At 38.2% G+C, this 121,896-nt stretch overlaps 2 protein-coding genes across 2 annotated transcripts; both read right to left on the bottom strand.

The window, feature by feature from the left end:
• Positions 1-4,624: 4,624 nt before the first annotated feature.
• On the bottom strand, positions 4,625-8,728 carry LOC127647525 (G2/M phase-specific E3 ubiquitin-protein ligase-like). Its single transcript, XM_052131801.1, has 5 exons — positions 8,488-8,728; positions 8,220-8,401; positions 6,697-6,869; positions 5,906-6,123; positions 4,625-4,893 (listed from the first exon to the last, which is right to left on the bottom strand). Exons 2-5 carry the CDS (start codon positions 8,343-8,345, stop codon positions 4,625-4,627), a joined length of 786 nt encoding a protein of 261 aa, XP_051987761.1. The 5' UTR covers positions 8,346-8,401; positions 8,488-8,728.
• Positions 8,729-11,816: 3,088 nt separating this feature from the next.
• Positions 11,817-66,986, bottom strand: LOC127647992 (protein tweety homolog 2-like). Its single transcript, XM_052132544.1, has 14 exons — positions 66,602-66,986; positions 59,361-59,533; positions 45,811-45,922; positions 36,693-36,913; positions 32,249-32,344; positions 29,613-29,685; positions 23,906-23,975; positions 21,222-21,277; positions 20,363-20,455; positions 20,169-20,261; positions 15,290-15,432; positions 15,027-15,203; positions 14,861-14,939; positions 11,817-13,123 (listed from the first exon to the last, which is right to left on the bottom strand). The coding sequence occupies exons 1-14, from the start codon at positions 66,728-66,730 to the stop codon at positions 13,043-13,045; spliced, it is 1,596 nt and encodes a 531-aa protein (XP_051988504.1). The 5' UTR covers positions 66,731-66,986; the 3' UTR covers positions 11,817-13,042.
• Positions 66,987-121,896: the final 54,910 nt, after the last annotated feature.

Raw genomic sequence — 121,896 nt, 5'->3', positions numbered from 1 at the left:
ATTCCCAACGATAAATACATCAAATAGGCAGAGTCTTGAGATTCTGCAGTTCAAAAATGCATATAAAGTTGTCATGATGTCATTGTTTTGATTTAATTAAAATGCATGTTTAGTTATAATTATGCAGATAATTTGAGCTAGTGAAGTCATACAGTACTTTATTGATGCACAGTATTTATTATTCAAGAAATTGGAAAACGTTAGGGGAGCCCAATGCTTTTTGCCCCAATACTGATAAAAGTCTAGAAACGCACCTGCTACCAAACATTCTGTTCTTACAGGGTTTCCCAGTAAACAATACCTGTCTAAATTTGTTTATTAGACGTTGAAATATACATGCATAATGACATTTAAGATCAAATGACACTATTTAAGCAAAGCAAGGAATTAAAAAACAAAATTAAAGAAGAAAAGGAATTAACAGTTTATATTAATCTCAACAACCCAAATTTTGTATAATCCTGGTGCATTTGCTGTTTTTTTTTAGTTCAATGGAAACTAGCTGTAAATAAAAAAATTTTAAGAGTTTTACATATTTTTTAAGGTTTTGTATTCATATACTTACATTTGAGAATACAAGAATATATTCAAAAATAAATGTGGCAATAAAATAAAAGATATTTAGGTGTCCCTACATCAGCTTCAGAACTTTGTCTTGTGGTATTGGCACATATTACATATTTATGCTTCATAAAAACCAAAATCCTATCACTGCCACAAGACAAAATGCATTACTATTATTCATAGTTTCTGTTAAAACATGATTTGCATATTCTCATGTAAAATTTTGTGTTTAAATATTTATTTCACACAATAAATCATTAATTGTTGTTTAGTCAATTTTGCTTAACAGTGTGTGTATATCCATAGGTCAGCGAGGGAGACCTAAGATCACCGTGACGAGACAACAGCTGGAATTCTTGGTGACCCAGGGCTACACCATCAAGCGCATGGCCCAACTTTTGGGATGTTCGGCATCATTTTTATACAAGAGGACAAAAGCTCTAGGGCTGCCAACTAGGAATTCCATGTCAAGACCGTTGACTGATGAGGAGTTGGAACAGCACATTAGACGACTTCATGGGTTATATCCCAGATCTGGCAATGAGGTAGTACCAAACTTTTTTATCTCTATATTGTTGTATATTATTATTGTAATTTTACATTTTGTTACTTTAAATGTGAACTTTTTAGATAGTTTTTAAAATGTAGGCTGATCCAGAGTAAGAGTAGTGTTCTAGTATGCAGTTCATATCAGAGGAGTTTAAGTTAGCCAGAATCCACTGACCAGTCACACGCAGGTGTTGCAATAATTTGAAAAAAAAAAAGTGACTTGTAAATCTCTGTACATTGCAAACTATGAACATGCATATACAAATACGAGAGAGTAATACAGGTATGCAACATGTGTAAGTTAATACTCTTTATTGGGTGAACTATTCAAGTTTTTCAAGTATAACACCTGGTTTCACAGATATGGATTAGATAAAGCCAGAATTTGGCCTTAGTTCAATTAGGACATTAAGTAGCTTTTATAAATGTGCCTTATAAAACAAAAATATTACTGTGTATCGTGAGATAAGTTGCTTTCAGTATAAATTCAAACATGCATTATAGTTTGGGACTAGGTAGTTCACCCAAAAATGAAAATTAGCCCATGATTTACTCACCCTCAAACCATTCTAGGTTCATGTGACATTCTTCTTTCAGACGAATACAATTTGGAGTTATATTAAAAAATGTCCTGGCTCTTCCAAGCTTTATAATGGCAATGAATGGCTGTTTCTATCCATCATAAAAGTGAACCCATCCATTATTAAAGTGCTACACACAGCTCTGGGGTGAGGCCTTCTGAAGCGAAGCCATGCGTTTGTGTACGGAAAATATTTTTAACTTACATATTTAAAACTAAGTTGCGTTTAGGTGCAAGTAGACTATGTATGTGCGTTTGGCCGGAAGCTAGAATTTTACTTTGTAATGTGTTAAGGGATAATGTAGAGCCAGGCGTCGGTGTCTTGAATCAGCCTGAAGGGGTTGTATTCGCTATAACAACCGCATCGCTCTACATTATCCCGCTTCTTACATGGCTACCTACCAAATAAATCAATAATTTGACAAAATATTGATTTAAAAAGGAGTTTATTGATTTAAAAACTATTGTATTGCTTTCGGTTTGATAGCTGTCCTGCAGAGTGAACAGAACTGTGTCCATGGCAACGCTCTGTTTTTCATGGCAACGGTCTGTTATCAAGAAATAACACACCGCATTCTACATTACAATTCAACCAAGCCATGTAATAAAAATGGATATTTTTCTTACACGTACGCATCGCTTCAGAAGGCCTTTATTAACCCCTCAGAGCCATGTGGAACACTTTTATGATGGAAAATCATGGGCTAATTTTTGCCATTTTTGGCTGAACTAATCCTTTAAGCATTGTCTGTGAAATTGGGTGTAAATCAAACTCTGTGTAATTATTTGCATACCAAAACATCACAGATGATGAGAGCATTGCTGCGAGCAGAGGGATTGCTGGTATCACGACAAAGAGTGAGAGTAATGTTGACGAACATTGACCCAGCAGCAGCTGCACGTAGATGGAGTGCTGCCGTGGCCAGAAGAACATATTATGTGCCATATCCAAACAGTCTGTGGCACATGGATGGAAATATGCATCTCATCAGGTATTTAGGATTTTCTTTAAAAAATATATATATATATATACATACATTTTATTTAACATTTTACACATTTATACATATTAATCCTTGTGGTCTGATGTGACTGACCTTGATTGAAATTAAAAAAAAAAATCCCTTCAAATATTTTTTCTTACATAAAGCAAATCTGTTTAGCTGAACCCTCCACGTCCACTGTGTGAAAACCAGTAAAACAAATCTAAATTGACATTAAAATACACCCATACTAATTGTCTGTGTTTTGGCTGATCAGATTGTTTTGTTGAATTTACTATTCATTAAGACTAACAACTAATCCACAAATCATTTTAATTTTTGCTTATTAGTTTTTTAGTGAGTTATAGCAGTATGCTAGAGCTGTTAAATATCTGTTTTTTTTTTCAGATGGGGCTTAGTCATTCATGGAGCTATAGATGGATACTCCCGCCTGATAACATACTTGAACTGTAATACAGACAACAGAGCTGCCACAGTGCTCACACAGTTCTTAAAAGCCACATGTGTTTATGGACTTCCATCTAGAGTGCGGTCAGATCATGGTGGAGAGAACACACAAGTGGCATTGTTCATGGTGTGGAGCACAGAAGCCACATCACAGGGGAATCTGTACACAATCAGAGAATTGAGCGTCTTTGGAGGGATGTTTTCCTGCATGTTTTGCACAGTTTCTACAATGAATTCTACAGCTTTGAGGACAATGGCACCCTAGATCCTGCAAACGATGTCCACAAGCTTTCTCTTCATCTTGTGTATTTACCTGAAATTCAAAGTAGATTGAGCAGGTTTCGTGAAGCCTGGAATCATCACCGTCTGAGAACAGAACACAACCGAACACCCTCTCAGATCTGGACTGATGGCATGCTGACCAACATGGGGGTAAATCGCACGTCTATCAACAATGTGTTTGGTGATGATCCATTCACGGAGCACAATTTAGAGGGACTTCTGGCACAACATGGCATTAACAACTTCCCAGCTGAAATGGTCGACCAGTTCCCTGCCGTTAATGTCAATCCACCCAGTGTTGACCTCAGCCAGGAACAATAGGAAGAGGTTATGATTGCATTTGAAGGCATTGCAGACTTAAAATTAAAATATGAAATGTGCTGCAATGAAATTTTCCATCAACTTTCATTAACTATGTGAAAAATCTGAAAACCTGCTTGCTGAGTGTTGCTGAGTTTTTTTACTATAAGGTTTTAAACCTAGTTGTTTGTCAATGTAGAATAGACAATTTCTCAACTTCCATGCTGCCAAACAAATATTCTTTGGAGTGTTTTATTTGAATAAAAACCACTAACAAGTTTTTTTTCCACAATATTTTACACTGTGGCCTCCTTGTATATTTCATACATTAAAAAAATAAATAAACACCTTTAATTTTTTTTTAATCCTTTTATTTTAATTGTTTACATTTAACAGTTGTATACATTGAAAGAAAAGGGTTTCAAAAAGAGTACTACAAATTATGGATAGAACTTATCCAATTTGTTGGATTTTATAAGGTTGACACAAACGTGTCAATTTGTCACCCAAATAAACCCAGTTTTTGCTAAACTTTTCTACTTAACAAAAAAGGGATAATTCACCCAAAAATGAAAATTCTATCATGTACTCACCCTCAGGTTGTTCCAAACCTGTATGAGTTTCTTTCTTCTGCTGAAAACAAAGGAAGATATTTTGAAGAATGTCAGTAACCAAACAGTTGATGCATTGACTTCCATAGTAGGGAAAAAAAAATATTATGAAGTCAATGGGGTCCATCAACAGTTTGGTTACTGACATTATTCAAAATATCTTCCTTTGTTTTCAGCAGAAGAAAGAAACTCGTACAGGTTTGGAACAACCTGAGGGTGAGTACATGATAGAATTTTCATTTTTGGGTGAACCATCCCTTTAAACAAACCTATGAACAAAGTAGATCTTACTCTTGACCAAACCCTTGCGTGTTGCAAATACCAAAGTCCATATTCGACTTAAAATGGGCATAGTCCTTGTGTAAAGGGAGACGCAAGCAGTTAATGCACGTGTTTGAAGTTGGAAATTTCTCTCTTAGTGAAGCAGACCCAGGTGTAGTATCAGGAGTATGTAGGAACTCAATGGATGGCTGAGGCTTTAATCCAATTGGAGGCAGAACACTGCATCCAGTTGTGAACATAAGGATTTTTTCTAGCGAGCAGTTACAGTTGCCTTCTGAAAAAGAAAAATGTGACAAGGCTGAGTAATAAGATAATCATTCATAGTCACAAAAAAACCTGGAAGAATTTCAATCCGTTTGGATAGCATGTTCTTACTGTCCGAGCTAATTTAATGCCATTTAATAATTTTGATTTAATGCCTGGGAGGTATTCTAGAAGGAAGGTTATGCAAAATACCCAGATAAATTTACAGGTAAGAGAATTAACTTAACTTTCAGTTTAAAAAAAATGATAACTTTAAAAAAAGTTTTAAATATGGATATTTTTCTTACACAAACCCATCAATTCATTTCAGAAGGCCTTTATTAACCCCCGGAGCAGTATGGATTACTTTAAATCATGGACGAATACACTTTTTTTGAGCTTTACATTTTTGGCTTCCATTATATTGCTGGATTAGCCAGGATATGTTTTAATATAACGCTTTGTATTTGTCTGAAAGAAGTCATATCCACCTAGGATGGCTTGAGGTGTAAGTAAATCATGGGATAGTTTTTGTTTTTGGGTGAACGATCTCTTGAACTCGGAAATGCTGGTTCCAAAAACACGTCTGGGAGCAAGTTCAGTCAACCCAGAATATGTTCACAGTGAAAACACAAAGACATTAACAGAGCGTCAAATCCATGAGTCACCATGGAAAGGGACTCAAAGAAAGAGTGTGCCGCTTTTTGCGTCCATTCCCACGGTGACTCATGGGTTTGTCACTCAGTTAAAAATATGTTTGTGTTTTCACTGTGAACATTGACTGAACTTAACCCTGGTTGCGTTTTTGGAACCAGCCAACCCTGAGAAAGCAAGGACTGGGTTAATTAACAGAGTTCAGGGTATCTGTGATGGTAAGTTAACCTTGCTTTAAGGAATACACAACTTGTTACTAAGGATACCAAGCCAAAATAAATAAGAAAATTCTGTTTTATGATGTAAATGGTGGATGTTGTTTTATGTTGTTACTAACTATCCCCATTGCACAAGAAGACATTAACATACAAATCAGTTACATTACTTGCCTTCTGCATCTAGAAGGTAGTCCCTCCAGAAGGCTACTGCAGTGTTTTCTTCTGCCCGCCTGTTACTTCCAGCAACTGAGTAGCGAATATTAAACAAGTCTTCAAGGGTGTCTGCAGTAAGTGGCTGTTGTGGGCTGCAGAAAAGGGGTCTGAAGGCTTCTTTGTGTTTAACAACAGCATTCAACAGGCCAAGAAGAGTCATCAGGCCCTCCCGGAGTCTTCAAGAAAAAAAGAAAAAATAGTTTTATAAAAACGATCCTCATTTTAAAATATAGTGCATAAACGTATTATTTGTCCTTTTCAAACAACAATTGTCACATTTTCATGGGATAAGGTTTTGTTATTTATGATAGCCTGTAGAGAATTGTATAGTTTACTGGTCGATATATAATTACAGTTATATAGTAATTTATAATAAATATTAATTTATGGAAATTATGTGAAGAGACCTCTATTCAAGAGTATCAATTCAAGTGCAATAACTCTTCTCACTGATCACTCATCACAAGAAAAAAACAAACTAATCAATATTTCAGGTTTTAGAAATTGCAGTGATGTGAGAGGACAAGAAAATCACACATAAAAAGTAAAAAACAAAAATGGGCAGAAAAAAATAAATAAGTTTGGAATGGCATACTAAATGTAAATTAAATCTGTAAATTAAACTATATAATAAAAGTAAATTAAATCTGCCTTACTGTCCAAGTATGTGGCCATTAAGAAATATCAAAACTGATAGTGCAATTGAATCAACTAATCTCGAAAGCATGATCATTATATATCATTCTTACCGTTCAAGTGGGCCATGGACTCTGTTCACAACCTGGAACATTAAAATATCGTCTACAAGCTGATCCTTGTCTCCGAGGCGTTTTATAGCTCGAAGACAGCCTGCATTTGCCAGGTATTCTGTTATACACTCAGTTGCCTGACATAACTCTTCCATGGTTGCAGCATTGGCAATCTGGAAAATATACATATATTAATTTGAAGTTATTACCATGCAAATTGTGACATTTTAAGTAAGCAATATCACACACTGTGTGCTTTTTGGCTCCATATCAGCACAAGTGTGACATTGCATTTATACAACAGTTTGATGGCACAATTGTGTAAAAAAATAAGAAAGCTCTTTTGTGCGAAACTACAAAATAAATTAGGCATTTATACAAATCTCAAGTTAGCAGTTTAACAGTTTGAGCCCGAGCATCCATTATCAACTCCGAAACTTTACTTTATTAAGTGTAGTATATATGTAGAGTATTTGGTAGAAAGAGAGATTGACAAGTGTATTCTGGTGAAAAAAATGGTGGATTTGCTCATTGACCATGAAACTTGCTGTGAGAAATGCGTTAGAGGAGTGATACAACCGGTGAAACGGTTCCTGTGGAGATACTGGTAGAACATTGCATGGCTGGAAAGACCTCAGCCAATCAGATTCAGGGACCAGAACTAACTGTTGTATAAATATAATAAAATTGTTAGTTCCTGTCCTTGATTCTGATTGGTCAATAGTGGTTTTATTCACAATAAAGCACAACTATAACCCCTTTACCCAATGGTTCTGTCTGGCGTGCGCATTAACAGACGCATGATGAGCGCAAAATCAGAATGACACCCTCTTCATTAAAAGCTAACGTATGGAAATTTGGCAGTGTTTCATTGTGGCCTACCCTATTTTGTATTTTTGTATGAGAGCTGTTTTCTGTATTGTTTGGTTTTCACATTAATCTGTTTATGCTGTAAATAGATCTGTAATACATAGGTTTACTGTACTGCATTCCACAAGCATTATTTTTGTATGAGAGCTGCTGGTACATAATTCTATATTTTTGTATGAAAGCCGTTTGTGATTTTGCTACAGCAAAATGTTTATTTTATTTTTGTCTGATTAATGATTTGCTCATCGCAAATAACAATAGGATGTTGGTTAGAAGTCTATTATTTTATGTTAGAGATTCAGAATATGCTGAAGTTTGTATTCACTGACTACAAATATGCTGCTAGTACAGGCACACTTTTTTTCTGTTGGTTCTTTGCAATGTTGGGACATATGCTGGCAAATGTAACCTTACAGTTGACTTGGCAAATCACTTCCATTTGTTTTATTAATAAAAGATATTGGAAGTATATTCTTTATGGGTCATTATAACTACCTTGCTTTTAAAATTACCAAGCAGTCACAAACAAAAAAAAAAAAACACACTGATAATAGTTTTAGCATCGCAGCACTCTGAATCGAGTCGTGAGGTGCCTAGAGATTCCCACCCCTAAAAGTTAACAATATAATTAGTTGCTTATACAAAAAAAATACCTTTTGGATTTTTGCTTGCAAATCCAAGTCATTAACATCATCTATGGTTGGTGACACGTTCCCGTTACAGATGCATTCAAACAAAGTTGATGAAAAGAATCCAGGAGAAGGTCCCCCGTGAACCATGCTGACAGCAATTGCTTTACCAGCAAGGTAGTAGGCCTATCTGTCTTCTCTGAAAGCTGGAGTGGAAAAGTGATAATTATTACAAGGTTGAAGGTTGTAAAAACAAATGTGTGACTGAAAAACATTAAATTAAATAGCACACCAACTGAGTCAAGAGCAAGGTTTTTTCTTCCATCTGGGCCTGCAAGCAGTGCAGAGTTTTCAATTGCTTCTATGAGCAAGGTGAGGAACTCTCTCCTAGGGCCTCCCAAATCCACAGCCTCCTCAAAATTTCCACATTCATCAGAGAATCGGACAGAAATTCTTTTAAAAGGATTGTATGATTTTCGTCTGAATAATGAAAAATATACATTTTACTCTTTCGAATGATGTCATATTATCTGTATGACTAATGACAGTGTATTAAGTTATTTCTCTGAGGAACAAATCCAGTGATGGCGCTGCGCCGCACGCTCACACAATATTATCAGTTCACTTCTGGCATGGCATTGCAACACGATGTCGAAAGTGCGTAGACTATCTATACCACGACTTTAATTTCTCGTGCTATGTATAGGCCTACGCCAAAATAGTTTTTTCTTTTTTGTTTTTTGCGTGCATATGCTACGCACTGCAAATCTCTTGGGATTAGGGATGTAGAGTGCGTGCGTAGGCTGTATTACAGTAGCCATATCATATGCACGGTGTATAAATGGCACGATAAATTAAATTTGTGGTATAGTTACGCACTTTCATGAGACCACATAAAACAGTCAACAAAACATAAAAAGTTGCTTAATTTAATTTGTCAGCCTAAAATATAAAGGCTGTGCCGGTTAGTATTGGAACTGTGAACTAGTAACTCAGTCACCTTATGAAATCTTACCAAATCTGTTGTGAAATAACCCAAGCAGACCAAAATGACAAGTTATTACCTTTATGAAAATCTTGTGTTGCAGACCTGTGTGTGAGTGAGCAGTATAAAAAATATAATAATGAATATACATGTAGCCTAATATAGTGCATGCTACTTTAATTTTGACATTCAATCGCATATCAGACGCAGACTATCCAAATTTTTTTATGTGAATTATGAATGCTCTCCAAAAGTCACAATCTCTGGATTGTGGTTGTTTGGCTGGTAATTATGAACCGGTTGTTTGGATTTTATTATTGGCAGTTAAGTCTTTAGTATGGTCTATATGTAAAAGTCATATTAAACGCATCTTTTCTCCCCTTAACCAATCAGCTTCTTCTATTGCCGTAGTTTAGCCTGCATTACCATATGAACTCTGATTGGATGGCTGAGAGTACTCATGTTTATGTAATAATCTGCTTGAAAGAAGATATCTCCTAATATTTCCTTACTAGTTCCTTATGAGGTTGAAGATATCTGCAAATTAATAGATACTAGTAGCTATTCTGTTTTGATATCATCTATTAATTTATGACTAGTAAGTATTCCAATTTTGACTAGTATCTTTTTAAATATTACTAGTACTTATTCATTAGATACTAGTACTTATTCATTAGATACTAGTACCTATTAATTAGATACTAGTACTTATTAATTAGCTACTAGTACTTATTCAATAGATATTAGTTCCTATTAATTAGATACTAGTATTTATTCCAGATGTTACTAGTAACTATTCTTATCTTACTAGTCACAACTGCTTTTTACTAGTCTTATGTTATGACTAGTCAGAACGGCCACTGTATAGTTCAATTAAAAATCTTACTAGTAAAATAAAAAATCTTACTAGTAACATTTGGAATTAATACTAGTATCTAATAAATAGATATTAGTATCTATTGAATAAGTACTAGTATCTATTGAATAAGTACTAGTATCTAATGAATAAGTACTAGTATCTATTGAATGAGTACTAGTAGCTAATTGATAAGTACTAGTATCTAATTAATAGGTACTAGTATCTAATGAATAAGTACTAGTATCTAATGAAGAAGTACTAGTATCTAATGAATAAGTACTAGTAGCTAATGAATAAGTACTAGTATCTAAAAAATAAGTACTAGTACCTAAAGAATAACTACCAGTATCTAATATGTACTAGTCACAATTGGAATAGATACTAGTCAGAACTGAATAGTTGATATCTAAATGACAGATCCCCATAGAAGTCAATGGCAAAAAACATGTTTTTGTTACTAGTAACAAAAGAATAGTTACTAGTGACTATCGAAATAAGTACTAGTATCTAATGAATAAGTACTAGTATCTATTTAATAGGTACTAGTATCTAATGAATAAGTACTAGTAACTAATGAATAAGTACTAGTATCTATTGAATAAGTACTAGTAGTTTATTGATAAGCACTAGTATCTAATAAATAAGGACTAGTATCTAATGAATAAGTACTAGTATCTAATAAATAAGTACTAGTATCTAATGAATAAGTACTAGTATCTATTGAATAAGTACTAGTACCTAAAGAATAAGCACTAGTATCTGTTGAATAAGCACTAGTACCTAAATAATAAGCACTAGTCGCTAATGAATAAGTACTAGTACTTAATGGAATAGATACTAGTATCTAAAAAATAAGCACTAGTAGCATGAACATAGAGACTAGTAGGTTAAAATGATTAAATGTTAAAACGGCTTGCCATAGTAATACTCAACTATAAGGTTTTAATTTACAAGTTATTTTTATTTAGCTGTACTGATAATATAAAGAATAAGATAATATTATTCTTTAAACGTCTCACCTTTTAAAAGTGCGTCGCAAACGGTTTGTTCTGCTTCATCTCTACGGCGCGGCATGTGTTTGCTGCTACTTCCGGGAACTATTGAGAGGCTCCACGAGCCGCCATTGCTGTAAAAAAATAACGTTCCATTGGAGTCAATGGAGTTGTCGCAACTCTCTCTATATATGGCTCTGATTGGCTCTATATGAAATGACACAAGCCTAACACACGAGAGCGTGATGCTGATTGACCTTACACAAAAATCGCCCTGTCCTGATCTTTCACTCTACTGGGGCGTCCCTTATTTCTGCCGAAAACATTTCCCATTGCGAATTAGCCATATTCCAGCCTCTCTTCTAATATTATATCCGATTTAAAATACTACTTTATTTTAGGATACACGGCCAATACGTGCTATTATGTGTCAACTGCAGACCGGAGGACGTCGTGTTTGTTATTAAACTGGGTTTCGTTTAGCTCGTTAAAGGGCAGTATGTGTTTACAGAGGCGGGTAGGCGCCCTCTAGCGTCAGGCCAGCGATAATGCAGAAAATAAATTGGCGCACACTGACGTTGTCTTTGTGAAAGCATTGCCATTGCCAATAAAATCTAAACTAAACTGACCCTTTGAGTGGCACATATGCTTCAAACTATAACAGAGCACAAATGTATTCAAAATGAAATGCATAAATAAATTGCAATATTTAATTATTCATTGATTTATTGTGTTCATAAAGAATGATTAGACTGACAGATGTAACTTTTGCCAATTCCCCTTTTGTTACCATTTCTAAAAACGGAAACTTACAGCACAGATTTAGGATGATAAAAACTTAACTTTGAGTAAAAAATATTTATTGAATCAAATGTCCCCCAAAAAAAAAGAAAGAAAAAAACATTACATGGACAATAAAAAAACAGCACTTTTTAAATGGCATGACAAGCAAAGACGATAATAAGAAAAGTGGTACAATTCAACATGTATAAGCAAATCTAATGTCATTATAATTCATTCATTTGGATCATAAACAGCTGTCAAGAAGTATGGTGAACCTCACATAACAAACAAACATACAAACAAACAAAGAAACAAAAAAACACAATGAAGAAATTTCTTTAGAAATATCCACATTATCTATTCAGAACTTTAGTGGAAACACACAAAAGCACTTTAACTAGAAAAAATAAGCTCTTTCAGCTTTGATCAGGCTTCCATACAGAGACACACTCACAAAGATACTTTTAATATGTGAAACAAAAACTAGTCTGTACATAATTTCCATATCCAAATTGTGCATCACAGTGTCTATCACTCCAGAATATGGTTCATATTTAGCTATTCATTAGTTTGAAATGAATAGTACACCTATTTGACTACTAACTAGTACTGGACAAATATGATGTGAAATCACATCAAAGCATTACAGTTTATTTCAGAAAAGGCACCAAACACCTTTTTCCTCATGCAAGATATAATCACTACACTGGATCAGATACTCTCTCAGGCTGTCCAGTTGGTCATTTCTCTCAGACTGTGTAGGTCAGTGCATCCTATGGTGTCTATTTAACCATCAGAGTAATATTAATTAAAGGCTCATTCCGGAGCTCAAGGCCTTTGAGTGGTAAAGTCCATTTTCATTTTTTTATCCTAAAGTTATGAGCTATTAAACACTGTTTGTATCATTTAATTTGAAGCATTACTCCAAAGAATTAAAACATTTTGCAAGTGTAAATTATCAACACCAGACCGATCCCATCATTTGCTGACGAGCCCTTGAGGAAAAGATGTGTATATATACAAGCGGTCAGAGTTCACCCATAAACCTCCAAAATATCCTTTGCCTTTTCAGATATGAAGAATTCACTTCAAATGTCTGGACCGCATGCAGTCTTTGAGAACTCCCTTTGACACATATATTTGTGCTTCATCGATGTCCTGCTTTTAAGTATCAACAAGGAAAACATCTCACACTGCGAGACTCCTTCAGAAAGAGGACCCAGGAATGTTACACCTGGAATTCTGTTCCGAAGTGTCTGATTTGGGCATCAGTCATAGACAGGTAGGTGGTCCTCATGCTGGGTGAATACTGCAGTTATTAGAGAGAGAGAAAAAAGATTACTACAGCTCAGATCACCTTGATGACTGCTGTAAGCTCATATCCGCTTTTGTGAAGGTTTTTGATGTTGGATTATGGAAGTATTCAATGTGTGAAAAAACAGGCAAACATTTCAGTTGAAGTGGTGGTAGAGGAAAAGAAGCGAGTTGAAAAAACACTGATGTATATTCAGACAATGAGATGGAACAAAACAAAACAAACAAAACAACAAAACAATAGCACAACACAGTGAAACAAAACCAAAACAACAAAAATCTAATCAAAGATAAACAAACAAAACAAAAAAGCTACGTAAAACAAAAAACAAAAAGCCAATCAAAACAGAAAAAAAAAGAAAGTCAAGCAAAGCAAAAAAACAAAACAAAAGGCAAAAGAAAAAAAACAAGCAAAGCAAAACAAAAGTAAAATGAAATAAAATATAAAACAACAGCTGAGATTGATAACAACAGTGTTGGGGAAGATATTTTATCTACATCTACACAGAGAACTGATTAGTAAACCATTTACATTTAACTAATCAATTCACTAAATCTAACTGGCCACTCTAGGAGAGTTTGTTTAATTATTGCTTCAGTTCACTCAGCTGTGTTCGCAATACATTGTATCTTAAAAACAACAACAAAGCCTTTAGTCATCCTAGACATCTATTCATTTTGGGAAAGCAGCTTGTTAAAAAAAAAAAAAGAAAAAAAAAAGAAGCGATTATTGATGGAAAAGTGACCACTGTTACACTATTTACTCCCCAACACTGGATAGCAAATGTCTTTTTTATGGATTTGGGTGAATATATTCTCAGAGGAACAAAATGAGAGGCAAAAAGAGGACAAAAGCAAGTTGAGAAGAGACAGTAGGTTTTGGGGCAGGTAGGGGGCTCACTTACTGTTTCTAAATGTCTGAGGATATAACTTGGAACGTAATAAAGAAAGGAAAAGGACTAAATTAGCTGTAAAATATCATTCTGTGAAAAGAAAGTCTTGACAGATAAAAATGATGCTGGGAATTGGTTCATTAGACAACAGGCTGTCCTGTAATGAGGTTTATGTATTCTGCAATGCATCAACTAAAATGATTTAAAAAAACAAAACAAAACAAAAAAAGAACATATTAGATGATCTAAAAAAAACGCCTGAGTAGATAATCCAAGCTCTCATCCTTTGAATTACATCCTTTCAGTTACATCCCTTCAATCTGCCCATCTGCCTTCCATATCAATCAAGGCAGCATTGTTTTTAATTAATTTTCATAAATAATTTATAGCATAGTAATTCTTAATCCATCCATTGAAATCTGGATGGATGTGAACCATAGAAACAGCCCTCACTCAAAATGACTCGAAATATTTAAACAGCAGGGGGCAGTAATGCTTCATACACCACAATAGCACTAAGCAAATTTACACACAGGTTATATGGAATCAAATCTTATTGTATCTGGGAATCGCATGGCTAAACATTTGGCATGATTATGGGATCAGAGTAAAACCTTGCAAAATTAAAGTGCAATTTACAGTAAAAACTGAAAATTTGGAAAATATTTCCATACAACTAAAACATGCAGTGCACCAAAAGCACAATAAAAGTAGACCACAAGGCATGTGCACAATATTTCAAGTCTTTTGAAGAAAATGTGTTTATAAAAATAGATAGAATAGCTCTATTGTGAGAATTTCTTACTGTATACAAGGACAATGTTAAAGTTTGTCAATACCGATGGTGGTGGTGAGCCTCTCCCAATCAACGGGACGTTTTCATAGCGAGGATTTCTCTCAAACAGCATGGACTGGTTCCTGTAGGAGAGGAAAGCCAGATCAGTGGATCAGAAAAGCATGAGAGTGACAGCTCACAGTCCCGTGTATACAGTACTAAGTACTCACATGTACTCTGGTGTGCTGGATGTGTCCTGTAGTGGGGGTTGCAGACTGGTCTGGCTGCCCATACTGCTGCTGTAGCTGCAGAAGCTATCCACTTGAGCTCGGCTGGGGTTATACGCGGTGAAGCGTCTCGACGGGTTGAAGGGGTCCTCCTCATTGATATCATCACAATCCCTTTCACTAAGGACCAATTAGATATCAGCTGCTACACTTGTTGATCTCAGGTGACATGCACCACGATACAGAAACAGTAAGTTAGATGATACCTGCTGACGATAAGGGTCCAGGCACGAGGGATGGCACACAGCATGGCACAGAAGGCACAGGCTGCCAGCAGTGAGAACAGGCAAAGATACAGGAGCCCCTCCACGCCATCATAGCAAACGCCCAGCAGAGCCTCAAGATAGTCCTGCAAGACCAGTACACTGTTAGACCAACACGTGATCAATGTTAGAACTGACCAGACAAAAATGGCAAAATGACAAGCTCCAATCTGATTGGCTGGCTTCATGCAATTTCAAATCAGATGCTGCATTTAGGTTCTTACAAGATCTGTAGGTGGTGTGATGTGCAGGGTTAGGATTTTGGTTGGAAGAAACTCTTTTAGTGTTACAGCAATAATATGAATAGTAAAGTGTGCATTCGGTTTGTAATTGAGGCTCTTTTTGTGTTTTATCATTCTTGTGCTGTTAAAGAATGAGGGTAAATCGTTTGGTCTCACAGGCCGGTCTCTTTATTATCCGACTAAATGAGTAATGCTTTCTGGCAAGAATTATCGTTGTTCTTCATCAACAGTACACAATCCATATGAAGAAAATTGTAGAATCAAAATTAACAAATACAAATTAACATGATAAATAACAATTTGCTGCCACAAAAAGTTCTTAAATTGACATGGCAGCAAATAGGAAAGTCAGGGGCTTAAAGAAACCCAGGTTCCCACTTGTAACTGAGATGTTGTGATTCTGTGTGCTGAAATCGTAAAAAGATTAATTCAGTCATGACTTGAACGCACCAAGAGTGCACAGGTTTTTATTGATCTGCCAGGAAACAAAGTCGCATTTACAATGTACCAGGATGCAAAAATCTGAATTCCCACCATTTGTGACCAATGATTTTCAATTACTTTTTAGTGATCTTTCCAGCTATTTGTCTAATAGATTTCCTCTATTTGCAATCAGACATTGCTATGGCTTTCGAGCATGATTTACTTTACACAAGAGAAATATTTTAACTCATGCAAATATTTTATATGTATATGCACTACATACATTTCCATGATTTTGGTCAAACTTATGATTTTAATAATTTCCATGAACTTTCCAGAACTGGCTCTACACAGAGGAGGAACTAGACACTGAATTTTGCACATTTCATTACATTGAACCTTTCAATGATTCTCAAGAGTTTTTTTGTAGCCAGTAAACAAGATTCTCTGTGTCGGCCAATAATCATGTGCACAAAAATGATTGACAAAAAAAGTGTTTTGCTTGTACAACTGTTCCAAAATAGACTAACAGCTTTGTCAATGGCCACCGGATATCTGTTTTCATGTTTTGATTAAGAAATAAAAAGAAAACAAATAGACATTTTAATTTAATTTCAGTAACTTGTGCACATCTCATTTGCTATCATTAAATTATTGGTAAAACATTACAATAAGATTCCATTCATTAAGTAAGGAATAACTGATGACAGACCATTGAATTTTTGAAAAATAACGCCCAGCTGAGGTGGTAATGCGGCCGCGGCACACAGCGGATTGACCGTTATATCTCAGGAGTGCATTATTTTTCAATAATTCAATGGTCTGTCATCAATTATACCATGGTTACCACAACTTAATACATTGTTTAGTGTTTTATCTCAAGTCATTTTCTGTTTTTCATCCTCTTGTGAGTGGAACTACTTTCTTTCACCACGGGTTTAGCATCTTGCTTTGACTCAGTTTGAGCCTTTGTTGCTAGTTCGAAAACGTAATTTAAGAATTAACAACGGAGAATTGCGAGGCTTGCGCTGCTTTACTGGAGCACTTACTGGAGTAAAGGTAGTGGGTTTGTGCATGTGTGCGTTTGTGTGTGAGTTTGTGTTTGAGTGATCGAAAAGAAACTCAGAAATTAAGAGAGATTGCGTGTGGGATTACCTTCATTTGTTGCAGCTCTCGTCTGAAGTAACATCGCTTTAAAATGTATATTTAAGATGTAGTGATGAGTGTCACTTATGTAAATAGCTTTTGATATGGGACCATTATGCAGTCAAGACCTAGAACTACTTCATAGCTGTGCGCTTACTGGAAAATAATTGCACACCTTAGAAAGTCTGTCAACCAATCAGAATCCAGCATTCAACAGACACATGGAATAACATTATTTAATGCATTAGGTATCATGAACGAACAATGAACAATATATTTCTTACAACATTAATTAGTTAATAAAAATACAATTGTTCATTGTTAGTTCATGATGAACATTTTACAGCATATAAAACTTTTATTAAAAGTTTAAAAATGTGCTAGTATATGTTGACATTAACCAAGATTAATAAATTCTGTAAAAGTATTTGTGGTGATTGGGGCGTGGCCAAGCAACATCTGTAGAGAGCAAGGCCGAGAGTCAACTGGTGAATCTGCCGGCCACCCAAAGAACGCCCCTTCGAAAGAATTGGTATGGACCTCATCGGGCCATTAAAGTGGATGGCACATGGATATCGCTTTGTATTGGTTCTGGTGGACTATGCAATGTGATATCCGGAAGCAGTGCCTCATTGCAGCAGTGCAACAGTTCAGCACAAAGTGTTCAGAGCAGAGGCACTCTTCAGAAATATCTCCCAAGAGGGGATTCCAAAAGAAATCCTCACTGATCAGGGCACTATGTTTATGTCATGTACACTACACAGACTGTAAGAATAATTGGGGTTTAAATAGATTCGGACCAGTGTTTACCACCCCCAAACAGATGGCTTGGTCGAATTATTTAATCAGACCCTAAAGAAAATTGTTTGTACATTTTTGCATGAAGACACTCGAAATTGTGACAAATGGCTTGAGGTACTATTATTTGCAGTACAAGATGTCCCACAAGTAATTCACCTCAATCCGGGTGGTGGAGGACAAGTCTCAGTTGCCTCCACTTCTGAGAAAATTCCAGAAAAATATGTCAAGCCTTTAGACAAGTAGCCACTTAGCTTCTGATAGGAGGTGTACTGAATTGGAGGTGTACATGTGGATGTATTTTAAGGCCTACCATCAAACTCAGTGCCTCTTTGCTTGACATCATGGGAAAATCAAAAGAAATAAGCCAAGACCTCAGAAAAAAGTGTGGACCTCCACAAGTCTGGTTCATCATTGGGAGCAATTTACAAATGCCTGAAGTTACCATGTTCACCTGAACAAACAATAGTACGCAAATTTAAGCACCATACCACTCAGGACGGAGATGCACTCTGTCTCTTAGAGATGAACGTAGTTTGGTGTGAAAGGTGCATATCAATCCCAGAATAATAGCAAAGGACCTTGTGAAGATGCTGGAGGAAACAGGTAGAAAAGTACCTTTATCCACAGTAAAACGATTCCAATATTGACATAACCTGAAAGGCTGCTCAGCAAGGAAGAAGCCACTGCTCCAAAACCACAATAAAAAAGCCAGACTGCAGTTTGCAAGTGCACATGGGGACAAAGATCTTACTTTCTGGAGAAATGTACTCTGGTCTAATGAAACAAAAATGGAACAGTTTGGGCTTAATGACCATCATTATGTTTGGAGGAAAAAGGGTGAGGCTTGTAAGATGAAGAACGCCATCCCAACCGTGAAGAATGGGGCAGCATCATGTTGTGGGGGTGCTTTGCTGAGGAGGGACTGGTGCACTAAAATAAATTGAATCATGAGTTATGAACATTTTGTGGCTATAATGAAGCAACATCTTAAGATATCAGCCAGGAAGTTAAGGCTTGGTAACAAAAGGGTCTTCCAAATGGACAATGACCCCAAACATACCTCTAAAGTTGTGGCAAAATGGCTTAAGGACAACAAAGTCAAAGTATTGGAGTGGTAATCACAAAGCCCTGACCACAATCTGAATTTGTGTGCACTGGGCAGAGCTGAAAAAGCTCCCCAAGCAAGGAGGCCTACAATCCTGACTCTGTTACACCAGTTCTGACTGGAGGAATAGGCCAAAATTCCAGCAACTTATTGTGAGAAGCTTCTCAAAACATTTGACCCACGTTAAACAATTTAAAGGGCAATGTTACCAAATATTAACAAAGTGTAAACTTCTGACCCACTGGGAATGTGATGATAGAAATAAAAGCTGAAATAAATAATTCTTTCTACTATAATTCTGACATTTCACATTCTTTATTTTTTTTCCCTCCCTTTTTCTCCCCGATTTGGAATGCCCAATTCGCTATAAGTCCTCATGGTGGTGTAGTGACACGCCTCAATCTGGGTGGTGGAGGACAAATCTCAGCTGCCTCCATAGAAGCAGAGACTTATGAGTCTATGCATGTGGAGGCTTCACGCTATTCTCCACGTCATCCACGCACAACTCACCACACGCCCCACTGAGAGCGAGAACCACATTATTGCGACCATGAGGAGGTTACACCATGTGACTATATCCTCCTAGCAATCGGGCCACTTTGGTTGCTTAGGAGACCTGGTTGTAGTCACTCAGCATGCCTTGTATTTGAACTTGCGACTCCAGGGGTGTTAGTCAGCATCTTTACTCGCTGAGCTACCCAGGCCCCGTACATGTAGATTGTTTATCCGGCTCCAGCTTCCTCCTTCCTACCTGATCAAGTGACTTATCACAGTATTATTCATTATTAGTTCATAATAACTATGTATTTGTTCATTAATGTTAACAACTTATTTTAAAGTGTTATTGAATTATTTTATGTAATAAATCAGCATTATAACAAAACTATACCACCCTGCTCTCTAGATATCAGTATCGCATTGGTCATTAAAGGAACCATATTGGTCTACTACAAGTTGATCAGATGGTCTCTTCCTGTCTTAATGGGTAGTTTTTGATCAAAGTAATCAACGTAAGTGGAACAGACTTTATACCGATAGTTAAAAGTCTGGCTACAAGAGACTAACAAACCATTAAAATGCTATTTGAGGCAGAATGATGACTCACTTTATGAAGACTGTGGCAGTCCAGAAAGGCAGTGAGTTGGTGCAAATTGAACTCGGATGAGTTCAAGAGACGCTGAATTCCTAGAAGGTCTTTCTGAAAAGATTAAATTGGGAAAGAGATGTATTTGAAAAACAAATAATAATAAAAAAAACAGTACATGATGCAGGAAACCCTATCAAAGGTTCAACTCTTACCTCTGCTGTGGGAAACACAGTGAGTGAAAACTGCAGCAAGCCTTGCACCTGAATCTGCATGGTGGTCAGAGACCTCTGGAAGATGGTCAGAGACTGCAGCATAGAAACAAACACAGTACCAAATTAGTGTACATTATTTGTTACAAAACTAACAAAAATTGTACTTTCCTAAATAATGAATCAGCCTATTTATTTCACTATCCATACTATGCACAATGACGTGATTACTTGAATGCTACTAATTAAATGTATCACTTTTTTCCCTATGAAATAAAAATTAGACCCTATGACAACAGCCCTGCAATACTTTTTTGGGTCTGGAGTCATGACCCATCAGTTCAGAACCACTGATCAATGACTGGTCATTAATCTTTAATGACTGGTAAGGATATGTATTTACATTTGGTTTAATGGTTGTAAAGGGAACCTTATATTTAGAAAGGGAAAATGGGTAATGGTTACATTGGTCTCGTGCATCTGCTTTATTTATGACTTCGTTGTAAAAAAACAGGAGCTTAAACGAGACAGAATAAATTTCTAAATCAGTGGAAAAGCTTTTACAAGAGCCCTACAGGCAACGTGAGAAAGCCAGTCAAATCGAATTAACCCAAAACTACAGACAAAAAAGACTCCCTTTGATCAAAGTTTATTTTCATATTGCCTATTCATAATTTAATTAGCCATGCAGATTTTTTTTTTCTTTTCGTTTTTCTTTTTTTTTTACAGAAAATTTATAATGGCTTTAACATGGGTATTTCTCTCAATTAGTAGAGAAATGATTCTGTAAGCTTCAGTTAATTGCCCGTGTCAGGGGGGTCCTGGGAGGAATTGAACATTGATATGCCAGGAAGTGATTTACCTGCTGGAACGGATTGGGAAGACTCTGGCTGCAGTACAGGTAATAGTGCACTATATCTGCAGGGCACACAGAAACAAAGCATACATCAAATGCTTCTAGTCTGTGCCAAAACCATGGGCTGTGTTTATTTAAAGGGGATATGTAATGGAAAATACTCTTAAGGTTCACAAAACAAATCTCCATCCCCAGTTCCCCTAAAAAGCTCATTAAAAGCCAATTAACTATTAATCACTTTTCGGGTAATTTTTGACCAAATCAATGTAGTTATTATTATAATTTCTTTTAATTATATAATAAAAATAAGTTTCATTAATCTGAGCAGTAAAAGGCTTTGTGAATTTTCCTAAACTTACCACCTGAAATCAAAAAACTAATTGGACAAGATTCAATAAGTCTAGGTGGTTTTGACCATCAGTCGTTCATACTGTTCGGGCCAAATTTGATCCACCATGGGAAATTAATGGATGAGACTATAATACAAAGCAAATAAAAATTAAGAAATCAGACACAATGCAGAACACACACTGGAATGGGTGAGACTATAACACAACCTCAATGCAAAACACACAAGCGCGCGTGCACACACATGCAAACACACAAAGAAATTAATGGGCGAGACTACAACAGAGCTTTTTTCTTTCAAATAAAAACCAATCAGCCACAACGTAGTACACACACACACACACACACACACACACACACACACACACACACACACACACACACACACACACACACACACGCACACGCACATGCACACACACATGTGTAACTTTAGTGTTTTTACTTTAGTGAAGATAGTGTTATTTTGTTTCTTTAATATAATATTGGGAGTTCCACTTTTTATATTTTTGTGTCAAATTTGACCCAAACAGATGGAACGGGGTCCTCTATTAATGAGTACAAGGGTTAAGCTGCAAAAATTGGTTGATTTGAAAACACAATTTTTTTGGCATCACAACCATGAGCATTATGAGCTATGTTATGACTGCCCACATATTAGCATCTCTCCGGTACTCAGCATCTTGGTGGTTACATTTTTACTCATTTCACATGTAAAGACATTAGCAAATCATAACAGTAGCATAAACAGCTTGATATATTTTAATTAGGGCTGTCAATCGATTCAAATTTTTAATCAAATTAATGACATGGTGTCCCGATTAATTCATCCCGATTAATCGCATATACAAATATTTGCTGAGAAAGCCCATCATATAACAATAATTAAATATATAATGATTATACATATTTATATCAATATATAATTATACATAGTTATCTTTAAATATTTCACAATTATATATATATTAGGGCTGTCGATTTAACGCGTTAATTCAGTGCGATTAATTTTACAAAATAAGTAAAAGACCATAATAAGGAAGATTCCTGAGAAATGCAAGCTTGTAGTACCACCTGTTTACTCCAGAGGGCAGTAAGTGAAATTTCAGCTGTATGAGCAACACGCAGTTTATACAGTGAAGAAAAAACTTCAGTATGCAGAACAACACAAACATGCGTTACATTCTTGCATTCAAAACACTCAAATGCGATCAAAACTACAAGTGAATTTGTCAATCAGTTGGAGATTTATTATGAGGGCTTGTTTAAGGACCGTCAATTTACACCTGCATCAGACATGCTTGTGTAGCATCTAGGGTGCATTGTGTTATAAACATAAAATGTTTAGGTCACTGTTTCAAGATAAAAATATTGTTTAATACTCAATCTTTAAACACATCTTGAGATCCCTTAGATCGCATTTGCGCTCCATCAAGTGTTTTGAACGCAAGAACGTAACGCATGTTTGTGTTGTTCTGCCTACTGAAGTTTTTTCTTCACTGTTGTCATGTTCACTGTTGTCTTTTGTTTTTGTGCTTTTATGTTGAAGTTTAGTTTAGTTCCTGTTTGGTTTTTGTAGTCCTTTTGTAGTTTATTTTTATGATTGGTGTTCCCCTGATTGTTTCTCCTTCCCTGATTGTTTCCTCCAGGTGTCCCTCATTCCCTTGTTTGTTCCTTTCTGTATTTAAACCCTGGTTCTTTGTTCAGTCATTGTCGATCGTTGATGTTTGTGCATGTTATGGTAGTCTGTGTGTTTATATCCTGCCCTTATCCTCCGTTGATGGTTTTTCATGTTTATGTTGTGTTTTCCCCTCGTGGTTGTTTTGTTTGTTCCTGGTGTTGTTTTATTTTAGTTATCCTGTTCACCCTTTTGTTCATCTCATTAAAGAACTGCACGTAGATCCTCACTCCTCGTCTGCCTCCTTCTGCCAAACCTAACAACTGTATAAACTGCGTGTTGCTCATACAGCTGAAATTTCACTTACTGCCCTCTGGTGTAAACAGTTGGTACTACAAGCTTGCATTTCTCAGGAATCTTCCTACATTTTTTTACATGTTATTTTTTGTAAAATTAATAGCACTGAATTAACGCGTTAAATCAACAGCCCTAATTTTTATTTGTTTTACTTTTAAATTATTAGTTTAAATGACTACAATATTTTACACTGTTTTAATGGAAAAATATTGTAAATTGACAAATAATTATAAATGGACTTCAGGGTAAAACTAAAATGCTACAAAAGGGCTGAGCATCACTTTAAACAGATGTGCTAAAAAGTGTTGATTCCTTTTTTAAGAACACAGCGACAGGCATATCGAGCAATGAAATTTACAATGCTTACCTGAACTTATGGAGTCTTTGGTTTGGTTTATAAAGAACTTGTCAGGAGATACACAGAAGTCACTGGTGCCCTAAAACAGATCAAGAAATATGGCCACAGTTATAATTCTACTACATTGGCATTCAGCAAGAGCAAGAGAGGAAACATAGTGAACATTGTGTTGCAGTGTTCACACAGTGGGGTTGTGATGCTTGTATCAATGTTGCAGGGTTTCTATAACCTGTGCTTTACTGGCTATTCCACAAACAGTTCACACTGAGGTTAATTCTACTGTGAAGAACACTTAAATAAGTGGGCATCGTTGACAAGAACAGACAGAATGAGCTGTTACCTAAGATTTAGACAAAAGACAGCAAGAATAAGCCTGAGACTTTCTTGTGGGGAAAATAACTATCTTATAAAGTGGTGAAAGAGGTCTAAATTGAAAGAAAAAGCTCTTGCAAAATGTATTGATTTTTTCTTCAGAAAAGCAGTCCATACGACTCATAAACTACATTTCGAGCACGCGCGCACGCAAAATGGAACAGGAAACCCGTATATTGTCGCCGCAACGGCCGCTTACAGTGTAGACAGCATCATGAATTACTTTTGTATAGAAAAGTGCTGTGTGGACGTTCATCAGAAATTCTGCTTTTACACTTGATGGAAAAAAACAACAGCATACAGGTTTGGTACAACATGGGGTTGAGTATATAATAACAGATTTTAAAATTTTTAGCTTAACTAGACCTTTGAACATTTGCAGATTTCCGAACTCATAGGTTTAGAGCAAGAACAGGATAAAAACATCAGTATTTGAAGGCCAACACTATACTAGACATAATGATGAAAAATAACAAAGTTTTCAACAGTTTCCTTAAAAGTCATTCATAGAGGTGACAATCTGCCTAATTTGTCTAAACAGAATTTGTCTTGAGGCAAGTGAAACTTCAAAATTGTTTCAGAATAGATTTTTGTCTCTTTTCTTGAAAGGGATGATAGAGAAAGGGAATGATGGGGGAAATAGGTTGGTAATGCACAATGACACAAGCCGGACTTAAACTCATGTTGCCCATATGAGAATGACACCAGGATTTGGACTGGGGTTGGGACTTAAACAACATTCTGATCAACTGATCTTCCTCCGAAAATAGTGGTAGCGATAGTTTAGGGTTAGGGCTATAATTTTGTGACTGGAATGTTCTAGGGTCAGTATATCTCCAAAACGGAAGGTCTTGTGTGGTGCTCCAGGAATGCAGTGGTTAGTACCTACCAAAAGTGGTCCAAGGAAAGACAACTGGTGAACCGGCGACAGGGTCATTTGCACCCAAGGCTCATTGATGTGTGTGGGAAGTGAAGGCTAGCCAGTCTGGTCCAATCCCACAGAAGAGCTACTGTAGCACAGATTGCTGAAAAACTTAATGCTGGCCATGATAGAAGGGTGTCAGAACACACTTGCTGTGTATGGGGCTGCATAGCAGCAAACCGGTCAGAGTGCCCATGCTGACCCCTGTCCACCACCGAAAGCGCCAACAACAGGCAGTAAGTGTGAGAACTGGACCGTGGAGCAATGGAAGAAGGTGGCCTGGTCTGATGAATCATGTTTTCTTTTAAATCCATGTGGACGGCCGGGTGCGTGTGGGTCATTTGCCTGGGGAAGAGGTGGCAGCAGGATGCACTATGGGAAGATTGCAGGCCAGAGGAGGCAGTGTGATGGTCTGGGCAATGTTCTGCTGAGAAACCTTGGCTCCTGCCATTCGTGTGGATGTTACTTTGACACATACCACCTACCTAAAGATTGTTGAAGACCATGTACATCCTTTCATAGCAATGATATTCCCTGATGGCACTGGTGTGTTTAACAGGATAACGCGCCCTGCCACGAGGCAAAAATTGTTCAGAAATGGTTTGAGGAACATGACAAAGAGTTCAAGGTGCTGACTTCACTTCCAAATGCCCCAGATATCAATCCGAGTGAGCATTTATGGGATGTGCTGGACCAACAAGTCCGATCCATATATATATATATATATATATATATATATATATATATATATATATTTATCTGTAACTGCTGATCTCCTGGGATTTTCACACACTACAGTCTCTAGAATTTATTCAGAATTGTGCAAAAAAAAAAAAATAATAAAACAAATCCAGTGAGCGGCAGTTCTGTGGACAGATGTTGATGAGAGAGGTCAACAGAGAATGGCCAGACTGGTTCGAATTGACAAAGTCGACAGTAACTTATAACTGATCTGTACAATTGTGGTGAGAAAAATATCATCAATAAATCAATGGAGATAATTATTATCAGACCATCAATTATGGCATGTCTAAACATTAGGTTAATTTGATAAAAACAAAATGCTGAAGTGTGTGTAATATACTATAATTAATAGTTAGTTCCGGTCCTTGAATCTGATTGGATGAGAGACGTTCCATGAGCACTGATGTGTGACAGCATCAGCACTCCGCCGCTTCACTGTGTGTATCACTTCGCTTGTGTTCATGCTGTTCTAAACTGAAGTGTAAGCGTAGTGCATGTGTGTTAAGAGCTACTGTCTTTATTTTTGAAATTACACGTTATCCAGCAGGTGGTGGCAAAAGACAATTTTTGTGTGTAATATGAGCCAGTTGGTGAGTAAAGTTAATCCATTAGTCATTGTTTACATAGAACAGCGCTCTGAGAGTTTCCACATTGGACACATACGGTTTAAAATGGCGGAGGACATCGCTGTTTCTATAGTGAATGACATTTGCACATCTATTTCGGCTACCCCGAAATAGAAAGGAATACCCCTGCTTGGACATCTATATTCCACTGAGAATGCTCCATCTCCCTCTCTCTCTCTCTTTCTCATACACACTCTATTTCAAAGGTGCACTCTTAACTTTTGTCTTTGTTCCATCTTGGACTTACATGGACACCTAGCTGCTTGGATGCAGCATCATTTAAAATAAATAGTTTTAAGTTTCCAATGCCTTTGTAGAAATGTATTATTCGGTTAGCCATGATTACTTTAATCAATGAGAGAAAGTGACTAATAACAGGACTGTTACTGAGATTAGGTGTATTTAGTATTCGGCTGGTAATGTGATCCTAACATGGCCATGAGCCATGCATGGCCGCCTCCATGAGTCTTCATTTTAAAGTGAGTGGTCATGATTTCATTCAGGTATTGTAAAATTACAATTCATTTATTTTAGGAGTTCAACTTTTTTAACGAGGAAAGATTACTTTGCACCTTTAAGAATGTGAAATATCAGAATAATAGTAGAGAATGATTTATTTCAGATTTTATTTCTTTCATCACTACCCCAGTGGGTCAGAAGTTTACATACACTTTGTTAGTATTTGGTAGCATTGCATTTAAATTGTTTAACTTGGGTCAAACATTTTGGGTAGCCTTCCACAAGCTTCTCTCAATAAGTTGCTGGAATATTGGCCCATTCCTCCAGACAGAACTGGTGTAACTGAGTCAGTTTGGTAGGCCTCCTTGCTCCCACACACTTTTCAGTTTGTGGTCATCAGATTGTGGTCAGGGCTTTGTGATGGACACTCCAATACCTTGACTTTGTTGTTCTTAAGCCATTTTGCCACAACTTTGGAGGTATGCTTGGGGCCATTGTCCATTTGGAAGACCCATTTGCAACAGAGCTTTAACTTCATGGCTGTTGTCTTGAGATGTTGCTTCAATTTATCCACAAAATTTTCCGACTCAGATTTTTCGATATTAAATCTATGGAGTGGTTAAAAAAAATGAGTTTTAATGACTTCAATCTAAGGTGTTTTTAAACTTCTGACTTAAACTATAAAACACCAGGGTCAGAAATGAAGAGGGACTCAGGGCAAAGATTCACAAAAATGTATTAACATTTTTAACCATAAAAATGTATTACAATTTTTGTTCCAAAATAATGCCCCTGTATTTAATTCTTCTGTTTTAAAATGTAACATCTATGGTTCTTAATATTCTATTATAGTCATAGATGTAAATATTAGCACATTCCCATATGTTGATTTAATTTTCAGGGAAAGTTTAATAAATTCTCAGTCTTAAGAATTTGTATTAAAGGGATATTACCCAAAAATAAAAATGCTCTCATCATTTACTTACCCTCATGCCATCCCAGATGTGTATGACTTTCTTTATTCTGCACATACACAAATGAAGATATTTAGAAGAATATTTAAGCTCTTCACAATGCAAATAAATGGTGACCAGAACTTTGAAGCACCAGAAAGCACATAAAGGCTGCATAAAATAATCTATTAGACTCCAGTGGTTTAAACCATGTCTTCAGAAGCGATATGATAGGTGTGGGTGAGAAACAGGTACATTTTTAAGTCCTTTTTACTATAAATCTCCAACTTTTACCAGCCACAACCAGTAGGTGTCGATATGTACAAAGAATGTGAATCGGCAAAAAGAAACAAGAATAATGTGGAAGTGAAAGTGGAGATTAAAAGTAAAAAAGGACTTAAAAATATCTTCTCACTTCTGCAGACTAGGATTAAACCACTGGAGTCATATGGATTACTTTCACACTGCCTTTAAAAGCTACTCTGGAGCATCTAAGTTCTGGTCACCATTCACTTGCTCTGTATGGACCTACAGAGCTGAAATATTCTTTTAAAAATCTTTGTTTGTGATCAGCAGAAGAAAGAAAGTCATTCACATATTAGCTTTGCTATCTACTACAATTCCGAATTCAAATTGTAATTGTAGTTTTGCAAAGAAATTCATGGATAGGCACAATTTATGTGTCTACAAAACTAATTTCAAGCATTTAACCGTAAGCTTTAACAACAATTACAGAAGCTCCAGTAACAAGCTATAAACAAAAGGTCTTTAAGATCATGAGAAACATAGATTCAGTCCAGTGAGTCCGAACATTGGACTGGCAGTGTAGGTAACATTATAAAATGAAATTATTATAGGTTATTATTTAAACCAGGATGCAAATAACATCTGCCTGTTTTTTTTGTGTTTTTTCATGTGAGTAATGGTAACATCACAGGTAGATTGGCCTGTTTAGCCCATGGGTGACACACAGAGAATGACTGTTTACAGCTGTTAAACCAGCAGACTGTTTAATTTAAACAGTTTAATTTACCTTGCAAGCAGGTATGGACAATAAGACACATAAATGCAGTCAGTGAACCCAGATAATCTCCCAACACCGTGTCCTAACTACACGCGACGCGACGCCGCGACACGCGATAAAAGGTATCTTTTCCATGTTAATCAGAGTTTTTGTCCTAACCAGACGCGACGGCGACACGAAGTTTCTAATTTAGAAGCGGTTCCTATTTCTCGCGACGTCGCGGCTGACAGATCCGCCCACACAGAGATCTCATTGAATGGAAGTTCTGGCGTGTCATGAATATTTAATCATCAAACATGGACGACAAGGAACTGATTGTCGAAGTTCAAAGGCATTCAATTCTCTACGATAAATCCCACAAAGACATCAGGAAAAAGGATTCCGTCTGGAGAAGCATAGCTGAAGCATTGAATACACATGGTAAGTAAGAGTTCGACACAGCTCCTGTCCCCCTCTATTCTGACATACAAACTACAGTCATGTTTGTTTTCAAATAAAATCCAGGAAAGTGTTGGTGGTTGAAATGAATGATATGGCCACTAGAACGTTATGATGATTCAAAGGCTGTTCAAATGCATTTTTTAAATGTGTCATGTAAATATGCACCATAACTTACCACAGCAGTGGCTGTGCCCGTTCCTAATGATGCCCAGCTCATGATTAGGGTCAGTACCCCAAACGCCATGATACTGAATTGGGGGAAATAGAAAGAGAGAGAGAGAGAGAATAACATAAATAGAGAGAGATGTAAGGTGAGAAGAAAACTGTTAACATAAATACAGTCAAAAGTTTGGACACACTTAACTGAAGCATTTTTTATTTAAAGGCTAATGCTTAAATGCTTGAAATTAGTTTTGCAGACAAATATAATCGGCAACAAATTAATTTAATAAATTGGACCAGATAATGAATATAAAGGAGCCAATAAAGTATTCCCTTGCTTCTTTTTGTGCCATTTCAAAGTTTTAATGACGTTCCTATTTTTTTTAAATGTGGAAAATATTAGCAACAAAGAATGTGTAGGAGTGCCCCCTTTTGACTGTAATAGTATGTAAATTCTCTCACATTTTGATGATTACATCGCCAGAACATCTGTGAAAGCGTGCTTTATCTGGAAGTAATCGCATTACACTTAAAAATTATTTTAATTTGTGAGCAAATACCTATAAGCATCTTAAAACAAGCCAATTTGCAAAACTTCTAAATCATAACACTGCATAAAACATCCGCTGAATGTCGTTCTTACATTTGCCGGGAACGTTTCGGTGACATGCTTTAATGCAAATGAGGCAATTGATATAAAATGACATCGACCTGATGTCACACATCCAATAGAAGTCACTGCAAAAAACTGAACAAAAATCAACATATTCAAACAATGAATGAGGGCGTAAAACAGTGAAAAACAAACAAACACGTGAGCATGTGAGTGACCACGTGAGTAAATAAGGAAGTACAGAGGAAATTAATGGGGTAAACGACTCCCTGATGGCCACGAAAAGGCTTCCTCAAACAGCCTTTCTCGTCAGAGCATGGTCTTAAAAGCAACAATAAAAGCGGATTGGAAGCACGTAATAATTAGTTAAGGGCACACACACGCTCACGTAGGCAGAGAGATCAATAAGCATTAGCAGGATAAGTAGGAAGGGATCTAGAGGGTCTTCCAATAAGGCGAATGGTGAGAGAGAGAGAGAGAGAGAGAGGCCTGATAACTGATTAAGGGGAGAAAGGAAATGCAGGGCTGGCTGGCGACTGGCTAAGCACAGTGCTTGATGCATTTAGGCCAGTCATTCCACAGATGTCTATTTATGCCATAATACTATGGTATCTGTGAGAAATGTACATAAGCAGGTCTCATTTTACAGAAAAGCCGTGAATGAGCGCGAATGGACGCGTTCGACACATGCACAGTACAATTGCATTGTTATATGCTACCAGACGTTAGAGGGCAGCACTGAGTCGTGTAATTTATAGGACATCTGCTCTGAAGGACAAAGAAGAAAAACTGAGGATCCACTATTAGTGGAAGCAAGAACAACAACAACAAATCAATGGAGAAAGATATATTCAAATACTACTTGACAGTACAGCCCAACTGTCCGTATTGCCACCTAGTGGACTCTATCTCAACAGTCAGGTTTGTCTGCATGTGAACACTATGGGCGGACATCCGCAGACACTTCTGATGCCGAAAAATTATGTCACGCGGATTGTGTGCAGACCGTCGTAGACAGGCGAAATATCCAAAGTATATTTAGCCTGTCTGCGACGGTCCGCGCACAACACCTTTATGTGGCTGGGCACTCACATCCATTTTGGATCGTATGCATGTTCCCTAAGGTTTAATCAAATATCTCGGCCTCTGAATGGACTAGAAGCTAAATCTATGGGTTATTGGAAAGCTGAGATCCTCCTCTTTGCATTAGTATATAACATATCATTATCAATATTTAATAATCATGCTTTTTTTCCCAGCAGATTTTAAGGGGTTTAAGAAATATAGTATAGCAGTTTATGCTTAAAATTGTAAAACAAAAGGTTAATAATTCAAAATTAAGATAAAAAGTATTTGGACCCTTTCTGGTTGTCAAATGTATGTGGAACATATCTGTAATTAATTTGATGAAGTACACCTGTTGTTACTCTGCTAGAACACCTGTGTGAACTTGATGGGAACGAGGAGTGAGGATCTAAGTGCGGGTTTATTCTTAATCAGAGTGAAAACAAACAAACCACGGGGGGAAAACTGAAACTAAAACATGAAAACATCGAAGGTACACGGACTGGATGAACACGGCAGGATGAACATGGCAAGACAGGTAACAGAGCAGACATCAGAACATGGGCAGAACATCAAAACATCAGAACCTTCCGAAACATCAAAACAACGAACGACAAGGGAATGGAGGAACAGCGGGGTTTATACACAGAGACATGATGATAACAAACGACAATCAGGTGAGAACAATGACATAGTGATGAAGGACGGGAATCATGGTGACGGCGACACGGAAAACACGGGGCAGACAACCAGGGATCGTAACAGCTTGACACCAAAAATAATTCACACATTTTTTAAGTGTGAATTATGTGTCCAAAATTGCCCAAATACATTTGGACCACTGTAAATGGCATCCTATCTCCATGTTGACATCAAATTGGCTTCATGTATACAAACATAGGAAAAATGGGTAAAAAAAAAAAATACCCAAATCACTACGAATAAACCAACAATAATTAGACAACACTTACACTGCAAGTAGCCATCGAGACTGCTTTGCCAATCCCAGGCATGCTACGAGACAGATGACCAGGTCCAAAATCAGCAGCAGCAGGTAAGTTAACCATCTAGAAAAAAACAATAAACTTGAGAACAGAAATAAATATTCAGGTTGAGTATTATTATTATTATTATTATTATTATTTTGACTTCATATTAGATGTCTTTAATATGTACTAACATTAAAATACTTACAATACAATGTATTTGTTGTGTAACTACATGTTGTTCTGCAAGATTCACATTTGCTGCTACTGAGGTTGCGGTATGGGTTGGTTCAGGAGTAGAGGTAGGGTTAGAGTTAAAGTTTAGGAAAAGGGTTAGGTATGGTTAGGTTTAAGATTAGGGATAAGGTTAAGAGTGTAACTACAGATGTAAGGGTACAATGGTACAATGCAACAACATATATGTCCATAATAATTGCACTGTAGCAAATGCTTCAATACATAGTGGTTAAAGACACCTTATATAAAGTGGCTCCTATATATGAATATTCACCTGATCATGGTGTGTGGGAGCACACTAACAGCAGGTCTCTAAATATGACTTTAAAAGTGGATCTTTAGGGCACTCTAATTATCCTTCCATTTGCTGTTATACATTCCCTGTCCACATGGTTAATAATTCAACAGAGCAAATTCATACACATAAGAATTTCATGAGCTCCAGCCTGGAATGTAAGAATGGACAAACTGCTCAACAATTCTTCCAGAGAATGTTTCCTTCAGCAATCATACATACTGTGCACTTGAACGCATTACATTTCTGTAAAAGATTAGCAAATTGGCCTTGTAGGGTGGGCAGTTGACATGGGAAGGTTGCATTTTAGTAATTCTTTAATCAATATTTTACATGCAGCTTTAAAAGGTCATATTAGGAGACTACATGGAATATTTTTACTTTTCAAAATTACACATTCATCCCACAGGACCATTTAAAATGAACTAGTGAAGGCAGTTTTTAAACTATACAAAACCTGTAATAAAACATTTTCATTATACATTCATATGTATTTACCTGAAATCTTGCTGAAAACAATTCTTTAAAAAAAAAGTCCATGGACACGTTATGCATTAACCACAATTAAAACCTGGTGCTTTGCTGTGTAACGGGCAGGTTTTCCATTCTGCATGGGTGTTACAGTGGTTCCAGGTCTGTATGGTTTGGAGCACTATTGGAATGTTTGGCAAGTATAACCACAATCCGATCAGTAATCCTAAACCATGAGGACTTAAAAAATGTCCACACATCTTAAGACAGAGAAAGAAAGAGAGAGAGTCATAGAGACAAAGGAGGAATCAAGGGAGGAAGTCCAGAGTATGGGCTATTAGATTTTGTTCAGAGTAATGGAGGAAGGGAGGTTTGGCCGTTGCTCCTCAATATCACAATCTTTTAGCTGCTTGAAACACTAGCTACCCATCAATATCTGCACTGCAAGTTCATATCATGCAGGCCTACAAATGGAAATTTAATCTTCTTGGAGGACATACAAATCAATTCAACGAGACTAACAGCTCCAAAAGGGCACGAGCAGCCTTGACCAGATGAGATCCAGCAGTATTGCCAGCAAAGATCAACACAACAGGAGTAGGCAAAAAGTTGCACCTTTATTTTATTCAGTGTGACTTAATAAATGCCATTTGTCCAGAAATCAGCATGGAGTAGTATTCTCTTGGTGTTAGAGGCATGGTTTCGATTTTACAAAACTTTGGCCCCATGTTTGAGGAATAAGGCCAAATGCATGTTTGAGGATTAAGGCCACAATTTTGAGTAGGGCCATATGGATGTTTGAGGAGTTGGGTGGCATGTTTGAGGAATAGGGCGACAAGTTTCAGAAGTAGAACCACATGGATGTTTGAGGAGTAGGTCGACATGTTTGACTAGGGTGACAGGGCAGTTTAAAATTCTGTGTCGGACCTACACTGTAGGCTTGCATAAGTCATAGTTCTGCATTAGTGTACAGTTAAATAACTGTATCATTAAAAACAAGTTCATCAATGTATGTGAACATGTTGAGATTTAGGGACATATTATTTAGTATACATGTTGTCTGGTAGTTAGCAGCTTCTCCTGGTTTGTTAAGTCATACAGGGCTGGGCAATATAGCTCTATATCTCCATATTATATATTTTTTAACCTACTGAATATATTAAAAATGTTAAAATCTAGATATAAATCTAGTTAAAAATAATGAAGCCATGCTTTACAAAGCTTTTCACAATATGAAATGTAAGGGAGACTGATTTGTAATCATTATCTACCGACTTCTATTTTTACTAATGCATATTTTTTTTTTGTGAATGGACAGGTTGTGCAAAAATTACTCCCTTAAAAAAAAAAAAAAACTTTATTCACTTTTTGGATGCTTGTTGAATGTTGTCATAATAAAGAATTATTAATGTGGGAGTGAGTCAAGTTTACTGTTATAATATAATACTGAATTATTTTTATTATTTTGAGGATTAGATTTTTTTTTAATAATATATTTCTTTTGTATTTACTTCACCTTCACCTGGAGCTTTTATTTTGACAGAAAAATTAAACAGCTTTCCTCATTACAAGTCTGGTAAAACGATAAATTCGCCTCCATTTCCGTGATAGGCCTACTGTGTGGAATTCTTAGATTTATATAATGAATTGGTGCAGTACAGATGTTTGGAATTGCGTGAAGGTGTTAACCTGCAGCACTTTGCTTTCACAATGCACGGGAACTGCCCTGAGACGCTGACACATCATGGATATCCTTCTTTGAGTGTCACGGTCTGACCGTCACCAGAGACAGTGACATCAAGTAACATTCGTGGTCCAGAGGGACACATTTTTGCTCTTAGATGATATTTTACATGCTTTACAGGAAGAAATATGAGCACTGCACAGGAAGAAATCACTGGATTTGTGTATGTTTTGTGTGGTTAGGGGTTTGAAAGAAATTCTGTAATTGTTTTAACTAAATATCTGCATATTTGCAGATGATATATTATAAAAGTTGTATTGCTATCGTTAGACAACACAGTTAAAAATGTTAAAGGGAAGTGTTGAAAAGAGATAGGGAGAATGAAACGCACGAGCACTTTCCAAAACATGAGCTCATGTGCATCTGCTCAGTCAGGGTCAGTCAGCTAGAATGAGACTTTGTTGAACACCAGTCTATTATTGTGGTAACACTGTGGCATGTAACAGCAAACGGAACATTCATTCACATATCTCAGCTCCTTCATGTGCAAAGCAGGCGGTTCTCGGGCAATCACGACTTCAGAAATAAATCGGCCAAATGGGAAAATGTATCACCCAATGCCAATCATTTTAAAATAATAAATATAGGCAGATTTATCTGCCTCGGTGATATATCGGCCAATCAATATTTTAAAGTTTTACACAGGTGTGTCTTCTTGACCCATTTTTGCTTGTAACTTCATGAAACATACAGTATATAAAAACAGCAGATGCCACCAATTAAAACAAGTCCAAAGAAAATATTAAATGAAAACATCTTAAAAGAATCTTGGAGAAAATATGACACCAATTTAGATATGTTTTTGATCATCCTGGGGGACAGTCTCTGGTTACAAAGCTGACCAATCACAGCTGTTGGGATCTGCGTAGACACTGCGTATCTGGCTATTGCATAGGCTATGACGTAACTGCTGTAGCCTGTCTGTAGCTACGCATAGCTTATGGCGTAGATTCGATGCAGAATAAATCAGCCTTAAGGAGTAGGGCAACAAGTTTAAAGAGTAGGGCCACATGGATGTTTAAGGAGTAGGGTAACATGTGTGAAGAACTGGGCAACAAGTTTAAGTAGTAGGACAAGTTTGAAGAGTAAGACCACATGATTGTTTGAGGAGTAGAGCTAAATAGATGTTTCAGGAGTATGGTAACAAGTTTGATGTGTAGTGCCACAAGTTTGAGGAGTAGGGCTACGTGGATGTTTGAGAAGTTTGGTCACATGGATGTTTGAAGAATCGGGCAACGTGTTTAACGGGTATGTCTACATGCTTGTTTGAGAAGTAGGGGCACAAGTTTGAAGAGTAGGGTTACATGCAATTTTTAGGAGTAGGGCCACATGTTTGAGAAGTGACATGTCTGAGAAATAGGAAATATTTGAGGAGTAGGACCACTTGCACATATGGGAACTAGGGCCACATGTAGGTTTGTGAAATTGTGACAATCTTAAGGACTAGGGTCACATGAATATTTGAGAACTAGGGCCACATATTTGAGAAATTAGGCCACAAGATCTGGAAAAGCCGAACACATCTTTGACCCACATCTACACCAGCAGTCTCTAGAGTGCAAGTAGCTCTGGCTTTGATCTCTTGCAAACCCTTTAAAGTGCATGCCAAGCAGATTACCCAAGAGCAGCAAATGAGCCTCAGTCCACAAACATTCTCACTTCACCAGCCTGAGGCAGCTCACCTGTAGTACTCTATAAATGCAGTTCGGTCTGCAATGGCTGCCAAATCCACTTGCACCTTGCTGGTATCTGGCATGGCTGTGAGCTGCTGGATGATGTTGTCGGCCATCTGCTGCATGAAGCGCAGGGTTTGGGTGTAGTCTCCTCGTGGAGAGAATATCTCATCCAAACGCTCCAGGTGCTCCTTCAGCCCCACCTGCATGTTACCCAAAGAGTTACCCACCTGAGATCAAAGAGAAGGAAAAACAGTTGATGATCATTACTAAGCAAATGGTAGTGATCTTGCACATTAAGGATGTAAGCATTGGCTCAATAACACCTTTCCCCTTTTACGTGAACAGAGAATGGAGGGTAAAACTGGAAAGGACAAGAAGCTATTTTAGTAGTGAAACACTACCGGACAGCTACAGCAAATACACAGATACAAGTTCTCTCTCACATAGCCATTAATCATAATTAGCTTCTGGCAAGCTGTCAAAATGGAAATATTGATGGAGTCCTGGAAATATGATGGTTTAGACAGTGAGCAAATACATGAATAAGGATATAAAGCAAAATCTATAAAATCTGGTTCGTTTTATGGACTTTGGACTATGGTACTAGCTAAACAACCTTGTCAAGAGCATGACTACTTGTCTGTTTTAGTAAAAGCTGTCTGCTTGTTTCAGAAATGTGTTTGAGTAAAACATAAACTTTGGCTGCAAAAGAAAATTGCAAAAGTGTTCAAAAGTGTAGGCTCAAAATTTGTCCAGAAAGCAAAAATAAACTAGTTTGAGGTCAGCTTCTACAGCCCCCAATGACTCTTTCCAAATGTTTTACTAAAGCTGGAGGAGAATTATGCATTCACAATGATTTTGAGGGGGCAGAATTGCCACAGACAAGTCGCCAGTGCACTACTGAAATGCTTCTACTATCTGACCTCCCACAGAGTTATGGCCATTAAAAAATGGGTACTTTTTCTTAACTAAAAGCGTTCCCTGTACAACCTTTCTCTGAAACTACTGTGTAATTATTTGGATTAGCTACCAATTTGCTGCATACTGGTCTATTATTATTGGTTATTTAAGGTTGACCTGATCCTGAACATCAAGTTAAACAAAAACGAACAAGTTTTACATGTTGGCCAAATGCTTATCCAGCCAGAATAGCCAGTAAAAAGTCTGGATTGTGAGACAACTATCTGTTCAATAAACATTGTCACAATCTGCAACGCACATGCAAATATTGTTCAATTTCTTATTATACATAAAATTATTTATATATAATTGAACAGTACATCTGTCTTTATAGGGTCTAAAATGCATTTGCATGCTGAAAAATGTCTAATGTGCTTGAGTTTGCGGGTAAGTGTTTCCCCTCTCCTCTCCCTCATTGTGTGGCATTTCTGGTAAATGTCTTTTATGCACACTCTTGGCAATAATTATTCATTACTGCTTCACTCCAGTGAAATGAAATATGTGGCACATTTGGAAAAATGCATTATCGTCTAGCTCTATAACTCACAATTTGAGACAACAGAACAGTAATTAAGATTCATAGAGCAGATTCACTGTCTCTGTGGATGGTGTGGATATTGCATCAAATAGAGTTTCAAGCATGCAAAATAGCAATCTATGCACCACTTTATTCAAAGTCGCAACAGATATTTTGGCACACAACCAGTGGCAGCAACAGCATCAGTCAATTAAAAAGCTTGGTATCTCAGAAAACTCCTCACACTCCCAATCACTTGGCCATTCATGAATTCAGTTTGGCAACCAAGCTTGGCCCTGAGATGTGGTTCTCTTTGCCCCTAAAATTTAAAGAGGGAGTTTCACTAAATCTGAAATTGTTTTTATGGTGTTCTGGTGGAGCCAAGGCAGTTTCTTTCAATCCGAATGTTGTTTTTGTTGCATCACGCTGTGAAACTTCTGCACTAGAGTGTTCATTAAGATATGAACACCCAACTGTGAAACAGTAGATAGATAATCGTTTGACTGCTATTTTTAACTGTAATTCACACTTCTCTAATAGGTTCTATAACATCAACTGATGTTTGGTGGGTCTCAAAAGAATAATACCCAACAATGGAATTACACCACAACAGAAAAAAATAAATGCTTTAAAAATGTAAAATAAATGCAATATTTATATAGGTTGCTGTGGCAGGGCGGAGGGCGGGGCCGGGTCGTGATCCTACGCACCCGGTCCGTATTAGGCTAATCAAGCCTCCGAGGTATAAATGTGGACTGCAGGGTGTCGTGCGGTAGAGAGAGATCGTTAGCGGACATGTCCGTCATGTGTGTGTTTGTGTCTTCTTTTAAGTTTCTCATTAAACTATTATTTATATTGAAAAGCCGGTTCTCGCCTCCTCCTTTATTTTGCAGACTGATGCATCTGACAGGGGGCTGGGCGCAGTGCTCTCGCAGGTGGTCGGAGGGGAGGAACGGCCAGTGCTTTTTATTAGTCGCAAGCTCTCCTTCAGGGAGACAAAATAATAGTTTAATGAGAAACTTAAAAGAAGACACAAACACACACATGACGGACATGTCCGCTAACGATCTCTCTCTCCCGCACGACACCCTGCAGTCCACATTTATACCTCGGAGGCTTGATTAGCCTAATACAGGACTGGGTGCGTAGGATCACGACCCGGCCCCGCCCTGCCACAGTTGCGAATAGGTTAAATCTTTAATATTTAACTCGATGTGTATAGACTACCTACTAAAATTTGTTAGTGAATAAGATTTTTTTTTTTAAATCGTCGTCATTCACACCTATTTGCCAATGAATAATTCAGACTATTTCATTAAAAAAACTGACTAAAGAAATTATTAGTGCGCATAGTTTTTCATTCCTTTTCTATTTTATTAACTTTCAATGCTTTTTAAGGCCATTTTGAAACTTTAACATAGCCACGACCAAGTACATGCTTAAGTAAGATGTATTGTTACTATTGTATTCACAAGCATATGTTTTTATTGTGATTGTATATAAAAAAATATAATAAATCAGAGATAAAACAATATTTAAAAATTGCTTACTCTGTTAATTTCTAATTAACAGAGAGTGAGGATGAGAGTGCGGCAGGTAGTTCTTAGATGCTGAGAATCAGCAGAACAGAGGTTGTCACAGCATTGGTAATGAACATCAGCATCACGTCAGAAGAAACACTCTGCCATCCAGCCAAGTTCACTGTTTAACTGCACATGCAACCCACCAGATGCTAAATTACACAGCCTTGACATCCAGGCCATGCTGCTAGAAACAGAACTTGTTTTTATTGTGGTTTGTTTTAAATTTAACATAGCAGTGAATTACAAATGACTGTCCAATGCCTGGCACAAATAGCATTCTAGCACATTGCTACTACATATACCGTGAAATATTTACTATATACTACTTTTTCAGAAAGTTGTATTTTAAGCGGTACACAAAATGCAATGATAAATGTATCAAAAAGCACAATTTGCAACCAAGTCTCATCAATCACATTACTATAATTACATGTTAGCAAGAATAAGTGTTATGTGCCTCGTTCTGTCTCACAGCAGCGTTTTGGTGAAATGAACACTAGAGGCAAAACCACAACTTTTATTCACGCACACAAATATCACCAGAAAACAGCAGATTAACAGTTCATAAACACTTGCTGTATTTTTTGATCTGTTACTCATACATTGCTTTCTAATGACATCAACTAACTATAACACATGATTTGATCACATAATCTACTACATTTATATGGTGATGTGGGTGTGGCCGAGCAACATCAGTGGAGAGCGAGGCTGGGAGTGGAAGAACGGTAAGGATTGACACCTGTGGGTAATTATCTCTAACAGTTGTTCTGTGTTACAGTGAGAGTTGGAGAGGGATAAAAAGGATGTCCAGACCGCCAGAGGGGAAAGAGAGAGAGACACACACAAAGCTGACTATGTGTGCATTCACGTTGTGCTGAAAAGAAAACTGTTTTGGTGTTAAAGAGGCCCTATTATGCTTTTTGGGATTTTAACTTTCCTGTAGTAGGTAACATAGCTCTTTGTGTATGTAAAATGTTTGCAAAGTTACAAAGCACAAAGTCCATGCAAAAGGAAGTTATTCTCTCCCACAGACAACACTGCTCAAGAACTAAAAGGGATTGGATTGGAATGGCTGGATTCTAGTCCAGACATTTCTTTTGTAAATGATCTACATCACTATGTAATACATTTGCATAATGCCCACCTAATGGCTACATTGGCCCGCCCTCAAACAAACGTAGTTACAGCCAAGGCCAGGATGAGCTGGGTTAGTGTTGTTGCTATGTCGAGAAGACGCTGTTTTCTTCACTACAAAAGCAAAACCTCTAAGTATCAGTGGTTAAAATTTATTTTTTACCAATATTCCTCAGCAGTACAAACACAACAAATGCCAGATTTTCAAGACAGTTACTCCTGAAAGATGGTGCAGTTCCCATTTTGTTGGAACAATCTGGCACTTCAGGATCACAAGCTGTAAGTATGCTTGATTATTTGTGGATTAATCTGCTACCGAGAGTTCAAATGCTGAGTTTTGTGTTGTAGCTAAGGTGTACAACCAGTGCACAGCTGTAGGACTCGGCTAAGCTGTGCGTTAATGTTATTGTGTTGAAATCGTTTTGCTAATCAGCTGCAGGTCCACTTTCACCTACAATTGTGTAGAAGTATGCCGATTGTTTGTCATTTTTACGATCATCAATAGTGATCAAGCGTGGAGATGGATTTATTTTTACAAAAGATAATTTTATGTCATCAATACACGGTAGTGCTCGGCTAACTTGCTATGTACTGTTATTGTTTTGGTAAGGGTTTACTATTCAGCGGTGGGCCGGCTTTTACCCAAAACTGTGTAACAAAATGGTTGATCTCAAGAGTCTTATATAATTATATAATTACAAGCTTTAATATTACGGCCGCTATTGGTAGTCCACAGCTAATGTCTAATACCCCCCAGTAATGTCCAACCGGGAGTAAGCCTCTGTTCTCCATTCATAGCTTGTTGTAAAAAGTTTGTCTACACCCATTCCAGCAAAAGATGACTAACTTAGATGCACTACTTGTTTTCTACTTGAAGCTTTGTTAGGTTCACAATAATCAACAGTGTACTTGTGAGAAAGCTACAAAATAAAAAAATAAAAAACTTACCACTGTGAAACGTCCTGTTCAAGTCGTGCTTGCGAAGGTGGTTCGGTCGATCAGCTTGTTCTATCAAACTTTCAATATTGGACTCGGGCTAGTGCTGGTATGGCAAAAACTGACACCACTGTAACCATAGTTACATTAGTGTTTACAGAGCTGCCCAGGAAGACTCAGGAGCTGAAACTCGGTTATGGTAAGGGGTGTTACATTTCCGACACACTCTACGTGGTTGACCAATCATAACAGACTAGGCCAGCTGACCAATCAGAGCAGACTGGGCATTTTGGAAAGGGGGCTTTAAAGAGACAGGAGTTAAATCACAGTGTTTAAGTCTGAGGATGAAGAGAGGGGAAAATAAATGTACAATATGAGAAAAATAATGTGTTTTTTGAACATTAAAGCATGTAAACCTATTCTAGTAGACCCCCAAAATAATATTATGAACCTGTAAATTAGCATAATATTGACTCTTTAAGATGAAAAGTGGAAAAATAAAGATTTACGAGGACTATTTACCTGGCCCCTGCTTCCTCCTCCAAAGTAACAAGAGATCTATCACACTTTACAAGCTTTTTTCAGCATGACTATGTTGTATGGTAGTTCATCTAATAGAGCATTGGAGTTTTGAATGTGGAAGACCAGCAAAGTACACAAGTTGACACGTGAGCCAAAAAGTTTCATAGATGAGCCAAGAAATTATGTTTTCTTCAGATATTGTGTTTTTCTCACACTTACTTTCATGACACCATCGGTTAGGTTTAGATGTAGGAATTAGTGTAGGGACGGAGACATTTAGTTAATTTTAGCATAAACAGACAGGGTTTTTAAGGTTATTGCTCTATCATCTTACATTTGCTTTTTATGACACTATTGGTAAGGTTTAGGTTAGGTAGGTTTTGTTAATTTTAAATTCCATAAAGCATTAACCTTAAAAAATATATATATATATATTTTTGGGAGAACATTAAACTCGCTCTTAGGGCCCCTCAGTGGACATTTCTCCATGAAACTGCAGTGAAACTGAATTTCATTTTGCAAACATGTTGCCACAGCCACGTAATTTTCAGGAGAATAGGCTGATAAATTGGCATTGCTGTAACATGACCTTATTATGTTACATATTTAAAGACAACATGAAATCAAGTTAAGAATGACTTAATAATCTTCATAATCTTTCATCAAAACGTAATAACTTGCTCAACTTCTGAAAAGACTTTCCTTTCATGTTTGGAATCACAAATCCCTTCAATTACCTGCCGCCATTCTGGTAAGTAACCCCTAATTTTCATCATTTACTCAATTCTTGATGGATAAAATCAAGTCCTGCCCTACAATTTTCTCCTGTTTCACTGAAAAATACAATACATCCAATTACGAAAGTAAAATGGGTTGCAATTGTTAAACCTGGCTCATGCTGACCCAGTTTCATCTCAGAAATAAATCTGATTACCAAGCATTTTAATGCAATTTTAAGTCTTTTTAACTTTGCAAATTCAATATAACAAAAATATTTTAATAATCAATGCATTCTGGATTACAGAGCTCTATGCAGTGTGCACTGTGGTATGCTGCACAGTTTAGTCAAAAGAAGTTAGTATGGTAGTACTGTATGCCATTCTTAATATATCCTGTAACTTCTTTTTGATGTTTGTTCTTGTATGAAACCGTTGAGCTATCCATTTCAAAAAAGGTTTAGAAGGGTTTATAAAACACAACTACCTTTAAAATTCACACTTCACAATGGCTTTGAGGAGTAGTCTGTTATAGTTGATTAGCAGTGAGTTGGAGAGTGATCCTGGCCTACACACATTCTTGAAACCCCAATTGAGTCCATCACATTTCCTGCATGTCTGTGGACAAGGGTGCATGAGGGACAAACGAACATGTGTTTGTGCTACATGTGTCTGCACTGATATACATATACACATTTTTAATCCCCATTAATGCAGATGAACGTTTAATCCCAGGCTTCTCTCTGTAATTATGGCTTTCTCTTGCCTACACACATAAATAGCAGCTGGATGTGTTTAGAACTCAACTCCTCAAAAATACAGATTAAAACAGCACAGACACAATATGGCTGGGTGAATCTCAAGAAAACATATTTGACCCCAAAATCTAATTAAAAATGAAAATAATGTAATTATTTTTTAACCATAAAGATAATTTTTTTTGTGACAATTGTGATTATTTTCAGGACAAGCTAATTCTCTTTAATGCAAATAATAATTAAAAAAACTCGTATTACCTAATTTTGTGTCCATGAGATCCACTTAAAATGTTAGTAAAGCTTTTGCACCAAAAACAGTTGAAACTGTTTTTCATATCCATTTTCCATTTACTCTTACCTGAATTAAATATTCTAAGAAAACCATTCTAAAACTATTTACTGCATTAACTTCAATGTAATTGCCCTCTTCAAATGTAAATGGAGAAAGAGAGCTTAGATGTGCCAACACCATTTTTTTGCCTATTTTTTATTTCTTTATGATATTACAGACATGACAAATAAGCAAAATCCTGCCTCAAATTCCCATTATTCTCAATTGTGAATATGATTATAGTGTCATAACTGTAATAAAGTTATGTTTTATTCGATTACAGTAAGAATACTGGGACCCACTTTATATTTGGTGTCCTTAACTACTATGTACTAGAGTATATGATACACTGTACTTAACTTTACCCCAACCCTTTTCCTAAACCCTCACTCTAACCCCTAAACCTAACCTACTCCTAAACCTACCTGTACCTTAACCTCAGTAGCATCAAATGAGAATCATGTGAGAATTTTACAGAACATTTTGTACTTAAACAATAAATAAATTTTATAACCATTAAAGACACCTAATATAATGGGACCGAGGACCTGGGTACCTCAGCGAGTTTTGACGCTGACTACCACCCCTGGAGTCATGAGTTAGAATCCAGGATGTGCTGGATGGGTTTCCTAAGCTACCAAATTGGCCCGGTTGCTAGGGAGGGTAGGGGTAACCTCCTCATGGTCACGATTAGTGGTTCTCGCTCTCAATGGGGCGCATGGTAAGTTGTGCTTGGATCATGGAGAGTAGCATGAGCCTCCACATGCTGCGAGTGTCTGTGGTGTCACGCACAACGAGCCACATGATAAACTGCATGGATTGACTGTCTCAGAAGCGGAGGTAACTAAGACTTGTCCTCCGCCAACCGGATTGAGGTAAATCTGGGTAGCTCAACAAGTTTTGACACAGACTACCACCCCTGGAGTCATGAGTTTGAATCCAGGGTGTGCTGAGTGACTCCAGCCAGGTCTCCTAAGCAACCAAATTGGTCCGGTTGCTAGGGAGGGTAGAGTCACATGGGGTAACCTCCTCGTGGATTAGTGGTTCTCGCTCTCAATTGGGCGTGTGGAAAGTTGTGCATGGATTGCGGAGAATAGCATGAGCCTCCACATGCTGTGAATGTCCGTGGTGTCATGCACAGCGAGCCACGTGATTTGACTGTCCAGCGGATTGACTGTCTCAGAAGCGGAGGCAAATGAGATTTGTCCTCCGCCACCAAGATTGAGGCGAGTAACCGCAACACCATGAGGACCTACCAAGTAGTGGGAATTGGGCATTCAAAATTGAAAATATATATATATATATATATTTTTTTTTTATATAAAAGATTGGGACCAAATGGCATATTACAATGTTTTAAATACAGTTTAAATCAGCATAAACTAAACAGTTTTTCTTTGAGGTTTCTTTAGTGTTCCTTTGTGTGTGTGTGTGTGTGTGTGTGTGTGTGTGTGTGTGCCGCACCTGTGCTGCGGCCACTCACTATGTGATATATTCATATTCCACTGCAGCATTGAAAAACCCTTGAAGCTCTGGCACTTAGATGTACTGCAACATGTAACAATTACATTTCTGATTAACTTTCCTCTGGCTGTTCCAATGAAATGAGATGACATGATGAGTGAAAGGTGAGAGAGTGCAGCTAAAGGAAGTGAAACTCTTACCAGGCTCCCAATGCCACCCAGCGTGTGATTGGCACTATAAATAGAGTATGTCAACTGGTACACTCCATCATTGGTTTCGCTGTTTCCATAGAAACCCACACCCACCGCTGAACTGTGAGAGAAAGAAAACAGGACAACAAACAGTTTGCATTACAAACACAGTTTCATATCAATAAAAGTATCTTATTTTGCTTCAAAGTTCAGAAAAATCTAGATATTAGTTGAAGTGCATGCCCACTTTAAAGGGAATATATTTTGAGTAATCAAGTTTTCTTTTATCTTTTGAAAGAGACTGATGTACTAAGAAAACAAATTGTAAGTTTCAGAACTCAAAACTTCTTCCCCAGTGAAAAATACTTTTAAAATGAAGCTGCAAACACATCTAGTTTGAACTTGCACAACTTGTTGACATCAGACAGAAACATTAACAAACAACCACCCACATTTAAGTCAATGATTGCATTCTGTGTTCAGAAGCTTTGCCTGCCCAATCTCTCTGAGCTAATAAAAAGGAAGTAGAAAAGATCCTATAATTCCTAATATCAAAAGAGCCAATGATGTAATGGTAAAATGTGGGAAAATATGCAGACTGAATTAAAATTAATATCAAATTAATAGTTCACCCAAAAATGAAAGTTTTTCACTGAAAAATGAAGGTGCAGTCAGTAATATTTTACTCAATAACAAAGTTGCATTCCTCAAGAAATTACTTGTAATTTTGAGACATGTGTATAAAATCATGATCACTCACATTAAAATAACCTTATAAAAGGATCACATGACCAGCTAAACACTAGCTGTTTTATAATAGTAACCGCCATGTTGTTGGACACTTTAAACTTTAGGTTGTTTCTCACCAAAAACCTATCATGTGGTTTCAGAACAGGAACTTTGAGCAAATACTACAATAGTGTATAAATACACTATATAATTGTCTTTAGCATTATAGTAATAAAACATTTGAATTGTATTTCTTTTTTTAATTACAGGGTTTTTTAAACTATGCTTAGTGGTCATTAAAATGTCACAATGTAAAAATTTTATTAGTCCTATAAATAGGTTTAATTTTCTACTAAATGTAATTTCTTATTGTTTTTCTTCTGATTTGGTGGTGAATGTGACCTGGACATGTTCTTGACAGGTTTTGTTAGATTCCACAGTAATTTCACTTACACAAGGGATCTTGCTAGATCATTTATTGAAACACTTCATATCATAGGCTAGACAAATAGACAAATCAACACATCATGGGCCAATCCCTTATGATATCCTGCTGCAATAGACAGGAAAAGTGTGCTCACCATTACTAGCTTGACTTGATAATTTATCACTTTGACTGCATCGGTCCCATGGCGACATCTAATGTGAAACCTGAGTAAATGTTTCAAAGCGGTCTCCAGAATTTTAGTCTACCTGATTAGACTGCTGTGGTGTGTGTCATATCTGCCCAGAAACCTGTCAATTCTTCTTCATTACGCAAAATCATCAGAACCATGTGTTCAGACCAGCTCAGTCAAATTGTTATTTCCAAACCCCCAAAAACCTAACAAAATAAAAAAAAAACATAAAAAACTGAGAAACACTGCTTTTTTAGAAGCCGTTTCAGCTGGTTTAGCTAGTCTCCCAGACCAGCCAGCTTTAGGTGCCCAAAACCCCTCTAAAACCAGCCAAAAGACCAACCTGACCTGGCTGGGAAACCAACTAAGACCAACAAATCATCTTAGGCTGATTTAAGCTGCTTTTTTCACCATGGCACTGTCTAGGCATGATACTTCTGCATTTGGAGAGCCTGTTTTCCCATTTAATTTTCTTTGATGGCTTCAGCGAGAGGCTATATTTCACAGTGACATGAGCAAAACCAGTGAGAAACCAAGCGTACTGCACGTTGTGCGTATATCACAACAGACTGCTCTGATTGTTATAACAATATGATTCATTGGACGTTTCAGTATTTCTTGTCAAATTGTAGTTTTTTCTATTTGTTTTTGTTATTGCGAGTCACATGTACTTAAGTGAGCACATTTCCAGATGAATTCTTTCAGAAGAGCCAGATCCCACAGTATACTGACAGAAAACAAAAGCCAGTTTTCTGTCACATGAATGATGAAGCAATTTCTGAAAATTAGATCAAACTAACCTCATTCTGGTCAGGGATCACAGGTCAGCTGAACCGACAGCTTTTTTAAGCAAGGACTGTGCAGTGTTTGAGATGATGGTCTCTCACTTCCCCTGTAGTGTATTCAAATAATTGTTTTGTTGACATGCCACTGATTTTGATGAAAGTTCATCAGCAACTGTACTGATTACTGCCAACATGTTTTCATTTTTACTATAGTGAAACACTATGCAACCATAAATATTTCAACCAATAACAGGCTTTTTTGTTGTCACTTGACAACGTTGCGTTTTTAATTCAGCAAATGGCGTTGTTGTAAGTCACAGAAATACATTGTCATTTTACATGAATCAAAGTTCGTTTAAAAATGTTTTAACTTGTGGCAGTCCGATCAAATGAGTCAAGAAAGACTTTCTTTTCTTATATTATTTGCAGTTTTTTGTCGAACTGGAGATGAAGTTGATCACATTGCATTTGGATAAAGTGCTCCAAACGCATGCTATTGGGTAATTCTCACAAAATACTGATTTCACTCAGTTAACACTTTAATTTATTTATTTTTATCTTTTATATCTAAATGCCATTATTGAATGAGTACATGAAAAATCAGTGTTCAAAACAATGTCCTTACCATACCCTGATACACTATGTTAAGCCAACAAAAATTATTTGTATTTTGAGCAGTTGGATTTGGCACAAATTCAAATGTCGCACTCACACAGTTCAGGACAGCATCGCTGCAGTCTGGAGGGATGTTTATCTGTTATCCGTTTGGGGAAGTTGTTTCCCTGCTATAATGCTTGGATATGTTATCTGGTAGGGTTGTTGAAGCTTATGTCGCTAGTCATGCTTGTATGAATCCAACAATTCTCGTATGTTAACTGACCGTGAAGCATCTTCATTGTCTTCATTGTCCGGTGAAGATACTGTAACATGTTTAATAATATTCATGACTTCTGAGTATTTTATAACATTGCTGTATTTTCCAGGTTCCCCAAGACTGTGTGTTTGCCGCCGTTTTCTCATTTCTTTTTCCCCAGTCACAGAAATCCACAAGCTATCACTTATTGTCCTTTTAGCAGATTGCCTATTTAGAAGCCACTATAGGTACAGTGCAAGTTATAATAAGGAGGTTCCCCATGAAATGTATTATTACCTAAAATTGTTTAAGATGTACCGATTTCATAGCACAGTAATGAACAAATTAATTTGTTTAGCATGTATCCATCTAACTAATATAACTTTACTGCTAAAGAAATGATTAATTAATTATTGTGCTTTTTATATTTCATCCCAATCATTATTGAATGCTCATTTTATGTTTTTAGCTAACGGTGTAATTGTATGCAGGGCATTGACATACAATTGTAGTATTACGATTTTAAATGTATTATCAACTGAGGCTGTACAAAATTATATAAAACAACAAAATCTTACATTGAACTCATATCAGCCACTTCACGAGTTTCACCTCTTAAATTGATAAGTGTAGTACAATACAAATATTAATGGTAGATAAAACACTTGAATAATCATATTAAAATATACAGTACTAGAAACTGGGTGGTAGTTGAGGAGAGACTCTTGTTAAAGCGCTTTAAGTGTCAGAAAATCGCTATAAGTGTAAAATGTATTAATTTATTCCTTCATATATGTAATTAAGATTTGTTTTATATGTTTTATCGAATAACATATCAACATGAAAATAGCACGTTATGACTCCAGCTCTCAATATTTACCAGTCATGATAACACACAGGCGATGTCCAGGTAAGATCCGCCAGAAGAGCAGTGCTGAACACGAATCACGTAAAGTGTTCTTCCACAAATTGCCATTCCCAAAATCCCATTTTAATTGAGCAAAAGTGGTCAAAATGTATCATTAAATGTATTGCCTTAATTTTGCATCAGTTGCATTAATGAGAATGTTGGAAAAACTACAAAGAGTGAGGTGACAATTATCCAGGTATCCACATTTGCCTCTTGCTCGTGCATTATGGCAGAACAAGTCTTTATTTGTTTTGAATAGGTAGAAAAACGTGTTGCAGTAGAGAAATTAGAGAAAAAAGGCTTGATGGACACCAGGTTTTTCATTCTATTATCCAGGTTTGGAACATCACTACTGGATCGCAGTTACACAACATACATTATTTAAAACATTTAAAAATAACATTTAGTTTTTTTACTTCATTTAATAGTGCTAATTTTAAAGCTGGACATGTTGTGGTAATGAGAAATGAACTGGAAAATTCTTTAAACATCTAAAGAAGAATTACCTCATTGGTTTAGCTGATGTTTTAATGTAACAAAACATTATTTCCAATTGGAGGCACAAGAGACACAGAAACTACATACTTCACTCCTAAATATTCATTTTTCTCACAACAAGGAGGAGGATTAGGAGACCACAAGACCACTTCACAGTTATGTTTTATAGTTTTAAACACCCACCATTCCTTTTTAACCACAAATACACATAATCACACACACTCTCAAGTGAAGTACTACACTAGGTGTTGTCAGATTTCACACAGTTAGGAACAAAAGCGGACTAAAACGCTCCTATTGTAAACACAGGAAACCCATTGAAGGATAATAGGGGCTGAGCAGATGGCACAAACCGTCCTGCTATAATAACTCCTCAGCAGGATGTGTGTGTGTGTGGTGGGGGCAGGTGGTCCAGAGGCTGAGTGAGAATCATGTCTCTGATTTCCTCTAAGCATGATGGATTTCAGGCTCTTTCCTTATATCATTATGACAACTCCCTCAGGCCAGCAGCGCTTCTGCCTCCATTAGTCAGTGTGCTTGCACAGCTCTCCCAACTCTGCATCCAGCAAGCCACTGAAACCAGTGTTCTTCTTTTTACATCTCACTAACAACCTGCATACCTCCATTAATTTAAGTGCTGAACCAAATAAGGAGCAAATTTGAAGGAACTGACTGGACAATCGCACACAATAGCATTGTGTATATTGTCGTATAGTATGTCAACATAGCCTGCTAAAAAGTAAGAGCTTATGGCAAAAAAGAGGAAAATACAGTTTCCATAATATGTGCCACATATCAGAACAGCCTCCACAGGCCCCATATCACTGCTCAAGAGAGGTGATCCTTCTCCAAGCCACTGGGAGACTTATTATCCAATGCTTCAGTAAACAATCATGGCACTTTTCCACTGCACGTTACGGATCAACTTGCCTCAACTCTACTCACTTTACGTTTCTGAGCTTGCATTTCCACTGCAGTTTAGTGCTCTCAACATGGGTGGGATTATACTGTAGGCTGATCGTCATAGTTGCGCCACCTCTACTGCCGTGACATCATCTTAAACACGACACAGACTGACCAAAACAATAACACGACCGCTAGCTGTTAGCTACTAGCTCAGTGTGCTGCATATAGCAGTTGTTGCATGGTGACTTTACACAAGTGTAACAGATAAATTGGCCTGGTTGTTTTAGAATCAAGCTTCCAGTTGCTGGTCAACTAAATAAAGTGAAGATTTCAAGCAGAGTATAGAGTTAACGTAACAAAATGTACCATCCTCCAGGGCACTCACCCTCCCATTGCTCGCCGGTTTAGATAGCGTTCATTTGGTCGAACCACTTTCCCTTGATGGAACTTTTCCCTACACTTCCTTTCGTTCATTGCTAATGAGTGGACCGTCTGCACCTCGTTTATTGACCACGGCATGGTTTTGCGCACAGCCATTTCTTTTTTCTCAATTCGAAAGTCGCATGAACAAATGATACCGTTATCACTGTTGCTAACTTTACATTTACATTTATGCATTTGGCAGACGCTTTTATCCAAAGCGACTTACAATTATTACAGGGACAATCCCCCCGGAACAACCTGGAGTTAAGTGCCTTGCTCAAGGGCACAATGGTGGTGACTGTGGGGTTAGAACCTGTGACCTTCTGATTAACAGCCCTGTGCTTTAGCCACTACGCCACCACCACCACTTTAAAAACTAGCGAGTTGATGTCGCATGTCAGAAGTCCAGTGACGCTGGTAGTGATGATTCTCCCTGACCAATCAGTGATCTGCAGGATTTTGATGTCACGTTTAGAGCTCGGCTCACTTGGAACCTCGACTGAGGTGGTACTAAAAAAAGTATCAGGTACCATCCACAGTAGAAAACCCCAAAAAAGCAAGCAGAGTCGAGTTGAGTCGAGTTGTACCATGCAGTGGAAAAGCTCTGAGAGAGTGGAACAGCAGGATAAAAGTGACATTTACACACCTAATATGCCCAAATGTGTCTCAGAGCCAATGACAGTCACACTGTCTCATCTAAGCCGCCGTTTCAGATCCTATTCTGCTGAAAGGACCTATAGCTGTGGATGGATCGTCAACCATCATTCCTCTCTGCAGAGCTTTAATGGGGTCAGCTGTGTCATTAGAGTTCAGAGCATGGCTAAAATACCCTTCATTTCTGATCATCAAAAATACAGAACCTAGAACAGTGTTGAGCATTATTCAGAGATTTGACCCATTCTGAATTGATAATGCCTTTAAAACTCCAAATCAATTCCTTAAGTGGCAAACAAGGTCACAGAAGTGTTTTTTAAGTGGGTTTTTTTTTTTTTAAGGATGCCAAACCCACAAAAATTGGGTATTTCCAGAAACATTGGACGACATTAATAATCAATGTTTGAAATAATCAAATGTCTGAAAAGTCTTGTAAATAAGAGAACACTTACAATGTGTTGTGTTCTTGCCCATTTAGTTGTTGTTGTGTGTTGAGTGTGCTGAATGTCTTTGAATTTCTCTTGCTGCCTTACAGAATTGTGTCCATCCCAGGAATGATTATATGGACTAGAAAGTGTTAATGTTCTTCCATGCATAAATGTGAGTATAACACTGAGTACATGTACAACAAGATGCTGATACTTTCAACAATCAGCTCAATCTAAAAAACTAAAATCCACAAAGAAGAGCAGCCTGGCCTCATGAAATTTACATGAGCATTAAAAAGTATTTGCAAAACTGAAATTACGTGCTTCACTACACATTCGGCTGCAGTTTTAAAATGCGATGTCCAGTGGGCAGAGTTGTCAGATTGGGTGGGTTCCCGTCCAATGAGGCTGGTTTCAATAGATTTGTGCGGGGGAAAATGTGCTTGGGTGGGAGGTCAAAATTTGGGCTGCTTTGGAATGATTTTCACAGGTTTTTAAAATGATAGAATACAAAATTTCCATTGCCCATGCAACTTAAATAAAGAAAAGGTCTCCACACTCAATCATTCAGTCAAATAGCCAGGAAACTGATTGACAGAAAATCAGTTTAATCCTGTTCAGAGGAGCTACGAGTTGTCTATGAACTTTGACTGTTCTGTGTATTAACGAAATCACCTTTCCTGACGATGGGCAGGGCATGTTGCAAGGATAAAGAGCTAGTCTTTTTTCATGAACTTCGTAAAGGAAATCGCAATTGAGGGCCCCCAAGAAAGTGCTTTAAAGACCAGCTCAAGAAGCAGCTTTCACTAGTCTGCATCCATCATCACTTGTGGCATCAGGAAGCAAGTGACAGAAAAGGCTGGAATTGCTGCATCAACTCAGCCAGCCTCAAGTTTGAAGCTGACAGACAAGCAACTGCTGAGGACAAGAGGAAAAGACAGAAGGAGTAGGATGCCCTTCAAACACCACCAGCCCAGTGCTTCCCTTCTCCCAAGTGCAGAAAGGTTTATGCTGCACGGATTGGGCTCTCCCTGATCATCGCAAGCGAGAGAACAAGCCATAATGCCACTTTCACTTTCGGCCTTCATGCCCAAAGTCCAACGCTCTATCAGGTGAGCTACCATGCATGCTATTACAGTGGGTCTGTAATAGAAGTGTTAAACAAAATATTTGTTCCAATCATGCATTAAAGTAAAAGTGTTTTGATATCATAACATAGCGGGGGGTGAGTAATAGATTGAAAAATAGCTTTTTATACAATCTAAATCAGACACTGTACTCATGATTTGTGTGACAAAGATTAAACCACACACTTGTTGTAGTGTTTATTTCGCCAGGAAACTGCAGCGAAACATAGAAAGCGGCACATACAACTCAGTTTGAAAGAATTTATATAGAGTAACTATGAGACTGCAGTTTTGAGTTCGAAACATACATGCACACATTTGCACAATCAGTATATGTTTTTATGTGCAGAGTAGGGGTTATTGGCAAAAATCTAAGTGCGCAGTATTGTTTTTTGCACACCCAAATTTAAAAGCTTTCCTTACAAACTGTGGCAGCGGGGGCGTGGTCAAGCGCCCGTCCGGGAGAGAAAAGCGGTAAGGGCGCTTACACCTGAGCTAAATTATGTCTAAACACCTGTCTCTAATTTCAGTGAGTACGAGGAGAGCGGCATAAAAAGGCAGCGAGAGGGCCCCAGAGGAGAGAGAGATGACCAAAAAGGGAATTAAAACCTTACCTTGTGGTGAAGACCTGTTTCCTGTCCTCCTTCCTTGGGAAGTGTTACACTGGTGCCGAAACCCGGGAAATTAAAGGAGGACAGGAAACAGGTCTTCACCACAAGGTAAGGTTTTAATTCCCTTTTTGTTCCGTACAATCTTACTATTTACAAACACAATACAACACAATGCCAAACACTGGGTTCGCATGTCATCTCTCTCTCCTCTGGGGCCCTCTCGCTGCCTTTTTATGCCGCTCTCCTCGTACTCACTGAAATTAGAGACAGGTGTTTAGACATAATTTAGCTCAGGTGTAAGCGCCCTTACCGCTTTTCTCTCCCGGACGGGCGCTTGACCACGCCCCCGCTGCCACACAAACATATAGTAATCTAATTGCAAAAACATTTACAGAAGACCAAACATTGCCCCCATGGATGCAAACACACACACACACACAAACAAACACAAACACACTTTAAAGTAGCTTTTTTAGGTGTATTTATATAGTAAAACAGAAAAAATATATATATATATTTGTTAATCATACCACCAGTTTCAAGTGTTTTAGAATCTTAAGATTTAAGTTGCAAAATGGCTCAAAGCATATAATAGAATTAAAGAGAAGACTTTGAGCTGATCAGATAATCCAATAAAGAGCATGGACCACCAAACAAAAACATAAATGAGATAAACTGCCACATTACTGAATTAAGAGCCTCTTGTGTAAAAAAAACATGCTGATGCACACCTCTGTATTTAAAATATATAGTCGAACTGTTTGGGGCTTTCATTACATTTGTTCCCATAAATGCTGCGATAACAGCCTTGCCTTCAAGTGTATAAGATGACAATACCCTTAGTTATCTGTGTTTAACCAAAAAAATAACAAACATACATGTCATGTGTATCAGCAGCAACACAGAGGAAACAGATACCAGAGGAAGGTGATGTCATCAAGTAGGTGAAGGAAATGAGAAAATGTATTCTTGCAACTTCATTCCTTCACTAAAGCTTTATTTGCACACTATTTCCATTCCACAAGAATTATGTTAACTTAAAAACTCCAACTTCAGTTAAATCAAGATAATGTTGATACAATGATACAATATCAGGGTCTTCTCTATAAAGAAATGCACGCATACACGCATACACACACACACACACACACACACACACACACACACACACACACTGGATCCACCTGGCTGCATCCAAGACACCAAGGCATTTTGAGGACACAACATTGTTTGATGTAAGTAACATTAGCTAACGCTACATTATCCACTGCAGTTATCAACTGGTCCAAACACAATTTTAACATTATCAATGTACGACAGCAAACAGATAACGTTACTGAAGAAGTTATCATTGATAATTAACGTTAATCTAATGATAGCCAAGTTAGGTAACCACCCTAGAGGGTCTGAGGTCCACCCACCACACCACAAATAAAAATGTATAAATTCCAGCCACTTCCTTCACAACCGTTTGATGGTTGGGCAAGAAACTAATGTATTAGCATTAGCGAAACCATTCCTAGCAGGAGGCAGGTGCTATTTATAATTTATAAATGTTCTTATTATAGAGAGCGTTTCTTGGACCAAAATTTGCTACAATCTTAAATTTTTGGTCAGCTCTCCCTGAAGATAAAGTGTATAATGTATCTTCTAAAAACTAGTTTTCCCCAACTTTGACTAGCTTATCAACATATACTGTAGATGACCTCAAAGCTAACACACAGACAAAAAGAAACAAACTGTCATTTTTAATTTGAAGTCTTTAAAAGGGCCTGTTATTTATTATAGAAAGGGTTAAGCATCTCAGAGCCACACAGGTAAAGGGTTAAGCGGGACTTTATGCTAAGCAGCATCATGCACCAGCACTTAGTATAATAACTGACTTTGTTAACGTATTCCAATCAAAAGTGATCATCCCTATGCCCTACTCACAACAAAAAACAAAGCTCTTAATGTGGGCTCTCTAAAGAGAGTATGGCATTATATTTTGAACATACCCTTCTCTAAATGTCTTGTTAAAGGGCACTTGGTGAAAAAATAAACGTTCTTACTTTTGTTTGGAATGACTCTTCGAGTGGCGTCCCCTTCTCGAAGTGCCCTTCAAAGGCACAAAATGCAGTTTGGAAAACGATGTGCGTCTACAACTGGAATGTTAACTCAATCAGAACTCCAAACATCCATGACTGTCACAAGTTTCAGCTGAACCCTCAGCCAATTCAATTTAGCACTTTGGCCAAAGCATTTGTTCTCTTTTATTAGCAAAATTAAAAGTAAACAGTGCTAGCAGTGCGCTAACCCTCCAAAGCTCTGGAGAGGAACTGACCTCAAGGGTTTGAGACCTTAAGAAGATTGATTAAGAGGTTTTCTTAAGGGAACGAATTGAACTTCAGGTGAGGACACTGATATCTTAGGACTAATTATATCATTCAGGCAAGTATTCCTTGACCTGACGTCCAACCAGAGACGTAGCCAGTGCTCAACAATAATTTTTTTTTTTATTTAACCTTTATTTAACCAGGAAAGTCCCATTGAGGTTAAAAACCTCTTTTTCAAGGGAGTCCTGGCCAAGAGGCAGCAAAAACACAATCAGTTACATTTATAAAGGTTATACAACACAAATAATTAAAAACATTTACAACTTAAACAGGTCATTTCAGGTTCTCTCAATCTGGACTTAAAAGCATTTAAGGTCTTTTTGCAAAAAGTTCCATGCAGAAGGAGTGGAGTAGACAAAAGCCCTTTTCCCCAGTTCTGTTTGGGCAAATGGAACAAAGAGCAGCAACTGATCATTTGATCGCAATGAATAAGAACCAACACTACAGCGCTCAACAATAAGGATTTCCTTTGCTGGTTCCATCAGGTCAGTAATTCAGACACAAAAAATATGCATATTATTTTTAGCAACACTTTTGTATATGTGTCAGGAAAAAATATATTTGTATTTTTCATTAAATATTAGGTGCTATATGTAATGTTTTTACTGTACTAAATCATAAAATGACCATAATATGTCATTAGAGAATTAGGAAACATGCCAAGTTGAAATACTGTCTTCTCTGATAACAATGCTACAGCCAGTGTAATCTACTTTGAAGTTTCCATTCCAGGCCAGAATTTCTGTTTTTGTTTTGGCCTGTGTGATCCCGCCCATTTTTTGGCATAATTTGCATGTCCTCATTCTGGCAACCCTCATGAGCTTCGAGTCTGGGGCAGGGCAGACAACTCTCCAATATTTAGAATTTGGACTGCAGTACCCATTTCAAACACTTGTTGTCAATCTTACATATAGCATAATAAAAGTGATAGAAGACAAAAAAATATTGGACCTATTTTGAGCTTTGCCAGTCCATCAAATGACATCAGCAAGTGACATCACAGCATTGTAACAACATTTTGGCGCATATATGTGAATGCTAACCAGGGCCATCCTATGCCTGAGGTTGGGGAATGCGGTCTTCTGTTTAGGTTTTAATTTGCCATATGATATGGAAATTATACAGTATAACATAAGTTATACAGCATCTTCCAATGCAACACTACTCCGATTGGGCAAGTGATGGGTCCATCAACTGGCCTGAAATGCACTCACACTGGTCTGAGCCATTGGACCATCCTAAATGTTGAGCCTTTCTTTTCCCGATCACCTCCAGAAATGGAAAAGTCATCTCACTGTGAATATGATCATTCGCCAAAAGACTTTGTGTATAAGAGATCCTGATGTAGTTTTTTTTTTTATGTCTATTGACTTAAATAAATTAAATGAATTCCATGACAGGTGGACGACTGTTACCCAATCTGTAAAGTATCGAGCTTGGAGTGCTTCCATCTTCCATCCAAAGCAGTGGTTCATGCTCTGATTTGCTCCGCCATTTAGAGGATCAAGGAACTGTGTGTAACATGAGGTCACACAGTAACTGGCTTAAATACTAAAAATATCTCCTCCTCAGCTCACGTCTCACACGTGTACCTCACGCATAACAAATCCAATCCAAATGCACCATTATCCCTGGCAAAATACCCCTGATATCCTAAATGAAATGTCACAGGTTAAAGTAAATCTTATTCTATCCCTAAATGCACTCTCAACCCTTTCTACTCATTGGCTCTGGATGAAACAAATAAATTGTATATGACGCATCTCCCTCTTTTTGACCTTTCTCTTTGTCTCTTTCAATTGTGCTAGTGATGTCAATGTCATGGGTTCAATTCCCAGAGAACAAACGCATTTATAATGAACAGGAATACTAGGAATACTTGCTTGATAGGAACCAGCAAACCATGAATAAAAACATGCATAAATACCTCTTTAAACTATTTTTTTTTAGAAGTATACATTTATTTTGCCTTTTAACTATATTTTAGCTATATTTGAATGTTTATTTTACATTCTTTTACATTTATTTTACATTAATAAATCTTGCTTCAAGTGCATTTGATGACCTCTATAGGGGTTGTTCACACAAGATGCGTTTTTGCCTACATTGGCATGGATTAATTGTTTTTCCTGTGTAAAAATAAGCTACATAAGAATCTTTGACTGTTACCACACGTCTTGCTGTTTTATCAACCTGAAGCTTATCTTGCCCACTGGTGCCACAATTTTAAGACACCGTGTTAGGTTAAAATAAGTTTAACTTTTCATGTTTCAAGACTGCAGCAGTAAGTTCCATTCTGCTGCACTTCATCTCACTGTCATAATACAGCAACACTTTCTGTGTGAACAGCCCTGAATGATATAAAAGTGACAAGTAAACATCTTAAAAAAATATATATATTTGTATTATATGTATGTTTCTTTGGATAAAAGCATCTTCCAAATAAATGTAAATGTAACATGGCAAGCACCAGAATTCAAGGAAACGCCATAATGTTGCAATGTGCATATAGAGAAGCGTTAATTGCATGCATTTTTTAATACAACATCATTTAAAAGTGCCAAGCTATGAATGAAATCAGTCACCACGTAGAGTAATGCACCTGTCCTGGTGGACACAAAACAAATTCGAGATTTTACTCACCATATAACCAGACCGGTGATAACTGCAGCCCATGTGACACAGCAGGTGTCGGGCCTCTTGACTTCCTCATCCTCTTCCCTACGACAGCAGCACAGGCAGGTCAGATATGCACACAGCACCATCAGACTCAAGCCCAGACCCAGTGCAGAAACGCATGCCAGGATGATCAGAGACTGCACAACAGAGTCACACAAACACAGGGTAGATTTTCAAATCAAACAATAAGCAGAAAACCCCAAAATCTACCAGTTTAATGTAAATAGACAACTATAAGTAAGCCATTTACATTTCTCTGTTGTTTGAGCTTCCCAGCCAGCCCAAAATAGCTACATTTGTTCATCCAATGGCATGAGTTTGGAGTGGGACTATCAAATTCTTCTACCAATGTCAGATTAGAGAGTGATCATTATATTTGCAATAGAGCGCAACAGTACCTGCCCTCTTTATCCATCCATTTTGGAATCGGTTTTCCAATTAATTTTCTCCATAGGGAATTAATTAAAGTCTTCATTAACAGCTCTGATGTGAATCACAAGATTGCAAACTTTAATTTGAAGCAGACAGTATTTGAAAATCAAGCAAAAAGAAGGAAATGAACTACAAACCCATTAGCATTGCGAATTATGTAATTGAGTGAAAATGAAGGAAATATATATATATATATATATATATATATATATATATATATATATATATATATATAAAACTACTGATTTAAAGTTGATGATTGTAAGTATAGAATCAATATATTTAAAATTATGAAATATTTGGATACAGTTTATACAAATATATAAGTAGTTTGAGAGTGTAGGGAGACATGACAAAAAAAACTAAAACTTTAAGGAGCCAAATGGCAGATTTTAGTCACCATATCACAGAATTGCTCAATTTAGGTAAAAATATTTTAGTTAGTGCTGCTCTTCAGAATCTTCATTACAGATGTTTACTTTAAGTATAGTATGCATATAGTAGTGTGTTGTCTTCTTGAGCATCAATTAATGTTTGCACCTTGTATACAAGTCCCTCAATTGTCCTAAGTGTCAAAAGCGCTCGCTCGCTCGAACAACCCTCGTATACTCTTCACGTTTAATGAACAATAGATTCATCTATTATCATTGATGCCGTGCCAAAAAGAAAACAGTTCTGCTAAAGTCAATGCAGTTGTGAAAAATAAGAGTGAGCAATTGTAAAAGAGTTACAAATAAATGTCATACATAGTCGTTTATATGTACTTTGTAATGTTATCTTTGAGGAAAAACATGCCAATGAAGTGTTTTCCAGAACAGTCTATATGCAGAAAATAAATATGTACAGCTCAGTGCGATTATATGTTTTGATGTTGTGCCTCGAACAGCTGTGGGTGAATAAATCGTACAGTGGTTGTTCTGAGGGCGAGCTTGGGTGCCCATGCATGTCATCATGGTAACCCACATGGACTATGGCTAAATACAAATGATCAGTCTTTGAGTTGAACATCATGTGATGAAAGTAAAGCACGACAGCTCTGGAGTCTTGTGATCAAGGACTTGCAGAAGCACGGAGGAAAAGCCGGTATGAGGTTTAAAAAACTCTGATAACAGGAGCTGGGACTTCTGTTCATTTAGATGAAAAACAAATACTTTTGAACTTTAAAGCCACAGCGAGGTTTACATCAGCAGAACTGATACGTGACATTAGATAATTACTGTATGCTCTTAGGAAATCTCCAAAGGGTGGCATGTAATCATTTTTATTGCTCTTACTGGTACAGACAATCCACCAAAACCTAGAATAACTCTGTTTGACTATTTAAAGGCAAAAGTATTACAGCTGTCAGAATCAAACTACCGAGAAAAAATGCCTCATGCTGTCATATGAGATAGCAGGCTCAAAAAAATAATAACGTTTCTCTTCGACAGTAATTGAGTGATTCTCTCGAAACCTGTCAAGAAAATGACCTGGGTTTTTACTCCAAAATCATTAGTAACAAATATAAAAATTACATTACACACACACACACACACACATATATATATATATATATATATATATATATATATATATATATATATATATATATAGGCTATATATTAAATAATGAGAGCCATTCTGGACCATTATGATTTTTTACATTGTGACATAATTTTACAGGTTAGAACAAAGGGAGGGGGAGGGCCTTAAGACTCTTAATGGCCCTAAATGTAATTTCTTTTGTATAATGCAAAATAAAATGTAATATTTTTGTATACTGATTTGAGGTTAATTCTGACCAAAATATTTTCTTTACATGTTTCGTGAAAATCACTCAATATGTTGAAACAGAGAATTCTGCAAAAATCTCCTGCACCGACTTTTCTTCAGTAATCTCAAATGTGCCTCGACAATGTCTCAGACTATATGTTTTGCAGAACATAACCGAAAACAGGAACAAAGTCCATTTTAATTGTTCCGGAGAGAAAACATTATTTTTAAATTCTGATAACTTGTTAATTTTGATCCGATAAAGATTTTCTTGAAACCAAAGACCAAAGGGACTATACCACTATACCACTTCCTGTTGCCTGAAAAAATTAGGCTTCTCTCTTAAATGTGGATTTATACAGATTTGATGCTGGTAGGTTTTTACTGAGAAGATCTGTAATTAAAATATAATTACCGGTACAGTTTTTTTTAAGCCTTATTTTAGGATAATGTTCAGTTTCATATGGCTTATTAAAGCTAAAATGTCAAAAGCAATGAGTGTGTGGTCCCTTCTCTTTTGCAAATGTTGGTTATTAAATCAGAATAAAGTTGATTCAGGGCTTTTTTTAGCTACAGAAGAACATGGTCTAAGTATGCACTTTCTGTGGATACAAGGTTTAAAACAATAAGGTGATGTTTAGTTCAAATGCGCCTGTGCATGTAGGAGAGAGATTTTTAAACCTTTAGGGATATGTTTTATATTCAGAATACATTGATTGAAAAGATGTTATTTTATATAGGGTGCTGTATTCTATGCTTGTTGTGATTTGTCAAGATGCCAAAGTCTGCCAACAAAATTCAATGTGAACCCAAACATTGCCCATCAAATTCTCCCAAGACCAAAGCATCTGTGCTACAGCACATTCATTTTTATAGCCGCTCTTACTGTATGTATATAATACTGTAGTATATTTTTTATTTTATTTTTTTGGTAAAAATAGATGGGAGAAACATCAGTGATTTAGTTGATAATGCAGTGAAACAAAACCAATCATTAAGTCTCCAAAGCTATGAAAGAGTTACCTCTGAGCAATACAATTTTTCCTCTGGGCAATTATTTATACAGTAAGCACCTTTTAGACAACTTATTTTCAATAACATTATCAGCGATCTGATTTATGGCAAACGTTTCGACCGGTTATTGACTAAAGCATCAGATCTACAGTAGCTTCATTATTGTGTGTAAATGACTGTAAACGAAACCCCCATGGCAAACATTACCCACAATATAACTGTTTGATCTCTATATTTGTCCCATTGTTATCAGAGGATGTTTAACAGAAGAGCCCAATATGCACCACCACATTTGGCCAAACTTCCTGCCAGTGCTAAAGAAAACAATGGCGGAGAGATGTAGGCCAATTCAGAAGGGCAATCAATGATGGAATTTCTTATTTCCTATAGGACTATAGGTTAACTTGAAGACTCCTAAAAACAGTTTCTCACTAAGTTGTGATGGCTGGATGCCCTTTCAAAAGAATACTGAGGTGGTCCTATAGTATAGTGACTGTATTAGATTTAGGCTAGGTACTTTGACAGCATGGTACTGCTGAATGATTACCACATTCATATACCATGGTACAGTATTTATAAGGTTCAACAACCCAGGGTACTTTAAAGAATATCATGGTACCAAATGTCCAAGTGAAACACTGGCATTACCATGGTTCTTCTTGGTCCTTTGTTACTATACTGACTGATAAACAAACATTATTATAGGGTGCCAAGGATACTTAACAGATTGTAAGAATAAATGTAAAAACATGATGTCACACCACACTAAATAATATTTGTATCCCGCTGCACGGACATTTTTCTCTGATGTGAATTTCAGCTCCAAACCTGCACAATGTTAACACATCTCATGACATCATAAACCCTTAAGACGGTATTAGAAACATGTCAGTTTTCTGTTTCAAAGAAGCAATTGAAAAGAGGACGGGACAGGGTAGAATTGAATCGAGAGAAAGACTTGACAAGCAGTTTATTCCAGAACGGAAGATTAAAAAACTTGTGTTGCTGCTCCATTGATTTCTTCAACTGTACCAGATAAATGTGACCTCGAGTAAAGCATGTAATATCCATTCTTATAAAAACACCAGCTGAAGGATACGATGAATCAATGCAGAAAATGTTCCTCTGGAGATGGTATATACTGCTACTATCACTGTGTATGGGATATAAAGTTTCTTTGATAGAGATCTGAGACTGTTCATGACACTGAGCTCTTTTGAGTCTATGTGCATGAGCTTGGTTTCTTTAACACTCTATAACGATTCCAAACTCTATACGGACAGTGTGTAAAGTTAAAAAATAAATAACTGGATCTGGTTTATATTGTCATTAATGCAAGGGGATGTTTTCTAATTGACTACATAGCATGCATTAGGCCTCACTGTGGTAGGATTCACTCTTAAAAGCATGGTTTAATTCAGTGCTAGATTGCTCAAGTGAAATGTACAAACAAAGAGTGATTAAAATGTACTTGAAACGGACTTGCAAAGTGTTTGGAGGGGGCGGCATGTTGTCACACCATATGGGGTAGTTTCTCACAATGGGAACTAAGTCATCTGGGTAAAACTTTACAATAATTTTCTATAAGTTAACGTTACTAAATTAATTAGGTATCACATGAACTAACAATCCAGTTTGTAACCGCATGCTTTATACATTTTTTGTATGTTTTATTACAGCTTGTTTTAACCCTCATCTACTCCTTGGGTCATTTTTGACCCATTTCCATTTGTTTCTTTAATAAAATTGTATCCTTTGTCTGAGTGGTAAAGGACTTAGTGACTTTTCCTCCACATGCTGTCTGAACACACAAAAACAATCTGGACTTGATTCGATGTCAAAGTGGTCATAAAAAAAAAAAAAAGGAACTCTTGTACTTGATTCGATGTCTAAGTGTGCCAAAACTGACCTGCCATAGCAAATGAATGGGAAACACAAAAAAAATAATAATAATTTGTCAAATAAAAATCAATAAATCAGACACAACGCAGAACACAACCACACATAAATGAAGGGGTGAAGCTATAAATAATACACAATAAAGATAACACACACACGCATGCGCGCACGCACGCACACACACACACACACACACACACACATCTCATAGACTTCCACTGATTTCATATCAGGTTAATTATATATTCTATTTCCCAACTCTACCCCTAAACCTAAATCTAACCATCACACAAAACATCTGCACAACATTAGATTTGAAGATCAACATCATCTGAACCATTTGGGAGCCTTTTGTGTGTGTGGGTTTTTTTTTTTTTACATGAGGATATTTTGCCCTCAAAAGTGTAAACAAACCTGTCCAAACATACAGTAACAAACATACCACACAGGTCGAGATTATGCTAGAAGTTTGATGTTTGAAATAAATGACAGGTAACAAAATAGTTACTTTTCTTTGTAACACAATCAGATTTGACCGTGGCATCACTGTCATGTTTGACAGCATATTGGAGCATCATTGCAAAATCTGACTCTTCAACACAAGTGGTTTAAAACAAATGCTACAATTTAACAAATCATATTTTTTTTAATCATGTCTAAAAATATATCCAATCCATAACTTGTGATAATATCAAGAAATTAAGTTTGTTACAACATTGGCTTATGCCTCCTACACACTACATAACTTTCAAAGACGTCGGATTGTGGTACCGTTCATATTACACAACTGTCTGTCTTGTCATTTAATTCGTAGCGTTTTCAAATTACACGACTAAATTGATTTGTAATTCAGAGCCAAATAAGGTCTAAATATAATAAAATACCCCCCATTTCCTCCCAAAAATGCACAACTTTAGTGTTTTTTACTTTATTGAAGTTAGCGTTATTACATTTCTTTCATAAAAATAAAATAATTACTAGTTTATTGTCAATAAACTAGTAAGTCCGAGGAGCTTGAGTGTGATTCTTAAATGGAGAATGCAAAAGGGTTAATCATTGCTAATGTTAATAAATAGATTTACAATTGTTTATTGTTTGTTGATAATGCATTAAATGCTTACAAATAGGCTTCAACAATTAATGTTAAAAAATGTATTAGCATTATGTTGAAATGAACATTAACCAAGATTATAAGTAGAGGACCGGTTTCCCTGATTAATCAGTGCCAATAGTTGCTTTTTGTAACTATCAGTTATTGGAGAAAAAGCAATGCTGATAGTAATATTTTATTTTTTATTATTTATTTTTATTCATCATCAATAAACCACATCTGTTCAAATTATAGGCTGTAAAAGTGTTATTTGGTAAATACTTAAATACTTCCTGGTGAATTTCAGCTTATTTATAGTTACAATTTCCACATTGTGCACCAACTCATCATTTCTCTGGTTATTATTGTTTTTTGGTTGAGCAAGAAACTGCATCTGGGATTTTGTCTCAAAGTTATTGTCAAACTAGTTTAATAAAAACTACTGGCCGATTAATCAGTTGTTCATTTCACCACTTTAGTTATCGTATTGGCCAAATCCACAATCGGCCTACCTTTAATTACATTTGCTGTAAAAGTATTGTCCATTGTTAGGCCTAGTTCATGTTATTGGCAGTCAATTAAAGTTAACAAATACAACATTTTTTATAGTGTTACCACCATCTTGCACAACATAACATTGTAGGATGTATTATAGGTATATAATACATTATATTTGAATGGCTCTTCAGATAAATGTAAATAGTAAAACAATTGTGAAACACTGAATTCATGCAAATAGCTAAAATGGAAAGTAACATTCAAAAATGATCACAGAAATTTTCTGACCAGCAGAAATTGCAATGTATTGTCAACATTTTACACTGTATCATTATATAGATAACACTTTCCTGAATGTAGCCTATACACCATGAATGTAGTTTTAATGTTTTACCTTGTTTACAATCCAAAAAAAAAACAAACAAAACAAAAAAATAAAAAAAAAAAAATCACAATTTGTGAATTTGTCTCTGCTACACATACTATATATCAAGAAATTGCGCAATGCTTAACCACTGACCTGCTGATAGTTGGCGTCTTGTGGCTTAAATGTGTTATCGACCGCCTGGAAATTAAAATTAAAATGCGGGAAATTGTGCAGCCAGTAGGTCCACCACGGGGCAATATAGTCCTGTCGCGCCGAGGCCATCCTGGAGGAGAAAATCAACTACACCGCTGACTTTTGACGCGTGAACCGGAGCTCGAGCACTCCGGTGATCCTCAATGTTCACTTTATATATCACGTATAGTAAACGCACAACACAACACAGATCCGTCACCCGTGGACAGGACAAGATGACCATACAGGGAAACACCGCAAAAAAGTATTTCCCCTGGCGCTTTTCGAGTAAAGGGATGCATAACACAAGAGTTGTGTTTGTGTGTGTGTGTGTGTGTGTGTGTGTGTGTGTAACTACACGCAGTACTCAGTTGTGACCTCTCAGTGCTCACTGACACTGACTGAAACTCCTCGCGTATCACTCTCGCGACTGCGCAACACACACACACACACACACACACACACACACACACACACACACACACACACACACACACACACACACACACACACACCGGTCGGGAGCGCGCGTTCACCCGAGCGCAGCCACTCAACTGATGAGACTAGTTGTAAACAAGCTTGAGGTGATGTACTGAATGGATGGATATGTAACGGGGGCCAGCTGATACGTGATAACTGTCCGCTATGTGTAAACCTCACTCCCCTAGCCTTAAAGGGGCGCACTTGCGACTGAAGCTACTGCAAGTGTAGAGCATTGTGTTGAATACTGCATTCATCTAGGCAATGATTCCTACATTGTTTTTAATGTACTTTTTGATTGAACTGTCAAAGAGTAGCTAATTTTTGCTCCAAATTGGATTCAAAATCAAAATAACATTAGACTATTATTTCCAAGATGCTAATCAGACTGAACTCACTGAAGTAAACGTCAAACATATTGAGGTTGTGTCACCAAAAATGTAGTTTAGTACTGTTTAAAATGTTATCATTGCGTACTGCACACTGCAATCATAATGCAATGATACATAGTAAATAAACAATGCATTGAGTATGCATTATTAAGCAGTACACTGAACATAGTCAGTCAATGAGCTCTTTCATTCGTGTCCAAGGTTGACATCTAGTGGACATAAAGGACATTTCACATAAAAATTGGCCTGTTTGCCAATAATAAAGACAGATTCTGACTTTCATTTTCATACGATGCATTAAGACACATTAATCTTTCATAATAGAGTTCCTCATTGGTTTATTATTATTATATATTATTTTACATGAACACATTTGATGTATCCCTACACTGGTTGGCTGATCTTTGCTGGTTGAATAGCCTGGTCAGTTGGCAGGTTCTAAAAGTGTTTTGGGGACTTTTTACTAGTCAGGCTGGGAGACAAGCTTAAACCAGTTAAAAAAAAAGCTCAAATCTAAGCTGATTGACTGGTTTTAGCTGTTCTTCAGCAGGAAGGTCACAATTTAGGAAAGTGTTCCTAATTAAGTTATTAATCAGTATAATTATGTACATGTTTGCTAAGCACAAAATTTTTCATAAGCTGAGTATATTGTTTTCTAGAGGTACTTAATATTTTATAACATGTTGTGATAGATGTTCAATTATTGGTTTTTAAAGGAATACAGATTGTTCACCCAAAAATGTAAATTCTCTCAACATTTACTCACACTCATGCTATCTTAGATGTGTTTGACACACACACACACACACACACACACACACACACACACACACACACACACACACACACACACACACACACAACAAACACAAACAAAGATTTTTAGAAGATTATTTCAGTTCTGTAGGTCCATACAAAGTAGGGCTGGGCAATGTGATGATGTAATCGGATATCGATGATGTCTTACAAAGATCCCGATGCTGATTGCTAACAGATGATATTTCAAATATATTAAACAGTGGCCAGTATGTGAAACTAGCACCCGCCACCCGCCATATGCGACAAGACTGAATCCAGTCCGCTAGCTCATCGTCCAAATGTATTTCATGCTAAATAAATTTTGCTCATCTACCCACAACCCACTGTTAGTCACAAAGACATGCACGCGAAGAAACACACTTTATTATATTTTTAAGAACAGACAAAAGAAAAGCCGTCAGTGCTTGTGTCTGATTCGCTGTTTGTTCAGAGGCATGCAGCACGAGTCTGTCATGTGGAACAAGCACATGTAAAGAGATTTCACTCTTTTTTTCTCTCTTTCATTCATCTGAGAACTGTTTGCAAGAATAATGCAATCTATGAGAATGCAGCAAATTATCTCCGATCATCTCAGGAGGTGCTGTGAGTTTAGTTTTAATTTTCTTTACATTTATTATTGTCTTTAGTTCTTAATCTGTAGGCTATTAGTAATTTTCCACCTGGTGTCGTTGATGGATACTTGCGTGATGGCAAATCGAGCCGTTGGAGACGGTAACGGTTTAAATAAGGTGGTTTAATACGATTATTTTATAACTTTTTTTGTTTAGTTTAAAGTGCAATTTGAATTTAAAATGTCTTTTGTTTATGTTTTTCGTGTTTCAATAAATTAATTACATTTTAAATCCAAAATCAATAAAGCCAAAAAATTCACAGACCCTTGGCAAGGTAGTTGACGATGTAATCAGATATTGCAATATTTTTTAAGGCAATTATCGCTAAAATATTTTGTACATATTGCCCAGCCCTAATTCAAAGTCTACAGGGTCCTAAACTTTGAAGCGCCAAATAGCACATATGAAGTAATCAATAAGAGTAAATATGATAGGTGTGGGTAAGGTTAGAAACAGAACAATATTTAATACCTCTTTTACTATAAATTCTCCTCCCTGCTCAGTTGATGGTGATATGTTTGAAGAACACTAATTAACAAAAATAAAAGAACAATTTGAAAGTGGAGATTTATAGTAAAGTATTGTTTTGTTTCTCACCCACACTTATCATATCCTTCTGAAGACATGGATTACACCACTGGAGTCTGGAGCTGTATTTATGTGCTTTTTGGAGCTTCAGAGATATTCTTCTAAAAATCTTTGTTTGTATTCAGCAGAAGAAAGAAAGTCTTAAACATCTAGGATGGCATGAGGGTAATTTGATGAGAGTAAATTTGAGAGAATTTTCATTTTTGGGTGAACTATTCGTTTAAGTCTGTTATCAGATACCAAGAGGTGGCAGTAGAGAGTCACAGAAATTAAACACACTAAGAACTAAGAGTGAAGTAACACAAATATCTCCAACACCTCAGAGGATTGTAAGATATTACCATTTTACCCCACAATTAATAGATATAATTGTTAAAATGACAGTTATAGGTGGAATTTCAGTCATGCTTTTCTGTATGATTTCAGTGAGAGCAAAATTGTGAGGAATCTGTGAAATGTGAAGTGTTGAGAGCTATCAGCTGAAGCATCATGTATGTTCAAATTTATAGTTGTAATTTGTGGACATCAGGTTTCACGGTCAACCAGCCGCCAACCGCCACAAATTTATTTTGATTTATAGTCTGTTTGATTTTAATATCAATTACTTGTCTGATTGCGCTGACCCTCCTTCACATTGACAAAGTCTTGCAGAGACTGTCCTGAATTCAAAGTATACAATTTTAAATCTGGTGAGCTTCAAAACATTTTATAAATATGTATAAATATAAATATGACAAGTTGTTATGGCCTATAACCAGACTAGGACTAAAAGCAGCCAATTAAACTATTGATATACGTGTAAAACACGATAATTGTCCACCCTCATTCTGACCCTCTGTTAGAAATGCTCAGTTTTGGTGTTGCTTCTCCTTTAAGACTTGACAGTAAACGGCCACTGTTATGATTTGCTCTCTGTTCTAGACTGACCTGCTCTCTCTTTCCTTGCCATCTCACTACTCTGAGTGGGGTTACAGAAGTGATAAAGTAAAGTAGGTGTTGATGTGTTGTTTTGGAGGCAGTCAGATGCAAATGTCTACCACAGTGTGACATCACAATGTGGAGGAAGTAGAGAATGAGTTTTTTTTTGGCAGCTTGGTTTCAAAAATGCTCTTTTTGCAGTAAGAAGGAAGTTTTGAGTTCTAAAACTTACAGTATGTTTTTATTGTACAATGACCTTCTGTATATCAAAAAATCTATTAAAAATGGTTTCCACATGTTATGGCACCTTTAAAACATTTATATGTGAGAGACAATTAAAATTTTATTGAACTTTAGCTTCTCAAATTTAGCTTTGGTTAAAGTTAATCTATTTCTGTTAACATATATTTTCTTTTTTTTCCCCCACAAACATTTTTTGAGATAAAATAATAATAATAATTGGTTGAAGACCCCTGATCTAGTCAATTTCTATTGATTTTCACTGTATTCTACTATGTAAAATGGCACAATGTTTTTATTATATACAAAGGCAGTGAGCAATAAATCTCTATTAATGTTAAATGTTTTGGCGCTAAAGAGGAATATCTTGGCTAATGCAATGAGATCATAGAGACATTTGTTAAAGTACTGCATAATTAAACTTACGTTTTAATAACTAGGTGTCGGAGGCACATTTAATTGTATTTATTTTGTGATATTTCTGACTTGATTACCCTGACCTGTATTGTGTGGTGTTATTAACATAACATTCATCCCACTTCCACCATGTTTGGCTTAGGTGAGGAGACTAAAATTGGCATGGAGTGGCTAGCAGCGGGGATGGAAGTATATCATAGGAAGCTGTTATGAAAATGTTACTCTGTAGGGAACTATTTATTCTCAACGATGTGTGTGATAGATAGAGTGCATGTTGAATGCTGTATGTCGCCTAGAATGCTCTGTGCTAGCCCTAACAAACATTTTCATAATGGTTGTACATGACATCACAATGATTTATAGAACACCTGCCTTTATTACACATTAATCCTCAGATTCCTGGGGCCAGCTGTGATGTTTTGCTTTTGATGTTCAAAAACGTACTGCGATATTAAGGAGTTTTCCTCTTTGGTTATTGCTTTTTGGGATTTGGAAAGCTAAATCCCTCTGTGGTGCAGAGAGTGACTAAGACCTATACATATGAATGAAGATTTACACATCAGGCTCAAAGAGTTTGGTTGTTCAATCAGACGCGCCTGCTCGCTATAGCTCCCTGGGTGCTGAGAAGAAATATACCAGCTTCAGAGCAGGCAGATATTTTTTCTCTCGTACTTTGTTTAATTCTGAGAATCTTCTTCTGTCATAATTTGAGTCTGCTCTGGATGTTCTTGACAAACTCAACTGTGCAGTCGTGTTGTTCGATTCGTATCCATTTTTGAGTAGTGTTATAAAAATATTTAATAATTTTTGCTTGCTATGGCATGCATCACTGTCACTATTGCTTATACTTAGGATAAGTGATTTTAACAGACCCGTCACCCTAAGTATTATACTTTGAAGTGTGACTCCTTTGCGACTGATTTGATTCTGTAAATGTGACTTGTTGAGGAGAAGTGTGCTGTTATTATTATGAGAAATCGGAAATCGGACACCCCCCCCCCATCTATGCCCATGCACTCAGAATCCCTACAAACGGCAAAACAATACAATAAAAACCCTCAGATGACCTTAGCAACCACCCAGGACACCCAAGCAACTGTATTGTAAATCATTTAAAACAGCTCAACAACTTAACAACATTGGAAAAACCCAAAACACCCTAGCAACCACCCAGCAATGTCCTAGTAACCACACAGAATACCCTAGCAAGAGCATAGAAATATGTAAAAAAGAGAAAACATTGAGAACACCTTAGCAACAACTTAGCAACATGTGGAAGAATACACCCATAAAAGCCTAGCAACCACACAGAACTCCCTAGCGACCAACTTGCAATGTCTTAGTACCCACACTAGTGACTACTTAAGAACAACTAAGAAAACTTGTCACACATTAGCAACCACTCAGAACCCCTTAGTAACAGCTTAGCAACATATGAAAAATACAACCAGAACTCCCTAAAAACCGCAACTGAAAACACCCTGGTTTCCACCTAGCAATGTCCTTGTAACCACACAGAACACCATAGTAACCATATAACAATGTATGTAAAAAACACTCTGAACACCATGTAGCAAAATGTCTTCGTTGCGTGAAACGTGACCCTAGTTCCCTGAGTGGGAACTAGATGCTGCATAATCGCATTGGGACATGCCATGAGTGTCACGTGGTCTGAAGTCCTTGTACTATCATGGCAATTTATTGGCTGGAGGCACTTAAATTACACCCCTAAGGAGCTAAGTCACAGGCTCCATAAAAGTGCTTGCTTTCGCCCCATTGATTCTGATTTTCTGCAGTATGGCACGAGTCTATGCAGCTGCTAGAGAGTATGGCCAGTTTATGCAGCATCTCGTTCCCTCTCAGGGAACCAGGGTTACATCTCACATAACCGAGACGTTCCCTTGGGAAAGATATACATTCACGCCATGCAAACAGTAGCTGGCAACTGTCTATGCCCCTGTGGCAAGCATATAGCGGCGCACAAGCCAGCTAAATCTTCTGAATAAAATGGAGAAATTATGAGTTTACTCCTGTTCCAACAGAGAGAACCTGGGAAGCAGAAGTCAAACCATAATCCAGAATTTAGAGGACCACCCTGCCACCATACAAATATCCTCCAAGGATGCGCCTCTTGCCAAAACCCATGAGGATGCCATGCTCCTTGTAGAATGGGCTTGATACCCGAAGGTAAACCGCAAGCTTCAGAAGCACTTGAACTTGAGACAGTCTTGGCTTGGATACTGAATCACCCCTGATGTGGCCACCAAAGCACACAAACAACTGCTCTGACTTACGGCATTAGCTTGTACGGTCAAAATAAACTCGCAGCGTCCGAACTGGGCAAAGTATATGAAATCCTGAAAACCGGAAAATGAATAGTCTGCAAGCAAAATGTTGTAGAAATGACCTTGGGCAAACAGCCCAAACGAGGTCTTAACGCCACTCTTGAACACCCTGGCGCAAAATCCATACATAAGGGATTGATCAACAGGGCATGCAAATCACCAACTTTTTAAACAATGACAATGCTACTGGCAGGGCCTTTTTTCCCTTTTTCTCCCAATTTGGAATGTCCAATTCCCAATGTACTTTTAAGTCCTCATGGTTGCGTAGTGATTCTCCTCAATCCAGGTAGTGAGAACGAATCCCAGCTGGCTCCACGTCTGAGACCGTCAACCCATGCATCTTATCACATGGCTTGTTGAGCGCATTGCCACAGAGACATAGCGCATGTGGAGGCTTCACGCCATCAGTTGCTATAGAGGCAACATAGACTTAAAGCATTGCTGGGGCAAGCCCGGCCCCAAAATCTCTTGCAAAAAAATCCAGCACTGTACCAACAGGGCAGTGAACTGGATTTTCACCTCTCACTTTACACCAAGAAGCAAAAATACACCACTTGAATGTATAAAGCTTCCTAGGTGATGGAGCTCTAGCATTCAGAATGGTATCAACCACAGCGGAGGACAACCCATCATTCAAAAGAGCACCCCATTGTGGGGCCATACCCATAACTTCCACAAATTTGGCCGGGGGTGCCAAATGCTGTCCCGAGCCTGAGACAACATGTCTGTTCTGACTGGAATCTACCTGACAAGACACAAATACCATACTTGATGTAGCCAAAACGGTGCCACTAACAGAAGCTGAATCCGATCCTCCTGAACTCTCTGCAGAACTGTGTGCAGTTCATCATGGTGATCATGGGGAACGTGTAAAGACGTGAACGCATCAATGCTCTGTGGTGTCAGGGGCGAGAGGGAAAACCAGAGGGGACAAAATGAATTGGTCCACTTCCGATTGCTGAACCTTCTCCTGATCTGTTCCATAATCTGAGGATGTAATGTCTGGACAAGTCATCTGCCAGAAATTCAATTGGCCCGGGACATGCACAGCTCACAGAGACAGCACATTGTCGCATGCCCACAGAAGAATGTGACGTGCCAGCCTCAGTTTGACATGAGAATGCACTCCTTCCTGGTGATTTATGTAGGACACCACCATCCTGTTGTCTGACCAGATGGGGACATGGCTGCCCTGAATCTCTGGGAGGAAAATCTTTAACGGCAGAAGCACAGCAAAAATCTCCAGACAGTTTATGTGCCAATATTACCTCTGGCCCATCCAAATTACATAGGCTGGACAACCCAACAGCGCCCCAACTCGTGGAGGTGGCGTCTGTCCTTTGCTTTGCAGTGACACACCTGTCCCAACAGAATGCCCAATATCAAAAGTCCTGTCCGTTTCTATGGTAACAGAGATCGGTTGCACCCACGCGTCACTTTGAAGAGATGGAACACATGCATCTGAGTGGCTGTAGTCCCTTTTGTGGAGTTCATCCAGCACTGAAAGCTGCAATCATGAGCCCCAAAAGCCTGTAAAATGTTCTCACAGAGAGAACGCATCCTACTCTAAACATCACTAGACACCGGCGGAATGACAGAACGCAAACTGGAGACAGATGCATCGCCCTTGAATCCAGCTCCACCCATAGAAACAGAGTCTGTTGCCTTGGTAACAGGGCACTCTTGTGTAGTTTTACAAACAGCCAAAGATTGCTCAAGTGGCTGAGAATGACATATCGGTGTTGGGCAGCTGAAGACTCAGAGTGGGCTAGCACCAACAAATCGTTGAGATAATTAAAAATGCATATGCACTGAAGACTCATGGGCGTCAAAGTTGCATACATGCATTTTGTGAAAGTGCGTGGTGCCAGTGCAAAACGGCTGTAAAACAGCATTCTCTCTGAAAAGGGGGAATCTCCTCTATTGCCACTTTTTCTAAGAAATAATGAATTTCCCAAATCAAAAACAGGGCTTCCCGAACAAAAATGTCTGTTGGAACAACCCCACTGAACCCTGGCGGAGTTCACCTGAATTGAATCACATAACCATGCTTTATTGTTCTAAGTACCCAGTTCGAAATGCCCTTCAGCTGCTGCCAAACTTGACAGACGGGCAGACAGAAAGATTAATGCATGGCTCTTTCTTGCAGCTCAACCAGTAACCACTAGATGGAGCACTCAAACTCAACCCAACGCTGTCCGATGGGTAAACAAGAATGACACTGAAGGGCTCACCCTTCATTTCACTGCAAGTGAAAGGTGTCATGTTGCTTCTGGTGTACTGCATCCAAATGCCTACACGAACGCGCCCGTGATGGTGGGAAAGGTGGACCCCAATACTCCCCAATACTTCTGAGGGGGTGCAAAACTCGTGTCTGGTGCCTTATGTTGCTATCTGGTTGGATGTTGTGAAGATACCAAATGTGAACGCACCAGAGCTGCAGCAGGATTTTTTCTCTCTCTCTCTGCGAGGAAGCATCTGCTGGAAAGCTGCAGTCTGCTGTTTAACAGCGTGGAATTTTTCCACCATGACTGGATTCAACAGTCTGGATTGTGATATGGGGCATTCATTAGAAAGGCCTTGTCCTTGTCACAACTATCTGTGAGTGTAAGCCACAGATAGCGTTCTGCCTCCATGAGGCCCACCATATTCCAACCAACAACACAAGCAATATTTTTGGTATCTCCAAATCAGAAGCTTGCCGCAATTCCATGACGGCCTCAGCATACAGTCCAGCTCTCTCATCTAAAGCCCTCATAAAATGGGCCTGGTGAGCTTGCAAAACCACCAGTGTGTGCAAAGACGCAAACGCCTGGCCTGAAGCCTGAAAGGCCTTGCTCAACAAGGACTATGTAACTCTGCATGGCTTCGAGAGGAGAGTAGGCATCGATTTCCATGTGGTTGCCAAAGAAGGGGAGAAATGGGCAGCCAGCATCTCTTCCATCAGGGACCAAGTATATCAGTGGTCGGAAGCTCGACACACACATTAGAAAATTCAGAGGCTGATTGAGTATTGATCCTGGCCGAGTACGGTTGATCCCTCCATCTCATGATGGAGGTCCAGGGAAAAAAGGAGCAGCCTATGAGGCATAGCTGCATGTAGGCCCACTAAAAAATAGGATGTTCAAGATCGATTGACGATCCTCTTACTGTGCTTCATACAACCAATCCAGGTGCAATATTTCCACTGCATGTGTAATAACCTCCAGCAATGCCATATAATTTACCTAAGGTCTGTAAATCCAACCGCTATGAGACAAGCGGCTGGGCCGCTGGTGAGATCCTCTGAATCTGACGGCGCCATAGACATGGCATTCTCATTCTCAATGCCGAAGGAAACCGCTGTGTGGGCCGCTGGGCTTGTCAAATGCCCACGTGTAAACTCCACGGGAGAATGTCTAGTCAAACATGGGGAGAGTGACAGAGAAAATCCACTCAGAACAACTTAGCAACGACATAGAAACTTGTGGAAAAATTCACCCAAAACACCCCAGCAACTACCCAAAATACTCTAACAATCACATATCAATTCGCTAAAAACAACATGGTTGCTACAAGCAGAGCCGGCCCAAGGCATAAGCGAACTAAGTGGCTGCTTAGGGCCCCGTGGCCACCAGAGGGCCCCCAAGAGCACATGAAATAACAGCTTGATTTTGTTTGTTTGTTTTTGTTATATACTGTCAATGTACAATGGTAATTATTCAAAAACGCAATATGAAGTTAAAGGGCTGCAGGATGCAAGCACATTCAGACAGCAAAACAGCAATGTCACAAAAAAGGACATATCCCTCTGGTGCAGAGAAAAGGAAAAAGAAGAAAACAGAGGAAGAGATAAACAGCAAGATAAAGGTATGTTAAGTAGCTAGGCTTATGAGCTAACATTAGCTGGCTAGTTAGTTAACATAGCCTATGCATCTTCTTTTTTAGGAAAGTTTGATTAAACATCCGTAAATAGCCTTGACATCTTAATATATTATAGTACAACATATTACTTAGCTAGTTTTAGATTAAAGTTTTTGTCTTCTGTGTAAAAATAACTTTCCTGGATATATATTTTTTATATAATTGGCAAGTTAATTGTACAGCAGCCTTTGTATTTGCTCAATTACTGTAGAATATCCTGAGATTCATATTTCTAATTATAAATTGTAATGTAATGTCCTTAAAGGTCCTTCTACTTCTGTGGTCATTGGGATCGATGTCACATGGTGTCACGATGTCACGCAGCTCATCCAGTTGATCCAGCTGAGTTGTCATCTATCCTGTCCGACTCAGAAAGGACTGATCTTGTAAGCAGAGGGCCACCGCCTATAAAGGAAAATGTCACATTCCCTGAAAAACCTGATGGCAGAAGCTTCCACTACCACTACAGAAAATAAATTAATGGGGAAATAATGTAAGTGGAGCTGGCTCACTTATTCAAAAAGAAATGATGCAGTCTGCAGCTTCTGCAGCAAATTGTTCTCTAGGAAGACCACAAAACTGGTAACAGAGGGATAACAAGATTGGGTAAATATAGGTGTGCTACTGTTACAATTAAAACCGTAGAAGGGTAAAATCATGCCAGGCAGACATATGTTGTAAGCAACACAGCTAATAACTAATAAAATTGATAAGGGGTGTGTTAGATTTATAGTGTGCGAATAATCAAGCATTGACAATATTCAATCATATTGGCGGCAACGAGGGGCCCCCAAATCAAATTCTGCTTAGGGTCCCATAAAGGCTTGGGCCGGCCCTGGCTACAAGCATACAACACCAATTCAACCACACCCTAGGAACCATCTAATGATGGTAAATCACTCATCAGAACATCAGAACAGAACATGGTGGCGAGAAAGGTAAAATCCCTGCAACATTTGTTTGACCTTCTGCTGTGTTTTGGATGTGTTGTTGCACTGGTAACTCTGTCTCACTTCCTCGATTGATTTTTACCTATAATGTGTGTCACTAAACTATTGAACGTTTGTTTTGTTTCCTTTGACCATTACAAGGATTGTCCATTTGCTTAGTGGAACAAGGTGACTGTAGAATATGTTGTGCGGTCCAGGAGGAAAAGAAAGAAACCCTAGGGTCCTTTTGTTTTGGAACCCTTAGACCTTGAGAAAGAAAGCACTGTACAACAGCAGTGCAAACAAATAATCTGGTTAACTAACCAGATTTATTCATAAGAATAATTAATAGTTATATTTCATTATTGGCATTTAAAGTTGTTTTTTTTTCCCCTAGAACAGACTTGAGTTGTTTATGAGTCATGAACAAGCAGTTGAGAACCACTCGTCTATTATATGACACTCTGAAACAAGATTACAGCAGCAGCATAAATTGAATTGGTCCAAAACATGTGCTTGTGGAACAAATCCAGTACCTGCAATCTGTGGTTTACAATGATAATTGCCCCAGCATTGTACTCATCTGTTGGAGTATTGAAGATAGAAAGCCAAAAAAATGCAGGTTTGGAAGAACTCTCCAAAGACTTCTTTGCACAATAGCTGTTTGCTTTTATGTACAGCTTGGATTTCTAAGGACACTGAGGCGATCCAAACGAGAACAGAGATAAAACACTCGCTTTGGGTTTTATTGCCAGTTTGGAGTGAAGATGATTTCACTGATCTCTCAAATCTCAGCGCAAGCAGCACCAACTAATATATGAGAGGGAAAACACAAAACAATGAATGCTGCTTTTTAAGGACTGATTATCTCATTTTCTGTTTTTGATCATTTACTCGAGAGAATTTCCACAACTAGATCCTACATCTTACCAACGTGAAGTGATTATAGACCATTGTGGTTTTATAATACAGTAATTTTCAGGTAGTTCCAGAGTAATTACTCAAAAAAGCCCATGAGTAAAGATTTCAAATTTGCTTACTTCTGAAGGGGTCATGTGCCAGCTGAGAAACTCCCACTGAGATGAATGGGAATGCTAATTAATGGCTCGCTCCAGGTTTTACTGATGCTCTTGAATGGGGTAAGACCAAAAAAATCCCAAATAGTTTTTAAAAATTATGTTTCAATAAAATAACGAATTAAATATTTTATCCTGGTCCAGCTAATGCACATGCACAGTCTATAACTACCAACATCTACCAACATTTAAAAGAGCAAATCTGGGACGATTTGCTCTTTTAAAGGAATAACACAAATGAAAATTCTCTCATCATTTACTCACCCTCATGCCATCCCAGATGTGTTTGACTGTCTTCTACAGAACACACATTTTTAGAAAAATATTTTATGTAAGTCCATACAGTGCATGAGAATGGTGGGCATCCACAAACTTTGAAGCTCCAAAAAGCACATAAAGGCATCACAAAATAATCCATAAGACTCCAGTATTTTAATCCATGTCTTCAGGAGTGATCTAACCGGTTTTGAATGAGAAAAGACCAAAATGTAACAATAAATCTTGACATCAGCAGTCTCCTTGGCGATCGTGATTTCAAGCTCAATTACACTTCCTTGTGCCATCTAACTCTCTGCGCATGCGTCAAGTTCTAGGTAGTGTAATTGAGCTTGAGTTCATGATCGTGCCTAGAGACTGCAATGGCAAGAAGCACAGAGAAAAACAAGTTTAATTTTAGTCTATCCTCCTCAACCAAACCTGATTATAGTGCACCAGAAGATACTGTGCTTTACTGGAATCATATTGTTTACTTTTAAGATGCCTTTATGTGCTTTTTGGAGCTTTCTGTCATCATTCACTTGCATTATTTGGATATACAGAGCTGTAATATTCTTCTAAAAATCTTTGTTTGTATTCAGCAGAAAAAAATAAAGTCATACACATCTGGGCTATCCCAAAAGGGTGAGTAAATGAGAGAATTTTCAGTTTCGGTTGAACTGTCCCTTAAACTGAAAGGCAGGACTTTCAACATATTGTGTGTTGCTATTTCTCTCATGACTTTTTCTATGAGTGGCCTGTCTCCTCCCCCTTATCCTGTTTCTGGTTATGCTCCACATTCTTTATTTATTCAGAATCAAACAGTATCTTACATTTCTATTTTCAATTTTCTTGCAGTGGGTAATAAGAGCATAGTTTTGAGGATGTGCAATGTAAGACCTTGATAACGTAATATCTCAAATATTGAATGTTATATGAGATTCCACTCTGTAACTAAGAGACCAAACACGGCTAATGTCCTATTATGATCTTAAACATAACTCTGCCTTCTTGAGTATTACTCCTGTTGATTATTGTATCTCCACTGCTAGACCATTTGTACAATAACAAATTGAACTGCTGCCAAGGCCCCCTGACTATAAACTGCCAGCAGAAACTGGTGCATTTCATTGTTCTTGTAGACAGCTTATAAGAGAATTTGACAGCAGTTGCATTATAGATAAGGGGGTGTTAAATATCAGCGTGCAGCATTCTGCTTTATTTATTGAGAATCATTCAATCTGTAACATCCTCAAATTACAAGCAAGCAGAGATTCTAATAGTTGACTCAAAAATGAAAATTCTGTTATAATTTACTCACTCTCATTTCGTTCCAACCTAATTAAAGGTGCACTCGGTACATTTTCCCCCATTAAAAAAAAGATTTACTCGTAAAGAAATTAACTGTAATTTTGAAAAATATGTATAAAGTCATGGGCACTTGCATGAGATGAGGACTCTAGTCATATCAGTGACTTTATAAAAGCTGTTTTATTCTACATGGGGGGCTGCAATTTTAGAATCACATGACCAGCTGAATACTGCTCGCTTAATCTCAGTAACCATCTTGTTATTGGACACTTTCACTCTTGGATTAAATTAATCATGGCTGATTGTGAATAGTGAATTTCTACAATGGCATCTGTAACTGAACACTGCTGATTTTGAATGATGCTGCATCCACACCATTAGGTGTCACTGTAAATCCAAGATGACACAAGCAAAAAGTCACTTAGTGCACCTTTAAATATGGTACCTGTATTGATTTCATACGGGACAAGTAATTTCATCTTTAAATATGGGATGATCCTGTATTTTACAGGATGGGTGGCAACACAAATTGTGTGTCTTATTTTCAAAATCTAACAAAGAAGTTTGTTTTGAAGGTGTTTTTGAGTTTTTTGCGGTGGTTTGAAACACCTTGCCCTCACAAACTTTCAGGAAAACTTCATACTGGCATTTAAACACCTTTATAGTGTCACCAGTCCATATCATCAGTTGGTGTGACCAGTGCTTCAACATCAGTCAACATGTTTGGAGTTGTTGAGCTGGTGCAAACTTTCCCACATCTGTATGTTAATTTACAATGAGACATTTTCCAAGAACATGTCATACTGCTTCATTCATGTGCTGTCTGCAGGCAGAAAGCCATTTATACTTCTTTCCAAAGTGAGATACAGTATGCCTATAATTATTATTCTTTGGACTGCATTCTGCCCATTGGCTCCTGTCTGGCACTCTTTTATCAACCCAGCTTTGCAGAAGTATAAGTGTCATCATATATTAAAATAACAGAGGGTTAGCGGTGCATATAGCCATGTACAGCATGTGTATAGCATTAACATCAGCACCATTTGTGCAGAATGTAAACATGACACATTACCTGATGCATACAGTATATATTCCTTTAAATCATCATTGTATTGTTAGAACAGCATCTTTTACTGAATGCTCTTCTAAATGCTAGCCCCAGCGGCATGGTCAGTGTCAGAATGTTCGTAAACAGTTCAAAGCCTTATTTTGTAACGCGGAAGTAAGAAAGCGGCTACATTTCTGGCAAGTGTAACAAAGTTCCATTGTCATTTAACACAGAGTAAATAACTATAAGGACAGTAAGACCAGAATTTAGTGATATGGGCTTATAAACTTGTGGCAGCGGGGGCGTGGTCAAGCGCCCGTCCGGGAGAGAGAAGCGGTAAGGGCGCTCACACCTGGGCCAAATTATGACTAACACCTGTCTCTAATTGCAGTAGAGTGAGGAGAGCGGTGAAAAAGCCAGCAGCCGCAGAGCAGAGGGAAGCCGACCAGAGCAAGCCAACCCAGTGCGCTTGTGTTGTTGTGTGTTGGTTTTTTTGTAAATGTTTGTGAGACAGACAGCCATTAAAAACCTTACCTTTTTCGCTGAAACCTTCGTTTCCTGTCCTCCTTCCCGTGAGGGTTTTACAAAACTATCACACAACGACAGGATGTACAGCAGAATAATATACCAATGTCGGATAATTTTCTAACGTCAGCATTTCTAGTAAAAGAGTCAGTAGATCATTCAATTGTTGCTCTGTGTTGTATTGAAGACAATAATAAAATCTGCTTCTTACTTTACTGAGAGTGTGACGATGCCATGATTCTTGTCTCCATAAACCTCCATTCATATTTTTATCTGCAAAACCTCCGATGATGCATTTATTTATTTCCAAACACAATGATTCATAAGCCATGCTGAACGTAAGATCTGCATGTCTATTTACACCATAAAGAAAGTAGGAATGTTCGCTGACAAGAAATGAGAGAATAATGTGTTTATTATTTTGCCAAATTGAAACAAGATGAAGTTTTGGTGCAAATGTAATGGGAACTGATACGTGATAGCTGTGCTGTGTCTCTAAATTTCACTCCCCTAGCCTCAAGAGGCACACTAGTGACTGACATTGGAGGCAGTAGCCTTTAGCCTCCTCGTAAGCAATCCCACCTCCCATAGCAGAGACGCCAATTCGAATATCACTCGGAGCAAATTGAGCAGGGATGGTTACACATATAAAGCTGAATCAACATTTTCCAAGCTGCTTTCTGCTCTCTTATGATTGTGTAAAGTTTGTGGTAGCTGATACAGAAGGAGCTGTGCCTGATCTCTCATTCTTTCTGCCTGTGTTAAGAGTGTGATAAAATGACTGGAAAATGTGATAAATGGTAAAACTGTATGCGCTACAAACCAAGGTGTTATATAATAATGGATGATGATAATAATATGATCACATGTATTTCCAGCCTGCAATATAAAGCAGTATAAATTAGTATTTTTGTATGGTTGGAGGTGGAAGAGGTCCACATTCAAGATTGATAATGGCAGTGCTAGTTACGCTGAAAATTAAGATGGATACTGTTGCTTGACTCTTTTGAACTTCTTTCTAGCTCTGAGCGAAGAACAAAGAAGAACTTTGCCGTGAGCAAATCGGTGAATCTGAGGCTTTACTCGGAACAAGAGATATCTCTTTTTTTAAATGTTTTGTTTTTGTGCTAAACAAGGCAAGTTCTGGTGTGAACAGGTGAGTCACTGTGAAGAAGCTTCTCTTTTAGTGCTCATGAACGGTGCAACAGACGTCAAGATATTTGCTGAATAATTACTTAAATTCCAGTTTGTTCTATTTCACTCATACACCATCCACTTGTAAAAATAAACAAGCTAACCTTTCAAACATAATAAAACTAAACACTAGCATGATGTTAGTTCTATCCACAAAATCAGCTCAAATAGCATGGTGAAATTCAGCAGGTGAAGATGGCGTGGGCAGATGTTGAGTGTGTGTGAAATCAGCAAAAAAGTGGTACGTGCTGTGCAGTGTGTGTGTAAACCTCACTACCCTGGCCTCAAGAGGCACACTAGTGACTGACACTAGAGGCTGTAGCCTTTAGCATCTTTGTTAGCATACCCACCTCCCATGAAGGAGACACCATTTCGAATCCCATTCGGAGCAGGTCGAGCAGGACTGGGAATAGTGGTGCCGTGACCCGTATGCGAGTGAGGTTTAGGGGGGTGAGTGTAATGGTAGCCAGCTGGTACTTAATGGCTGTGCAGTGTGTGTAAACCTCGATCCCCTGGCCTCAAGAGGCGCACTAGCGACTGATGCTAAGGCTGTAGCCTTTAGCCTCTTTGTTAGCGTACCCGCCTTCCATGCCGGCGACACCAGTTCAAATCACGTTCGGAGCGGGTCGAGCAGGACCGGTTACATAAGCAGCCTTTTTTAATGCTGCACTTAATATTTTGGATGTAACATATGCTCTGGACTTTAGTTTTGTATGGACTCTTATTTTGAAGTCATGTTTTAGTTCCTGGTCTTTGCTCTGTTCCTTTGTCCCCAGGTGTTTCTTGTTAACCTTGTTAATCCCTGTGAATATATTGCCCTAGTGTGCTATCTGTCTTTGTCGGTTATTGTCCTTGCTAAACTGTAGTCGTTAGTTTCGTTCTCTTGTTTTTTTTAGTTTCTTGTTTCTTGTGTTTTTATTATTTATTTAGAGTTTTCATTGAAAATACTATGCGTTCCTGCTCTCTTGTCTCCCAATCCTCTAAAAACATTACACAGGGAGAGCAAAGTTAAAAAGAAACTCACCGCTAAAATGATATCCTTGTCCATTGTAAATATTCTGTGTACGAAGCGCCACCCTCACAGAGGTCACTGCCATAGATAGCAACTTCCTTATGGTTAACATTGCAAATTCGCTTGTCAAAGTTCACCAAACACGCAAAATCTGCAATCTGCACGCCACCATCCATTGCACGAAATTCATGATCGGTGGATTTCAATTGAGATGACTGTATTTTGCCGGTGGAATTTCACTTTGTGAAGGTAAATGTGACTGTCCTTTAGGTTCTAGATTTTTCTCTGAGGTGATATTGTATTTAATATATTGAAGGTGATTTATTGTATTATACTTGGTTTTGGTCAGTGCTATCTCAAGCACTTTACTGCCAAATTGAGCAGAGTGAAGAAGTCACGCTGTCTCTTGGGTAACACATTGTGTTCCAAACACAGACGACAGGCATTAGAGGTAATGACATGACCATTCACAAAGGACTTCAGCTTTTTGTCTGTGAGTGATAAGGACACATTAAGAAGCATTTGAAATATAAATGACAAATTATACCAGGGACCTGCTTAGGGTGCTGGAAGGAAGGGTGGCCGCCATGAACTAGTAATCATCTTTGAATTTGAAAATGTTTTCTAATTTCTGCAGCAGTGGCCATTCTTAAATCTGCTGATATTTTTCAACATTGTATATTTTAATTGCAAAATTTTAAGTAGTTTATACACATTTAAATGCAATGAATTGTATGATTAAAATAGGTCAGAATGTAAATCAGTGGGAGGAAAGGCAGTAGGTAATCAAACCATGTTCCTAGTGGAATAAAGTCCAATAAAAGTGAGTGTCTTGGTGCATACTGTAAATGCAATCAACAAAAAACCAGCATATTTAGGAATGGAATTTCTTCCTGAAAAGTACAGCACTGTAGTAAAAATAATAATAGAAGTATTGCAATTAAAAAAAATGTCTGAGAGTTGCTTTTGATAATTGCATCAGTTTGTTAATGTGGTACATGTATTCATCATCATTCAAATGCACTGGCAGCAATTATCTTTGAAAAATGTTGCATAGTTTTGAAAATTAAAAATTGATTTGAAAGTTATTAAAGGTTACAGCTTCAGACCACTTAATTCCCTCGCTGTTCATCGTTCGATCCAAATGCACAACAGACATCACATTACAGCATAATTCATAATCAATTTTCAAGTGACTTAATGTTTCCTTTTTGGTGGGGGATTTGATGGCCCATCTGTGAGCCTGATGTAGTGTTCTCTGAGAACATGGGCTACTTTGTGGTCTGAAATTGCAATTAAGATTAAGCAGATGGAAGCCTTGCAATCAGATGGGGGTGGTAATCAAGTTCTGCTATTTTCTAAGGACTGGAACGCTGCCATAGAGAGAAAAGCCCGTGTTCGGCACAAAAACCGTAGCATGATATCAACACCACTCCACTTCAGTTCACAGAGCATGTGAACCGAGTTGAGTACAAACGATATGAATTACCACGTACAAGCATGTAAGAGCCACACTGTGTACCTCAAAGATGGGGTTATTAATGATTATATTTATAAGAAATAGTTTTCACGCTTTGTATGTTTTAATTCTGTTAAGTATATTTAGCTTTTATTTTAGTTTTAGTATTTTAGGGCTGTTAACTGATATCATTGAAATATGTTCAACAGTGTTACATTTTCATGCAAAAATAAACAAATATTTGTATAAATGTATCATTTTAATCACGTGACAGCTTGCCCTGACTTTCATGAAAAATGCTCCTTTCAGTAAAAAACGTATTTCAATGAATGAAAATGTGTAAAGGGGTTAAAGGAAAGGAGGAGGCGAGAACTGGCTTGACAATATAAATGAAAAAATAAACAAAAAGACAAACACACAAAGGTGTTGGACAGCTGCCCGTAAATCTCTCTCTCTCACACTGCAGCTTCCAGTCGGCTTTTATCCCTCTCTGAGGCTTGATTAGCCTGATTAGGGGCCGAGTGTGCAGCATCACGAATCGTTCTCTCAGCCCGGCATGACGCAACTACTCAACTATAATCAGAATATAATCATATAATTCACATTCATGTAATCAGCTTATATGGCATTATCACTGTATTGATAATTCATGTATTCCTTCTATGCCCATCCTTGACTCCTGTGTTTATACATGCATGTTTCCAGATTTAAGCCTTATATGTTCAATGTGTGTGTTAGAAGATTATTTCATGCTCCTTCTCTATCCTTGGAATTGGTTTGTGCTTTCTGTGCCCAACATTTCTGTGAGAAACTGGAGCATTGCGTACAACAATGTATATACATTTTAGACTCTTAGTATATGAACTTGTTGCTCTTTTGTCCTGATGAGGTTTCAAAGAGTTATGTTTTATAATTGTTATTGTTCGCGACAGTCTGCACACACAGGATGCCTTTTTAGACACCTGTGTGTGCACTTTGCTAAGCATGATATTTACGAGCGTTTTGGCAATAATGTATGCACAAACTATTCTGCAACATATTCCTTCCACTTAACCGCAGCTTTCGCACTTCCATAGGTTATAACAATATGACCTGACACCTTGAGTTACAACTGCATCAATTGTGCAGAACCCGCTGTACCAAAAACTTTCTTGGCACAGCCTCAAGAAGTTATAAAGACCTTAACTTCAATTTTAGTCTTCAGACTAACATCTGAACCCTCTATCTTTTCGCTTCTGATCTCCGACTTTGAGGCCTCATCTTGACTTTGTACTTTAACTTTTTTCCATTTACTTACGTTCATTAGACAAAGACAAAGACAAGACTTTGTATTATATTGGTTTATTAGTCCTTGGATATATCCTTAAGATATATCTACTTAACCTTTTATAATGAAACGTTTATTTTTCTGTATTGCATTTATTTTAAATTGATTTTTTACAAATTAAAGATTGTTATTCCTTCTACAAATCATCTGATTTATTGAAGTCATTTTCCATCTGCTGGATTTGACAAAACAACACAATATAACTCGATATGGAAATAATGAGATATAAACTTTAGATTGGGGGATATTAAGTCACAGTTGGGAGATACAAATTCGAAATTGTGAGATATAAAGATATAAAGTCACAACTGGGAGAAATAAAGTTGCAGTTGTCAGATAAAAAAATCTGAATAACCTTTTTATTATTATTATTATTTCAAGGTGGAATCCGGCTTCTCTATATAGCACAGCTTAGTCATTTATGGAATTTCAGGCAAAGCAATCTAAGCAAATCTATGAGACATGCCATTCTTTTCCCCCACACAAGCATGTATATGTCAATAGCATAAGTAAATATGTATTATCAAACTTTAACAACATACACTTGCGTTCATTGTACATTCAGCATATTGATTTCCAGTTATACCACTTACATGACAATGTATTGCCCAAGTAAAGAACTGTCATCGTGTTATCTAAGGCGCATATGGCATGTCAATTGTGCATACATGCATCTGTGTGTCCACTTCTGATGAGCAGATGTTTATACTGATTAGAAGAGCTTTGGAAACATGGCAAGGTCTGCTCTAGATGAGATGAGATTGGCATGGCTTTCTCAGCCCTCCAATAACAGCTCCTGTGGGCCACTTGCTGCAGGCAAGAGCGTGTCACTATTGAATGTTATCTATATGTCAGTGAATGTACTGTTTATCATAAGTGGGGAGACATCTGTGCATTTTGCTTGGTGATTTCACTGTTAAGGAGCTCAAGCTGAGGAAAAGCAAAGCAAACAGAGCACAAGTCTTTGTGCCCGAGAGAACATTAGAGTTGTCAATTCCAGGGCTGTATTAGCGCACAGGTTTACTGGGGCTTAAGCCCTGGGGGGCCCCGAACTCCCAAGATGCCAGTCATGGCATCCTCCACCGTATTGTCCCCCATCGACGTTCTCAGGAAGGCGCACATGAAAACACATTGATTGGGAGACACCGATATAAACACAGAGAAGGTTTTGCGCAACGGTTAAATCCATTTGTGTAGCGCATGGTGATTGAGTGAGAACGCCCCCAGCGAAACGTTAAGCCCCGGTGCCCCGGAGCACCTTAATATGGCCCTGGTCAATGCCACTGATAACTAGGGTGACCAAACGTAAGGGATAACCCTACACAGCGACGTGGAAAATCAATATATCTTAAAGAAGCCATAAGATCTAAACCATTGAATGTGTGTACAGAATAATTTTTTCCAGAAATTGAGGGGCATCAAAATTGCTAGAAAGGTCTCTGATTGTTGATCTCACAAGTCAAGACAAACTTCTATAATAATGTAGGGAATTCATGATAAATGAAGAGCTTAGTGATTCTTACCTTGCATGTACCCTATGACTTTTGTACTGACGCTTCATGGTAGTTTTTCATTGTTGTAATTTTCTAATTTGTGGTAATCTTTCATGCTTGTACTTGTAGCCAGCTGAGGTCCGTGAGCCTGTAGTAGAAGATAGGGTTGAAAAGCATATTGAGAAGCTGACACTGGCAGGGGCAAAAGAGTTTAATGAATTCACATACTTAAGCTCCTATTTAATTGGCTGTCTTCTCCTTTTAAACTGTTATCAAGAGTGGTGGTGGTGTAGTGGTCTAAGCACATAACTGGTAATCTGGTGATCAGAAGGACGCTGGTTCGAGCCCCACAGCCACCACCATTGTGTCCTTGAGCAAGGCACTTAACTCCAGGTTACTCCAGGGGTATTGTCCCTGTAATAAGTGCACTGTAAGTTGCTTTGGATAAAAGCGTCTGCCAAATGCATAAATGTAAATGTAAATAAATGTTATCAACAAGGCAAGAAAAAGGTAAGATGGAAATGTAAGCAGTCAAAGATTACATGGCAGCTGTACGGCACCTGAAAAACTGCCTGAAACCATCATTGGTATTCCAAAGGGGTGAAAATGAATTCTGCAGTCCATCTCTTGTGGTCTCTCAAAATTATGTTCTGTTCTTCTTTCTATCAGGTTGAGAGTGGAGGTGGGAGGAAGTGCGCTTAAAGGGAAATCCTCTCTACTTTGTAGCAGAAGTCACAGACACAGGCAAGCTGTCGGAATGACAGATAAAAGCAGATATTCAGAGCATGTCCCTTACAACAGCAATTGCAGCAACTTCGTGTGCACCATGTCATCGCATTTGAATACAAGTTGTTGCAGTTCTGAGTCTAAAATTCAGACAGAGTGAAACTAGTGAATATGAGTTAGCAGGGTAGAAGGTAATATTTTCCCCAAAAACACTAAGGATAACTTTTTCAGGCAAGAAAATGTATAAACCAAGCTCTCCTCCAAACCTCTATTCATAGTAATGGTGGGAAGCAGCAGGGACCTGATGATACAATATAAATCAATAATTGGGTCACAATACAATGTAATTGGGATTCATTATGTTTAGTGTTTGGGGATTCAAAACTGTGATATACTGCAAACTTTTACTCACTCACTACTCACTTTTCATTTTTCTTTACTGGACAAGTGCTAAAATTCCTGCTTCACTGCAGAGCCATAAAAATGGGGTAGAGCCAACATGATCGCATGGGAAATCAACATGTTGCTTTCGAAAGCTCATATACCCTGAATTACTGACAACCAGCATCCCCCATCAGACATTTTGGCATCAGTTCAAGTGTGAACATATTTCCCTCTAGTGCTACTGAAAGTGCATTGCGCAAGTTCACTCCAAGACACGGGTTATGGACCCGTGAGAACCAGGAAGTAATCATGTTTACATAAACAAGGGTGAGTGTGATTCAGAGGTTGCATTTTTAAATACAATTTTTACTCCGCCGAAATTGTAAGGATTAGTGTTTGGGGTTAATAAAGTATGCATTCCTTTTTACTACTTTGTGGACATTTTAACCGGAGACTGGAGCTCACACATGGCCATATTTACACTTACAGCTATGGCCACTGGGTGCAGTAATTTGAATTTCAGCAGCAGACATTTTGACATATTGTTTCTGAATTCACAGTGTGATCAGTCTGGTAGAGCATATGGTGTCAGTCAGTGTCAGTCTAAAAATGACATCAGAGAATAATGTTGGTTGGTTACAGTGTAGGACAGTGCTACTTACCTTTACACGGAAACCCATGAAGTCTAGCTGTTTGAAGGATCAGTACAGACATCCTTACAAATGAAACTAGTTATTGACTTACTCTTAGCTCTATTATAGAGTTAACTTCTATAGAGTTTACATTTAGGTTGAAAAGAAACTAAAATGTAAACTCAGAACAAACTAAGTATATAGCTCATTCATTGACCTAATGCTACAGTACGTTTTGTCTTCTTACGCACTGAGAGTTCTGAGTGATGGTTAGAACGAATTTGATGTAAAAAGCATGCAACTAAAAATATTGATTCTTGGCAGAATATTGAAACAGTATTGTGAGGTAATATACTGCAATACTTTGAAACAGCAATTGTTTCCATCTACTTGAATGGGTCGCAGCTGTTTCTTATGAAGTTCTATAAACTCAAAATTTGTTACAATAAGCAGTAGCCTAGACATGTGTTTGGTCTTGAAGGCCAACATGGTGGATACACTCTTTAGCAGGGCTTTTTGGGGCTGTGCAAGTGCAGCGTGCTGATAACATTGAGACAGATGGAGTAGCTGCCAATCGCAGATAGCCTGAATAAACCAGATGTAAAGAGAACTATGGATAGTAGAGGCTGGCGTAGAGTGGGCCTGGAGGGAAAAAGCCCTGATCATTTTTCTTCTTCTTCATTTTTCAGTTAAGAGCTGTGTTTTGCAACTGTTATGAATAATAATAATAATAATAATAATAATAATAATAATTGTTGCTTTTAAAAGGGAGAAGAAAATGCTTCCCACATCTTTTCCAACCAAACTCTGTGGTATTATGACGCAAATGAATCTCGCCCTTGGTAATATGATTAATAGTAACAATATTTGGTGTGTTTGTTTCATGTTTCCTTTACACTGCTTCTCTTGTTCATCCATTTACAACATTGTAAATGTATACATAGTTCATGTAATTTCATGGTATTAAAAATGCATTGTTTATTTATAAGTTTGGGACTGTGTTGGGTCACCACTTCATGTCCATTGTAAAATCTGGTATCACCTAAAACCATGTGACTTCAAAGTAGCTTAAACCATGAAAAATAAGGCTGCATGATTTGGACATATTGTGATTATTTTGAAATAAATATTGCAGTTGGAATTTGATCTGCAATTTGAACTGCAATTATGTGATAAACAAAAAAAAGTGATTCCTTTGGACCAAATGAGTAAATGTTTTGCCCATGTGCACTCTTTGAGGGTTCACACTTGAATACTCAAAAAAATAAAAAAATAAATTATATTTTTCACTTCAGCCACAAACAAACAAACTTAAAAATAAAACACACAGTAAGACAAGAAGAAGAAAAAAAACATCAACAACAAAAAACAGCTGTTGTCTTCATATTCACAATTGTTCCTGTGGACTGTGTACCTGTTTTTATCCAATTTTTGATACTGTCTCAGCCCGCTATTCATCATCATTATTTTTTGAAACCCAATAAACATGAATATTATATTATTGTAATATTTTAATATTATATTGATTATTATTATTACTATCATCATCATTATCATCATCATTCTTACTATCATATATAGTAGAAAAGAATTTCTGTAATTAAATCTTACACAGTGCTTTCTATGCAAGCCAGTTATACCCAGTGCAATGGGGTGCATGATGTATTTGTATATTAACTTGTTGTGCTCAAGCATATTTAGAAGAATGCAAAAGTTACATTTAAGTGAATCTGGAGTGCTTTAAAAATTACGCACTTAACGCACGTAAGCAAATGGAACCAAACTTGGAGCAAATGTGTTACTCTTTGTCAGTTAGAGTTGGAGCACGAGATGGAGTTGTGGAGCACAGACTATTTATTTATTCAATTAAATTGCAGCCCTTTGCAACCTTTAATCATTGCTGGTCATATCGTGATTTCGATTTTATTTTGATTAATTGTCCAGCCCTAATGTGAAACTAAAACTAAGTAATGTTTTGCCTTTGTAAGGCAGCGCATGTTTAAAAAAGCATTGAAATGGATCATTCTCATGTTCCTTATTAATTATAAAAGCCTTGTTTGATGACTGTGAATCACATGAATGCATGGTTCAAAATATGTCATCCACTATATTTTAATTTAACTTCACCCACAACCTGTTATTTCATCTTTACGCCTGTTTATAAAGCATGCCGCTTACTTCTAGCGAGTGATCTCCGCAGACTAATAAGTTCTGACTTCTGCTGATGTAAAAGTTTAGAGTTTATGCAAATACAGCTGGCAGAGACAAGAAGTTATACTCAGTTACACTGAGCTATGTATTCCAGCATGCAAAGTACCCGAGTCAACTGTTTGCATTCACCCTCAACTGTTCTTTAGCTCACACAAATTAATGAAATCAGAAAAGGAAAGTAAACTAGGCCTGTAAGTCCCTTCCTGCTGAACAATTCAGGACAGCTGGTCACCAGCGTATGGTGTGTTTTGGATGTTGGTCGCCAGTCCCAATGGAACTGCAAAAATAATGACAGATTTCATGAACACTCTCCAGTCTACCACCAGGAAGACAAACTGGTTGTCTTTCCCCAATCGATTTGATAGAATTAGTTGAGCCAATAGACATGGGGGGGACAAACTGAAAGTCCTGCCATCATACTCCACAAGATTATCTCTATAGTCGACTCTAAAATATAAAACATGTTTGATATCCTACGACTACTACATGGAATCATAGTTTGACTGTAATAAATCTGAGTCTGTACCCATCATTCTAAGTGATTTTCTTTTCAATCTGTCAACTCTGATTGGCCCCAAAATCTGTAGACTGGATACAACTAGTATCATCTGGTGCAGACTTAATCGCTTGATGTCGCTAGTCTCTGTACTATGAAACCATGGGTGTTTCTACTGCGGTCACTCTAACCTTATTGGTGGACTGCATGTCTGGCCATGTCTTTGTTACGTCTGAATAATGAGGATGACGAAGAGATGCGGATCCAAACGCAGTTAGAGTTTATTTGATAACAAAACACTAAATTAACAAAAGAACAACCCACGATGGGGAAAAGAAACATAAACTAGATAAGGTAATCACGGTAGAGACAAACAGGGAACAAGGGAGAGACGCAAACATCAGGCAAACATCAAACAACGATCGACGAAGACTGAACAAAGACACAGGGTATAAATACACAGACAGGGAAAAAAAGGGACCAATGAAAGAACAGAACTCAAACAAGATAACAATGTGATTAACAGAAACCAAAGGCAAATTAACAAGGGCAGGTGAAAACAATGAACAGAGGAAAACACGAACGCTAACAAAGAGACTATGGAATTACATAAGGGACTAAAGTGAAAACTAAGAAATACAAAAGTGACAACAAATGGTAAACAAAAGGGCAACAGAGAAACAAGACAGGGTAATCGTTACATAGCCCCCCCTTTAAAGATCGGATTCCAGACGATCCTAAAAAACACACAACAAAAGTCCATAAGAACAACATGAGGGCACCAGGGGCAAACAGACAGTACAAGTGGGCACATAGGTAGACCAGGGGGGAACACTGGGCAGGCAGGAAATCCGGGGGCAGACAGGCAGACCAGGGGGGGCACGAGAACAAGGAGGCAGTCCACGGGGGCGCAAAGGGAGATGCGACAGTCCACGGGGGGCACAAAGGGAGATGAGACAGTTCACGGGGGGCACAAGGGACAACCAGGAAGTCCATGGGGGCACAAAGGGACAGGTTTGGGAGGCCGGGGTGGTATCGACCGGGTGGGGACAGGTTTCAGTGGTCTGGGAGCTGGCCACAGGGCAAGGACAGGTTTGGGGGACCAGGGAGGAGGCCAATGGACAGGGACTGGGTCAGGAGGCCTGGGGGAAGGCCTCAGGACGGGAACAGGGTCAGGAGGCCTGGGTGGAGGCCACCGGACAGGGACTGGGTCAGGGGGCCTGGGAAGAGGCCACGGGACTGAGGCTGGCAGAGCCGTGTGAGGCGGAGCCAAAGGAGGCTTAGGCAGGGCCATGGCAGACTCAGGTGGTAAGGCCTTGGGCAGGTCAGGAGGCGGAACAGTGTTGGGCGGAGCCAAGGGAGGCGATGGTGTAGAAGGCTCAAAAGGCGGAGCCACTGGAGGTGGAGCCGAAGGTGGCGAGGGCGAAGAAAGCTCTGAAGAAGGAGCCAATGGAGGCTTCGGAGGCGGGGCCGGGAGAGGCTCGGGAGGTGGAGCTGAAAGAGGCTCAGGAGGCGGAGCTGAGGTAGGCGGCAACGTGGGAGGCTCTAGGAGCGGAGACCAGGAAGACTCTGGAGTCTCTGGGGGTAGAGATGTAGGAGGCTCTGAGGGTGGAGTCGCCAAAGGCTTGAGTGGCTTGAGAGGCGGTACTGGAGGAGGCGGAGCCATAGGAGGCTCTGAGGGCGGTGCCGTCGAAGGCTTGAGTGGCTCGAGAGGCGAAGCCGGAGGAGTCTCGGGAGGCTCTGAGGGCGGAGCCGTCAGAGGCTCGAGTGGCTCTGGGGGCGGAGCCGTAGGAGGCTCAAGAGGCTCTGGGGGCGGAGCCGTCAAAGGCTCGAGTGGATCAAGAGGCGGAGCAATCGAGGCCCCGGAGGCGCTGGCTCAGGGACGGTCGAGGCTACTGGCGCTGGCTCAGGGACGGTCGAGGCTACTGGCGCTGGCTCAGGGACGGTCGAGGCTACTGGCGCTGGCTCAGGGACGGTCGAGGCTACTGGCGCTGGCTCAGGGACGGTCGAGGCTACTGGCGCTGGCTCAGGGACGGTCGAGGCTACTGGCGCTGGCTCAGGGACGGTCGAGGCTACTGGCGCTGGCTCAGGGACGGTCGAGGCTACTGGCGCTGGCTCAGGGACGGTCGAGGCTACTGGCGCTGGCTCAGGGACGGTCGAGGCTACTGGCGCTGGCTCGGGGACGGTCGAGGCTACTGGCGCTGGCTCGGGGACGGTCGAGGCTACAGGCGCTGGCTCGGGGACGGTCGAGGCTACAGGCGCTGGCTCGGGGACGGTCGAGGGCTCAGGCTCGCTCACAGTGACATGCGTGGGCTTTAGCTCACTCACAGTGACATGCGTGGGCTCTGGCTCGCAGACCGGGGCTGGCCGGGAGGCGGAAGCCCGTCTTCTCTCCCTGCTCCGGGCAGACGCAGTGGGCCGCGCTGGCTCATGGAAGGCGACTGGCGTGGGGACGCGCTCGCTGACAGGTGGGGCCGGTGCGACAGGAAGCGCCAAGGACGATTGGGGAGTCACCACAGTGGGAGGAGAGGTGGAATCCTCCTTGGCGAAGACCACGGTGTAGGGTGAGCCGCAGACCAGTAAGGTCGCCTCCAGGAAGTCGTGGAGAGTCCAACCAAGCGTTGCCGGCGGCAAACGCTCCCTGAGCGAACCGTGTAAAGTGTCCCTGAAGAAGACCACCAGGGCTGAGTCCGAGAAGTCTGTGAACTTCGCCAGCGCCAGGAAGTCGCTGATGTGGTCTTCAACAGGGCGGCCCTCTTGTTTGAGGTTGAGCAACCGGCAGTTGGCCCGTATAACTGCTGGATCCATAGTGGTCGATCGTTCTGTTACGTCTGAATAATGAGGCTGACGAAGAGATGCGGATCCAAACGCAGTTAGAGTTTATTTGATAACAAAACACTAAATGAACAAAAGAACAACCCACGATGGGGAAAGAAACATAAACTAGATAAGGTAATCACGGTAGAGACAAACAGGGATCAAGGGAGAGACGCAAACATCAAACAACGATCGACGAAGACTGAACAAAGACACAGGGTATAAATACACAGACAGGGAAAAAAAGGGACCAATGAAAGAACAGAACTCAAACAAGATAACAATGTGATTAACAGAAACCAAAGGCAAATTAACAAGGGCAGGTGAAAACAATGAACAGAGGAAAACACGAACGCTAACAAAGAGACTATGGAATTACATAAGGGACTAAAGTGAAAACTAAGAAATGCAAAAGTGACAACAAATGGTAAACAAAAGGGCAACAGAGAAACAAGACAGGGTAATCGTTACAGTCTTTTGAAAATCTGATCATATATGAGGGATTTTGAATAAAAAAAAAACAATAAAACTAAGACATCACTCTAATTTGACAAGGATTCAGTTGTCTTGTCTCAAAAATACATATTCTACAGGGGAGAGTGTTGTATTTAACCTTAGCTCAATGCATCATATCATTAGTAAGATGAATGATTCAATGTACAAATCAAAATCAGACTGCTGAAAGTTTCTTTTCCATGCATCGTTTTTATTATATCATGAATGTGGTTACAGATGAATCATATAGAACAGTGAAATCACTCACAAAAACGTATCTTCTGTCTTGTCTGCACTAGACTCCATCCATTATCCAGATGACGTAAGCTCCACTGACACCATCTTATCTCCTATTGGTTGTCGCTCCAAAAAGTCACTCCTCATTTGCATAAAGTTCATCTTTTCTCAACTTTGTCATGTTGCCCGACATGCCCACATCTAGTCGCCAGAGATCGCTGTTGCTCGTTGCGCTGGAACTCGCCAGCTGTCTTTGAAAATGAATGAGAACTAGTCGCTTGTTCACTGCATGTGTGTACAGGGCTTCAAAGTCGTTTAGAGTAATCTTTTCACCCCAAAATGAAACATTTCTCATGATTTACTTACCTTTAAGCCATACCAGATGTGTATGATTTCTGTCTTCAGCAGAACCGAACTGAAGATTATCAGAAGCAGATTTCAGCCCAGTTTGTCCATGCACTGCATGTAAATGGGTGCCATTAGGGCTGCTGGCTATTTGACGGTCCATAAGGCATATTTAGGCAGCATAAAAGTAATCCACATGACTCCAGTTGGTCAGTTAATGTCTTCTGTAGCAAACCGATAGGTTGGTTAAAACTTTTTTGACTTTGGCTTTTGTACCATCAAACAGCCAGCAGCCTGATGGCACTCATTTACAGTAGTACATGAAAATCTGCTGAAATCTGCTAATAAATATCTTCAATTCAGTTCTGCTGAAGAAGGAAAGCTGTACACTTCTAGGATGGCTTAAAGGTGAGTAAATCATGAGAGGATTTTAATTGGGGGCAGTGGTGGCTCAGTGGTTGAGGCTCAGGGTTACTGACCAGAATGTCGGGGGTTCAAGCTCCAGCACCACCAAGATGCCACTGTTGGCCTTAACCCTATCTGCTCCAGGGGTGCCGTATCATGGTTGACCCTGCACTCTGACCCCAGCTTAGCTGGGATATGTGAAATACTAATACATTTCACTGTATATATGCAAAAAACTGTGTGTATAATGTGTGACCAAAATAAAGGATTCTATTGTATTCTATTATGGGTGAACTAACCCTTTAAGTTTTTGTTAGTGAACAGCATGTCAGTGCTGGTCCACAAGCTAGATCAGCACCAAACCAGGACTAATCAGAAGAAATCAGTATGGAAACTCATGCTCTTCTAAGCTAGTCTTTTCAGCATGTTTGGGGTGGTTTACACTTAGCTACAAGGGAATAAAAATATAAAAACATATTCAAAGTATAGGAGTAATAAAGCCTGAGCTCAGACAGCATTCATTATCAGACAAAGAGAATGGTGCTTTAATGAGATCACTCCTGTAGACTACGCACCAGAGACAAAGCAATCTCTGCATCGCTTGTCTTGTTTACAGCTAATGGTAACATTTCACAGCCCCATCAGATGGACAGCTCCACTTCATTATTGCAGTAATCGATCAGGGCCTCGGCACTCTTGAAAGACCCAATAATCGCAATCCAGACCACCCGCTTTTCCGCACACATCACAAACAGACCACCTCACTGTGTGATAAAAGAACTGAAAAACATACTGTCTGAACACAACACATATCATTTGCTTCTCACCCTATGAGTGGCAGCTTGACACCTGTCTGTCGATGTGTTATCAGGAGCAGCCTGTGATATGATGTAGAAATGACAGAGAGCAATTCTGTCTGTCAGGATCTCCAAGACGTTCCCATCAGGCCTGCCAGGGGTCACTGTGGTCAGGTGAAAGGGCGCCATGAAAAGGCTATGCCCGAAATTGCACTCTCATTTTGATTAATGGACCTCTCTGTTCCCCTGAGTGGGCAATTATCGGAGGATCTGCACACTCGTTCATCACTGTAAAAGAGCAGCGGTATGGCCTATGTCTTGGAACCATACCCGACCTGTATTGCCACCTCCTTGCAACCCCACTCCACTACCTCATGCATGGGGAAGAGGAGAGCCCGGTTGAGGAAGAGGAGGGGAATTTACAGGAGTGGAAACTGAGTAGATAAGTTTTCCTTAGAGGAACAGCTCAGCAATCTCTTGGCTTTGCTCGCTGGCTAAGGCGTGAACCTATCATCAAGCTTCCCGCTTTCATCTGTGCCGGCGAGCTTGGCGGCCTACTTTTCTCCACTGAGGTAATGTTGTGTGTTGGAAGCAGGTGTGCTGGTGTTAAGCCTTCTGTTTTGTGAGAAAATTCCTAACAACTGATCTTTTCAGGCCAAAAAAGACACAGTAGAGTACACTAAATATACAGCATTCCTTTTTTATTATTATAGACATGAACATTGACATAGGCTTTGAACACAACCTTTTATAATAGCTTTTCTGGAAATGTGCCCCCTATATGTCAGAGGTGGTACAGTGCTTTTGTTTAACAGTAGAATTGCAGTAAACCCTTTATTTTGAGAGGGAAAAAAAGCTGATAATTGGAAAATGTATACATTGTATCTTTTTGAAACAAATACAGAATGTTTTTATTCAAAAAGATACTGTAAATGTATGCCTGGCAGATGAAAAGTGAAGAGAAAGCCCAACAGATTTCCTTTAAAAGGGTTCCCATACATATTTAGGAATCAGGATATCTGAATTGGGCCAGTAAGAATAAATAGCAACTATTTAGTAATACCCTAGCAACCACCCAAAACACCCTGACATTGCATTATTATATTAATGCAGTGCACTTTTTTTACTTATTCATTTTTTATTTGTTGTGGTGAATCCAAAGACATTTTGACAAAATGCAAGATTAAGATTAAATGGGTCGAAAATGACAAAAACGTAACATAGTAAACAGGGTTAAATGGATGACTTTCTTTTGTATTCCACAGAAGACAGTAAGTCATATGGGTTTGTAATAACACCAGGATAAGTAAATGATGACAGAATTGTGAACTATCCTCTTAACAAGCTGCACACAGCAAGATGGTCAACCAGAGTCAACAGATAGACCAGCACCAAACCAGCCTGGGAATTCATAGTGGTCTTTACTGTCTGGTTCTCTTCAGAAGTCCGGAAGACAATCGTCTATGTGATTAAACTTGCCCATACATGTTTTTTACGACTCGCAATGTTTAGGTTATGCTGTTACAACCTACTTCAAAAATAATGAAAATTTTCAGAAGGCAGAACATATCATCCCAACAAAATAACTCAATTTGTGCCAATATAAGACAGCTTTGAGAAAGATCCGAAAGACTCTGTTTCCACTGATACTGTTACACTGAGAAAAAGCTCATTACGTTAATCTGTGCATCTATTGAGGACATCTGGCATATGACATGCATCTTTTACTCACTCTGCCAAACATATTGACATTAAATGCATTATTACATTAGAAGCCAGCAATCAAATTCACACTGGCACATGATCAATATGTAATTTGCAGGTATATTATTCCTCTGGCTGAATAACAAATCTTGGATGAGCATGTTTCAATAGGTTCACTTAGGCAGACCACAGTAATTCACTAAGACATGTCCACTGTCTAAAAGCAAATGGACAGGCCTTTCTCAACACAATTAGACATAGATGCCCAGGTAGCATGTGGTAATCGGCCCGAGCTCGGCATCCGCTGTATGATCCGGGCCGAGTGATACCTGCTGCCGACTGCCTCACATGTGGTTTAGTTATGGCATTAGAGCACTGGGCCGATTCTAACTCAACACAGCTGGGCCAGATCAGGCCACTTGATCTGGGCCACTACTGGAAATGATTAGGCTTGGATTGATCTTTATAAGGATGAATTATACTGTATGTCTAATTAAATACATGTAATATCGTGAAATTTGTAAACCACACATTTAAAGTTGTGAATTAGTGAAAAAAATTAAATATGCCTATGATATCTAAAATATAAATAAATACTACAGTAAGGGAAATTCACAATAGTAAGACGGACATGGCGACATGACTGCACGAAGGTAATGTATTCTTTTTTTTTTTTTTTTTTTGCAGTTTGCTTTGTAAAAGTGCACTTTGTAAAATGTGCTTCATTTTGTGCATCCAGGTGCAGAAGAGTTTCACTCACAGCAGTGGGAGGAGTCTCATTGTACCTGTGACAGAGGGGGGATGTGCAGCGTGATTGTATTTTTTGGATGCAAGCAAAACCATGGATTATTTACTAAGTCATATAAAAAATGGGCTAATTTAGAAGAAAACAACTTGGGTAAGCATCGATGCGCATTTACATTTGGAGTATTTATTTTGTAGACGCTCTTAAAGGGACAAAGGGGCAGATGTTATTTAGCAGAAACAGGCCACGTCTATTGAAATGAATGGGAGAAATTGGAACACTCAACCAAGGAGCTCTGAGCGCTCAACAGTCAAGAAATGTCGAAAGGAAGTCCTGCCTTACAGTCAAAAGAGCCAATCACCTTTTAGATACAGAAATCACCTGACAATCAACTCTAGGATGCCATGCACATAAGCTATACAAGCTGGGAAAATTAGTTTTTTAGTATAATTTGAGATTTTGGTCTTTCGCCAGAAGCTAAACTGGCATGACTGTAAATAGTATCCAGAGAGCATTCCAAAGATGGCGACAGTGGACTGACTTGCTAGAGAGACTTTGGCCTTGCTCTCCACAGATGTCGCTCAGCCACACCCACATCACCACATACTCCCATCGCCCAACTCAGGTTGGGGAGCCCTTCGACCTGTCACTTCTGAACTGGATCTGGTGACCCTTTTTTAGACAGATCAGTCAGCGGGCTGGTGACGGTCGAATAATTAGGCGCAAACCTGCAAGAATAGCCAGCCAGCCTCAGGAACTATCTCACCTCCTTTTTGGTCTTAGGTCTTGTGCAGGCTGCAATCGGTTGGTTATATCAATTTGGGGCCGCACCTGCCCATGACCCAAGTGGAAGCCCAGATACCGTACTTCCACCCGCCCAATGGTGCACTTCTTTGGGTTTGCTGTGAGTTCCGCCCGCTGCCAATCATTACTGTAAATAATGAGGTAATCCAGATGGCAGTGGCATAAGCAGCATGTGGTCTGATGACTCGGTCCATGAGCCACTGAAATGTAGCCGGGGCCCCAAACAAACTGAATGGATGGATCAAGAATTGGTGTAATCTGAACGTGTGGAATATGCTATCTTTTCACAGTACATGGGAGTTAAGGGGATCTGCCAATATCCATTCTTTAAATCCAGTGTTGAATAAAAGCGAGCCGTGCCTACCGATTGAGCAGCTCATCAATCTGAGGCATCAGGTGACTTTTCTATAATCCACACAGAACCGGACCGCACCATCACTCTTAGGAACCAAAACCACCAGGCTGGCCCAGTCACTGTGGGATTCTTCTGTTAAGCCCATATCCAGCATGGCCTTTAATTCTTTCCAAACCACTTTTTGTTTGTGCTTGGGTAATCTGTAGGGACAAATATGTTCCCCACCCCTGGGGTTATTTCGATATGGTGCTCAATGAGATTCGTATGACCGGGAAGAGACGAGAACACATTGGAGAATTCTCCTTGCAACCTGGCAACCTCCATGATTTGGGATGTTGAGAGGAGGTCTCCACAATTGAGCGCGGCGACTCGATCATTGACTTTAAGTTCACCTTCGGTCCGAGCTCCTCCCTCTCTGGAACCACAATCGCCAAAGTCACGGGGACCTCCTCTCTCCATGGTTTTAGGAGGTTGATGTGGTAAATCTGAAGTGCTCTGCCTCTATCTGTTCATTTCAACTCATAAACTATTTCCCCAACTCACTGTGCGACCTCAAAGGCACTTGCCACTTGTGTCACGGTTTTTAAATCCTATGTCTCTTCCTTGTCTCGTGCTTTGTTTATTACTTGTGTGTGTGTGCGTGGATGTGTGGGCGTGACGACTCGTTACCGTGATCAGCGCTCAGCCGCAATCACTCCTCTTCACCAACTATTACTCATTTCGATTCCCTTTAAATACTCACCACTTTCTCATCTCCTTGTCAGATCGTTTGTTTGTGATGTCCGGTTGTGTTTATCCCTCTGAGTTCCAGTCCAGTTCCCTCGTTGTCCCTGTTTCGTGTTCAGTTGGCCGTTACCCGGATTCGTCGTGTTTGTTCAGCACTCCTCATCACTCTTCTCACCCCATTCATCTGACCATTGGAGCCCCTGCGTTACTAAACCTTCACCCCAGACTTTTCCCCAATCTTCACATTTTGACTGTCAATAAACTTATTGTCACTTGCAACTTGCTTCCTAGCTTCATTCGTGACAACTTGGTGAGTAATTTAGAGCTCAATGTGGGGAGCAGTACAAAGACTTTATATCCCGGTATAAATTCCCATAGCCGAGTACTCCTATTATACAGCCGGCTTTGACATTCTTGAGCCTGGAGCGAATTCTCCTGTGTTAATTGCCCCAGTGTGTTGAGATTTTCTCTCAGGTCAATAACATCTTGAATATTGTTTTTGCTGTTTGAAGGTCCCTCTTCCCAATTTTCCCATAGGACATCAAGCACACTACTTAGTCCACACCTGTACAATAATTTGAATGCAGAGAACCCCGTGGAGGCTTGCAGGACCTCTCGTACAACAAATAATAGGGGCCCGAGCCACTTGTCCCAATTTCGAGCCTCTTCATGCACAAACTTATGAATCATATTCTTTAGGGTCTGATTAAATAATTCGACCAAGCTGTCCGTTAAGGGGAGGTAAATGCTGGTCTGAATCGATTTAATCCAAAATCATTCATACAGTTTACGTAGTATACATGATATAAATGTAGTGCCCTGATCAGTGAGGAAATCTTTCGGAATCTCCACTCAGGAAATAATTCTGAAGAGTGCCTCTGCAACACATCAAGCTTCTACTCTGGCTGACCTGTTGCAAGATGGCACGTTTCAAGTCCTGATACCCCAGGAGGTTGGCAACAGGTAGTTGTTGGGTTGCCAATTGCGCTTCTGCAACTGCAGCGGCAGTAGGTGGACCACCCACTATCCCATTGCTTCCGCCACACGCTCAAACAGCTCCACAAACCCCCCCGGATCATCATCTGGCCCCAACTTGCCAAGTGTGAAGTGGGTCATGGTGGGGGCGGTGGCCGAGGTCACACCAGTGGAAGCCCCCTGGGATATCAAACACTGTATCACCTGCCGGTCCTCTGCTTGAGCTTGATGAATGACTTGGAATCACTGCCCTGTTCCTGGCACAGCTAAAGCAGCATTCGGTGGATGCTGGCGAAGGACTCCATGATGGCATAACTTCCTCCAAATTTCTGGGGTTTCGGCACCACTGTGATAAGTCAGGAGCCAGATAAACAATCCACAATAACAATAACACACTTTCAGTATTTTCACCACTTTGAACACACACGAACACTCTGCTGTATGTCTCTCTCTCTCTCTCTCTCTCTCTCTCTCTCTCTCTCTCTCTCTCTCTCTCTCTCTTTTTAAACCCATACAGCTCTCACTGCAACACAAAACAGCTGTTAGAGGTGATTTACCACAGGTGTCAATCCTTACCACTCCTCTTCTCAGTACAGAAGTGATTCTCTGCAATAGCTCTGATCTGCTTACAATAAGTGTAACTGACTTGACTACAACACTATCAGTATCACATTTTGTCTCTACCTGAATAGACATCTTAATTAATGCTACTAATTCTCTTATCATGCTTCAAACTGATAAAGAAAATAGGCTCATGTCATGGCTGATGTTGTGTGTTTGGTTTTTATATTGAATAGTCAAGAAACCTTCGTTGAAGACATTGAAGAAATGGCAGACGTTAATCTTCAGACTCCTGTGTAAACCAAATACTGCTTTTCTCCAAACCCTGAAGAAATAAGACTCAGCTTCATCCTCTGTCTACTTTGACTGAACTAGTAAGATGTGAATGTGTGTGCAGTTGTGTAGTCTAGGGTCGTATGCCCACCTATCTTTCTTAGGATTTTGCGGCTGCCAGAAGAACTGGGTTAGCTTTTGAACCGGAACTTTTTCAATCTACTAACACGATGCCCCAGCACCGTTGAGTGCACTGTGTTTATTTATTTATTTTTTTTTCACTTTAAAAAGTGTATCCACAATATTTTCAATGAGTCCACTGTATTTCACAAGGTGGGAATAATTTCTGGTTGGCTAGTGGAAGTGCAAATGGTTGACATTTTGGGTTTAGCCTGTCACTGCTTGCTTGCTTGTCATGCGGTTAGATTCTTGCTTTTAAATGTTGTAAAATGTCTCAAAAATGTCCTGGACAATGTGTGCAGTTAATGGTTATCCTAATAATCAAGCAGAACTAAAGTTTTGTCTAAAACAGCAATGTTATGATCAGAAACCACTCGCAAAGCACAGCGCTCCAGTCCCAGATGCTGCTTCTTCCATCGGCTGCCTACAGAAAGATTGACTGAGGAACATCTGTTTGAAAAAGCTTTGGAATAATTTCTTTGTGTGATCTTTTCATTTTATTGGCAAGAAGTCAACAGCGGGGATTACTTATATTATCCACCGTTATGGTCCGGCTACAATTGATGTCCAGAAACTGAGAGCAATAAATTACATAAAGATAGCATTATTGTGTTGACAGAAGTTTTTTGAAAGATTAGATTTTGAGAGTTTGTTCATTTCTATTCAGCACTGGCCTTTGTGAATGCTTCACATGTTTTGAAATGGCATTATTACTGAGTATATAAAGGAACAGGTGTTTTTCCTGAACTGCCTGTGAGTAGTGACGATGTTTTCAACTGTTTTCATGCTGTGATGCTAAATTGATAAATTCTACAGTGAAAGACTTTATAATTATTAGATGAGACATGTGCAGTAGTGAGATGTTTTATCACCTTTGAAATGAACTGTATTCTGATTTTCCTCTTTCCTGCCTGCAATTCACTTTCTTTTGAGTGTCTTTGCAGAATGTGCATGTCTTCTCTTAAGGAATATTTGGAAAACAGGGTGGACATTAATTCAGTATAAATAAAAAAAGAAATTGTACAGCTAGTGATTTTAATAATACATACTGTTTTATAATTGCTTTACAGAGAACATTGAACTTTTGTGTACAATGTGTATAATGAATGCCCAAATAAATGTTTATTTTTATTGCATGTAGTTCTTTTTGTTCAGTAGTTTATTGTGTGGCTGCTAATACATCATTATTTTCTACACAAGAACAATAAATTCAATCTATCAGCAGGATCAGTTGTTCAGTCAACACTAAAACACATACTGTAGATTATAGCATTTAGATACGGATATTGTGTATGTAAACTAACAATTATAAAGCTAGATTTAGCTTACTACACATTCATCTCCCACAAAATAATTGTATATTAGCTGAAAAACGGCAGCATGACAGTATCATCCAGCTGTCTGGACCTCCCCTGTATCAGCAGTAAGTACAAAATTTCAGTACAACAAAATCTTCAGGATCTGTCTAGACTCGATATTGTTATGATCCCCTGTTGTCTGTCCCGTGTTTCACTTGTTCATTTGTCATGCACTACAATTCCCACAATTCCCGGCCTCCCTCACTGCCTGCACTCATCATTGTTCTCACCTGTGTCTCGTTTAGTCATTATTGTGTTTGTGTACTTAAGCCCATGTGTTTGTTCAGTCTCTGTTGATCGTTGTTTGCTCATGTTGTGAAGTAGATTTCATGCCTGTCTTGCCATGTTCATCCTGTCCATGTACCCCTGATGTTTTCATGTTTTGATTTCAGTTTTCCCACCGTGGATGTTTCATTTGTTCCTGTTTGTCGTTTCCACTGTTGATTAATAAAACCCGCATGTAGATCCTCACTCCTCGTCTGCCTCCTGCCAAACGTCACAGATATATGCTTTAAAATAAACAGAATTATCTACAGTTCTCAAAACATGTCCAACTTTACAACTGTGAAGGCGCTAATAGACCACATAGCTTTTAAGATTCTTCCATCGATGGATAAAGACTCTACAAAATAAATAAAATGCTTCTATTTGTGATATTTGGCCATCATCCACAAACACATAATCATTGACCGACAGGTGAGGAAGAACAATATCGCCTCGATATAATTTTGTGATCATTTGTTCTTAGGTTTCTGTCAATTTTAATGCTGCGCTAGTACATAACATAACGATTGTTTACGCTTGACCGGAACTTCAGCCCACATCGGCCGCTAAGCATCATGGGACTTTTTACCATGATGCTTTGGATTTTGCCATGTTTTATACCATGTTTTTGTTTCAGGAAGTATAATATGGAATAATAACAGGAGACTGTGTAGCGGATCATGGGGAGAATTTTGCAGCCCCTTGGTTAAAGATGAACTGGCCCAAATGATTTTTGTACTTTTGTGTTTTTTGTGTTTTGTACGTTTACATGTTTGTGTTGTATATGAGACAGCAGTTAGTGTAACGCTAGTTTACCCACATTTTTACATTTACATTTCTTCATTTAGCAGACATTTTTATCCAAAGCCACTTACAAATGAGGAATAAAGCAACAGCAATTTGTTCTAAGGCAATAAAATGAGATGCAACACAATGTTTCAAATTGCTCAGATAAGTACAAGTAGGGAGGAAGGTGAGAGACAGTGGTACAAGAATGAACTGAGAATGAACTGAGAATGTTTACTTGGATATATGTTGAATGTGTATTTTTGCTGCTAAAACAAGCATTGTTTTATTTATCCATTTGTTAACATTAGTTAACTTGAACTAACAATTAACAGTATATTTCTTACAACATTTATTAATCTTTGTCAATGTTAGTTAATAAAAATACAATTGTTCATTATCAGTTCATGTTTGTTCATAGTGCATTAACTAATGTTTACGAATGTATTAGTACTGTATATGTTATAATTAACAATAACTAAGATTAATAAATGGAACCTTATTGTAAAGTGTTACCATAACTGTTATTGTTTCTGAACAATTATGATCAGGGGGGAAAAGTGTATATACTAGTGTTACTTGATTTTACACACATTTCAATATTATTTATACTGGATACAGCAACTTATTGTTAAATCATTGGACTCTGCATTGTGAATAGTCTATCAAACAACACGGAGGTGTTGGCAACACATGAAAAATGGGCCTACCTTTAAATATATTTGATTTCATTAAGTCTGCATTTAGTTAGACCATGTTGCTTTTATTAATAATTTATTGTATTTTATTATTTACTATTTAAAGGTACAGTAAAGAAAAACTTCCAAACAAAGTATTCATGGGACAAAGATGTGGAAAGATATGTTGCAAAATGACCACGAAAAGCTCCTGACAGATGGTGGAAGGAGAAAATGAGCATAGGCCTACACCATTTGTAAACTATAAGTAAAGTGCAAGAGAACTTTTAAACTAAATAAAATTTAAAAAATCATGTTATTTTGTGATGCTTCTATGACACATACTACAATTCTTTGCATCACAACACTTTACGGAACTTGATCGCATTCAAATAAGTGTTGTAAATGTTGTTGGTTAAATAATGTAAACGTTATAATGTCTCAACTTACAAGCCATGAGCTATATTAAAAGTATTTTGATGTACTCATTACAGAGGGGGGCGATAGAGTTTTCTTCAAAGTTCATGCTACTGTACAGGGTGTTAATATTCAGGTAAGTTGCTAAAAATATTAATTAAAGTCAAGTCATTTTTATTTGTATTGTGCATTTCACAACACACATCATTTCAAAGCAGCTTTACGGAAAAAGATGCATTAACAAAAAATGAAACTAATATCTATAAAGTCTTAGAGACATCATTGTGTTTTTATTTATAAGCCCTGTGAGCAAGCCGAAGTCGACTGTGGCAAGGAACACAAAACTCCATAAGATGATGGTTAATGGAGAAAAATAACCTTGGGAGAAATCAGGCTCACTGTGGGGGCCAGTTACCCTCTGGCTAATCATCATGAATATAATGCCAATATTTGTTATTTATGTGCAGTGCAAGTTGGTTTAAAATTAGTAAACTAAGTAAATGTTAAATTACAGTGTTTAAATTTTTTTTTTTCGTGAACTGTAAGATATATGACTAATGTCTTTGAAGTCCATCCTGGATTAACTGCAGAAGATGCATTGTCCTTTGTTAGTTGGCTGATGAAGGCTTTTGTTGTTAATTAAATGATTGTCTATGTATTCCATTTAAAGAGTACAGTCCATCTACAGATAAAGGTGATGCACTCAGAGATCAACGAGGTGTATCACAGTTCAAACGGCAGGTCATTTCGGTGAGGTTCGGTGGGGTCCATGTAAGTATCCAATGTCTTACAGTTGGAGTTGGCATCAGTTCATCCTCTGAAGTTCATGGGAAAAGACTGAAGTGATATCTGGCTAGCATCGGCTGTAGTTTGTCTTCATCACTCAGTGACACGTAGCAGTGGAGTATGACATCAAGCAGGAATGGAGCTGGATCAGGCCGGCTCTGGTAACCTAAGGATATGAATCTCGAGGTTGAGACATGGAAACAAATAGAATAATATTAGTATAGATGCCATAAAATTTTATCCAGAGTTAAAGATTATGATAGATGTTTATGGTTCCGGCAGACCAAACAAAAGCAGCCTAATTATGAGTTGATGGATAAATTAGGTATATGCCTGGCTAAATAGATGAGTGTGACAAGTTCGTAATTTCTGGGAAATAGAGGAGTCAGGAGGCGAAATGTCAACATGAGTATTTTATTACTCTTCAGCATCACACAAAAACTTTAAAAAAGGGAACTAATGGGGCTTTTCCACTGCATGGTACAACTCGACTCAACTAGACTCTGCTCACTTTTTGGGGGTTTTTCACTGTGGATGGTACCTGGTACCTGATACTTTTTTTAGTACCACCTCAGTCGAGGTTCCAAGCGAGCCGAGCCGATACTAAATGTGACGTCAAAATCCTGCAGATCACTGATTGGTCAGGGAGAATCGTCACTACCCGCGTTACTGGATTTCGGACACGCAACATCAACCCGCTAGTTTTAAAGTTAGTAACAGCGATAGCAGTATCATTTGTTCACACGACTTTCGATTTGTGAAAAAAGAAATGGCTGTGTGCAAAACCACGGCATGGTGCAGACGGTCCATTCGTTAGCGATGGGCAAAACGATAAAGCTTCTCAGGGAGTGTCTCAGCTGTTGGCAGCACACGGCTACCACCGGACCTACCAACAGTGTAAGGAAAAGTAAAAAAAACATAAAAGTGACCACAGAACCATCAAGGAAAAGTGGAAGTGGTTTGACCAAATGGACGCTATCTAAACCGGCAAGCAATGGGAGGGAGAGTGCCCTGGACTCAGTCACAGCGTTGATCCATGATGGAGGATGATATGTTTTGTTATGTTAACTCTATACTCTGCTTGAATCTTCACTTTATTTAGTTGACCAGCTACTTGAAGCTTGCTTCTAAAACAACCAGGCCTATTTAACTGTTACACTTGTGTAAAATCACCATGCAACAGCTGCTTTATGCAGCTCAATGAGCTAGTAGCTAACAGCTAGCAGTTGTTTTATTGTTTTGGTAAGTTTGTGTTGTGTTTAAGATGATGTCATGGCAGTAGAGGCAGGCAACTATTACAATCAGCCTATAAACCCACCCATGTTGAGATGGCAGTTTGTCTGCTTCCTGACCTGGGACCCAGTTAGTCAAATACTGTCACTATTAAGACTTTGAGCCAAACTACTAGAGAGGAGAATGTCACCTTCCCTTGAGTGATGGAGTCTGTCTCTATTTAGCAGGTCAGGTCTACCCCAAAAACTCTTCCAATTGTCTATAAATCTTGTACTATTATCTGGACACCACTCAGACATCCAGCCATTCAGTGACACAAATCTATAAACCCAGTCACAACGATGAGCAGTTAATGGGCCTCATGTTACAGTGTCTGATATTGTTTTTGTAAGTTCAAACACCTCTTTCAAATTATCTTTAGTGATCTCTGACTGGCAAAGCCGGACATCGTTAGTGCCAGCATTAATAACAATTTTAGCAAATGTAAGTTTAGCATTAGCCAGCACTTGTAAATTTGAACTGATGTCAGATGCTCGAGCCCCTGAAATGCATTTAACAATGGTGGCTAAAGACTCTATTTCCATGGTCCTTACAATAGAATCACCAATTATTCAGGCTCTTTCAACATGATGCTCAGTGGGTTCATCACTAAGTGGGGAGAATTGATTGAAAACACAAACAGGAATGAGAGAATGGAGTGACTTTGATTTGGAGTACGCTGCTGAGACATCACCCAAATACCCTGCTGTGGGGGCTCTACATCCGGAACCAAAGAGCATGTGCTGCTCGCTGTTCTACCCGCATCCGATACAGTATCTACCGGCTTCTCTTTCTCACTGACCTCCACTAGTGTTCGGATGCATGCCTCTAACTCATTAACCTTCTCTATCAGCCTAACTATAGCCATAGTAAGTCATTGCATGCTCTAGAGCGCATATATCTAGCGGTGAGCAAAAGATTTAAATGCACTTTAAAATGTCCCTCTTGACGCAAAATAATACAATATAAAGACATGTTAATGTATTACGAGTGTATTTACATTAGTACTGATGGGACAAAAATCTGCACCATTTTGATGCAATATAAATGTAAACATCTTATAATCTTATAATATCTGATCTGTGCCTTATAGACCTGATGCAGCTGTTATAAGCCTATTGTTACTATTAATCAAGCAACAATATTGACAAGTAAAATAGAAAATCGCTCACTGTCCTAGCATTAAGCCCCAAAATTTTAATGACAGGTCTGCTTATCAGTTAATTAATTGGTTCTTTATTAATGTAAATCAAGTAATTACACAGTAAAGATTGTCAATATTTCTAAGTAGTTCTACTTTTCATTAGATTACTTTTTAATATTTTGTATTACTTTTTTAATATTTAAATTCTGCTGTTAGCCTACTGTTATTTATTTTATTACTCTGCTTTATAACTGATTATAGAATAATTATTTTAAAATCTTGAAGCAAAGTTTAGAAGAAACAGTTGAAGGCTGCATTGTTCTAATTTAATTTTGTAATATTTACATCAATATTTAACTATTTTAAATAAAGGAGCCAATAAATACATTTAAATAAATTGAAATAAATGGATTAATTGATTGCTTTTCAAATTAAAAGAAATTAAGATCAACAGAAGGTAAGAATATTTTTGTTAATTCTTAACAAAAATATAAGCAACTTTCTACTTTGCTGTGTTATGAACAAAGCTATGATTTATGTTTATGTCGTATTTTAAAGGGATAATTAACCCAAACATGAAAATTATCTAATTATTTACTCACCCTCATGATATCCCAGGTATGAGTAAATAATTAAATACAAATTTTAATTTATAGCGGCTAGCCCCTGCTTAGTCCCGGCCATGGCCCACATGCAGGCCCTGTCAGAATTTGTCAGCATATGAAGTGAGCTTGATTCATGCATAATCATTAATCATGTTCAGACTATCATGCATTATGCACTGTTGCAATTTATGTCAACAACCCAAAAATGTTCATTTTTAGTGGCAAGAAAACTTATCCATCATCAAGTTAGAATTACATATTTTACCGGCAATACATCCCATTTTAGATCAGCTTTTTAAGATCTATGGCCTGTTGTTGCTCATCATTAATAATAAGGATTTTAGCAGTAGAAACATTTACAACGACTAACAATATAGCAGCTAGTGACTTCCAGCAATCACTGTATGTGAGAACGTTCAAGTTTAAATGTTCAACGGATGTCATGTGTCTTACATTTGCATTTGCATTTAAATGATTAATGGTTTTGTATTTTAGCTTCAACACTCATGTCAGTGTTTCACAGATACAGTTAACACAAGGTCGTTTTGTCATGAATATAATACCCTCACAAAGAGCGGCATAAAAAGCAGCCCATAATGGTTTTTCACATCATCTTATTGCTTTTTAAAGAGCAGACTGAAACAGTTGAGTAAAGATCTATATAATTTGAATCTACATATTGCTTTCATGTCCTCTCTTTCATCTCTCATTCCTTTTCCTCTTTCACTCACTCTCTCTCTCTCCTCCTGTTCACTCACTGGTTGTCTCCATCCATTGCTCATATCTTTATTTCATTCCAATTTTCACCCAGTGCAATGGAAATGGAGTGGGAGGGCTGGGGAGCAGGATAAGATGGAAGTGGTTAGGAAGAGACAAAAATAAAACCCAATTTCAACAATAGCTATAACCTCAGCTTCAGTGTCTACAGGAGGACCGACCAGAGCACTGTTGGCAAGTCCTGGTCTTTCACTGTAGGGACAAAGAAAATATATTGTGGTGCTCTTTTTTTTCTCGTCCTTGAAAATAAGATAGAAAAACAATAGTCTTTTGCAGCCAGACCGTTGACTGTCCCACAAAAAGTATGGGCCACATTGCAGATTATTCTGACCAAAAACCGCCCACTTAGACACGAAGAGCTGTCTAATTGACATAAATAGCAGGTAAAGTGGCCAATCAAAATTATGAGTAGCATTTTGTGAGTAACTGATACTGTAGTGCATGACTCGTAAGGCAAAACATTTTAACATTTGCATTAACAAACTACATCTACAAGCTTGTTCAAGTGCAATCAAATTGTGTAGGAGATCAGCTGAAAGAGCGTTGCTATTATAATGAAACATGTCACTGAATTTCCCAGCCTGATCTCATTAATATATGTGGCTCTTTGTACTTTCATATTTGTAACATCATAATCAGCTTTATTGCCAAGTAAGCTTACACATACCAGGAATTTGTCTTGGAGATACAATACAAAAACAGCAGCAAGACATAGATAATAATAAAAAATAATTATACACTGTAAAGGAGCTTCGATGGGCAAGGAGGATGCGAGAACCGGCTTAACGATATAAATAATATTTAATTAAATAAAAAGACACACACAAACACACAGGGCAGCTGCCAGTAATTCTCTCTCTAACCAATAATCCTCTCAGCAGACCGAACTGTCCTTTGTAGTCTTCTGATGTCTGATTTTGTAGCTGAGCCAAACCAGAGACAGTTATTGAAGTGCAGAGGACAGACTCAATGACTGCTGAGTAGAACTGTATCAACAGCGCCTGTGGCAGGTTTAACTTCCTCAGCTAGCGAAGGAAGTACAACCTCTGCTGGGCCTTTTTCACAATGGAGTCAATGTGTGTCTCCCACCTCAGGTCCTGTGAGATCCTAGTGCCCTGGGACCAGAATGACTCCACTGCTGCCACAGTGCTGTTTAGAATGGTGAGGGGGGACAATGTTGGGGTGTTCCTCCTAAAGTCCACAATAATCTCCACAGTTTTGAGCGTATTCAGCTCAAGGTTGTTTTGACTGCACCAGACAGACAGCCAACCGTTCAGCCTCCCTTCTGTATGCAGACTCATCGTCATCTCGGATGAGGCCGATGACAGTGGTGTCATCTGCAAACTTCAGGAGCTTGACAGAGGGGTCCCTGGTGGTGCAGTCATTGGTGTAGAGGAAGAAGAGTAGTGGGGAGAGCACACATCCCAGAGGGGCACCAGTGCTGATTGAACAGGTGCCGGAAGTGAATTTCCCCTGTCTCACAAACTGCTGGGATGTATAGCTGGGATGATGGTGCTGAAAGCCAAACTGAAGTCCACAAAAAGGATCCTTGCATATGTCCCTGGTCTGTCCAGATGTTGAAGGATATGATGCAATCCCATGTTGACTGCATCATCCAAAGACCTTTTTGCTCGATAAGCAAATTGAAGGATCTAGAAAGGGTCCAGTGATGTTCTTTAGGTGGGCAAACACCAGTCTCTCAAATGACTTCATGACCACAGATGTTGTCAAGTCCTGTGATTTTTTTTGTTTCTTTGTGACAGGTATAATGATTGAGCATTTGAACATGTTGAACATTTTAACGTACAAGTTTGTACATTTGGATATACACTAAAATGTATAATATGGACGTTTGAAAGTCTCTAAAACATAAACATTTTTATGTACTTACAGCTTTAGAAGCATATATTGACAAATCCATTACAACTATAATTTAATACACTAATCGATTATAAATATATTTGTACATTATTATTGTTTTTTATATATATCCTTAACTGAACCTCAAAACATAACCACATATCAACATACAGTATAAAAAAAATGGCAATAATTTTTTTAACAATATATTAATTTATATGTATTTTACAGCTGCTAATCCCACACCTACTCCTAAACCTAACCATAAACATTTATTAAGAATATAAAACACATAACAGGCAGATAAATTTAATCATAATAATTTGTTCAGAGAAATGGCAAAATTCATTTCAAAATTCCAAAGGGCGATGCGCTGCATCCGATGACGGCATCCAATAGCATTGTGTGAGGTGCAGAGCAGAATTTAAATGATTAATCACTGTAAATCTTCTCCTGATGCATAACGGTGCTGTCGTATCTCATTCAAACATATACATCTCAGAATACGGCATGTCGCAAACGGTCATGAGAAACTTGAGAGCCAATGAGCATTCGACATCACTGATGTAAAACCTCTGGTCATAATCCTTGAGGTGGCAATTTTTACATTTTGAGAACGAAACCAACTCATGTTGACAGTTACGGCGGGCCCGACGGCGATGCAGCAGATGGAGACGGATTGTTGAATAAAAGGCCCGAATTTGGGTCTGTTCTTCACAGAAAGCAGTCTGAAGATTTGTCTGGCTAATAAATGTATGGATTAAAGTTGCTATTGTTTTATGGTGTTTTTTGTGGTTTATTTAGTTTTTTAGCATATTCTGAAAAATCCTTTTGTGTCCATTGGCCATTTTAAAGTTTAGTCTTGGTTAAAGTGATATAATCCTTTAAAATGTTGTATAGGGCAGCTGAACTGAATGAAACCGTTAAAATGTCATATTATGTCATGTGGAGCGGTTGTGGCGTAGGGGCTAAAGCACTGTTAATCAGAAGGTCACTGGTTCGAACCCCACGGCCACCACCATTGTGCCCTTGAGCAAGGCACTTAACTCCAGGTTGCTCCAGGGGGATTGTCCCTGTAATAGTTTCCTGTAATAAGGGCTCTGTAAGTCGCTTTGGATAAAACCGTCTGCCAAATGAATAAATGTAAATTTTATAATGTCAACTGCATTAAATAAATGTGATGGTTTTCAACTAATCTCATTGATTATAAATGAAATATAATTGACTTTTTATTCAATATTTATCAATTCTAACAGTACACGTAAAAATTTGTAAGTTTCGATAGGTGTTAATACGTAAAATGATGACGTTTAGATGTAGTCAATACGTCAATATTGTACGTTTTAGTGTCTATGCAAACGGAATGTATGTTTGCTAGAACCAAACTTTACACAAGTATACAAACAAATTCTCATGAGATCACATTGAATTTCCAAAAAATTATGCATTTACATCAGCAATTGCATTTTTCACCTCACATTTGCTTTTTATGACACTATTGGTCAGGTTTATGTTTAAGATGTAAGGTAAGGAGGTTTTGTTTATTTAAAGCTCTATAGAGAATTCCCCTTAAAAACCTCATCTGTTTTCCATCTCATATTTGCTTTTTATGACATTATCGGTTAGGTTTAGGGGTAAGGTTCAGGGTAGGCATGTAGGTTTTGTTTAGAACCTTTGACTATTTGCCAGGTGAATTTAATGTGCTATAACTGCCCATGTAAAACAGCTACATATACAGTATATGCGCTGTGTACTCAAGTGCAATTTTGGCATTCTAAGGAGCCGATTCAGGTACATGGGTCACAGTGAAGCGATGATCTGTTCCTGTAAAGTATGTCACACTGCTGCAGTCTGATGCATCCTCCACAGCCACTAGAATTACTCAGAACCGGGCATCAAGAATAGGAATTGCGTAATGAAAATAGTTTTCAGTAGCACAAAATTTTGAGGCATGTTTGCACAGTTAACTGGTTTGCATAATTTGTTTAGTAAATTGGGCACTAAAATAAGTCATTTTTAGTTGTATAGCAATTTTCACAAAACACGTCGTTTCAAAGCAGCTTAACAGAAAAGCATGCTTCAACAGAAAATGAAACTGTAATATCTAAAAAGTCTTAGTCATCATTGTGTAGTTTGATTAAATATGATTGTAAATTGTGTATAAAAATAAAACATTAAATAATAATTGTATTTAGAACCCCAGTGAACAAGCCGAAGGCGACAGACAACACAGTAAATTACTAAAATATTAAAAAAGATATCAGTGGGCTTTGTGTTTTGGTTCTGTGTTTCTTGTCCTGTACTGAGCCTCGACTAAGTTGTCTTTGTGTGTGCAATGTGTGTAGTCTGTTTGATGTGTATTGGAGAGATGGATTAAGAGTGTCCTGTCTTTCCTGGTCAGACAGCATTACCTGTCAGTGAATCAGACCGCTCATCCCATCAAATGACACCAAATTACTGGGACATTGTCAGGTATGAGCTTTAATCACACACTGCACTCTGAGGGAAATGTAATTGCACCCCAGCCTCACCTGATCTGAACTCAGGAACTAGGTTAAGAGCTGCCACTCACATCCCAGATTTCCCTGCTTGCTCCAGAGGTCACCCTTACAAAACAGTACTATGGGATTACCAGTGGCAGAGGTGTGAATCAGTCTTAACCTATTATGAAGCATATTATGAATTATATGTAGCTGGTGGATGTAAAAGAAACAACAAAGGATACAAAAATATATTTTGGGGATTTATTCTGTATATATATATATATATATATATATATATATATATATATATATATATATATATATATATATATATAAAATACAGCAATGATCGATGGGGCCATATTGTTCTTAAAAAGAAAAAAGCAAAAACTAAAATATAGTTCAACGAAATATGATATAATGAAATACAGTAAAAAATTATATTAAATGAAAATACAAACAGGGCATTAGTCTACCCACATGCCTCAACACACTTAATACTGTACATGCTAAAACACATTTTATGCATTTAACACATGCTTAAATCACTAAAATCATTATATGCATTTTTAACCAGGCTTTAAGGTAATATATTATAGTTTAAAACAATATAATTCTCATATTTTCACATATAACATGTGCTACACTTATTTGTAAATCACTCTGGGCTATAAATCATTAAATAATATATGATTAATACAAAATTTACATACCCAGTTTTTACTCATGTGCACAAACTTGGTCAAACTCCAAAATCCATACGCATCTTTCAAAAATGATCCATAACAAACACTTAATTTTACCATTTTTAAAGCAATTTAACACAATTTTGTGTAGAATTATCAACCGATTAACAAAACCGAGAGCGCTCTTGCACAAAACAAATTCTCAAGTCTCTAACCAGCTCACATGCGCAAGAGAGAATGCCAGAATAAAGGTGTCGCAAAACTCTGGTTCTTAAAGGGGTGTGGATCCAATTTTATTGTCATGAGTTAAATGTCATGAAATTTCTCCACTTGGCTACATGCACTGGTGGCCAAACGTTTGGAATACTGTACAGATTTTGCTGATTCAGAAGGAAATTGGTACTTTAATTCACCAAAGTGGCATTTAACTGAACACAAAGTATATTCAGAACATTACTGATGTAAAAACAGCACCATCACTATTTGAAAAAAGTTATCAAATCTAGACAAGCCCCATTTCCAGCAGCCATCACTCCAACACCTTATCCTTGAATAATCATGATAAATAGATAATTTGGTACTAGAAAATCACTTACCATTATATCAAACACAGTTGAAAGCTATTTAGTTCATTAAATGAAACTTAACATTGTCTTTGTGTTTGTTTTTGAGTTGCCACAGTGTGCAATAGACTGGCATGTCTTAAGGTCAATATTAGGTCAAAAATGGCAAAAAAGAAACCTCTTTCTCTAGAAACTTTTTACACAATTTAATTTATTTCCTATGGTTAATACTACATTAAGGTACAGTAAGGTTGATCTGTTTAAGCTTTTTTTTAATAGGTGTATGCAGTGGCATAACTATAACACTTTTTACACAATTCATTTCAATCATTCCCTTTCGTTGGCTGCACACACTGCACTGCCTTTAGTTATGATAACAGATCAACCTTACTGTACCTTAATTTAGTTTTAACCATGGTGGTTTACCTTTTTTAGTTCACCTTACCAGTTATTCTCATATGCCTCAGAGTAAGCTGGCTTTATCTTGCTACTCTTATTGAAGAAGGATGCTATATCTGCTGTCCTTCTCTTCATTTTGTTTACTCTTACTGACATACACCCAGTGGCGTAACTTAGATCTTATGGGCCTCAGTGCAAAGTACCTGTCAGACCCCCGTTGTTTTCATCACCCGTCAGGCCCGCAGTCATTTCAATCATCCTCTTTCGTTGGCTGCACACACTGCACTGCCTTTAGTTATGCCACTGCATACACCTATAAAAAAAGCTTAAACAGATCAACCTTATTGTACCTTAATGTAGTTTTAACCATAGGAAATAAATTAAATTGTGTAAAAAGCATTTGCTATATCCAGGTTTGTCTAAAATTAACCAAGAAGCACAATGAAATTATACTTAAGGATTTTACATTGGCGTTGTGTATGAGTAAAATTTTTAAATTAAATGAAAAATGATAAAAATTATTAAAAACAGAATTTGACTTAATTTCACTAGTGTAATAGCTGATGTTTTGTACAGTTAGGAAAACTCAATTTTGGAAGCATAAAAGGAGTGTTTTTTTATAGCTTTTATCTGTTCAGTGTTGTACAAGTTACTCAATAAAAATTATCCGCTAAAAATTACTTCTCAAAATTGGATTCTGATTATTACAATGATTACTTTTTAAGTTATTTTCTAAAACACTTTTTGCTCAACGAATTCCAAATAATGTCTATATTTCCTGGTTGTTCATTGTTGCACAAAGTAGTAGGTTTACTTTTTATCAGCTAAAAAGTCTGTGCTTTTCAAAATGTGAAACACTGCCCCCAATGGCCAATGAAGTAACTGTTGTTGGGCGTATAGGCAAGTGTGAGCTCCTTTTTCCAGGTGAAATGTCCATGGAGGGGCGCCAAAAGCGAGTTGTGAGACAAGTTGTTTTTTTTTAGCAGGGCAGGCTGTAATACAGTGAAAAGAATTGCACATTTTATTAACTGTACCCCCTAACCCAAACCTAAACCTAACCATTAGTGGAGTAAAAACCTCCAAATTCCCATCCAGTCAGTTGAGATCAGTCAACATGAACACATCGCCGTGCAGAGTTATTAGCAATCATTCGTTTAGGGACATTTTACAAGAACATGTCATGTGATTTCTTTTTGTTTAATTAGTCTACAAAAGGAATCAAATCTACTCAAATACTCTAAAGCAACCATTCACGCACGTGCCATCTGCAGTCGAAAGCCATTTTTTTGTCTGTATTCAACCCATTAACACTCTTTGATACATCCATCTATGCAGTAGTTTTTTAAACTGATAATTATGCAGTTTAAAGGTACATAAAGGTCCCAAAAAGTATTTTGCTTAAGCCAGAAAAGGATTTTTCTTTTTGTCATTTTAAGTCATTTACTCATCTGTCATTCCAAACCTTCCATACAATGATAATTCATAGTGACCAATTTCCAAATGGACTTAAACAAACACCATAAAGGCACCACAAAGGTCCCCAAAAGTCCACTTTGTTTGAGGAACAACGTTTGCCAACCAGAAAGTGTCCAAATTCTATTGTTTTATAATTAAAAACTAACAAACTACTTTTTGTGAATTATAATACTTGAAGAGTGCTTATGCCATCTTCCTTTAAAATAATTGCTTCTTGATTATTTATCTAATGCAGTAATATTCCAACATTTTTAAGTGTAGAGAAGGTGTCCAAATACTTATTTGTGACACTGTATATCAAATAAATCTTTCATAGGGGACATTCTTTTGTGGAACGGCATCAATGTGACTCTGTCTAGAAGAAGATATCTTATGCTCACACCAAATTCAAATGCACTGACCTACTGAGACTCCTTAAAATCAATATCTACCACCACCTGTGGATCTGTGTAATAATATATGAGCAATTCATATATCTTGCCTGTGCTCTTAGTTGCACTTTTCCACTTTCCAGTCAACTCCAAGTATTGCCCAATACTGTCTGATTGGGAACACATCTGATGACTTACAGGTCATGACAATGTGTAGAACAAAGAAGATTCACCCTCCACTGACTCCTGCTTGACAGACAGAATCAAAAATCATATACCGTGAGTCCTCATGGCAAAGGTAAAGACTTCAGAAGAATTCAGTGAAGAATTGATGGTCTATCTGAGACAGACAGTAAAAACCAATAGAATAAAAAATGTATCCATCACCAGTTTTCTCCTCTTAGCAGATGTCATGGGTGCAAAGCTGAAAGGCAGAAGAGTTTCTACAAGAATCGCTGTGTATCGTCATCTCTAAGCGTACAGCCATGAGTCACATCCAAGGGGTTAGGGTTCGGCTGGTTAGCATGGTCCAGTTACAACCTGCTACGGCAGATACCTTGGCATCTCCATTGATGGCCATTCAAAAATATGTGTTTATGTTTTTGAGTATTAGTTTGTTTTTGTGCTCTCTGTTCACACTTCTGCAACAATTGTAGGCAAAGAGCTAATACTGCTCTGTCTTTCCAAACACCATAACTCACTGGATAATTCATTACCGGGGTCGCATTTTTTAAACAACTGACCCTGGGCAGAATATGGTGCACATCCACAGTATTCAGTAAGATACTATTCCAATAGCTATTGTTTTATTACAGCTGTGCTTTGTTCAGTGTATATAATACCATCTGTTCTTCTTGTTCTTGGGTATGTCAAGTCTCCCTTGTGTTTTTCATTTTGTTGGGTTTGTGTCTGTGATTTGGTCCCTTGTTCACTGAAAATCTGCTTGTGTATTTCTGATATTAACATTGGATTACCTTTATTATTCAGCTGGATTCTGATTCCAGTATGATGTTTGTGATTCAGAACATGGGATAAAACACTGTACTTGAATGCTTCTGTCTGATTACATCTTGTGTTACACACAGTTTCTTGCGTATTAAAAAATGGGCCATTGTGTGTGAG

Source organism: Xyrauchen texanus, chromosome 8 (assembly GCF_025860055.1).
Source record: "Xyrauchen texanus isolate HMW12.3.18 chromosome 8, RBS_HiC_50CHRs, whole genome shotgun sequence".
Classification (NCBI taxonomy): Eukaryota; Metazoa; Chordata; class Actinopteri; order Cypriniformes; family Catostomidae; genus Xyrauchen; species Xyrauchen texanus.
Note: the sequence above shows the minus strand (reverse complement) of the source record. Positions and strands in the feature narration are given on the sequence as shown.

Bases quoted from the DNA above. Each gene is read 5' to 3' on its own strand.
- LOC127647525 (XM_052131801.1), bottom strand. From the start codon at position 8,345: ATGGTTCACGGGGGACCTTCTCCTGGATTCTTTTCATCAACTTTGTTT. The intron at 6,870-8,219 runs GTATTTTTTTTG...TATATTTTCCAG, and splicing joins TGCAAGCAAAAATCCAAAAG to ATTGCCAATGCTGCAACCAT. The intron at 4,894-5,905 runs GCAAGTAATGTA...TTTCTTTTTCAG, and splicing joins CTACCTTCTAGATGCAGAAG to AAGGCAACTGTAACTGCTCG.
- LOC127647992 (XM_052132544.1), bottom strand. From the start codon at position 66,730: ATGGCCTCGGCGCGACAGGACTATATTGCCCCGTGGTGGACCTACTGG. The intron at 32,345-36,692 runs GTGAGCTGCCTC...GTTTTTTTCTAG, and splicing joins GCATTTATAGAGTACTACAG to ATGGTTAACTTACCTGCTGC. The intron at 21,278-23,905 runs GTAAGCATTGTA...TGTGCCCTGCAG, and splicing joins CAAAGACTCCATAAGTTCAG to ATATAGTGCACTATTACCTG.